Below are 144,179 nucleotides of genomic sequence, written 5' to 3' on the forward strand. Positions count from 1 at the left end.
GGAGACCAAACAGAAACCAACTGCTCTGCACTATATTGATGAGTTTAGATTAAACATTTGGATTAGTTATTTGCATGTTTATTACAAATAGAGAGCAATAAAGAAGTGACACATTTTATGATATTGGTGTTTGTGTACACTGCACAAATCAGAACTTTGTCTTGTTTTCTAGTAAAAACATCAAAACAAGATACATTTTCTTGAGAAGTGACATTTTGTGACATATTAGGACTTGTTTTTAGAGAATAGCATTGCAACAGTTTTCTTGTAGTCGTAGTACATTGTTCTCTCTTTTACAATGTAGTAGCTTAATGGTGTGTTCATTCTTAGGGCTGGGTATTGACACAGGTTTCCCAATTCGATTCCGATTCTCAAGCTCTTGATTCAGTATCGGTTAAAATGAGTATATGTTAGTTATAAAGTCCCTTTTGCACATAAAAAAGGGAAAAACTAATAAAAAAAACGAATTCTATTTTCATTTCACATTTGAGCTTTTTACAAATGAACAAATCAATGTATTTTATCAATAAATATTATATTGCATATATTATATTTAGGAACATTTTTATTGCTTAATTGCATAATTTGCACTATTTACAGGTATTTATATTGACTTGTCGAACATGTGCTAAGGAAACCCGACGTTTCTGTAAACAGCGTCTTAAAGTAGTGCATGTCAACCAGAGAGTCTTGAATGGCTTGATCTCATCTATGCTATGTCTGATGATTTTGATCAACAACTGACTGTAAAGAACAAAAAAGGGTATTAAAAGAGACTTTTTCATTGGCAGTTTGGTTGTGTGGATCTCATCTTTGGGGACACATTACACAGACAATCTTTTACTCTCAACTCGCAATGAAAGGATCTCACTGCTGAATACTTCACCACTATACTACACAATCACTGGTGAGTGAAATTTGACATTTACCAGCCAGATGACAAATAGGCTTCTGTATATACATTTTTTGTCACATTGTGTGAAATTTGGTCACAAACGCGTGTGATTTCCTCTCATTGAAGTGGAGGGTTGCACACAGAGAACAAGATTGATCTTGAGATTTAAGAATCGATATCGAGATCGTTCAAATGAAGATCGTGATGCATCTGGAAATCGATATGTTTACCCGCTCCTATTCATTCTCATAATTTTAATCTTACAATCAAATTCTCATTATTTGGACATTACTTAAAGATTACTTTAAAAATGCTTGCTCCCTGGGGCCTTAATTCATACTTTGATTTTCAGAATTACTAAAACTATATAGGAAGTGATGCATAAGCAGGGGGTGCTCACAGAATGTTTGTTTAATCTCTTTAAACAATCACACATTTTAAAATTATTGTGCTTTATTGTATCTTAAAGATTCCAAAATGCCCACAAATAAAAAGATTTCTCAATTCAATTAAACAGGAAAAAAACTAATTTGATTACTGTAAACATTCATGTATTATTAATCAAAAATGTTTTATAATTTGTATGTAAAATGATTGGAAAATAACACTTTTTTTAATACTTTACAGAACAACAACAAAAAGAGTGAAAGAAAAAAATTATAGGCAGTATAATGCCAAACCATTGGCTTAGATTATATTTGAGGTTGATCTATATGGTGAATCCATCAGCTGAAATTGCACGTCAATTGCACATATTAATTTAGTCTAAGACAAGTAAAAGCACCACCATGAAATACATGTTGGTAGATATGTGTTTGGACTTTGATCAACAATCTTAATTAATTGTCCTCATCTCTACCTGACGAACAAACCTCATTCCTTAAATATAATGACTTTAGCACTTGAAAAAACTGATGGTGTTTGTTTCCACTTCAAAACTAGAGGCAAATGAAGTGCAATATTTCAATTCAGAAGTTACTGTGCAGGACAAGTCATCTCATGAATTGATCAAAGGCCCAGAGTCTACATATGTGGCAAGAGTTTAAATTAACTATTGCCAAAAAAGAGATGTCACAAAATGTAATGTCAAGGCACTTCCCCACGTGAGGATCTTGTCTTTGAGCGACATGAAAGTCAGGCAGCAAAGTAATTCACAGAACTAAAAATACAGAAGAACTTGGCAGCTCCACTTCGCTAATTTACACAGTTTTACTTGACTTGGCTACTTTGGTGTCATCTACTTATGAGGGTCCTGTCAATAAAGCCTGTACTTTTCCATTCAGATCTATATATACTGTAGAAATGGGAGATGTTTAAATCGTAAATACATTTGATACTGTAGTAAAAATACTGCATGCTAAATCTGTTATATTCCTCTCAAAGTCATTAGAGGTAATTCGTGAAAATATTACTACCTCAACATACTGTACACAAAAGAGATTAGACTTTCTGTCTTTATATTATCTTTGGGATGAGGAATAGGCATGTCCAACCATCGCTTAGCTGCTCATTCTGTGTGCAGCATAGGAATAATTTAATGCTATGATACAGAATAATAATAATAATACAAAAACACTTATTGATGGAGGATATTTCTTTAAATTCTTAATATTTTCTTGTGGAATACAAAAGCAAGGGAAACTAATTTCACTATGCCTTTTGAGATACGTTATCTGATATTAAAAGCTGGTTTCATTTCCATTTTCATCCATTTAAATTTGGTGACAAAATCATCCATTGTGACATTACTTTTTTATGCATTTTGTCTTTAAGTTTTGTCCTTTGTTATTTTAATATTTTTCCCCTACTTCAGTCTCTGCCTTTAATACTGACGTCAAAGTGCAATGGCAGATAATTGTAATCTTTCCATTGGAGATGCCAAGTCATTATAACTGGGAGTATACTGAATAATAATACTGAATAATAATACTGTGTACCACAGAGGGTCCCCTGGGTACAACTGAATTCTTGCCTTGATTTGAGCTTTGATTCTCATATGCACTATTCAGAAATGGGCAATACTGGTTACCCATAATTCCCTTTTCTTTTAACATTGTAACACAAGAAAATGGTTGAAGAAATGTAATACAAATTCATAAATATATCACTGTATATACTGTATATAGCCCACAATTGGTATCACATCTTCATTCAAACATAAATAAAAAAACAAATTGTTAGAAACAATAAAAACTTCAACACAAATAAAATATATTATTTTCTTAAAAACCTCAAAATGCACTGATAATCCTTTGGAGCATCTTGCTATGCTGATCTGTAGCAGTACTTGTGTTGTGGAGCCCTCAGGAGATTTGAGACTTTTTTTTTTTAATCCAGTGACGTGGAGACCTGAGTGTTTTTTTGTCAGGTACAGATCCCTATAGCAGTAAAATCCCTGGGAGGACCTATTCTTAGGTCCTTTTAAACATACACAAGGAAAGGTAAAATAAAAGATAGGGAGGGGAAATTCAACCAGGATCACAAAGATCTAAGATTCCACCGACTGCTCGGAGACTGTCTTAAGCAGGGTTTTGTAGACCTGGGAGTTCATGAATCGTGGATATGAGTCTCTTTGCATTAGCGTGTATATCTGGAGCTGGGCGTCATCAAATGTGTGGGATGTTGGCTCTAGCATGTTCCTGTTTATAACCTCCCGAACTCTGGAGTCAAGGCTCACCTGAGAAAAGCACAAAAAAACTATATTTGGCATGCCACTTTTAAAATGAAAAGATACTTGAGGAACCTTTTGGGTTTTCTTAGATTTCACACTGGTCGAACCTTCTGGAGCAGGGGTTTTCAAACTGGAGTACGGGGACCCCCAGAAGGCCCCAAGGGGGTGCAAAAAGTAAAAAGGTTAACATTTGGCATTATTACTTTTTCAATATACTTTCTAATGATTGTACGAAAATTATGAGGTTAAAGGTATAGTTCACCAAAAATTTTAATTCTCTCATCAATTACTCTCATACCATCCCAATGTGCATGATTTTCTTTCTTCTGCAGAAAAAAAGCAAAGATTTTAGAAGAATATTTCAGCTCTGTAGGTCCATACAATTCAAGTGAATGGTTACCAGAATTTTGAAGCTCCAAAAATCACATAAATGCACTATAAAAGTAATCCATATGACTCCAGTGGTTTAATATATGTCTGAAACGATGCAATAACTTTGGGTAAGAAACAGAATTCTTTTTCAATCCTTTTTTTACTATAAATCTCCACTTTTACTTTAATATATAGTAAAAAATATTGATCTGTTTCTCACCCACACCTATCAAATCGCTTCTGAAGACATGGATTTAACCACTGGAGTCATACGGATTACTTTTATAGAGCCTTTATGTGATTTTTGGAGCTTCAAATGTCTGGTAACCATTCACTTGAATTGTATGGACCTATTCTTCTTGACACCATCACCTTTAACTTGCTCACTGAGTTTGTAAATAAATATTCTCTGTAAAGCTGCTTTGGAACAATATGCATTGTGTACTGCACCATGCAGATACATTTGAATTGAAAATGTTTCTCTTCAGGTTTATTTACCAAATATTATTATATTTTTATTGTGTAGTAAAAAGATACACTGTAAACTTAATAAAGAGTAACTTTTTTCAAGATAATATTTATTCATTTATTTTGTCTTCAGTGCAATAATGACAAACAACATGCAAACAATGTTGTCTTTATAATATTTCACTTACACTTTTTTCACACAGTATAAAGGTGACTTTATTCATTCAAATATGTAAATTAGCTGGGGGTCCCTCGCAAGGGGATCATCATATTTAGGGATCATTGGCATCTAAAATTTTGAAAACCCATGTTCTGGAGAAACTCTAGGGTACACGTTTAAGGGTGACTCAGGTATCCTAATTTGTACTAAAGGAACTACAATATGTGTTTTATGTGCCATAAGTGTATTTCCTTTATAATGGGGTTACTGAGAATGGGTTTAGAAACAGTTGACAGTCTTTTTAGTTCTTGCAGGATCTTATGGGTTCCATTAGGCTACTTCCACACAAACACATTTTGATTTTGCTACATTCATGCCTCTCATTCACATTGAAACATTCCTCCTCTGAAAATGGAGACTTAAAGTGCTGCATCATACAAAAAATGATGATGTGGAAATAGAAAACAACATTTTCAACCAAAAATCTTTGTGTGAATGTGGCCTCAGAGAACTCCCCTTTTTAAGAGGGTTCCTAGAGGTTCTCCAGGGTGCTGCCAGTGTGGCAATCTGAGGAACTTCAAGTGGAATCTCAAGTTTCTTTTCATTTTTACACTACGATTATAAAGGAAATATTTACTTTATTGCTCCCACTGACCTCTTTGGGAGAGAGAATAGAGATGTAGTCTTCATATATAACCCGCGCCTTCTCCTCAATGATGCTCTTATTGGTTTCCTTAGCAAATTCATCACAAGCCAACCAAAAGAGCATGTTTTCCTCACTGAACTCAGTGCGAAGAAACTGCCGGAAGGCACTTCTTCCAACAGGGCAGAGCATTAGCTTGTCGAAGGATTCCCCCCATGCACACACCTCATCCGCAGTGGGTTTTGGACTGTCAAGAATTACAAAGGTCTTGTTCAATTTACCCAACAAACACCACAGTGACACCTCTTATTACCAAATACTCACAAAGTAGGATAATTTCAGGAGTAACAGGAGATTGTTTGGCGCAAATATGCACCATGCAGAACTGCCCCTTGACAGTAAATATTTTCTAAAAATATACACATTCACATCACATGCAGGGTGGTCCTGGGCTCTGGAGCTTATCGTTTCGCTCATCTCATGCTCATCCATCTAATGGTTATATGCAAGTCTCTTGAAGAAAATGGCACTGTATTGTGTCCTGTGTGCATTGTTCTAAACATCATAAATTGTAAGATAAGATGAGAATGAAAGAAAGTTTCGAAGCTAGTTCTGAATGTTCTACACACCAAACAAAATCCAAGCCAATTTTGACTAAATGACAAAACATCTTGAGGAACAAGAACACTGATTTTTAGCCATTTAAGTTACTTACAATTAAGGGTTTGTTTTACAACACTTCACTTTCGGAGTATATTTTTGTGAACCAATAATTCTTATATGAAAGTCTTTTTGGTTTCACGTTTTAATATTTTATAGATAAACCCCCATTTAACAGCTGTGTAGCTGTTTTACTTTTTTATGAAGCTTTGTGGGCTTTTAAGTAGTTTTAGAACACCTCTTCCTATAAAAAGTTGGAACGACTGACCTCTCCTCAAAGTCTGCATTCCCCTCTGCTTTAAAATCATATGAGGCTCTTCGGTTCCTCTCATCTCTGTCTTCATTCCTAACAGTGAGACTGCAGGGTAGTAAACGCATCATGATTCCAAGACACCTAGAGTAACAGTAGGCATTAGGAAGCCTCTGAGTTCCTTCTCTCTTAGAGCTATTTAAAGAAATATTCTGGGTTCAATACAAGTTAAGCTCAATATATAGCATTAGTGGCATGATGTTTATTACCACAAAAAATAATTCTGACTTGCCCCTCCTTTTTTTTTTTTAAATAAAAAATAAAATCTGTGTTACAGTGAGGCACTTAAAATGGAAGTGAATGGGACAATCCATAAACATTAAAATACTCACTATTTCAAAAGTAAAGACACAAGACATAAACAATATATGTGTTAATATGACTTTAGTGTGATTAAATCTCTTACTACCCTTTTCGATTTTACAACTTCATTTCCATGATGATGCAATGTCAACAAAACCTAAAATTACTGTAAAAATTATGATTTAAACAACTTTACAGCTCAAATTATACACTAGTTTTAACAGAAGGATTAATGTAAGTGCTTTTGTAAAATTATAAGCTTCGCATTTCTGCCTTTAAACCCTCCAAAAATTGGCCCCATTCACTTCCATTGTAAGCACCTCACTGTAACTTTTTTACAGAAAAGGAGGGATGAGTCAAACTTATTTATTTTTGGCAATCAACATTATGCTATAATTTGAGCTGTTGATTGAGCTTAACTTATTGAACCCGTAATATTCCTTTAAGTCTTCCCAATGTTCAATTTAGCTCTGTAACAGGTGCTCATAATGAGCTCACAAACAGGAATCCGTGAGCTCAGGTGATCAGAGCACATTGTCCAATGTGCTTGACTACCTGATCTCAAGAGGAATTTTCAAAGATGTCTTGGGATCCCTGACACCTCAGTAAAAATTGCTTTTTTTTCTGCAAACACGGAAAATGAATTAAAAACAGTAGAGTGTACAATATTTCATAGAATTAAAGCATTTCTTGTCAATATTCCAGGCATATTTATCAAGCAATGATGCTTAAAGCTGAAGTGTGTATTTCCTGTTCCGCTAGTGCCACATAATGGAACTACAAAAATAAACATTGTTTTCAAACAGCCTTCCGAATACTCCCCTTTTCTTATAACAAACAAACTGATAGTCCCGCCCCCAAATCACATCATTGGTTGAGTCAGTGTTGTTGTGTCGGGCTGGACGGGTCACTCAAAACAAGCAGAGGAATATTTATAGCCCACAAAGACAGTGTTCCTATTTTTCGAGAAAATTAACCAACAAATGGCATACTTACAGTTGTCTTTGCATTTCAGGCTGGGACAGGAGAAAATATGTTAACACCGAAAAAGTTACACACTTCAGCTTTAATGGGATGACTCACCCAAAAAATTTAATTATGTCATTTGCTCACTCTCACATTGCTCCAAACCAATTTGACTTTACTCTCTTCCGTAGAACGCAAAAGGAGAAGACTGTTTGGCAAACAGGTGCAATCATTGTGAATCGTGACTGAAGGTAACATTCTGCCTAACATCTCATTTTGTGCTCCATAGATGATAGAAACTAATATGGATTTGGAACAACATGATGACAATATTTTCATTTTCAAACCACAAAGTAATATTTACGTCTTGTCCCATGCAATAATTTCCTTAAAATATGGTGGTTTCTTGGTCATCAATTGGGCCTAAAGCTAAACATGTTAGATAATATCCCACATTACCAGTGTAGCAAATGAAAATACTCCTACCAAGAGCAGCTACAGCAACAGCACCAACAGAAGCAGCAGGCATTGGAGCCACGGTTCCCCTGGCTGGGTTGCTCGTTCTGTGTCGGTGCTGTAGTCCCCGCCACCAACTCCTGCTGCACCGACATCTGTCTCTTTCGCATCTCCATCCGCTCTGATCCCATGGGCTGCAGAAAACAGGATGCAACTGAGTCTGAGCCAATACAAATGCAGCCACAGAGATCAACGGCTAATATCAATGGCTCAATAAGAAATTGTGAGGGTGAACATATCGGAGGAAATAATTTTTCTCAAATCTGCTTAAACATTTTGTGGTTTACAATGGAGAAAAGAATGCTAAAAAGAAACATCAAGCACAGAAGTAAAATGGAGGCTGGTCAAACCAATATGATTGGAAGTGGTTTCCATTATCTGATCATGCTGGAAAATGAAAGGATAAAACCCCAATCCCAAAGTGATGGTAAATGTGCATATAGATTGACTGAATGTGGGCATGTTTTAACTTGACCAAATAAACCAACATGGCACAAAGACTAACATGACCTAACATGTTAGCACATACTTGAGCAATTACCTCTCTTCCGGTGATTTTGAAAACATGCATACTACCAAAAGGAATATTCTGGGTTTAATACAAGTTAATCAACAGCATTTGTGACATAATGTTGATAACCACAGAATGTATTTAGACTTTCCCCTCTTTTTCTTAAAAAAAACAAAAAACTCTGGGTTACAGTGAGGCACTTACAATGGATGTGAATGGGAGCCAAACCATAAACATTAAAATGCTCACTGTTTCAAAAGTATAGACACATGACATAAACAATATGTGTTAACATGATTTTAGTGTGATAAACTTGTTTACTCACCTTTTCTGTGTAAAGTTATAGCCAATTTTACAACTTTGTTGCCATGAAGACGTAACGCTGTAAACCCTAAAACGACCATAAAAATGACAATTTAAACAACTTTACAGTTTAAATAATTTTAAGTTTTAACAGTAGAGTTAATGTTAAAGTTTTTTAAAGAAATTATAGGCATCACATTATTGCCTTTAAATCCTCCAACAATTTGAGGAAAAGTGCCTCAATGTTACCTACATTTTTACTGTTTTTTAAGAAAAGGAGGGATGAGTCAAATAATGTTTTTGTGGTAATCAACATTATGACACAAATGCTGTCCTTTAAATATTCAATCTAATTGCCATAAGTTAGACTTCAGTCCCACTAGATTTCTGGATTTTTTTGTAAAAAAGTAGTTAGAATTCTTAAAATTCAACGTATTTATCAAGTTCCTAAACAATAAATAATAACTGATAGATTCAAACTGAATTCATAATTACAACTTCTTCAATATCTGTTGATGAAATAAATTATTTTCATAACATAATTATCACAATAGGCCTCCAGCACAATGCATTTAGACTTGTTGCCATGTGGGTTGGCTTTCTATACAGTATTTCCACAAACTTTTGGTGTGTGTACTGATTCAACCAACATGGCTTTGGAGCTCAAACAAACCATGACATGGATATACAATTGAAGGCTATATGAAGCAAATCAAACTGAAATTTTCTTCTTGTAAATTAATACATATGAGAATTTTGAATTCAAAGAGAGATACTGTATAATAATTAAGTGACTTAGGATCAATGGGTCTGATCATACTAAATTTTGCTGTGTAAAAAGGAATCATGGCAAATTCCTCGCTTGAGGGACGATGCTTGGCAAAGCTGTTTGAATATTTGGTGAAGGTAGGAGGAGGCGCAGCACGCGTCTAGCTGCAGTAGGATCCCTTCATTAGTGACCATAAGCCACGGTGCATAAGAAATACTCAATCCGCGATTGATCATAATAATAATCACTATATAGAAAACAATATTCGGCAATTTACGACTGAAAATTTAGTGCCCTTGATTTCACGCGCCATAAGGCTGGCATACGTTGGTAGCTACGGACAGAAAAAGACCGATACAGTCTGCTTGATTTTAAACGAAGCATATCATACGAAAAATGAATGTTATAGCTTTTATTGTCGATCACATTCGTAACGAAAATAAAGACACAATCTTTCAATTCAGAGCCTATTCTTTTTTAAATAAAAACGTAATGGACGAATCGTATTTCCATCGCGTATTCTCTCATTTCAAAGTGCCACCATGAAGCACAGCTACAATATCTCTTTATCGCCAAGGACAACCATCGAAAAGATATTTCTGTCAAACATGACATGCCACCTTCAACAATCAAACTCAACGGTCGTTTTCTCCACTGATAACTCGTTTATTTAAAATAAGCTTAAGATCCCCATACTTACAATTTCACCATGTATGCCCAGAGATAAGAGATATTCTTTGCCTTGATTACATCCGTTGGCATAAGAATTTTTTAAGGACCGGCTATTTTTTGTCAATGCGCATGCGTCTCGCTCAAGAGCTGTAGTGGTGGTGGTGGTGGAAGCGTAAATCCTGGATGTCACTGGTAAGCACTTAAATCAATGGCCGCAACATTAACAGTAAAACAGGAACACTAAACGTGATTCTAAATTTTACCCACACAACGTGACGCATTCAAATGCGTTTTATCACGAAAAGGGACAACGAGATGCCATGTCGTACAGTATGTAAGCGGAACAATAAATGCATAGACTCAGAGAATGTTTAATAACATTCTAAAGTTGACAATTGGATTTACAATGGTGAGAAGCAACGCACATTATTAAACCAGCCTAACAAATGCCAAAAGTGTGAACTGGCCTTAACGTGGGAGGATGGGTAGGTTTAACGTATCTGTACGCCTCAAATGAGGTGGCAGTAAAGTGTCATGGAATGTGACAGTGCAGGAGCTCCGCGTTCTAAGGACTTTCAAAAACGCGTCCGGAGACACCTGCGCTCAGCTGTATCGTTTGGCTGCAGGTACGGGTTCAGAACGGCCCTTTATAGTAGACCATGGGGTTGAAAATGTGAGGAAGACCCCCTATCTGTCCCTTAGAGACATACAGAACACAAACATTTTTCAATGGTGTGGTTACAAGATCTCAACCAAGTTTTTCGACAAGTAATTATATAAATTCGAACCGTGTTTTAGCGCAAATGCAGTCATTTTTCAGTTCAGTGCACAAATTGTGACGCTAGCCAAATCTCATAAAGAACGTTCACAGCACAACTGACTCTGTCCATGGTCCTGAATTTGCCATCAAATTGGATAGTGCGTCAGTGAGTATACTCGGAATTCGAAACCTAAAGGGTTCAAATACCACTAGTTTACTCATTGTGCAATATTATAGGACGTGTGATGGCAGTTAATTAGTTGGTGCGTATGTGGACCGTTCACGGTCGATATTGTGGATGTGAATACGTTAGGCTTATTGTTTGTTTTGTTGTGACATATTGCATGTTCACAAAAGTTCAGAAACAAATCAGTATAGAAATTACAAAATTACAATCTTCTTCAAGTTCAACAGAGCGCAAAAAAGGATATAAATAAAAGAATACTAAACATATAAGTAATATATATATATATATATATATATATATATATATATATATATATATATATATATATATATATATATATACTCTAGTCTACAAAATTACAATCTTCAAATTAAACAAAGGATAAAAAAGGATACAAATAAAATAATAATAATTATAAATATAAAAATAACTAATATATATAAATATAAGATGCAGTAAGGTAAAAGGTGAGGGGCTTTACAGTGCAAAGAAGTTCTCAGTAAAATTTAGTAGTGTCATTCTTCTTATTGACAATACATTTTAAAGATTTATTTTTCAAAAGCTCAATTTCTAACAAATATAAATGAAAATTTGGTTGGCAATTTGCTCATTTTTGTTTAAGGATGTAATATTTTCAATGCAGAATGTAAAAGTTCACCTACTCCACAATCGTGTTCTTGTTTGTATAAGTAGGCCTACATATGACATCTTTCAGTGATAAACTGTAGACAATTTTTCGTTGGTCAAATATCAAATCAAAAGTTTGCGGATACATCACAGTTATAAAATAAATGGACTAAGACGTCCTCATTATGTGAAGACGTTAATAACTTGAACCCAACCAACCACATGACGTTTTCCATTGCTGACAGTCTATGCTACTCTAGTCTACTACGGCATTTCGCATGGTTTTCAAAAGGCATTACTGACATCTGCTGGAGATGTACGTGACAATCCAAATTTGAGTGAAACATCAAAGACAGGCCTGGTATGCATATTGGAAATGTGGAATATAAAGCAGATAAAGCGTTATTATTATAATTATTAAAACCATATAATTGTATAATTGTGAAACCATAGATCTAGAAACAGTGGTATAAATAGATATAGTGTCTTGACATTCGGTCATGTGGAAAAGAGAGTGAGAGAGACCCAGCTCACTGTAAACGCTAGGTGGTACTGTTTGCCAGCTTGTATAAATCTATACCTTTACCAATTCTATTGATGTGAAAAGATTTCAAATAATATTTAAAGAGTATTGCATTAGCTATGTCTGAATATGTTAACATCAGAGATGTTTCTAGTGTAAACCATTAAAACATTTTAAGTTAGTCTTTACCTAATTTTTGTTGTTGTTTTTGTTTTTGTTTAATTGGAGAACATTCAATGGTATCCCAAGGCAAATTGTACTGTACAAGGCAGCAGTTTTGGATTAAATGAAAACACTAACTGTCTAACCTTCTAGATACATGAGAATGGCAGCCTCAATAGGCATCAAGAACATAACTGTGTATCCCAGCACCACAAAAATGCAAACGCTGTGCATTGGGTCAGGGTGCTGTATCAATGATTGTTAAATTTACTTTAACAAACATTAGATAATCTGCATTAAATTGGAGATTAAACAGTGAGTTAATTTGTTTTTCTTTAAACACAAACAATAGCATGATAAAACATCACAGATATTAGCAAAAGCTTTGTAATCCTTATCCAAATGAAAATCAAAATATATAAATCAAAAGAAATATAGTCTATAATATCTCAATTTGACCACTGGTTTTCTGGATATGTATTTTTTTCCAGAGAGTCCATATCTATGTTCCATCTTTCATTCCACATTAGTTGGGCTATTCTTGATTGACAAAGGGAGGGACTTATTAAACTCCAAGTAGGATTGTCTTGGAATAAAGGTCTGTTCTGAAATAATTGATCATAAAAAACAATACCTTAATGTCAATAATGTTGTAGAACTGTTCTTCCTAACCTTTGAAGTAGAAAGGTCAGGAAAAACAGAAACAGAGAACTCTCTAGGAGAACAAAGGTTGGTTTCAAGGGTCATGCCATTTTCAAATTGATCTCCATGAAGGTCATTAAATTAACTCATATGTGAATTTAAGAGTTTAATAAAAAAAATAAACCAGATGTCCTTCCCTTTAAGCTTCATGCCCAGTCAGGTCTGTTACATCTAACTGTCTCTTATATCGTCAAACAAAAAGCTTTTTTAAATTTGACCCCTGTAAGCTCTGAAGGTGTTTTAAAGGCTTATAACTCTATAAAAACAAAAACATTGAGGGTCAGTTGTTTGGTATAATTTGAAAGAAAACTTAAAAAAATATATATGATATATATTATGATAATTTATTAGACTCTCAGCCTAAGAAACTGCTGAAAATTAATTTTAGTTTTTTTTTTTTTTTTTCTTATTTTTCTGATTTGACATTATATATCTCAGGGTGTAAATAAGGTAGCTCAGAAAAACTGTTTTTTTTTTTTGTTTTGTTTTTTTTTTTTGTTTCCTACTCCAAGTAATGGTATGCAATATTTTATGTTCTTTTTATTTTTTTGTGAAACAAAAATGCAGCTTATTAGCAAATTGAAATATACTATGAGTGAAATTTGCCTATGAGTAAAACAAATAGGATGGTTGTATTCTACTCTTTGAGAGCTTTCCAATGACATATGACACATGGCTATTTGATCAGTCTGATGTTTTTAATGATTACAATAAAATGTGCAGTGCAAAATTATTAATATTAATATAATACATTTAATACATAATATTAAAATTATTAATGAACAGAACACTTCTGATTTGTCTGCCAATTTCAAAGCACTTGTTCAGTTTTGGTCATAATGCCTACATCATCATTGTTAAAGAGCTTCTAAGCTTTAAAACGATACCTATTTTGTGTTGGTCAAGACTGTAGTTATTCATATTTTGATTATTATTTTTGTCTTGGTGGACCTGGGCCAATCCGAGCTGAAAGGATTAAAGGTGTTCCATTCAATGAATGTGCTAATACTGTCCAAAAATTGAGGCAAGAACAAGACAGCAAATCTAAATAATTTCAAGACATTTTTCTCGGAATTCATTAAATAACTAAAAGACACTCTCCAATTTCCATCTAACATGCTGAGGACGTCAGAGGCCAACTATGCAGGTCTCATTGCAGAAAATCCTGTCACGTTTACTCCGATATTTCAAAATGATGAGTGCAATAGGTGATGACATCAGATCAGCCGATTCAGAAAAAAAGCATTTTCTGATCTTTCTTTTTATTAGATATTCTGTCGTCTACCACCAAAATCTTAAATACAATAGGCTACATATTTTTATAAAACAAATAGATTTGAACATATCTGTGGTTCACCTGTTTATTGTGGCTGAATGTATTTAAAAAAAAGACATGCATGATGTAAATAATAGATGCAGTTAGATTGCAGACCCAAGGGCCGGATTCACAAAAATGGTCTAAAGAAAAAAATTAAGAAATTTCTTAGGATAAATTATAAGAATTTCTTAAGAATGTTCCCAGGAGCGGATCTAGAAAAGTATATACCATTATATGGGACATTCGGTTAGAGTTGAGACAATCAGGTTCCATTCGTAAACATTAATTAGTGCATTAGGTATCATGAACAAACAATGAACAATATATTTTTCAGCCTTTATTAATCTTTGTAAATGATAGTTAATGAAAATACAATTGTTTATGGTTAGTTCATGCTAGTTCATAGTGCATTAACTAATGTTACAACTTTTGATTTTAAAAATGTATTACTATATTGTAAATTTAACATTAACTAAGATTGTTAAATGCTGTAAAAGTATTGTTCATTTTTAGTTCATGTTAACAAATGCTGTTAACTGATGTTAACAAATGGAACTTTGTTGTAAAGTGTTACTGAATTTTCTTCTATCATTTTGTGAATCCAGCCCCGGTTCCTATGTATACAAACAAGTTACGGATACAAGCAAGTTCTCAGAAGTCTCAGGTTTTTTCCAAGTAACATGGATAATTACTCCTTTAATTCTGAAGTTACAACTAACAAAAGTCTGATGTTTTCCATAAAGTTTTAACATCAATGGCCAAATTTGTTCCAGATTCTATACACCTGTCAACATATATGATATGATCATGTAAGTTTGAGACTATTCTTGTCAAACATATATCATACATTATGCAACCATTTCCTCAAGTACTCTTAATCCCTATTCAGACAGGAAGATGTCCAGAAATAACCTGATCACATCAAAGAGAGCTGCCTCCATGGACAATAGATAGCATCCAGGAACCGTTTTGGAAGTGTGTATAGAGGAAGCCTTTGTTTCTGTCAAAATCTATAATATCTCATATTGTCAACATAGTTGTCAGGAAAAACAAAAAGCTCTTTTGAAATGTTAATATGGCTCTCATGGTTAACTTTAAATAATCAAGCACCTCTCTAGTTTTGGCATCAGAAAGATTGGTCCATACCCTGACTTACCTGAAAGGAAATGGGATCCTTTGATCTGTCCTCTGTATTGTCATTCTCATCCTCATTTTCATAACCTCCTGTTGCGAAGTAACCCTCTTCGTGCCGACAGGCCAAGAGAAGATGCCGTAGCTGCCTCCACATCAAGTAGGGAGAAAGCCGAAAACTCTGTACCACAGAAGAGGGCCAGACCTCCCAATTTAAAACAGTCCTGTTACATGACATTCCTCATCTGAAGTCTTTCCATGCTTTCAAAGAGCAAACACATTCACAAAGATTCAAAGTCATTGCGTTTCTCATGATACAAGGCAGTTTCACATCACTGACCAGCAGGTACTTCAACAGAAGACAACAAATAAGAGCAGCACTTGGTTTAGAGGGCAGCGAAGGGATTACACATGTGCATGTCCCATCGAGTCTGATCCCCCAATGCTTTAGGGCTCTTCAAAGGCTTAGGGCAGATTAAACTCAGGATGTGTGCGCTCCTGTCTTTGTGCACAGCCATAAGTGTGCAATATTTTGTTAAAATACATGCACTAAGTTTAGATAGTCCTTGGATGTAAATGTAAGCATATGGTCAATAAGGGTTTTCTTGGCCCTGAACTTTTAAATGTGGTTGACTATATTTTAATATAGGCCTGTAAATAACTATAAATAGGTGCCCCTGCAATCAGTTTGCACTATCGAAGAAAATAGATTCATGAGCAACACTGCCCATAAGTGGATGAATCGCCTTAAATACATTTAACTATAACTATTTAACAACATCTGAAAAAGATTGCTCTTTAAAGGGTTAACTTCAACCCACGCTCACATGACAGCATCACGTGATATTGACCCCGTGACGTTTTGTTGCGATTTGCCTGCTCAGTGGCATCAGGTAAGCAAAGTCAAATGTATTTCTAATATTTCTTGTAGAAATATAGCTTATTGGCTCACAGAAAATTGTCAGATAACGGCGCTAGAATGTCTGAACTTCATATTTAACATTGACACTCGCGCTAGCTTTCTAAATAGCCATTTGCTTACATTAGCAGATGTCCAAGGGCTCTTTCCATTCAACAGTTTTGTTTGAACGATATAGTATGGACGAATGTTGTCATGTTATGTTGAAATTTCGTCTTCAGTGCACCACTAAAGTCATGAAGTTGTAGGCTAATTCGTTGTTATTTGTTACCCCTTCACTGTTATCAAGATAGTGTAGTCACTGCGATGCTAAAATAACTTGACAATAACTTGATGCTATTTTAAGTTTTTAAGGTCCTGATATAGAATAACAAAGAGGTCAAGATGGATATCCGAGGGGCCGTGGATGCTGCCGTCCCGACCAACATCATCGCAGCCAAGGCCGCAGAGGTTCGAGCAAACAAGGTCAACTGGCAGTCCTATCTCCAGTGAGTACTTCTGCTTAAACTCTTCTAGATCACAAGGAACAATCTAAATACTGATTTTTAATTCTGTTTGTTTGAGAACATAATGGTTGTCTCAAAAAACCTATTTGCATCATAGAATACTGTAACAGGATACTGACCGTTTAGAGACTTTATGATGCCCAAAAATGCTGACTATTTATGCAGCACACTAGGTTTTGAGACACTGCCAATTAAATAAGAATGAAGCAAGTTATGCATGTATGTTCAGAATTGGTGTCTCATCGCATTTTAAAACGTAAAATATGATTTGCATATTTATTTGAGTAATTCCTCTCTCAGGGTTCGTATGGGTGCTGGAAATCCTTGAAAATGCTATTTAATAAATTTTAATGTAGTGTTTTCAAGGTTTGAAAAGTGCTTGGATTTTGGATAAAGTGCTTGAAACTGCTGGAAATTGTAATTGCATTGCTTTCATAATAGTTTGCTATCTTACAGAATAATTCACTTTTTCTAAAATAAGCCTAATTGCTTTTGACCTTTGCATTAAACGAAAACAACTCCACACAAGTCTGCGCATGTGGCTGTAGTGTGATCTGCCAGTCTTTTTTGATGTGCGCCCTCTGATGGAACAGGCTTCCACCACGCTGCTTGAGCCAGAGCTAGTTACTGGAGAAATTGAACATCGATCTCAACACACTGATGATCAAACCGACAACATAAACGCACAAGCATATCTTTGCTTTTGACGAGGCTGTAGCCATTGAGAAACGAGCGAGTAAAATATCACAATATTCCAATGTTTTGAATCGCAATACACTAAATATGAAGGGATAAAAACAATTACTCATGCTGTACATCCCAGTATATCTGCATTTAAAAATATGAATAAACTCCAGAGTCATTCGAGTTGCATTTTATTCAGTTGTGATCATCTCAGCTATTCATGTGTGACATTTTTTTAACCACTCCACAGATTTAATGTTAGCAAACTATAGTTTTGGCAAGTCGTTTAGGACATCTACGTTGTGCATGACACAAGTTATTTTTCCAACAATCGTTTTCAGACAGATTGTTTCACTTTTAATTGATTATATCTATTGTTCTAGTGGGTCAGAAGTTTACATAGACTAAGTTAATTGTGCCTTTAATAAGCCTGGAAAGTTCCAGAAAATTATGCCAATCCTTTAGACAATTAGCCAGTTGGCTTCTGATACCTGTACCTGTGGATGTGTTTTAAGGCCTACCTTCAAACTCAGTGCCTCTTTGCTTGACATCGTGGGGAAATCAAAAGAAATCAGCTAAGACCTCAGAAAAAAAATTTTGGACCTTGGGAGTAATTTCGAAATTCCTGAAGGTACTGCTTTCATCTGTACAAGCAATAGTACTCAAATAATACTACACAACCATCATTCCGTTCAGGAAGGTGATGCATTCTGTTTCCTAGAGATGAACGTAGTTTGGTGCAAAAAGTGCAAATCAATCTCTGAACAACAGTAAAGGACCTTGTGAAAATGCTGGAGGAAACAGGTAGACAAGTATCTATATCCACAGTAAAACAAGTCCTATATCCCCATAAACTGAAATGCTGCTCAGCAATGAAAAAGCCACTGCTCCAAAACCACCATAAAAAAGCCAGACTGAAGTTTGCAAGTGCCCATGGGGACGAAGATCTTACTTTTTAGAAAAATATCCACTGGTCTGTTGAAACAAAAATCAAACTCTGGTAGGGATGCACCGATACAACTTTTTCTCTTCCGATTCCTATATCAGAAATCTCAGTATCAGCTGATATCGATCTCAAGTCGATATCAGTATTGTTTTTTTCAGAATCAGTTTAGAATGTCTTTACATTATTGTGTGGAATTTATTGGGAATACACTTTAATATTTAAAGAAACACAAACCTCTAACTACACATTATTTAAATATAAATGTATAGCTTATTAAGAAACACTTTATTATTAACTAGTATACTGGATAACGTAGCAGCAAAATTAACAGTAATTCCAGTCTTCACATTCAACTTAAATATTGTTATAAATTGTAAACAAAAACAAATTATGACAATAATAATAATAATAAATTGTTATTAATATTATTATTATTATTGACTTGTACTTTTAAATACAAAAGTAATATATTTAAATCGTGCGCTTTTTAAACTCTCACGCTTTTATTTTGACATTCTCAACTCTCCAGGAAGTCCTGTATTTGTCTGTTTGTAGGCAAGTTCACATTAGTTTAATTAGCTTCTTATTCAAATTCCTGTAAAATGCACCTCAGGTGCTGTTCTAAATTCATATTATAAGTTAACTGAACTATTGAGCTTCTACATCTGAGTTTTTGAGCCGTGAATGCTAAAAATAGCCGCGAGTGTATCACCAGCCTGTGCTTGAGTTTGTGCCAACAGAGCAGCACCATTCACTAATGCGCTGGCGCTGCACATACTATATATTTACTTATTAAACGCAGCCTTTTGTGATTCACCGAGCTATCGCACATCTTCAGATGGCTTTGAATAAAATGCACGAGTCATATGAACTACTTTAATGGTGTTTTTATGGTTCTTTATGTCATTTTTTAAGCTTGACAGTAACGAAAATGACTAACACACAGAATTGGATTTGGATCGGACTCATCTGACCGATACCTGATCCATCTAAAAGCTTCAGTATCGGAGCTGATACCGATCCAGGTATAGGATCGGTGCATCCCTACTTTTTGGTCATAATGATCATTAAGTTTGGAGGAAAAAGGCGAAGAACTCCATCCCAACCGTGAAGCATGGGGGTGGCAGCATCATATTATGAGCTTTTCTGCAGGAGGGACTGGTGCACTTCACAAAATCGATGGCATCATGTGGAAGGAATATTATGTGGCTATATTGAAGAAACATCTCAAGACATCAGCCAGGAAGTTAAAGCTTGGTCACAAATGGGTCTTCCAAATGGACCGTGACCCCAAGCATACCTCCAAAGTTGTAAGTTGGCAAAATGGCTTTAGGACAACAAAGTCATGGTATTGAAGTGATCTTCACAAGACCATAGAAAATTTGAGGGCAGAACTGAAAAAGCATGTTCAAGCAAGGAGGCCTACAAACTTCATTAAGTTACACCAGTTCAGTCTGGTGGAATGGGGAAAATTCCAGCAACTTTTTGGAGAAGCTTGTGGAAGGCTACCCAAAATGTTTTGGCCCAAGTACAAACAATTTAAAGGCAATACTACCACATACTAATTGTATGTAAACTTGATGAAAGAAATAAAAGCAGAAACAGATAATTATCTCTACTATTATTCTGACATTTTACATTCTTAAAATAGTGATCCTAACTGACCTAAGACAGGGAATGTTTTCTAGCATTAAATGTCAGGAATTGTAAAAAACTGAGTTAAATATATTTGGCTATGGTGTATTTACATTTCTGACTTCATCTGTATATGTACATTAGCTGATTTTACTCCAGGTTTGTTTACATGACTCTTGAAGGGGCGGGTTAAAACTGACAAACCCCAACACTGATTCAAGTTAAAATTCTGTAAAATAGCAAATATGCATGAATGAGTTGCTCATAATAAGACCAGTAACATGCATTAATAAAATTATTTTGATTTTATGCCGACTTTAATGTTTTACAGCATGTCATTTCTCATTTATATGGTTCTCAATAAATATCCGTGACCAGCTTAATCAGTCAGTATTTTTTTATAGCCATAAAGAAATGTATTGCATTAGTAGTAATTCAGGTGTGAGCAAAATCTGATCATAGTTTAAACTTTTACCCCAGACTATTGGATGCTGTGGACTCGAGGAATGCAAGGGAGAATTCTTGAGTTCAATCTTAAAAGAAGGGAAACATTTGGTTACATTTTATTTAGTGAGTTCACAAAATGCAGAATGGTCCATGGATGAATAATAGAGAACTGGTGTGTAAGATGCAGTTTTTGTGTCATCTTTGCAGTGTAAAGCATACAATGCTAAGTTTATAATGATATTAATTTATAAGAATTTATGTGCAGTCCAAATGGAACCATTCCGGTCCAGATCTAGACCGCAGCTTTGTTAATTGATGACCTCAGCCTTACGTGGTAGTATAGTGTAAGAAATAAATATAATTAAATTTTTCTCCTAATTATTTTTGCTTGTCAAATGGATTTGCCACATCTTTATTATTATAAGATTTATTCTATTGTTGTTAAGTTAGGGTTGATGCATAGTCAGCTGGTCATTATTGCAATTTAAACCCCCGATGAGGTTATCAGGACCTCAGCACAAAGCGCAAAAGTGTCATCCTGCTTATAACGTGGCTATTTTCCAAATAAACAAATTACATATTGATTTGAGTTTAAATTATTTCATTATGTGAGAAAAAGGAAACCTGTGGAGTGATGCAAGAGACAATTATGCAAGTTTAATGGTCATTATACAAAAATATTGGATTGTAGAATGCCACGATTGACCAATCAAAATTAAGTAGTCCAACAATCTGTGTAATAATGTATTTATTACAGTTGTTCTTATTCTTTTATTTTGTCATTTTATTGGTTCTGCTCTAAACAATATAATTTAATATGGCATAGAAATTATTTTCAGAACACGACAGTACTGTGTGATAGCATGTCCACATTGCAAAAAAGACAATTGTGTAATTTATCTGTGTTGTTAGACCATTTGTTTCCTCCAAAAAAATTTAAAAGTATGATTTTTTTATGTAAAAGTGCAAGAAAGAAATCAAAACCACTGAGAGCTTCATCATTTTCTCAAAACATTGTAACACAAGATTGAAGGAAGAAACCGTTCTAAGATGAGAAACAAATACTTTTGTCTTGAGTTGCAAAGCATATTTTAATTTTATGATAAAAATCAATAAAAACAGAATTTTAGAGCCAATATGTTTAATAATGTGCCTAAATGGTTGATGCATGTTTTGGCCTTTCATTGCCTTTGCCTGTCTCCTATTAGTCATTAGGGAACTAATCCTAAAACTTGTTTCCTGTGTTTTTCAGGGGTCAAATGATTTCAGTTGAGGACTGTGATTTCATTAAGAAGTTTGAAGTTGCCAACTCTGAGGATAAGCAAACAATTCTGACCAAAGAAGGAAATCAGGTTGACACTATTCTTTTCCCTTCGCACCCAGTTTAATCTTAGGATAGTGGAAATTTACTACATTCATTAATAGAATTGATCAAAGTTTTTATTATGTTTGGTAAGTACGTTTTAGTCTTTGTGAATACGACTGAATGCATAGACTTACATTGTATGTGGTTGCATTGCTTTAAAAGATTTACAGTATATACATTCATCTAATTCTTCTATAATGTTTGATTGTAGTGTGCAAAGACCTTCCTCAACCTGATGGCTCATATTTCCAAGGAGCAAACAGTTCAGTACATCTTGACCCTGATTGATGACACGCTGCAGGTAAAAACACACACTCGTGCACAATTTCAAATATGTAACAAGTACAACTATAATGTCAATTTCCTCATAGCCTGTCAGACTGAAATGCTTCAGAGTATAAATGCATAACAATAACTTGACTATGTGAAGAATTTCAGTTGTGTATTAAAAAAGAAAAATTCGGACAGTTATGTGAATATTTCTATGGCATTTGCTTTTTTCTTTCACATATACACAGTCACAGTCACAGTCTTGGTCTGCAAATATTCAAAAAGGAGAAATGGCAGGTCCTCGAGCTGACTCTGTTGGTGCACAGATAAATAGTGTATCATTGCCCAGACACAGATTGATGCTCTAGTATATCATTTTCCTCTGTATATTGCATCAATATTATCTGTCAAGGCTGTTCAGATAGATGACCTTAACTTTCAGTTGCTGTTATGGAGCCTGCAGTGTCTATACTGAGCATTGTGCAGAAGTGATAATGATTTTAAAACCAAAAAAAAAAACAGGCTAATTTTTCCATTTTAGAATTATTTTTATTTTACCCATCTGTCTCTTGGGAAATGGAGGGTCTGTTTTGATTTGCGTTTGCTGAATTATTCAAGTATGTTGTACATGTAGGGTATATAAAGCGTTTTTTAACGATCCAGCAGTGTTACCAATTATAGCACATTAAGTGAATTGGAGGCACTTCATTACAAACGTTGTATTGTAGCTGTTGTTTGCATCATTGACTTCCAAATGAGAAATCTGTTTCTTACATTGCTGGTTAACCTCCATCAGACACTCAACAGAATAGTAATAATTATAAACACAATTCTTTTTTGTGAAGTTTTTTCTACATATTTAATGTACATGTATATAATGGTATGTCTTCAGTATGTAGACTTTTTTATAATGTGAAAAGTTTTTGGCAGAGCATCGTCTTACTGAAACAAAGCAGGTGCTCTTTGGATGGGTTTCTTTTGAACATTACTTGGAAAAATTATCCAAGAAACATCTTCTAAATAAAAGTTTAAAATCTTCAGAAGAAATGTTCAGCTGTTGAAATAGATCAGTGTGCAGTGACTAGTTTTTAATAGTCACTTGTAAGATATTACTAGTTAAAATAAATGTCCTGTGGAAAGCTTAAACAAAATTAAACCTTTAACATTTTTATCAGAAGGTGTGCCTTGGACCATCATTTTTCTATAATCACCTTTTCTTATTAATTTGTTTTATGGTAACCATAATGGGTCTTTTGCTCCACCATGCAGGAAAATCATCAGAGAGTGAATATATTCTTTGATTATGCCAAGAAGACTAAGAACACAGCCTGGTCTTATTTCCTCCCAATGCTGAACCGTCAAGATCTCTTTACTGTTCACATGGTAAGTTGCTATAGACTTTATTCATAGTAGTGCCTTCTTTGATTCTTAATAGGAATCACAACAAGGCTGTGAGGGATAGACGGACAGTCTCTTCAATGGGTTTTACAGATGTTTAAAGTGTTTTTGGATCGTTCAGCTGACAAAACAATGAAAAAATAGTTGCGACCAGTTGACAAAAAAAAAACTCAACAACATTAGTTAGATTATTAGTTAGCTTTAAACTGCGTATGCCATTTGAAGAGACTAAGTATATTCCTCCACAGAGTCCACCTAGTTTAAATATCTTTAGTAGAATATTGTTTACTTATATGTCCTCTTAACAGAGATAAGTATTTGTCATAGATGTGAATTGCTCCCAATTAATTTAACACATTTTAATTAGCTAATTTGACCTGCTTTAGCCTCCTACTTTCTACTGTAAAAGAACCAGCTACCGGCACGAGAACTTATATATAAAAAAAAAAAAAAATTAATTTCAGGACTGTGCAGGTGGTGGTTGTTCTGTCACAGACAAAATTCAACATGGAATATGAAACAATATCACACAGTCAGTTGCCCCTTTCACACATACAGCTTTTAACAGAAAATGTACTGACATTTTCAGGTTAGAGTTCATGTGTAAACACGGCCCTTTTGAAAATACTGGTAAATTTTGCTTTGGCAATGTCCATTAATGAGAAGTTGTATCATTAGTACCTGTAAATGTCCTTTTGATGGTATATGTGAACAGCACATGTGGAACATTTACCAGTAAAGGCAACCCAATGATTTTCCTGTAATTTAACTGGTTGCACGCGTGAAAGGGGTTAATGAGACAATGAGGGGTACAATGTACACACTGTACATTTTCTCTTGAAGGTAATACTGCTAAATAAGTTTGGAACAAAGTTAGTTTATACTCCCATCTTGGTATAAATACTCTGTTACGACATCACAGCAGTTACAGGTATTGTCCAACAGCTGCCAGACTGTAACTTGCTTAGTGCCGTATAGTCTTTTGTTCTTAAAAGCAAATGTGTAGTTCTTTTTAATTTTAACAATAAACTCTATATGCTTTATTATTGTGCAGAAGATTGGGCTATTATTCAGGGCCATTACCTTAAACATGTTTGAGAGCCCTAATTGATGTTAAGTTCATCAATAATTAATCAAAAGTATTTCTATGCATAGTTTCAAACAGTCACTCAAAAGCTAAACGATTTCCCTGGATACTTTCATTCTAAGGACGCTTAGTTTTTTTTTTTTTTTTTTTTTACTTCACACACAGAGCACCATGGAGTCAGTCGTCACACTTTAATTACCCTTCATGTAGACGGTGGTCACAGGGCGATGAACTGCGTGAGAATGTATTGATTCCCCGTGCCATTAGGGCTGGGACGGTTACCGCAATACCGCGGTCACGTGACTCCAACCGCGGGTCTGAGCTTGTCACCGTCGTCACCGCAAAAAAAACAAAAACCAAAAAAACATTGGCCTGCACATGTGTGCACGTTGTGTCTAATGACATGGATTCGTTGTGTCTAATGACATGGATTCGTTGTGTCTAATGACATGGATTCATTGATTCTAATGATATGGATTATGTCTAATGATATTAGCCTACATGGATTCAAGGTTTTCTAAACAAAACTTATCCTAACTTACCTATCAAAATATGGAGCAAATCCGACCTTTCGCGAGTTGGGGAGCGCAATGTTCCATGACACATAATAACATTCCATTTGTATTAGAGATGCGCGGATGGGCTATTATTATTTAATCCGCAACCGCATCACAAAACTCATCTGTCCGCACCAACGTTTTTTGATAAATTTTCAAAACCGCATCCGCGGCGCTGACTGTTTTAAGGTCTGAGCGATACAAGGCGCTGCTGCCGCGAGGCTAGAAAGCTCTTGGCTGTTCTAGAAAGGAGACTGATCCAATGCAGCAAAGATATGTTAAAGGCTAAAGTCACTAGTAGGCTATAGCCTATTGGCTATGTTGTATCCCCAGAATATCAGCAGTGAAGTCCGTTTCCGATTGGCGCACAGGGATAAAAATAAATAAATAAATAGTAACGCACATCGGCAAACCTGACTACTAGGCTACTGTAGCCTAAAATTTTATCATTTTGTTTTGAATTTTGTTTAAAATGCATTTTAAGATTTCTATTTATTTCTCATGTCTGTGAGGCAGTAGGCCTAGCCGCCGAGTTTCGATTCATTTATGAGAGAGCTCACGCGCAAGAGATCGCATCGGCGCTTCCACGTCCTGCTGCTGATTATATGTCTGCTATATTTGCTTCTTATTTATTAATTCCAGGCAATTAGTTAATGAAACAGTGATTAAAATTAAGATACAATTTATACAAAACGAAATTTTAAGTTAAAGAAAGGCTTTCTACAAAACAAAACTTAATAAAGTGGTCAAAATCATGTCTGACCCATCTTCAATGCGAATGTATCTGAGAATAATCTTAAATAAGGACATCTATACAGTGATTAGTTCATGCCAAATTACTGCTTGATTAAAATTTGACTATTTAAAATTGTGCTCGTTTTTTTTGTTCGGATGTAGGTGACAATATTTAAAGTCTGTCTATCAAAAGCGACTTCTGATGTGTGCGCCAAAGTCTGTCGGAGGACTTCTCTGATCCAATGTAATGTATTTAATGCGGTTTACCGCTATACCGCGGGAATATCTTGCTTTTCAACCGCGGTTAGAAAAAATCCATACCGCCCCAGCCCTACGTGCCATGCTTACCTCCGCTCTTAATGAAACTGTTTAAAGTTCTCCCTTTGCATTGTGAGCAAAGTAAATGTCATGTCATGTGGAAACATCAGAATGGCTCTGAATGCATTCATTATCATATCACACACAGAGCTGTAGTGAGGAAAGAGCCCTCAGTGAATTGCTTCATCTTGACAATAATTTGAGCATATTCTTTACCATTTGCACATTATTATGGCTAATGTACTCATTTAAAATTCGTAATTTCCGGTGGAATGTTTCTGTCTAAAGCAAAGTCACCTCCATTTATCACAATTAAGGCACATAATTGGCCTTATTTGACATTTGGCATTTTGCCACTTATAATTAGAGGGGAATATAGAGATAGGACAGGAAATAATTGGGAACTGGGTCAGGAAATGTTGTTAGTGGGATTCAAACTCACTTTACCCACATGAGCATGTCAGCTCTGTGTTATAACTTGGGCTAACTGCTAGACTATACACAGCTTCCACAAATCATCATCTTTATTTAAAAGAATTCTCTACTTTCTACTGTTTACTGTTATTGTGTTGTTAACACTGACTTAGCGACCAGAAGTCATTTTCAATGAGAGCTGTCAATTTTCCGACCATTAGTAATGCAAAATCACAAAGACACTGGAACACACATGATCCATTTTTTGTGAGATACTGTAGTCAAGTGTTGGCAAGGTAAAGTTAAAGAGCCCATATTATGCTAATATACAGGTTCATGATTTCATTTTGGGGGTCTACTTGGAAAGGTTTACATGCTTTAATGTTCAAAAAACACGTAATTTTTCTCATAATGTATATTTCTGTTAAATCTATTTTCATTTTTTGCTTGACAGGATTTAGGTCATGCCTCTTTAAAGCCCCCCTTTCTGAAAAGTCCTGGGATAGGGGCCATTACAGCTTCTAATTATATAATTATATAAGACTCTTTAGATCAACCATTTTGTTACACAGTTTTGGGTAAAAGCCGGCCCACAGCTAAATAGTAAACCCTTACCAAAACTATAACATTTCATAGCAAGTTAGCCGAGCACTGCCGTGGATTGCAGATGTAAAATTACCATTTGTAAAAAATAAATCCATCTCTAAACTTCATCACTATTCATGATAGTAAGAACGACAAACAATTTGCATAATTCTACACAGTTGTAGGTAAAGGTGGGCCCGCAGTTGATTAGCAAAACTATTTCAACACATAACATTAGCTAGCAGGTTAGCAGAGGCCTAGAGAGGTGCACTGTGTGTACACCCTAGCTACAACACAAAACTCTGCATTTGAATTCTCGGTAGCAGATAAATCCACAAATAATCAAGCATACTTACATACGTAATTCTTAAGTGCCAGACTGTCCCAATAAAGTGGGAACTGCATCATCTTTCAGGAGTAACTGTCTTGAAAATCCGGCATCTGTTGTGGTTGTACTGCTAAGGAATAGTGGTAAAAATTAATTTTAACCACTGATTCTTCAATTTGTCTGCCTTTGGAAGTCCAAACAAAGAGGTTTTGCTTTCGCAGTGAAGAAAACAGTGTCTCCTCGACATAGCAGCAACACTAACCCAACCCAACCCATCCTGGCCTCTGCTATAACGAAATTTGTTTGAGGGCAGGCCAAAGATACTTTACAGAAGAAATGGCTGGACTACAATCCAGCCGTTTCTTGTCGTGCTTGAGCAGTGTTGTCTGTGGGAGAGAATAACTCCCTTTTGCGTGGACTTTGTGCTTTGCAGAAACAGCTATATTACACACTAAAGGAAAGGTAAAATCCCAAAAAGCATATTAGGGCCTCTTTAATAGTAGCTGTAAGCAATTTTCCCGTTCCATATTATTTTTTTCTTTCCACAAACAGGGATAGAATTTAAACGTTTCAAAAATTGCCATTCTAAAGTAGTTTCATTCATGTATATATAATTGTTCATGTTGTTCATAAGATGCATTATGTTTTGCTGCAATTTATACCCTCACTGAGCACTTCAGTAGGAACACTATGGTCCTAATAATGTGCCCAATGTTGTCTTTTGCGGTTGTAAACCATCCACCTCAAGGTTTGACGTGTTGTGCATTCTGAGATGCTATTCTGCTCACTACAATTGTACAGAGTGGTTATCTGTGTTACCGTAGCCTTTCTGTCAGCTTGAACCAGTCTGATCATTGTCCGTTTACCTCCCTCATCAACAAGGTGTTTCCTTCCACAGAATTGCCACTCACTGGACGTTTTTTGGCACCATTCTGTGTAAACTCTAGAGACTGCTGTGCATAAAAAATCCCAGGAGATCAGAAGTTACAGAAATACTCAAACCAGCCTGACTGGCTCCAACAATCATGACAGTCGAAATTAATGAGATCAAATGTTTGTTTTTTTGGGACAAGAATACTGGTTTGTTATCAAAATAAAATGCCAGTTGTACAGCCCAACAATAACGTTAGGGCAACCAGAAATTGGAATGCCTAATATATGACCAACAATACAGTATTTAATCTCCAGTAATACGTTCACTGTCAGTGTGAACAGCCTTTTCATCTCATTGTATTTTTCTGGCCGAATTGTTAACTTTGCAGAACTTCTAATATTACCATCTCCTTAGGTTGAATTTCTTCTGTTGTAGTATTTCTCATCATTTTACAATAAAAGGAAAGTAAGGACTGTTGTCAGTCCTTATGAATTGCAGGAAGGAGCTGTATGTAAGCCACGGATAACAGAAATACCTGTTTACAGGCAATTGACCCAACATGTCTGTTTTCCCCTTCAGGCTGCGAGGATCATAGCCAAGCTGGCTGCCTGGGGTCGTGACCTAATGGAGGGCAGTGACCGGAACTACTACTTCAACTGGATTAAGACCCAGCTCAGCTCTCAGGTAGAAAACACAATGAGATTCCATTATATATACATCAGAGCTTCATATAATAATTTTTTTTTAAATCCGATTTAAAATTGTTGGTCACTTTGTTTTACAATGTTGAAGTTACTGCGTATTTACATATATTTTATTTTGTAGAGATGTACTGGTTTATTGTTAATAATATGATAAATAATAATAATAAGAGTAAATATGTTTAATATGGCATTGTAAAATAAATTGATAGCACCTGGTTTTAAATTAAGTTTTTAAAGCATGTTCTTGTATGCATAAAATAGCTCTGCCTATTTCTCAGTAGGCTATTATTTGATAGATTGATCCAAAAAAATGGTGTCATCCTCCTTTCTTTCACCTTATCCAAAACATCTACTTCCACTCTCACTCACAAAATGTACTGTATCTTGCTCTTTGTGCATTACAATGTTGTGTTTGTGCCTTTTTATGTAAATTTGTTTCACAAAAAGAAACTTCAAAAGAAGCCATCGCTTTCTTCTTGTTTTCATTCCTCGTGCATCCACTGGAGTGTGAAAGGCAAGAAAGGACATAAAAGAATATGTGATGTGTCAAAAAACTGACCACATGCTATGTTTCTTTTCAAAATCTCTCTAGCTCTGGAGGCAGTTTTTAAACCAAAGCCCTTTTTTAGTAAAAGCAAGATGCAAAATTAACTTTTTACCATTATTTGCCAATGATGATTAAAATGAGTCAAAAGACATGCAGGCTAGGTTAATTGGTGTCTCCAAAAAAAAAAATTGCCCTAGGTGTGGATGTGGATGTGGAGGTGAGTGTGAGTGTATGTCTGTCTATTTGTGGCCCTGCGATGGACTGGCAACCTGTCCAGGGTGTCCCCCGCCTTTCGCCCAATGTTAGCTGGGATAGGCTCCAGCCCCCTGCGACCCTGTACACAGGATAAGCGGTTGACGATGGATGGATGGATGGATGGATGGATGGATTAAAATGAGTGTCCTCACTGGCCACAAGTATTAAGTGCCATAGAATTATATTTAGCTTTATTGCTATCAAACATACAGTACTGTTCAAAAGTCTTTTCAGATGTTTCACAAAAACATTTGTATTAAGAACATTTTGTAAATAGAATAGAATAGAAGAACAGGGAGCCCTTCAACAGAGGGCATGGCCCCCACTCCAAGAAACTTGGAACATCCTATTTGCCAACAACAAAGAGAAACTGTGTCAAAGTGTACCTTGGAGAAATGGTGCTGTTTTTAATGCAAATGTAGTCACGCCAAATAATGATTTAGCTTTTTTTTTATGTTTTCTGAACTTTGTATGATGTTAACTGATAATTGAAAACTATTTATGACATAATGACATTTGTGACATATTTTTGAAATTTTTAAATTCTAACTATGCAATTTTTTTTACAAGTGCCTACAACTTTTGCAGAGTACTGCATATGTTGTATTTCGGCAATGTAAACATTTAGTTGTTTTTTCCTTGCATATTTGTGGCAAACTATTTTATCACTTAAAGTATGTTATACGAGATAGGCCCATCTCCGTTTCTCTGTTAAATGGCACTTTTCCACTGTCAGCCCAGTGCGAGCCAGTGCTATCAACTGGCCAGCTGGGGCCAGTAGCCTCAGACCACAAGCCACAAGACCAAAATCGATCTGCGTTCCCACCATTGGGCCAATAGCTCTGCAGCATTACCCAAAAACCGAGAAGGGTATAGCTGCAGGCATAGCTCCAAAAAGGTGTGCAATCCCCTTATGGGGTAACCCTGCCCTGTTTTGGAGTAACTCCAACCTCTTTTGGAGATCCCTCCTCCATTTGGAGATCTCCAGCTTGCAGCTATACCTACTTGCAAAATCCCGCCCTTAATATGCCGCTGCGGTGCCATTGTACCACACCACGCCCAGTTAACAAACAAGAGTGAAGCTCAAGCTGAGGTATCATGTTATACTGTTATCTAAAATATCGAGTTTATATTGAAAGTAAACTGCAAAATAAGTTGGCATTGACAATTCACCCACTTTATCTGCCATAGTGTCCTGAGTGGTGTCTCCAATAACAGTGGGACAATGTCCCAGCACACCATCTGTGAAAGATCAGCGAACCATGAAAATATTTTCTTTGGACACCGCTTTATTCCATTGGGCATTTTAACAGATTTGTACTGTGCCCGCATTTCTTTTTTCAACTCCACCTTTGACATTGAACCTGCCGTAATCCCCGGTTGGCCTTGTTTGGCCCAAGGATATTCGGCAGGCAGGCCAAAGGCCATTGGCTGTTGGCCCCAGGAAAGCCCAGAGGAGGCATGATGAAGCTTAGGATGTGACAGTGGGAAAGCGAATTAGCTTCTGATAGGAGGTGACTGAATTGGAGGTGTACCTGTGGATGTATTGTAAGGAATAGCTTCAAACTCTTTGTGCCTCTTTGCTTGACATCATGGGAAAATCAAAATAAATCTGCCACATTTTCTTTTTTGGACCTCCACAAGTCTGGTCATCTTTGGGACCAATTTCCAAATGCCTGAAGGTACCACGTTCATCTGTATAAACAATAGTATGCAATTATAAACACCATGGACCACACAGCCATCATTCCGCTCAGGAAGGAGATGCATTCTGTATCCTAGAGATGAAAGTAATTTGGTGAGAAAAGTGCAAATCATTCCCAGAACAACAGCAAAGGACCTTATGAAGATGCTGGAGGAAACGTGTAGACAAGATCTACATCTTCAGTAAAAAGAGTCCTATATCGACATAACCTGAAAGGCTCCACAACAGTAGAGTGCTTTAGCTAAAGCGCACAACAACAGGAATGAGTGGAGAAGTGCCCAGAGCACGATTGTACCTGGACCCTCTTGATCAGTGAAAGAGGTTTTTGCCTCACTGCCCAGGTAGCTCTGCTACAGCAGCCGGGCCACAGATTCAGATTAAAGGATTTGCTAAAGGGCACAGTGGTGATAAGTGAAGTTGCTTGAATCATTTACCACCAGCACAGGGGAGCCAGGAGTTGACCTTCCTTGTGATGAAACCAACCAAAGACTCTGATGCACCACTTCAACACAGTTTGCTATAAAGTAGGTGTTGTTATTTTCTTGAGAAAATTTGTGAAACATCTTGCATTGTGGTTTTGAGTTATAATATTTTTCTCTTTTTCTCACTGAAAGGCTTTATCCTTTCAGTGTTGATATGCATTGTATATCAGTGCAAAAGCTAAGCCTGTGGATGTAAACATTTCCAGGAACAAGTATGTGATCCCTTGGATTAAACAAATAACACACAAACAATGATACACTGTATTGTCTTTATTTTTCAGTGTTTTTATTGAACACATGCTGAAAACAGTGCACTTTTGAATTTGGATAAAACAGTTTTATCTAACTTTCAAACATGTCCTGGTTGAAAACTATAATTTCAAAGATTCCACATTTAAGATTAATGAAACTAAATTTTCATGCAGTAGCAATAACAGGACAAATGTTTTGATTATATAGAAGATTTGATGTTTGTGTCAATAATTCTAAAATATTTCTTTCATTTGGTGTAAGATGCCAGCAGGAGAGAAGCTGAGAGAGCACTGCATCGGTTGGCTTGACTTGATGCCAAAGTGAAAGATGAGATTGAACAAAGCTGGATAATTTCTGGCTGTGTGGCAGAAAATATATTTGTTATAACTAACAATGACTTATAAAGCATTTATAAATGATCCATTTACCATTAATTTAATGATAGATAAAATGATTTAGGCCACATATACACTACATTTTCACTTGAAAATACATTAATTACGCTATGTTTGCGCCTCTCAACCATACTAGAATGCCATTCTTCTCCACCTAAAACGAGAATTTCTAAAATACTCTCCGTAACCGCATACTTTGGAAAACTATGACATTAAGAAACTGAATATAGAGGTTTCATACTTAAACACATTAGTGTTGACGTGACTTTAGATTCACTTTAGATAAGATGATGAAATAGCATCTTAAAAGTGAAGTTTAAATTGCAAAAATAATGCCAGTTTTCATGAACTATTGTCATTAGTCTGACAAGAAGGTAGTCTCACTACAAACTCATGCAATTGGTTAAGCCAGTGTTGGTGAACAGGCTGCTCAAACAAAAGTGTTTATTTTTAATGTTCCACATGAATTTCTGGGTGCGTGGGTGTAAGAAATCAAGGACATTTTTGTGTAATAGAACAAGGTTTTGATAGCACCAAAGAGCCAGAGTCACAGTGTTTACACTTTTTGGGAAATCAACACTTACTTTTATTTTTTTACTATTAGCCAAGTATTTTTTCATAATTAAAACAATTCTTAACTCACCTTTTAATATCTACATTTCAAAACTGAGTTTTGAAAATTCTCAGTACACTATGTTAGTGTGGAATAGCAAATAAAGGAGGCTGCTTCTTAGTGATAAATATTGATGAAGTGTTTTCAATGGGGTTTTTTATTCATACAGTGGACTCTGGCTTGCAGTGGATGTATCTGTTTATAGATCATGTGACAAAAATTGTCTTGGTTCATTATTAGTTCTCCTACAAATCATGTAGGATGTTTCCTTATTCATGCAGTATCATATTTTAGCCTGAGGGCTCTCTGCAAAAATTAATGTTTTGAAAATGGATGACCACTCTCAGATCGTTTCATGTTTATTAAGCCATTCATAGTGCACTCCAAAAATTTGTTTCATTATGTCTAATCAGAGGTGGCTATGAATAAACATTTGAATGATCCCATGAAATCAAAGTTTGAGTTTTGTGGCTTTTAGTCCATGTTTATTAGCTTGGAGGCCATCTGTATGCTAGTGGTCTCCTAAATTAACTGTATATCTGCTAAATTGACTTTTAAAATGTATAGTCTTTCTGGAACACAGACTAAAAATAATGATGACTCTTGTAGAGATAGACAGATATATTGGTTTTACCGATTAATCGGTGTCAATAGTTGCTTTTTGGAACTATTGACAAAAAGTTGTGCCGACAGTTGCAGATAGTTTTTCACATTTTGGTTATTTCAAAATACGTGTCCCTGGTGTGTTTTGGGCTTGTTTCTACTTAAAAGTTTCACGTTATACATCAAATCTTAATTTTTCTGGTTATTATTAGGATTTTGGTTACAAAAAACTGCATCTGGGATTTTAGTCAGTTTAAACTCATCTTTGCCTGCCATAGTAAAGAATTATATGAATTTATTTTTATGTTGTATAAATCGATAAAAAAAATAAAATGGGAAATATGTTAACACAAGAAAGAAAACTGCTCATCAAGTGATTTCATTGGGTCTTAAAATGAATTAGAAAAGTTGTCCACACAAGCCAAATTGCTATAGACCGTCATTTAATTATGTTTCAGCTTTGTTTTAAGATGCCGCCAATTGTTTACGTTTAAGTCACATTTCAAGCATTTGATTTTGCTGTGCAGCTGTGACCAAAATGAATTCAGGGCTACGCTCCCACAAAACTCGAGACGATTGAATGTCATGAACAAGCTGTCTCACTGACTCCACTTGTACGGAGTCATTTATATTCCTGCCATCATTGTCCATTGACCGCTCAAGTCTGCTCCAACAAGAGTCACAGATTTTTTTTCTTTCTATCTTTTTTTTGTTATCGTTAGAAACTACATGGTACAGGTGCAGAACCCAGAACAGGCACCATCTCTCCCAGTGAAGTGAGTATATCACAAAGGAGGCGGATGTGCAGCTCTGTAAATGAGCCTCCTTTTAAGAGCCTCCTCTTTTTAAGATTTTTCCGCTGCTTTTTTCCATTCATATCCACTGTAAATCTTTTCACTTGCACTTCTGCACTTGTCTAATACCTTATTTCTCTTGGCCCATCTAGATGCATTTTTATTAAGATTTCTTTCTTTTTTGAAGACACGCCACTTGACTAGATCGATTTAAAAGACCAGTAGAAGTCCTTTGTTTTGCTATGTAGCAATCTTCCTCTTTCATGAATCTATATTTCTTTCATCTCCGTTGTGTCCCCAAGTCAAAATCTGCTGGTGCAATGCAAGCGGCCCACAAATTTTAATTAAATTCTCACATGGCTCTTAAGAAGTCTCCACTTTGCTATTTCTCATGACCTGTCTCTGTGTCTCTTCTGTTATCTTGACCACTCTGCTTTTATGCAAATAATACACAGTATCATCTCCCTCAGTAAAGGAGCAAGTCTGCCCTCTCCTCTCAGCCACCTCTTTTCTAATATCTCTCTGGTTCACTCACCCTGTCCAGGTTTCAAGGCTTCTGCTTTCACTCTGCTGCATTGTGGGATTGTCTCTTTGATCCAGCATGTTACCCAAAGGCGTTCTCAAAGTCAGAATCGGACTGCACGTGCATTAGTGAATGCAGAATTAATGAGAGTGTACATGCTGCTTAAGCAGCCCAGTTTCATCCTGTTCCTTTGCTACTTACCGAAAAGGACAGGCTTGTTGTTTCATCCATCCATTTCCTTGCTTCTCTGATCTGTTCTGTTCATTGTGTTCTGATTGTGTCGTCCTCTATGTTTGTGTGCATGCTAATTTTGTGTGATTGTGTGTGTCATGTATGTGTATTTTTTTTCCCCGGACCCGCACAGAGCTCCCAGTACGTTCAGTGTGTTGCCGGTTGCCTGCAGCTAATGCTTAGAGTGAATGAATACAGATTCGCATGGGTGGAAGCCGACGGAGTGAACTGGTAATATTCAGTTTCTGTCACATTTTCACACTATCCCACTAATGAATATTGTAGGTTTCGGAAACTGTAGTTTGCCAAGCTGCAAGCTATTCATTATTTAGGGTAGTTAAACTACAGTCAAAACAAGCTGCAGTCAAAAACAATAAGGGTTTGTGAATGAACAATCGCTCAGAGAGTGACAGCATTACATTTGAACAGATACATTTACACTGATTAGCTTCCATCTAAAAAAAATAATTTTGAAATATAGAAGCTAATTTATATAACAAAAACAGTAAAGAACAGCAGCATTGAACAAATTATTTTGGTATTAAAATATATTTGAAAACGGATAGTTTTTTGAATCTGTTAATTTACTGTACTGTGCAAAAGTCTTGGGCACATAAGATGTTTCATAAAAAACTTTTGCCTTAAGATGCTTATATATATCTTGAAAATATAAATGTTATGCTCCTGAACATTCCTTTTGTAAATAGAATAGAATAGAAGAACAGGGAGCTCTACAACAGATGGCATGGTCCCCACGGTGCCCCCCACTGAACATAGAGTCAGTATTGGATTACATGAAGAGACAGAAGCAATTGAGACAGCCTAAATAGATAGAAGAACTGATTCGAATTCTCCAAGAAGCTTTGAACATCCTATCTTCCAACAACCAAGAAAAACTGTCACCAAATATTGATGTAGCTTTTTTATGTTTACTGGACTTTGTAGGATGATACTAGATAAAAAAAACTTGAAGACATCCTCACTAAGCAATACTTGTCACAAGTGCCTAAAACATTTGCACAGTACTGTACTTGAACCATCCGTACAAACTGATTTACTAGATGCTACATATGAGTGAAAGGACTGATTTGGTACAAACCATTTACTTGAATGAATCATACTTTCTAAAGCTACAAGAGAAAGGGCTGTTTAGAATTAACCGATTCACTAGAATGCTTCAGACATTCCCACATTAAATATTAGGACATTTTAGGTAAGTGCATTTGATTATTTCTGGCAGTAAAGTTGTATATGCAAAATTTGGAATGCCCAGTTCCCACTACTTAGTAGGTCCTCGTGGTGCAACGTTTACTCACCTCAATGCAGGTGGTGGTGGACAAATCTCAGTTGCCTCCACTTCTGAGACAGTCAATCTCTGCATCTTATCATGTGACTCATTGTGCATGACACCGCAGAGACTCCCAGCATGTGGAGGTTTATGCTACACTCCGTGATCCATGCACAACTTATCACATGCCCCATTGAGAGCGAGAACCACGTAATCACGACCACGAGGAGGTTACCCCATGTGACTCTATCCTCCCTAGTAACCAGGCCAATTTGGTTGCTTAGGAGACATGGCTGTAGTCACTCCGCACACCCTGGATTCGAACTCGCGACTCCAGGGGTGGTAGTCAGCATCAATACTTGCTGAGCTACCCAGGCCCCCTAAAAATTTGACATTCAAAAACAGAGATGTAGCGCTTGGTGGAACAACATGAAAAACTAGGTTGTTACTTGAAAAGCTACACTATTTTGATTACTGAAAAATTTAGTTATGTTAGTAAATTAGCATCACTACTTTTAGTTACTTACTCACCAAAACTCAATATTACACATGATATACAATATCTGTTGATTGTTTTTTTATTTCTTTTAGATAAACTGTATGGCCAAAAGTATGTGGACACCCAAATGAGGATGCCTATATGTGCATAATTTAAAACCAATGACATTAAAGTTCACCCAAAAAATAATTATTTCATTATTTGTTCACCATCATGCCATCTGAGATGAGTATGACTTTCTTTCTCCTGCTGAACAATGATTTTTTGAAGAATATCTCAGATCCAAAAAGGACATAAAAGTAACATAAAATTTATTAAATATAACTAAATTATTTATCTGTTTCTCACCATATCGCTTCTGAAGAGATGGATTTAACCACTGGCTTCTTATGAACTAATTTTCTGGTCACCATTTCTTGTATTGTGAGGACCAGCAGAGCTGAGATATTTATTCTAAAAATCGTTGTTTTTGTTTAGCAGAATAAAGAAAGTTATACACATCTGGGATGGCATGTGGGTGAGGAAATAATGAGAGAATTTTATAGATAGAACAATGCCTTTTAATAGATAGTTGGTAGTTAGTCCACCCAAACAGCCTTTTCACTGTAAGGCTTTTCAATGGAATATGTTGCGGTTTTGCTCCTGTTCAGACACTGGTGTTTGGCGATGAGGTCCAGCTTGCAGTCTGCATTTCAGTTCATCCCAAAGGTGTTCAATGTGGTTCAGGTCTGGGCCGGTAAAGTTCTTCCACACCATACTCCAGTAAATCATTTATTTATGGAACTTGTTTTGGGCACAGGGGCAAAAAGGCCTCTGCCCAAACAAAGTTGGAAGCACACAATTCTCAAAAACATCATTGTATATCGAAGCAATAGCAAAATTAGTTTTCACTTGAATTAAGGGGCCTAAGGGACCCATTGATTAAAAGGTGTTGTACACATTCTTTTGGCCATATTGTGTATTTACAGTATTACACTGTAGACTATGTACTTTGCTAAAGCCCCTTTTATGTCCCCTCCCCCCAGTCCCTAGTAGTATTGAAGGATAAATCTTGGAGAACCTGTATCTCTCATTGTCCTAGCATGTTTTTAGTCCTTTAATCACAATGTTTCTTTTGTTTGGTAATGTACAGACAGTGTAAAAAAGACAATGAGGCTTCTCAAAAGACATTTTTCTTGAGAGGCATGAAAAAGAAAATTATCTTTAATGTAATGGTCTCATAATACATCACAAAAATTTGGGCTCTCATTTTTATCCCCCGTCTCACCCATCAAACCATCACGAATAACTTAGCGAAGAGCATCCTCTTAGCAGAACATTAGGTCCTACTGTTTGGTAACACTGACTTTGTTTTTTTCCAATACAAATTTCAGCATCACGGCAGTGCTGAGCAATAAGTGTGGCTTCCAGCTGCAGTACCAGATGATCTTCTGCGTGTGGCTTCTGGCCTTCAGCCCTCAACTCTGCGAACAGCTGCGGCGCTACAACGTGGTACCTGCGCTCTCTGACATCTTCCAAGAGTCTGTCAAAGAGAAGGTCACTCGCATAATCCTGGCTGCATTCAGGGTATGTGTCATGAAACATGGCTGCTTCAAACCCAGCTCATTAGTGGTATATTTTGACATCCTGACTTAGGGTTCCCATGCTCATGGAAAACCTGGAAATGTCAGGGAATTTTAAAACTGGGATTTCCAGGCCTTTAAAAGTCATGAAAATCTTAAAAAGTCATGAAAATATTTTTGCTGTAGTTATGCTGGAAAAATAATTATTGGGCAGAAATTGCTCTTTGTAAGTGCATCTCTGTAATTCAATTCAATGGGCTTTATTGGCATGAAAGTTTCAAAAACAATGTTGCCAAAGCATCAGATAGAATAAATAAAATAGAATAAAAGCAAAATACATTTTGTCCAATAACTTGGACAGTATATAATTATTAGTAATATATAAATAACAGCAATATATAAATTATTATTAGTATTTATTTGACCACATCACATTGTGTGTGTTTGTCTAGATCTTTCACTGTCCCTCAGGTTGTGGCATGCTGATACATATTGGGCAGCAAGATGTGGCCTGTCTCCTTCTCCTAGGAGTATTTTTAATTTTGAGAGGTCATTTAGGTCTTTAAATTCTGAAGTTTCAGAGTTAAACTTGTTTAGGTAAACATTCCTTATTTCTCTGAATGTTTCACATTTTAGGAGGAAGTGCATTTCTGTCTCGACCTCACCTGTCCAACAGTGACCACATATTGTTTTCTTTTGGTTGCCAAGATTTTTTGTGTCTTCCTGTTTCAATTGCCAATGTGTGGTCACTGAGCCTGTACTTGGTTAGGGTCTGTCTCTGTTTTCTATCTCTGACAGTAAAGAGATATTTTGCCAACTCATACTCTCTGTTTAGGATATAATCTATAATCTTTATTCCATAATTACGGAGGGGGAGAGAGAGCACAAAATTGAATGCTTCTTTCTCCATGGCAAATTCACACAATTACACTCCCCTCACCGCTTCCACTCTCCACTACTCACACAATCTAGATGGTAGATTTGGTAGATTCATATTCTTTTTAAATTTATTTAACAAGAACTGTGCTCATTAATCAACAGAAAAATGGCTGTAAATGAGCCAGAATTGCCGTATAGGCTAATTTTCATCTGTTGTTCTTGGCCAGTTCTTAAAAAGGCAACCTAAAATTAAAATAAAATAACTCATCAAAAATATTACATACAGATAATACATACTAACTAATACCTAATCCGGTACAATGCACACCCACCAAACAAACAATGCAGCACAGCCATAAAAAACAACAACAACAAAAAATGACAAAGATTAATGACGAGCAGATAGAACAAACAGAAAGGTAGCAGAAAAGGTCAGTAGGCAGCTAGCATTCTGATGTTCACATATTTGATTGTTAACAAGCCACAGCTTCAGCTGTTCAGTGAAAGAGTGGTAAGTATTGTTTTTAAATTCCATTCTTTAGATGCTGTTAAAGAGAATGCTGACTGACTGAAAGTACTCCTTCGAATAGGAAGGATGCAGTCTCCTCTTGTGGTATCTCTAGTAAACTGAGTGCTTGATCTTTGCAAGATAAATGTCTAAAAAACAAGAAAAAGGTTTGCATATTTTACTACATTTTCTCAGCTCAGAAATGTATGTTTATTTTAAATTTGATAGCTGTGAAAGCTGTTAGGTTTCTGATCCAGAACATTGAGGGTACCTTTATATAAAATTTCAAGTGGCTTCATTGTCGATTTGTTGGCCTGTGCACAGCTTATCAGGCAATATGTGGAATGATCATGGTGTTCATATATATCATAGCGGATTCATAGCTCAGTGATTTTCTGATAAAAATCTGATACTTACATTTAATTTAACTTGTTGGCATATTGTTTTACATGAAAGATTTGTCCAGACACCCAGATACTTAAACTCAGTCACAACTTGCAACTTTTGCTCAGATATCATTATATCTGGCTCTGGAGTAGTGCATAAGACATGATCGATTTAGCTATGTTGTAACATGGCTCATTTCACTAATAAGTTTAGAAGCAACTTGCTCCTTTGTGCAACCGTGTGCATAAATTACTGTATCATCTGCATCTAACTGGATCTCTACATCAGGACAAACAGAAGGCAGATCATTAATATAAAAACGAAATAAAAATGGTTCGAGAATAGATCCTTTAGAACAGTGGCTTTATGACTATGAACCTTCACATATTGTGTTCTTACATTTAAATATGATTCTATTTAAGTGAATCGGCTGAAAATTAAAGGAAGATAATTAAAGATTTATTAATTAGTATTCTATGGTTTACCACATCAAATGCCTTTCTGAGGTCAAGAAAAACAGCCTCTACAGTACCACCCATATCATAATTGATATAATCTTTTCCACACAAAAATCGTGTAGCAGTGGTGTGGAGTGGTGAGCTCTAAATCCAAATGAATTTGGATGCAAAGTAAAAGAACTGTTATTTAAAAAAGAAACTATCCGCTCTGATACCAACTTCTCCACCACCTTGTATACAACAGGCAGAATGCTAATAGGCCGATAGTTACTGATAAACTGGGGTTCTCTTACGAGAGGTTCTCTCGTATTGCGTAAGCTAGCTTACGCTACGGGAAAGATTCATCTTTTCTGAGATATTGAAGCCAAAAAATTATTCTTAATTTTGTATCATTTGTCAACGCAGTGCAGCAACTGCAGACCTTCAGCGGGCTAGCTAGCGAGCTCATTGGTTGCTCTGCGGCAACTGCTGCAGCCTATAGACGAACTTGCGTGAACTCGCGCCCAATGAGAGCGCCAGCGCTCACTGTCCCAAAGCCCGCCAGAATGGGCGTGGCTAGGGTGCATATAAGCGCAGTTCGTAGGTTGAACCCTGATTTTCATCTCTTCAGCGAAGCTCTTCGCATCTCTGAAACTGCAAGAAGCCGCGTCGCCGTTCGAGGGGCATCAAGCAAGCTTGGACAGCGCTCGAAGAAGCCGGCGCCGCCACCTTCAGCCATCCTGCGAGCTACGCCATCCGGCGACGTATCCTTTTAAAGCAAACTAGTTCCTCAGTGAACTTCACAAAAGAGCACGAGCGTCTTTTTAAAGCTGCCTCGCACCTGCGGTTCATGCCGCACCCCTCTCAGCGCCGGAGACCGCCACATCATCTGCGCTCTCTGCCTGGGACTGGGGCATGCAGAGCTCGCCTTCGCTGACGGCGGATGCGACCTCTGCGAGGAGCTTCCGATGTCGACCCTGCGGGCTCGACTCGAAGCGCTCAGGACCGAAGCCGCCGCGACGCCTTCTGTTTCGCCGCGCCAGAAGAAGCGCCGCTCCCAAAGGCTGCCGGAACCGGGTTTAGAAGCGACTGCTCCCTTCCTGCCGGAACTCCACGCCGAGCTCGAGTGTTAGAGTCAATAAACGCGCCCACGAGCCCGTGCGCGCGTCCCCTCTCTGCCCGCTCTGTCACACGGCCAGCAAACACCTCTATGTGTAAGTCCCGTGCCTGTGACTATGCTCGCGCATCACTTAACAGATGTGACTCTTTCCCCATTCATCTCAATCGGGAAGTCACTCACAGAACAGCATGTCCCTGCTGTCTGCGAGCAGTCATGCATAAGCACAATAAGCGCGCTCACACATTCTGTTCAGCCCGCTGTGTACGGCAATCAGGGCTGACTCGGCCATTCACCCTCTAGCGTTACGCTTCAAAGCGTGGGAAGCTATCCCAGGGATATGCAAATGGGTGTTAAGCACAATAAAACAGGGCTATTTGCTACAGTTCGATCGCCGCCCTCCCTCTTCAGGGCGGCTCGAAACTACTGTGAACACGGAAGCAGCCTGCATGCTTCGTTCAGAAATAGCAAACCTTCTGTGCAAAAGGGCCATAGAGAGAGTGCCGCCTTCACTGAGCTGAGTCTGTGTTTTACAGCCGTTATTTTCTTGTCCCCAAGAAAGACGGCGGCCTCAGACCAATATTAGATCTCAGGGTTTTGAACAAGGTGCTTGCAAAAGACCGTTCAAAATGCTTACAATCAGGAAACTCCTCGCGCATGTGCGCCAGGGGACTGGTTTATTTCTCTCGATCTGAAAGATGCCTATTTTCAGATTCAGATAAATCCCGTCACAGGCCATTCTTGAGATTCGCCGACGGTCAGGTTTATCAATACACCGTCCTTCCGTTCGGCCTGTCCTTAGCACCCCGTACTTTCACGAAGTGCATGGATGCGGCGCTCGCACCACTGCGGAGTCAGGGCTTGCGAATTCTGAACTATTTGGACGACTGGCTGATTTTGGCACAGTCACATACGGAGCTTCTGTCTCACAGGACAGTTCTCCTCAGTCATCTGAACAGTCTGGATCTTGCAGTCAATTGGACCAAGAGCTCACTACAGCCCAGTCAGGCAATTTCCTTCCTTGGAATAGAACTAGACTCTGTGGCAATGACGGCTCGCTTATCTACACGGTGCGCGCTAGCGCACTTTTCAGCGACTAGCCGCGTCTTTTCAGATGAACAGCCTCACGCCTCTGAAAAAATTTCAGAGTGTTAGGTTACATGGCCTCAGCCGCAGCAGTACTTCAGCTGGGTTTACTGTGCATGCGCCCGCTTCAGCATTGGCTAAACACCCGCACGTCTCGCTGAGCGTGGGCCACAGGCCGCCAGCCGATCAGAGTGACTCATACCTGTATATCAGCTCTGCAGCCTTGGACGGTGGCCGAATGGTATCAGCGGGGAGTGACGATGGGAGCTGTATCTCGCCGAAAAGTCATCTCAACAGACGCGTCCAACACGGGTTGGGGCACAGTCTGCGAGGGCTCGCCGGTTTTCGGCCTATGGTCAGTTCAGGAAAAGCTCCTTCACATAAATTGTCTGGAAATGATAGCGGTCGAGTACACGCTTGTGCGCTTCCTCCTGGTCATTCAGGGTCACCATGTCCTGGTCCGTTCGGACAACAGATCTGTGGTATCCTATCTAAACCGTCAGGGCGGTGTCAGATCCAGGAACCTCTTCCATCTGACAAAACGCATACTAAGTTGGTCACAGGGCCACCTGCGCTCGCTGAGGGCGACGCACGTGCCAGGCCACCTGAACGACGGCCCAGACAGACTGTCCAGAGACAATTTTCCCCCAGGGGAATGGTCCCTGCACGCTCAAACAGTCCAGAAATTATGGCAAATATTCGGCAGAGCAGAGATGGACCTCTTCGGCCAGAAGAGAACTCTCACTGCCCAGTATTTTTCTCGAAAAGCGAGGACGCGCTGGCCCAGGACTGGCCCAACCGCCCGCTTTATGCCTTCCCTCCCGTCTCGCTATTGCCACAGGTAATGCAGAGGATCAGGGAAACGCGTCACTCGGTGCTCCTCATAGCCCCGTGCTGGGAGAATCAGACATGGTTCCCGGAGCTTACGCAGCTGTCACTGACAGCCCCGTGGCCCATCCCAGTGAGAGCAGATCTCCTCTCTCAAGCTCGCGGCACGATCTGGAATCCCCACCCAGAGCGCTGGGCGCTGCACGCGTGGGTGATCAACGACTACCCGTCGCTTTGCCAGAAGGAGTAATGAACACTATCATACACGCTAGAGCCCCTTCCACGAGAAGACTCTATGCGTCCAAATGGTCTGTGTTTTCAAAATGGTGCACCGACAGAGACCTGGACCCACAGACATGTGGGGTGTCGTCACTGCTCGTGTTTTTACAAGAGCTGTTGGATAAGGGCAGATCCCCATCCACGCTCAAAGTGTACGTGGCGGCCGTCGCGGCGTTCGCCGAACCCCTGCACGGCCAGTCACGGGAAAAACGAGCTGGTCATCCGGCTTCCTCAGGGGAGCTTGAAGGATGAACCCCCGCGCCCCCATCGGTTCCTATCTGGGATCTTTCTGTAGTTCTCGAAGCTATGAAAGCCCCCTTTCGAACCGCTTGAATCCGTGGATTTGAAATACCTTTCACTCAAAACCGTTTTCTGACTGCCCTGTCATCAGTTAAACGTGTGGGAGACCTTCACGCGCTGTCTGTCAGCGCTGCGTGTATGGAGTTTGGACCAAGTGACTCCAAGGTCATTTTAAAGCCTAGACACGGCTATGTCCCCAAGGTGATCGGTACTCCTTTCAGAGCACAGATTATTTCCCTATCGGCTCTGCCAGCATCCGATAGGGAACGCGACAAATCTCCTTTGCCCAGTCAGAGCACTGAGATTGTATACTGCGCGCTCCGCCTCTTTCAGACGCGCTGAGCAGCTTTTTGTTTCGTTCGGAGGGCGCACCAAGGGTCTCGCCACCTCGAAACAGACACTGTCTAGATGGATAGTGGACGCTATTGCTGCCGCGTACGTGTCGAAAGACCTGCCATGCCCGTTAGGCATTAGGGCTCACTCCACCAGAGGCATGGCCTCCTCGTGGGCATGGTCCAGCGGGATTTCCATTCAGGACGTATGTGTGGCAGCGGGCTGGGCTTCCCCCTCCACATTTGTCAGATTTTACAATCTGGAAGTGCCCGCTCTGCAGGCAAAACTACTAGCGGTTTAATACGCTACAGCTCCCCTGGTGAGCTGCACTAATGGGACACATTCCACACAGACTGGCACCGCCGCTCTGTTTTTCCCTTCCCACTATGTGCTTATGTATCACACACACACTGACCCGCACTCTTGCCGGCCAAATATTATTTCCCCACTCACAAGGGCTCCCCCGGGTCCCCCCACCCCCCTGGGGCTCATGCAGTGGATGCTTGGCACGCACGGCGTTGACAATGGGTTCCCGTAGCGTAAGCTAGCTTACGCAATCCGAGAGAACCTCTCGTAAGAGAACGTCTCGGTTACCTAAGTAACCTCGGTTCTCTCTAGATGAGGGAACGAGTATTGCGTAGCTGGCCGTGCTCGCGCCACGAGCGATTTTCGCTTCATTCAATGAAAACCAGGGTTCCAGCCTGCGAACTGCGCTTATATGCACCCTAGCCACACCCATTCTGGCGGGCTTTTGGGACAGTGAGCGTGCGGGCGCCTCTCATTGGGCGCGAGTTCACGCAAGTTCGTCTATAGGCTGCAGCATTTGCCGCAGAGCAACCAATGAGCTCGCTAGCTAGCCCGCTCAAGGTCTGCAGTTGCTGCACTGCGTTGACAAATGATACAAAATTAAGGATAATTTTTTGGCTTCAATATCTCAGAAAAGATGAATCTTTCCCGTAGCGTAAGCTAGCTTACGCAATAGTCGTTCCCTCATCTAGAGAGAACCGAGGTTACGTAGGTAACCGAGACGATCCCCATCCTTATAGATTGGTGATGCAATAGCAGTTTTCCATGTATGTGGAAAAAAAAACCTTGAGAGATTGAGAGGTTAATGATATTTGTGAGTGGTGTAGCCAAGGATTCTTTCAAAGACTTAAGCATCATAGAGTCCATACCATAGAAATGTATGGCTTTGGAGGTATCAAGTCAGTTTTTTATCCTTATTACATCATGCTCAGAGATGTTACTTTGACTGAACAGGGGTTTGGAGGCATCTGCTAGTGCTTTGTAATTTATAGCCATAAAAATAAAGTATCTGTTAAAAGCTTCAGCAATTTCTACTGGATCTTGCAATGTGCTAACATTCAGTTTTATCTGTAACTGTTTTGATGATCCATTATAATTGACACACATTCGCTTCTTAATATGCTCCCAAATTTGTTTAGTTAACTCTAGCCTCACAAATAATACTAATAAAATGTTTTGCTTAGGCCTTTCTCAATTCTTTAGTAACCTTATTGTGTAGCATTATAAATTCTGATGTGCAATTTAGATTTTAGATTTTTTTTTAGCACATGATCCCTCCCCCCCTTCATCAGTTTCAGTAAATATGTGTTCAACCAGGGTAGAGAGTTCCTTTGACATTTATTTCCTGGGAACCTCTTTATAAAAAATTGGGCTATACTCTGAATTTTGTCTTCCTCTACATCCATCGCAAATATTAATTCATTCCAATTTGTTTGGTTTATTCCTGTTTGAAAATTCCCAAGTTTACTTTTAGGAATATTAAAGAACTCCGAGTGTTTATTAATTATCTTAAATCTTTATTTGAGAGCTTTCTGGTTAATATGATCAAATTATGTCAGATAATCCAATGATAAGGTTGTATGTTTTCTCTACTCTTTCTGGCATATTGCTAAAAATGTTTTAAAATCAATCTGTGTTTTAATCAATCATCAATCTGTGAATAAAAATGCTTTTATTCTTGTAGGTCCTTTAATTAGTTGTGTTAGATCGACATTATCTGTAATTTTTCAAAGAGTTCCTATTTGTCATCTTCCAAATCTATGTTGAGGTCACCCAAAAGTATCATTTCTTTTGTAAAATCCCATTTATGTAGCTTTTAAATTAATCATAAAAGCTATTGTTATAAAAAAGCAGGCAATATAGCACAACAAGAACAAGTGGCATTTGAGATGAGAGTGTTATGCGTAGTCCAAAACACTTCAAGTCAACAGTAGACAATTTAATCTGGCTGCATTGAATATTATATTTTATATAGACCATTACTCCACCACCTCTTCCCTCAGATCTATCACATCTAAATAAGTTATATCCAGGTACATCTAATGCTGCAGTTGGTGAGTTTTTATGTAACCATGATTTTGAAAAAATACAAAAAATCTAAATTGGAGTCACATAAGAGATGCTGAAATTATACTTCAAATATTCAAATGTCCCCATAAGAATCCCATGGGTTATGCTTGGGGATCCCAAATAACTCTAGAATGATTTACAGTTTTAAAAAACTTCAGTCTGCAATGTTTTTTGAAGACCGGGTTTATGGGTACAACCACATAGTCAGGAGTGTCTCCACTGTCCCTTGGTATGTTTGCTGAATAGATTTTTTGATTACAGGTGTGAGCTCAGTGTTCTAGTTGTGATCAACAGTTAATAGTTTCATGGTCTGTGTTTATTATAGAGTATTCACTCTTCTCTGGGTTTAACACAGTTGATGGTAGAGATTTACTTAGCCAGGGCAAAGCTGTAGGCATGAAAATCCTCTGTGCACCTGGTGTCATAGTTAAAACAGCACTTCCAGGGCAGATATCCAAATCCTCAGGCACCGGCATGCACACTTGAGTTCCACAGTAGACATCCATGGCCCTTCCAGTTCACTGTAGCTGCCAACCTCCATTGTCCTCCCTTGTCCACAGCAGCAGTCGCCATCCACTCCCGGCTCTCCCTCTCCGCCACAGCCGCCATCCGTTCTCTGATCTCGCTCCCCTTCACGACCACCAGCCGCTCCGACACCCCCTGCCTCCCGCAACCTGCTCCAGAGGGCCTGAAACATCCACTTGGCAGGGTATCGATAGAACATTTGATTATTTCTCCTCAGCGTTCGGACAGCAGATTTAGGCAGGGATGTGGTTTATCCGATCCATACTAGTGATGTCTCAAAACTCTACTAAGCCTACCTGTTGAACTTGACTAGTGAATGCCATTGTCTGCCCATGCTGACTTGCGTTAGTCCGCATTACTCTGTCCATGATGTTTGAGTTTGGATTGAGACACTGATGGACATCTCCAGAGAGGAGCAAACACAGTGTAATGATGAAATAGCGGCTTCTTTGATATTTAGCTTGGTAAGATTTTTTTGTTTGGTATCAGCATGGGTAGATGAATGTATTAATCAGGGCATTTTTTCCATAATGGTTAATGCCCTGATTGTAATGTAAGGTTGTAAATGCAGGTAGCTTGTCATAGAAATATAAGTTACTTTGAAAAGACGGACCTGTGTAAGAAGGTTAAAATAAAACTGCAGGTTAAAAGTGCAGCAAGCACACCTGATGAGCCTGACCTGCCAGCCGCTATCATGAATAGGCTTAAGGATCTTTGCTGCTGACAAAATGATTGTGGGTAACCATAGTCAAATTTATCCCCCCCCCTCCTCGTCTTTCATCTCAGTCCCTCTGCAAATCTGTCAACAAAATCACTTAACCAAATATGCCACGATTACTGATATATTACATCTACTGACACAGAGATGCTATTTTTAATTTCCAGTCTACCAAGATTTTAACCTGTCACACTAAAAGCAAGAAATATTCCTCCCTAAGGCTGAAATCCCAGCATTGTCTCTGTTGACATAGCCAGTGAGATTGAAAGAGTTACTGTCATAACAACCCTGCACTGTTAACATTGAGTCTTTTTGTTAGACACTTAACCCCAGTCATTTCCAGAGAGTCTGTTGCTGCAATTAGAGTACTTTTAGTATGTTGTCTGAAAAGCATCTGCTAAATGAAAATACTAAAGGTGACATATAAACATCTACTGAAATATAGTTAATGAGATATCAAGTCTGATGCCAGGCTATTCAATTCATTTTTTTTAGATGGATAAAAAGTGCATTTTCCCAATCCTTTTCATATTCATGGGTGTGGTCTATTTTCTCACTTATTTCAGATGAGGGCATCTCTCCTTGGAAAATGTGTCCTCTTCAAAGTCCATTAGCGGATCACTTGTACTTATCCTTTCTTTCTGAAAGGTTTTAATTTTCCCAGAGCTTTCATGATGAATGCACCAAGAGCCCCATTATTACCTTATTAAGCTCGAAGACTGACAAAAGCGCTCATTTAAATCTTTTCCACACTCCGTTGCGTCATCACCCTTTCAGTGCTTTGCCGTTTCAGACTAGAAACGAAAAAAACTCCATATTGTCCTACTTGCACATGATGATCATTTGAATTGGGATATAGTGCAAGACTAAATGTAGTCCTAAGGCATTTTATCTTTCGTTGGGCTTATTACTTTAACAGTGCAGGCACATTTTTGTTTAATACATGTCAGAGGCACAGAAAACATGCTCCTTGTTATTCTCATTCTGTATTTCATTTTCCTGCTCATGGTGGTCTGGGTGAAGGCTGTATTTAATGTTCAAATTAGCCCTGAAAGCTGGGCTCTGTTGTTGGCATTAGAGTTAGGTAATACATTCATTGTCCACGTCCCTGACAGTATTGAATTAAAGTGCAGCGCTTCATTCATCTCACCTGCTGTAGAGCTTATTAAGTTGTCCTGACCAGGTATTCTCTCTCTGTTCCTGTTACATGGCTTCCATTTTGCAGCTATCAATAGATCAGCCTCTGCACATTTGCCATTATTTATGTTCCACAATTGTGCATTCTTCACCGTAGTTATACATGGAGGCCCAGAGCAATGCTTAAAACACTGAAGATTAAGGATATTATCCAGGAATTAGGATACTGGTTTGTAGTCTAGTCTAGTTTCGAACCGCTATGGATGTTGATCAACTGATTTTTGAACCTGATTATGGGCCTTTTACATTATAACTTTTGTTTTAAGTAAACAAGATGTCTTTATAAAGACATCTTTTTTTTACTGATGTTATGTAGTCAACTGCATAGCTCTGTTCTAATCATAGGAGATGCCATTATGTATATATAATGATTTGGTACATCATTTGGTCTGAGTCAGTTCTATTAGGGAACAGATTCAATTAAATTAAATGACTGTTTAAGACCACAAACTGAAGGGAAAATATATATATATATATATATAGTCATTCCCAAAACCTATAGCTACAGTATTTTCCTTGACTTTATTTCAATCAATCGGTCAATTTATCGATCTAACTGTCTATCTATCATTCGATCATTATATTGTTCTATCCATCCATCAAAACTCCCACCATCCATCCAGCGTAGTGGATTATCTAGTTATTCTCCAGTTGAATGTCTCTTTTTAGGAAACTTTTAGGAAAGCAAGCAACACTGATTAGTCATCCATCAGTGCCTTATTTCCACTGAATGAGAAGGCAGTGTTTTAGTATGCATAGATGTACAATGTCACAGAGGAAGGTGTAGGGCAGCACTGTGCCAACAATCCATCATCATATTATCAGTCGCTGTACATTGGGCTGGTCAGATTTCTGACCTGTTCACAGTGAGAATGATTTATTAAGTATGCTGCAACACCAGCATAATGTCCAGAAATGTTCTTTGTACAAATGTATGGAGATTTCCTCTCAACATTTGAAATGGCATGTTAGATGAGAAGTAAAACATGCTGTGCATCTGGAATAGGGTTTGATAAAAGAGACGACTCTTTGTAATGCATATTACATACAGTACATCAGCATTTTTTGTTGTTCTTGTTAATGTTTGACTTTTCCAATCTCAAAATGATTATAGGCATAAAACCTTTGTCTTAGATAAATATTTCCAGACTGCATAGAATTTGTTTACAGGAAGCCTGCCAATATCCTGTCAAATTGCCTTACAGCAGTCTGCATTGAACAGGCTGCAAATTAAAATGCCAGCGCTGTTCATCGCCTCTTTAAAATGCATTACTCATGTAATTCAAAGCTGCAGCACTCGCCCTATTAGGAGTCTGCCACTGTTGCTTGATATGAACTCTTCCTTTGTACACTACAACCCCCACCACCATCACCCCCTCTGTTAAAAATCTGTGCTGCCCTTCATACATACAACAGCATGACATCCTGACATAATACAGGACGGCAGAGCTTTCAGTGACTCTAATTGTTCAATTTTGTCAGGGGCTTTACAGTATTATAATATCATTGTTCCTCTGATTTAAAGCTGCTGAGAAGCAATGAGATGTCTAATAATTACTTAGTTTCTTCTCTGCAAGCTGCAAATTGAAGCATTTTAGAAACCGTAATTTAGGACCATCGAAATGAGATCCGGTTCCGTTTCATCAGAGTAATCAATGCTTAACTTGTTTTAGAGTCTTCTGAGGTGCTTGAAAAGAAAGGAATTTGTATGCTACCTCGAGTCTATCATAAAACTTGCAGCCAAACTCTGAGGCTCTATCAACCCAGCAGAAATGGGAAAGAAATTTGATTCACTTATCAATTTCCTGTCCGTTTTTTTTTTTTTTTTCAAGCCCGAAGGGACAAAACCAATGCCAAAAGATTCTATGGAGTATAAATATCAATAGTTATCAAAAAAGTTTTAACTTTCAATTCACTGTAGCTATGGCACTCCAAAATAAAAGAAGTGGGCGTTGCCACCTTTACACAAATGGCTATAACTCTTGAACAAATTGAGATATTTTCACCAAACTTGCCATACTTGTGTATGGGCTCAATCTGAGGATGCATAAAAAAATCTGTGCGGTTTTGCCACTTGGTGGCGTTATAACAGGAAAAACAGGAAATTGGCTATAACTATGGAATCGTTGGTCCGATTGACTTCAAACTGTGCATGCAGTGTGTGTGTCTTAGCTGTCGTCATTGTTTTTGAGGATATTTGCGCATGTTGAGAAACATGGCTGCTATCGGCCATTCAGATTTGAGTAGCTATTAGACAAGGTTAACGAAGGTCAATCGGAATGAAACTCTGTGGACCAATTTTACTCTTGGCCTAAGAGGTGTGTGCAAAGTTTTTAAAAAATTAGCCACTGGGAGGCACTATAATGATTTTTTTTTTTTAATGACTTTTTTTTTTTACGTAACGGTTTTATATAATGCAGTGTTTTTAAAAAACACAAGTAATTGATGTCACATGATAGATCTTCTCTTTCTGAAAAACTTTGCCTCAAGAACCATTGGTGTCTGTCAAACCATTCGTTAAATAAACAATAGTTTAGCGCTCCAGGATTGGACTTCAGTTTACAGAGAACCAAATGTGGACAGTGCTTATTGTAATTTTTTAGATATTTTTACTTCCCTGCATAATAAACATTGCCCTGTGAAAGAATATTTTATAAAGGATAAACATAAAAAAAGCCCATGGATTACGAAAGGAATAATTAATGCCTGTAAAAAGAAAAACAATCTCTATAAATTGTTTATTAAAGTAAAAACAAACGAAGTGGAACAAAGATATAAGAAGTATAAAAATAAATTAACTGATATTATAAGAACAAGCAAATGGTTATACTATCAAAAAAACTATATGAATATAAAAATAACATAAAAGGAACTTGGGATGTTTTGAATAGCCTAATCAAACAAGAATCCTCAAAGTTGATATATCCTGATTACTTTATTGATGAGAATGGTGAAGATTATAATATGAGTAATGTAGTAAATAAGTTCAACAATTTTTTTGTAAATGTTGGTCCTACATTGGCTGCTGATATTCCAGAAAATGGAGCTGCAAAATCAACTATTGAGCGGAATTCTTAGTCATTCTTCCTCTCAGCTACAAATGAGCAGGAAGTAACAAACATTGTGTGGGAATGTAAAAATAAGTTCTCCACTGACTGTCATGATATCAGCATGATATTGATTAAAAAGTTATATTGAATATTGTAAAACCTTTAACTTATATTTGTAACTTGTCATTTCAGACTGGCTGCTTTCAAGTAAAATGAAAATCGCTAAAGTAATTCCACTCTTCAAAAGGATAATAAATACGCTTTTACTAATTACAGACCAATCTCTCTTTTGCCTCAATTTTCAAAAATATTAGAGAAACTCTTCAATTCTCGACTTGAAAAGTTTCTCGAGAAACATCATGTAATTAATGATGGTCAGTATGGTTTTAGGTCTAAAAGAACTACCTCAATGGCAATAATTGAAGCTATTGAAGAAGTTACTAATGCACTGGAGCAAAAAAAGTATGCAGTTGGTATCTTTATTGATCTAAAAAAGCCTTCGATACTATTAATCACTCAATCCTATTAAATAAGATGGAAAGATATGGAGTTAGGGGCTGGCTGGAGATTGGTTAAAAAGTTATTTAACAGGGAGGTTACAGTTTGTAAAAATTGGTCAGTATTTATCAGATACTCTTGGCATTGTTTGTGGTGTCCCCAGGGGTCAGTATTAGGGCCAAAACTGTTTAATGTGTATATAAATGATATTTTTAATATATCCAAAATACTGAAACTTATACTATTTGCAGATGACACGAATATATTCTACAGTAGTGCTGATTATAATGAGCTTGTAAATATGGTAAACAGGGAACTAAATATAATAAAAAAGTGGATGGATACAAATAAATTATCCTTGAATATAAATAAAACTAAGATAATGATGTTCGGTAATCGCAACAAAATGTCTAAACAGAGAATAAGTATTGATGGTACCCAAATTGAAATTGTGAGTGAGAATACATTTTTGGGAGTAAAAATTGACAGTAAATTGTCATGGAAACCCCATGTCAGACACATAAAATCAAAAATCTCCAAAAGCCTCTCAATTATAAACAAAGCAAAACTATACCTTGATGAGAATGCACTCCGTACTTTATACTGCACCCTGGTACTACCATACCTTATGTTTTGTGTTGAAGTGTGGGGAAATAATTACCGGAACACAATAAATCCTCTGATCATATTACAGAAAAGAGCTGTGAGGATCATTCATAAGGTTGGTTTTCTAGAGCATACTCATAATCTATTTACACAGTCAAAGTTGTTAAAATTTGATGATCTTGTAAAATACAATATATCAATGATCCTATATAAAGCATTTAACAACTTATTACCGCCTAACTTACAATGTTTTTTTCAAATTCCAGTGCGAGCTCATAACTTGAGAGGTTTTGGATATTTTTCATTACAAAGAGCCCAAACCACTCGTAAACATTATTGTGTGTCTGTATGCGGAGTGAAACTCTGGAACAAACTGGACTTGCAACAAAAGCAATGTAAAACTATTCATCAATTTAAACTGATATATAAACATCGGGTCTGGTTAAGATACAGAGATGAGGATCTTTAATTTACATTGCTGTTGTACTCTGTCTTATAGTGTTAACATGTGCTCAATATTTCCTAACCATCGTTGGTATATTGTCCATTAATATCGTCGGTATATTGTCCATTACCATTGTTGGTATTGTTTCTTCTTCTTAATTGTTGGTACGGTTGTTATAATAAATACTTGTTACTTGTGGTAACGCCACCATGATACAACATTTGTAAACGATACGTGAGCAAAGTAAAATGAAGCTCAATGTATTAATTATTAAATGCATGGGGAACTGGGGTGGGATTAAATAAGTTGTCTTCTTCCCACTCCCTTTCAGGCAGATTTCGATCGTCATAGTTTAATACTGCATGTTTGTTTTATCCTGTATGACTTAACAATATTTGTTGCCTTGTACTTCTGTGCCATTGCCTGAAATAAATGAAATGAAATGAAAAAAATGAAAAATATTTGAGATTACATTAAAAACATACTTTTGTGAACAAGTCCTTGTTTTTTTTCGCTCAATTCGTACGAACCCAGTGCCATAATATTCTTTGGAGTCTATTTATCAATAATTATCATAAAAATATTGAACTTTTGATTTTATGTGTCGATGGCATGCAAAATACAAGTAGTAGTAGATTGGGCCATTTTAGCCTGTCAGTGCTCAGACCATACGCCGCACACTGCATCAAATTGGTCTGCATGGCTGTCGTCCCAGAAGGAAGCCTCTTCTAAAGATGATGCACAAGAAAGCCCACAAACAGTTTGCTGAAGACAAGCAGACTAAGGACATGGATTACTGGAACCATGTCCTGTGGTCTGATGAGACAAAGATAAACTTATTTGGTTAAGATTGTGTCAAGCGTCTGTGGTGGAAACCAGGTGAGGAGTACAAAGACAAGTGTGTCTTGCCTACAGTCAAGCATGGTGGTGGGAGTGTCATGGTCTGGGGCTGCATGAGTGCTGCCGGCACTGGGGAGCTACAGTTCTTTGAGGGAACCATGAATGCCAACATGTACTGTGACATACTGAAGCAGAGCATGATCCCCTCCCTTCGGAGACTGGGCCGCAGGGCAGTATTCCAGCATGATAACAACCCCAAACACACCTCCAAGATGACCACTGCCTTGCTAAAGAAGCTGAGGGTGAAGGTGATGGACTGGCCAAGCACGTCTCCAGACCTAAACCCCTAAAGCATCTGTGGGGCATCCTCAAATGGAAGGTGGAGGAGCACAAGGTCTCTAACATCCACCAGCTCCATGATGTCGTCATGGAGGAGTGGAAGAGGACTCCAGTGTCAACCTGTGAAGCTCTGGTGAACTCCATGCCCAAGAGGGTTAAAGCAGTGCTGGAAAATAATGGTGGCCACACAAACTATTTACACTTTGGGCCCAATTTGGACATTTTCACTTAGGGGTGTATTCGTTTTTGGAGGTTTAGACATTAATGGCTGTGTGTTGAGTTATTTTGAGGGGACAGCAAATTTACACTGTTATACGAGATGTACACTCACTACTTTACATTGCAGAAAAGTGTCATTTCTTCAGTGTTGTCACATGAAAAGATATAATCAAATATTTACAAAAATGTGAGGGGTGTACTCACTTTTGTGAGATACTGTATAACTCTTAAATGGAATGAGATATTGTCACAAAATTTGACACTTATGTAAGGGCTCATTATGAGGACAAACATACAAAGAAATGGGTCTTGGCCACTTGGTGGCACTATAAAAATAACAAAATGTAAAATGACTTTAACTACGGGACCTCTATTCCCATTGAGTTGGCATTTCGTAGTCAATTTGTGCATTGTCTTTGTTGCATATTGTTTAAGAAATGCTTAATATAATGCAGAATATGGGCTTAAATGCCCTACGGTGCCTTAACCCCAATAATTGCTGCTTGCAGCTATATTTATTATTATTATTATGATTATTCTGCCTTGATCTTGCAGACCAAACTGTAAGGCCTAGAGACTTTAAACTTTCAGGGATGGTACTAGTCTGGCTGGCTCAATATGCACATTGAATAGGCCCAATCGGCCCATAGGTGGCACTATTTTATTTATTTTTTATGTTTATTTGTCCTTTATTTAACCAGAAAATAAAACTCCCTGAGATTAAGAATCTATTTTACATTTACAGAAGTGTCCTGGCCAAGACAGGCAGCCGCAGATGTTTACAGTCTTAAATAACATATAACGAGACAAATCCAAATAAAAAATACATTCTCAAAGAAGTTAAAAGAGAAAGAAATATTTAAAAACATTTGTCTTTCTCAAATTCTCAAAAAGATATTTAAAGGTACACATTGACACCAGCCATTTTATCTTTAAATTATTTTGTAGAGTGTTCCAATTACAGGGGGCAGCATACCGAAAATTTTGTTTCCCTAATTCTGTTTGAACAAATGGAACCAAAAGGGTATAGAAATTCTGAGAATGTAAGGAATAATTCACAGCAATTTTCTGTTGGGTAAGAGAACAGAGATATGATGGCAATAAGCCACATTTATTTATAAATGAACAGATACCAATACTATAGTCCAGTGTTTCCCAACTACTGTGCCTTGAAGATTGTCAAATTCCACAAAATATATCAATGCATGAACAAAAAATTATTTCAGGGATCCAAACTCTTCACCTTTTGGAGAAATGTAATGTCTTTGAGAGTACTAAGCAACAACAAATATTTAAAAACTGTCCAAATTTGTGAAGAGACATTGAATGTTACCTTATCGTTTATGAATATCAGAGAACCCAGTTATTGAACTCATTTAAATTCACCAAGAAAACTCACCTAAACATAAAGTCCTTTTATTACTTTCTGCTATCAAAGAAACTGCAAGCTTTTTTCTCTCTTCCAAATACATGTTTTCAATGTTTATTGTGCACACCTCCCGCATTTTTTCCGTGGCAAACTTGTAAAATTGCCCCTCTGTGATGCTTTCTGCAACTCTTGTCATGTGGAGGGTAATGTGACGCTTGACGCTGGGTTCAGCCTCCAGAAAGTTACAATTTGTTATATCTAATTGCACCATGATAAAGTTGCTATAGTGAACAAAACAAAAAAATCTAATTTTGGGCCATAACTTTTGAAACATTAAGGTTAGAAACAAAATTATTTTAAGATCTGGACATTTTTACCTCAGCCCCTTCGTTTTCCTGCTGTTTTTTTATTTATTTATTTTTAAATCTAAAGAAACCCATCTTAGGCCATTCACCCGATCGGAACCAAACCAGTGCAGAAATGTATCACTAAAAGTTACGTAGTGACAGTGGCCACTTTACAGAAATTGTTATTAATTTTGAACGGATTGAGATATTACCGTATTTGGAAGATTTGAAAGAGTCATACTGAAAACACACAAAAAAGTTGCATGCCACTGCCTCTTGGTGGCACTATAATAATTTAAAAACTAAAAATTGCTCTAACTATCCAACCGTTGGTGGTTTTTGTGTTTTTGTCCAAGGTGCCATCAACAGAGGATATTTGCATATCTTTAAATGACCACTATCAACCAATCAGATTTCATCAGCTTTTATATAGGCAGATCAGAACAAAAACTTGTAGGCCTATTTGTTTCTTGGCCTGAAAGGTCTGTGCAAAATTGGCAACTGGGAGGTTCTATCACGTTTTACATGCATGCATAGGCGGAAATCGCGGGGGGGGTCAGGACCCCCCCTGTCTGAGTGTTGTCCCCCCATAAAATATCATAAAAATATGTGTATTGTAAATAATATAATGATATATTCTTAAAATAATTGTTTAAGAAATAAAATAATACAAATGCAAACGGGGCAACAACAAAAAAACCCTTGGTGTCCCCTTCAAAAATTGCTCTTGAGAACTGTTATGTTTATTGTCCCCCCCAACATTTTGATGAAATTTTCGCCCCTGCATGCATGTAATGTAATCATATATACTGCTATGTTTCACAAAGACACACATTATTCATACCATATTGTATATTTCCTCTTTCTAAACAACTTTGCATCAAGTATCATTGGTCTGAAACAAAACATTCAATAAATACTTCAGATGATTTGAAAAAACTACTTTTTCAAACTAGTCCTTGGCTGTTCTCCCGATCAGAACCAAACAAGTGCAGAAAGATCTCTGGAGCCCAAAAAGAAAAGTTATGAAATGATTTTGGAAATTTTTATTCAACATCAAACGGTATGCCAAAATGCACATAATGGGGGTGGCCACTTTTACTAAAATGGTTAACTCCTGAACAATATAGATATTCTCAACAAATTTGGAACAAATATGTATAGGGTTATTCTAAGGACAATAAAATATTTTTGGGTCTTTACATCTTGATGGCACTATAATAGTAAAACTATTTCAAAAAGGTTCTAACAATGGAACCACTGGACCGATCAACTTTAAATTATGCTTGCAGTGCCTGTGTCCAAGGTGGCATCAAGGTCTTTGAGAACAGTTGAATTCCTTGAAAAACATAGCCATCAACAAAATAACTTTTAGCAGTTATTTGAACTAGTCCTAAGCCGTTCACCTGATTGAAACCAAACCAGTGCAGAACGATTCTCTGGAATCCAATTTATAATAATGAACAAAAATAGTTCTAGATTCATCGTCGCAAAACTACACCAAAACATATGCATTGGGCATGGCCACTTTTACTTAAACAGTTATAAATCTTTATATTTTCATAAAATTTGAGACACTTATGTATGCCGTCATTCTGAGGACACATGAAAATAATTGCATACCTATGCTCCTTAGTGGTGCAAAATGAAGGCACTTTAACATTGTTTTAGTTGCTAAGAGGCTGTCTAATTAATACTTAATATCTGTTGCATATGTAGTTAAAGGATCTTAAAGGCTTGAACTCCGTTAATTGCTGCTTGCAGTTATATATTTTTTTACATCTGAGCATAATAATTTCCATTAACTGATATTAAATTAGATCCGTGGCATGAGCTAATTTGATATTTTATTCATTGCTATCTAAGCTATTTAAGTTGATGACTGAATTATGGTAGCATCTAGAAGAATTGAATATTTCAATGATGTCAAATGAAGGCATGTCTCTAAATGAGCTTTCAATGAGCAACACTTACTTCTGCTGAGAGCAGGGTTTGAAAAGAAAGCCAATTCCTGTTAGCATTTCCAAATGAACCCATTTTTTTACCTCTGAGACAAAACAACACTTATTTTAATATGGCATAATTTCCTGATCAGGTCACATTGCTTTGCACATTGCTGAGATTCACTATTGGTTCTCCATTGAACTCCAAAGGGTCCATGTCAAACAGGTGTCTGCAAAACACTACTGTATATACACTATGTGGTTGCAAAAATATTTCTGACCTCAAGAAGAGGGAAAAAGTTCAGCAAATTCACATTTAAAGTCTGTACATCCTGACATTTTCCTTACAACACGCATCTCAATAATTCATATTGTAGGTCTTATGTCTTTAATACTAAATAGAGCCTGACCGATATGGGATTTTTTTTTTGGACTGATACTGATTTTAGAAGGGGAAAATTCGCAGATTACCGATTTGGTGGCCGATATAGTTAATTTTTGAGATGGCACGTAAGCAGACTTTTTCTATGTGTATTGTACACTGATTTTGCAATAATATGGCTATGCAAAGGTGCTTAGAAAGCTGCTTTCTTAAACAAATATTTTATCAAAGAATATTTGACATTATTATTATTATTATTATTATTATTATTATACATTGTCAGCAAATTCTAGAAATGAACACTGAGAAAATAAAGAATAAATAAAAATACAATAAATAGCTAAATAAAAATCTGTACTGTATGTTCATTATCAGTCAGTTGCTTACCATTTAAACATTTAAAAGTACTGGAGTGGTGGTGGCGTAGTGGCTAATGCACAGGGTTGTTAAACAGAAGGTCATTGGTTCTAACCCCACAGCCACCAACATTGTGTCCTTGAGCAAGGCACTTAACTCCAGGTTGTTCCGGGGGGATTGTCCCTGTAATAATTGCACTGTAAGTCGCTTTGGATAAAAGAGTCTGCCAAATGCATAAATGTAAATGTAAATGTTTAGTATCAGTCAAATGCTGACTATGTTAATACTGCCAGTCAATTAGGGGCAGGTTGTAAAATAAGCATTTACACCTGCCGAGTCAAGAGATTCTGCTATACAAGTTCAGGGGAAACTTTCAACGGTGGAAAACCAGACTTATAAACATTACATTTTGTAAATGCAATGACTGGAATTTTTCCGTTGAAGTGGGTACCAAACTGCCAATCCTGAACAAAACAGTTTGGTGAATGTATGTGTACACATTATCTTCCACTCAGCTGAAAAGCAATGAAAATAGCTACATGGTTAGCTAGTTATAAGTTCATCATGGAGAGCAAAAGATGAACTTTATTTACTTTCCAGCATTGTGTCTCACCAACTAGGTAACAACATAGCATGAAATCAACACTCAATAGACACAATCCACCACTGCACCGTTGTCTGCTGAGCTTCAAAAAGATGCTCTGACAAACTATAGCTGGATAACATAGCAAACAGGTGTGATAAACCTGAGTGACATGGTTGTCAGGGACAGGGTTAATGTTATATTAGTTGTATTGAAAAGGGAAAATGATAAATCATTGTTTATAAACTTTCCAGTATGTATTTCACAAAATAGTTAGCAATTTACCGTGAATACACCGCTTAACTCCACACTGCTTAACTCCGCACTGTCTGCAGAACCACTGTCAGCCCAGCTCTGTAAACAGTGGAGTCGTAGCATGCTCTGCTGGACAAACTACATTATGACACTATTCTCATGCATTGTTTTCTGCATTATATGTTCAAAAAAAAGTTTTTATATCTGCGCACATCGGTGAACATATATGCCAATACCTATATATCTGTAGTGCCCGATAAATTGGTCAGGCACTAATACTAAACACCATGGGAACATGTTATCCCCTTTGAATACCTTTTGGAAATACTTACCTTAATTGAGAAGTTAATTTAAATATCTGTTTGTGCAAATCACCATACCACCATATTTGTTGTAGAAATCCTAATTTGTGGTACTGCCGAACATTATCCTGAGTATATGCTACAGTTTATGATGTTCATAAGTTTGGTGGGGTTGTTGTTGTAGAACCTGCTGGAGAAGTCTGCTGAAAGAGAGACCCGTCAAGAATACGCTCTTGCCATGATCCAGTGCAAAGTGCTTAAACAGCTGGAGAACCTGGACCAGCAGAAATACGATGATGAAGACATTACAGATGACATCAAGTTTCTGCTTGAGAAACTGGGAGAGAGCGTTCAGGATCTCAGGTAAATGCCATTTTTATATATATATATATATATATATATATATATATATAGATATATATATATATATATATATATATATATCCTCCTGAGACCTGAGTGTTACTGCTGTGTGCATTTTCCATTTCCCTTTTTGATTTGAAAATAGTAGCACCTAATAAACATGCCAAAAAATAAATAAATTAAATAATTCAAGAACAAATAGTTTTACAAATTTATGGCATCACATGTGTGCAGTGGGACTACGTTCTGATTTTTTATTAATACCAGGCTATAGAAAGTAAAATTGTTATTATGTTTCCAGGAGTGTTGGTTATTCATGCTTTTGAGACACATTACACCAGAAATTAACATACTTATTTCTGATTCAAGGCATCCAATCACTGCCAACCAGGTTAAAATAAAATTATACAATCTAAGTGCTGATTATACATTGTCCCATGTCTGCCAAACATGTTGAGTGGTGCAAACATTATCTGCAGCTTTAACTGAACTTTTGATAAGATGTTTGTATTGAATGCACTTAGCTGCATATAGGATGATCCCTTGGTCCCTATTTAGTGAATGACATAACCTCCAGTGTGTTGTCTGTCTGCACTGGTCTCAGAACAGTTCAAAATGTACCTTATTTTCATTCTAACTCTATATTAAGCCTCTGAAAGCAAAATGTTTTGGCTTTTGAATGCACCCATTGTTCCTCTATGTCAGGGGTTCTCAACCTTTTGCAAGCTGGGTTCGCAACATTTTTCCGCCCAGCCCCATGCTTTATTGTTGTTATTATTATTATTATTATTATTATTATTGGCAGTAGCACCAGACTTCTAATGTGAGCTTGCAGGCATTATTATTATTATTATGAGTAGTAGTAGGCCTATCATCATTACTAGGCTATTGCTATATAATCATATGAGGTTACATGCTTTATTGTTGTTATTATTATTATTATTAGGGCCCAAGCCTTGAAAAGGCAAGGCCCTATTGTTTTCGTTAGAATATAATTTTTTTTCGAATATTCGGGCAATTTTGGGGCTCTTAACGTGCTCTAAAACTCTTGAAACTTTGCACAAGGGTCAGAACCCCGGCCATTAGGGCGGGCTGAAGCTAGTACCGAGCGTGGCAGGGGGCTCGACGGCCCCCTGGAGCGAGGTCGAAAACTTGGTCCATAAATCAAACATGCTTGCATGTAATAATACTGAAACTTGGTACACATATAGATCTCATCGTTTCATATATCCTTCATACTTTTACTTTGTACCCCAGCCCAACAGGAAATCGTCTATTTAGGGTTGTTTGGAAACGCATGCAATGGAATTTGAAATACTCCTAGAGAATTCCACCAATCGCCACGAAACTCAGTCAGCATGAATTAAAGACATTGAGGATGAAAAATTGCGGCGGATTTTTGATATCTCGAACGGTTTGGCCGTGGCGAGGAAGCGAAATGATGGCGCAAAAGAGAAACAGGAAGTGTGTTATAACTTCTGCATACATTAATTGATCTCGATGAAACTTCAGCAGTGTGTTAGCTGTAACAGGCCGATCGCATGGATGTGACTATTGTGAGTCAAAGTTATAAGCGCCACCAACTGGCAGAAGGAAGTGTGTCACTTTCAAAATGCTTTGAAATCACCCTCTTATTTTTACCCGATTTACTTAAAACTTTTGGTGTGTAATGTAAACACACGGCAGATGTAGACATGTGAAAGGATTATTGATATCTTGGATACTGTTGCGCGACAATGCTTCAAACTCGAATATTCTTTTTTGATGCTTTTGAGACTCTTAGCATTCTTGAAATTGCATGAAACTCGACAGACACATCACATTTATTAGCCAGTAGACATGTGCAAAGTTTCAGAAACGGGAGTGGTGCAGGGGCTCAGTAGCGCCACCTTTTGACAAAAGTGAGGGGGTTGGTTTTACACTTTGACCCACAGTCACAAAACTCAGTAATTATATTGTTCTCATCGAGCCGGACAACTTTCTAATTTGCAGTCATTAGCTCAGACCAACAGAAAGTCAGATATTTTGGTTTGAATGTGGATGTTTTGGAGCATTTTCTCTGCCTCTCCCACTGACCCTACGTCTCTCTGTGTCTGGGGGGAGGGGGATGATTTGGCTGTTGAGTGAGAATGCTTTTATTTTTGTTTTTCAAGGTTTTGGGGCCTTTAGCGTGCTCGAAAACTCTTGAAACTTTGCACACGAACCCGTGGCCATCAGGGCGGGCGAAGATGGTACCGAGCGTGGCAGGGGGCTCGACAGCGCCCCTGGAATGGGATTCGAACACTTGTCCATATATCAAACATGCTTGCATGTAATAATATGAAACTTCGGTACACTTGTAGATCTCATCGGGCCGAACAACTTTAGTGCTCTAAGTTTTACGCCAGCCCTACAGGAAGTCTGCTATTATGGGTTGTTTGGAAACACATGCTCTGGAATTATATATATTCCTCCTAGAGAATGAATCCAATACGCCACCAAACTCGGTCAGCATGAAGTCAAGACATTGAGGATGCTACATTCGGACGGATTATTGATATCTCAAGCGGTTTGGCCGTGGCGAGAAATTGATTTAGGACTAAAAAGGACACATAAAGTGTGTTATAACTTAGTTAGTTCTATCTACAGTTACAAAACTCGGCGTGTATATTGTTCTCGTCAAGCCGAACAACTTTCTAATTTACAGTCATTAGCTCCGACCAACAGAAAGTCAGATATTGTGGTTTGAATGTGGATTTCTTGGAATTTTTCTCTCTCTGACAGACAGAGTGCCCCCTCCCGTTCTGTGTTTTTTCTCTCTGTCTCTCTCTGACAGACATAGTGGCCCTGCCATTCTGTCTGTGTGTGTGTGTGTGTGTGTGTTTGTGTGTGTGGAGGGGAGGGGAGGGGGAGGGAATTTCTCTGTTGGAACTTTGAAGCTCCAAATCGCCCTGAACATAGACATCCCAAGTCATTGAAAAGAACAAATGGTATTATTGAAAGTTTTTTTTATTTCTCTCTTACGTTGTAAAATGCCACGTTTTTGAATGGCATGTAAAATGTAAAAATAATCACTCAGTCTCCATTTTTTTCTCTGATCTGTTGCTATTTTAATGATTTAAAAATCAAAGCACTGACCATTTAAAGTGTGAGCTTGTACATTTTGAAATAGTTATAAACAGTCACAGCAATGCAGTGTTATTATGTGCCTAGATAGTCTTTCAAATAAAATGAGTTTACCCCAAAAATATATTTCTCTCATCATTTACTCACCCTCAGGCACGTGCACACATAGACATCAAAGGGGCTTGAGCACCTGCCCTTTTTCTTCCTCGAGAGAAAGTGCCCTTTTTTCTGGGGTGTTTTTTTATTTATTTTTTATAAATAAATTAATATATATTTTCCTGTTTGCTACAGCTTCCTGTCAAACAAATATATTTATTAAATCAAAAATCAAAACATCAGGTCGGTAGATGAGATTTTGTCGATGCCCGCCCTCCCTCAGCGTCGTGTACAGTGCCTCGACTATACAGCTAATTAGCCAAAAGCAAATATAGTTAACTTGTGTCTTGCTAACATTCATGACTCATGAGCTACTAGCTAATGTAATAGGTTAGCTAAAGTCTAGCTAAGGCAATATATCATGGCCATACAGGCCAATATAGACTGTACTTATTGGAGACATTACAGGTGAATACAGTGTACTTAACATAATGATAAATAATCTTAAGATATTATATCAGTATGCTATGTATTGTGAATACACCCATGTTAAACATAAAAATGTACTTCCATTGCATATCATAGGAACACATAAGAGTACATTATAATTACATTGATAAACCTGTACAAAGACCTCCAGATAAATACAGGCCTTCTGGATTAACATGTTTAAGTGCTGCAAAAGATATTGACCTATGACATCAAAAATTATTCTACATTTGAATTACCTCATAGATGTGACTATTGTGGTTCACGGTCATAGGTCCTGTCCCAAATGGCACACTTCATATGAATTTTCAGTCTTGTGTACTTATTTCGTGTGTCCATTAACTCCATGAGACCGTAGGCTGTCTCATTTTTCATTTGAGGTATCAGAAATGTGCTTGCGCATACTTTGTGGTCGATATGTGCCCTCGATGCACACTTTTGCAGAGCCCACACTGATGCGAGCTCTACAGCACACGTCTTCTCGACGGTCAAAGCGAGGTTACGTTATTGCCCATCGTGCACAGCGACCCTAAAGGCATGGGGGTGGCGGTGCCACCAGCGACCCTAAAGGCACGGGGGTGGCGGTGCCACCGGCTTGGGCCCGCCATCGCTGCTTGCAGCTATATTTATTATTATCATCATCATCAGTAGGCCTATTATCATTACTAGGCTATTGCTATAATTGGGAATTGGCACCAGACCTCTGATATTAATTTATGCTTTATTATTGTTATTATTACTAGGCCTAATAGTAGGCATCATCTGCATTTTTTACAGAAGCTTGCTGGTAGGTGATGTTAATGTGAGACCTGAGCCTGCTTTGCCTTGCAAAGATCCTCAATTCTTGGCTCAATATTTGATAAACATAGCCTCAAATCATCCTCGATTTGTGCACGATTGCGGTATTTCGTTTTGAGTGCAGTCATTTTTGAGAATCCTTCCTCACACAAATATGTCGACGCGAAAGGAAGGAGAATCTTCAAGGCGACGTCACAGAGTTCAGGGTATTCCTGCATCAATGCTGCCCAGAATGATGTATATACAAAACTATAACTTTTTATGACAGTAGTTTAGTGATAAAAAAAAAAAATTCCAGTTTTTTTTCCCTTCCATCGTAGCCTACTCGAGTCAGTTTAAATTAATTTAAATTATGCATGACATATTGCTTATATATATATATATATATGTGTATGTCGCTCTCATTGGAACTTTACTGCAAAATGACACACCAAAGCAAAAACCTTTGATGATTTGAAGATTAACTGTTGATGTATTCTTGATTCTTAAACCTATGGGACAAGTTTTCAAAATGTTCTCTTTCATTAATTTATAGTTTTCCCCTGTTCTTCATGCAGCTCTTTCGATGAGTACAGCTCTGAGCTGAAGTCTGGCCGTCTGGAGTGGAGTCCAGTGCACAAATCCGAGAAGTTCTGGAGGGAAAATGCTGTTCGCCTAAATGAAAAGAACTATGAGCTGCTGAAGTAAGTTAAAAATAAAAAACCTGGTCTTTCATTATTAAAACTCTGAAATTGTCTGAGATATGTCCTTGTGGGTTAGTGCATGTGCTCTGACACATTAGGCTGTGGTGCTCATGCAAACAACTCTAGTTTGAATCCAGCTTGTGACATTTCCCAATCATGTTCCCTCTCTCTCTTTCTCTCTCTCTCTCTCCCTCTCTCTCTCTCTCTCTCTCTCTCTCTCTCTCTCTCTCTCTCTCTCTCTCCATCATTTTATTATTTCAATTTAATAGCTCCTTTTATTCCTTTTGTGTGCATTTTATGAATGTTTAAAGCAACTATCCCTTTAAGAATATTAACATGTGAATGTGGTTGCTTTAAAACATGCATACTGTGTGCAGTGAACGGTGTGAATTGTGGTAATGAGTGTTTTTAGTTCTCTCTTCTTTTACACTAAAACATGTTAGCAGAGGTCAAGTGATTGGAGATGGATTGGAATGATTTTTATAGTATTGGGGGATGGTTACATTACTGTTTTTGAAAAACAATGTACTCTTTTGAACAAGCTGTTCTTTCTGAATTAGCCGTGTGTGTGTGTGTGTGTGTGTGTGTGTGTGTGTGTGTGTGTGTGAGCGTGTATTTATCACTTTGTGGGGACCAAATATCCCCATAAGGATAGTAAAACCCGAAATTTTTGACCTTGTGGGGACATTTTGTCAGTCCCCATGAGGAAAACAGCTTATAAATCATACTAAATTATGTTTTTTGAAAATCTAAAAATGCAGAAAGTTTTCTGTGATGGTTAGGGTTAGGGTCATGGAATAGAATATATAGTTTGTACAGTATAAAAACCATTATGTCTATAGAAAGTCCCCATAAAACATGGAAACACAACGTGTGTTTGTGTGTGTGTGTTTTCTCGTACTCCCCTCCTCCCTCTCATGTGAAGGTCACACATGTTGAAGCCAGAGCCGAGTTGCCGCTGTTCAAATGCACATTTTCATCATTGTCTCTCAGTAGTTTAATCATGTGTCTGCTTGACCCTTTTGACAGCTCTGTTTAAATCCTAATCTACTCATCTCAGCACAAAGGCTCAACTTTAGCATTTAACAATTTGTATTTTACTTCTGTTCATCTCTCCTTTTCATCTCTATCTCTTGCTCTCAGTGTATTCTGCATGGCTGTTATAATGTAATGCTTTTATACGGTGCAGACTTTTCTGATACTTGAGCTATTGTATGTGGGCAGAAATAAATAATCCAAAGACTTTGGCAAAACTTCTGAAATCATATTCCTCAGAACAACAAGCCTCTTGCTATGTGTTTCACCATATTTGTTTCTTATTGAGCTAATAGAACCTTTCACTGACAGTAGGAAACAGCACATCTCCAGCTGTACAGTAGCCTGAGATATATTTGCTCAGTGTGGGCTTAGTATTGCCCTAGAGGTGTTTATGATTGCTTTTGGGGGACCTGAAATGATTGTCTGTTTGTGCTTCCTGCCAGGATACTGACCAGATTGTTGGAAGTGTCGGATGACCCTCAGGTTATTGCTGTTGCAGCTCACGATGTGGGAGAATACGTGAGACATTACCCTCGGGGCAAGAGGTGAGACAGCATCCTTCATCCTTTAGCTGTAAACGCCCATTTCTCTAGCTCAAGTTTCTACGGCTGTGCAATTTTATGATAGTTTTTTAAAACTCAAATATCCTGTAGCTCTGTATGATTATAGGGCACCCAGGTTAGAGTTATTACCATCTGTGGTGTCTTCTTGCTAACTATGTTATCAGTGTCCATTTCCATTACTTCAAAGAGTGCAGAAAACCAATTCATCCAGGCTGACGTATTGCAAGATACTGCCAAAGCTTTGCAATAAAATGTTTTGGCATGTAACATTCATGATCAGCTAATGAATTTTAGATACATGCAAGAATACACGTCTTGCCTCTCTGTCTGGATATACAGTGGCCTCCAAAAGAGGGTTATGGTCTCTTTTGGACAGTGAAGTCACACTTAAAAATGTCTGAATGTCTGCATTAGATACAAAATATAAAAACAAGTGTCATCTGCAAACTGCAAATGATGATAGAGCTTTTCTCAGAGCTAACTATACTTTTCTTAGCCATTTTTTAAATTAACAACTGGTGTCAAGGTGATTTTCAGTGGATGGATAAAGTCACTTCCACTTGAGTTCACATGTGTGTCCTAGCAGAGTAACCACAGGTGTAGTTCATTTAATTATCTATGGAGATGTTTTACTAAATTTGACAAGCAAAAAAAGTCTACTGATACTGTGTGTGTCTATAATAATTGTAACAATTATTTCATGATTTGAAATAAATTAAACATCTTTTTGTGAAATGTTTTGCTTGAAGAATGTGCTTGTTGAATTCTTTAAAATAACTATCACTTCGTTTGATATTTTGTTATGAAATGCAAAGACAGACGTAAATTTTTAAACTGGGGCTTAAGTGTCCAAACAATTTTGGGGCCACTGAATATAGGTTCCCTCAGTAAGAGTGTGTCAAAGTAGAGTGATCCCTCACTCCTTTCGAACTTCACTACAAGTGGCTTATACCTTCTCTAATCCAGACTCTTGTCTTCCTGAGGGTCTCCACTTAGAACGCACTCTCTCACTTTTCTCTTCAGAACGCCCCCATCCCTAGAAGACACCAAACGGCATCTACAAGAACTCGTTCGACTCAGTCACCCTGGGTACAAACCCTATAATTAGACCACTCCAAAAACAAATTAGCTTCTGCAGCTCTCCACTTGCAGATGAGCATTTGTCCAAAAAATAAATTACACCCATTTGCGATAAGTGCCGAGATGTTACCCTTCTCTCTTTTGTTTCGAAGCAGTGATTTTTTTTATTAACCGCAACTTATGTTTAAAATAAAAAATGCTTAAAATATCACTGAATATTGTGATATTCAGTGAATTTTATCTATCCATGTAGAATTATGTCTCAAAGCTTTATATATTTTGATACATAATTTAAAAATAACCATGGCCAACAACATTTATAGCACAGAACTCAAAAAATTCACAGAATGCATCACTAAAGTGGGAGACTAATGATACTGTCAATAATATTTTACTCTATTGTAAAATAAGGTACAATGTTTTACCATGAACATTTCAGGTCAGTTCAAAATTACTTTAAATGGAAAATTGCATGTCTCATTTAGCAGTTCTCCGCAAAAGTGTGTGCTCTTTAGAATCACTCACAAAGCATCTTACAAGATTAGGATTATGAAACCTGAGGAAAATGCATCTCTGTGTACTTTTTGGATACTTTTTCAACAGAACTTTCAAGAGATCATATACATTTTTTATTCATATTTTTCCCCTCGAGGTCCACTTATTGCTGCTGTGCCTTTATCCTCTTCAACTTTTGGCTGCCGCCTGCAATTTTTCACACTCAAATTTAAAAGCTCACCATTAACTACTGTGCACTAATTACCATAAAAAGTTTTTTTTTTTTGTGGTCCTAACTTTGTAAGCATGCAATTCTAGTTCTGTTCACTCCAACTCCCTCCAAAAAGTATTATTTTATTCCACTAGATGGCAGAAAGTACTAGAAAAAATTATGTTTCATCCATCACCCTCCGTCACAAAATGCCAATCTTAAATGTAGGTGGCACTCTAACTGATTTTTAGCTCTCCCAGATATGCTCGTCCATAGACATTCAGTCTAGTTTTCAGTTTATGCACCACCCCCAGTATTTCATCAAATATCTCAGCCTCTGAGTGGATTAGAAGCTCAGACTATGTGTCATTAGAAAGCTTAGATACTCCTCATGTCCTATGATGTATATCATTTTATCATCAATAGTCGATAACAAAAAAAATTCTGATTATTTGTTTATCATTCTTTTCCTGCTGGACTGCATATTTTGTTCTGGATATCGACTCGGTTACTAACGTAACCTCGGTTCCCTGAGAGGAGGGAACGAGTATTGCGTAAGTAGCTTACGCTATGGGAAAACTCCGTTTCTCGAGAAATATTGAAGTCTTTATGTAAAACGCATTGCAGCTGCACAGCAGACAGCAATGAGCCGAGGCAGCTTCGGTCATTGGCTGTGCTGCGGCAACTTGCTCGAACCAATGACGGGCGACTCTGAACGCGCAACCAATGAGCGCCGGCTCAGCGCTCAGAGCCCGCCAAGATGGGCGTGGCTAAGGCTATATATTAGGAGCCCCGTCATGAGAGTTCTTTAGGTTCAATCGACTGAAGCGACTGACCAAGCACAAGCACGGCAGCTTACGCAATACTCGTTCCCTCCTCTCAGGGAACCGAGGTTACGTTAGTAACCGTGTCGTTCCTCTCGAGAGGTCTCTCCTATTAGCGTAAGTAGCTTACGCTATGGGAACACCATGCAAAACGCTAGTGCGTGCTGACTTCAGCTCCATAAAGCCAGAGGCAGATGCCTGAGCCTTAAAGCAAAGTGATTATTCAACGAGCCGACCAATGGCAAGCTATATAATGGGATAATACAGAGCCTTTGCCCCAAGGTGGCCCATGGTGGGCGCTCATTGTAAAAACACAAGCACATATCTTATGTACTGATTTTTCTATTTACTGATATGCATAAAAAACCCTCTAAGTCAGTCAGAGACGGACCTTATAAGGGAGGAGATAATGCTCAGCATATACGTACTCCAGTCCATACTACAGTCAAGCTGATAGAATGTTGGAATGCAATGAGGGGACCTGTAGGTTATAAAACCTGATAAATGTCAGGCGAGGCCCAGCCTGCTGCCGCACAAATATCCTCAATGGGTATCCCACTCGACCACGCCCACGAGGAGGCCATGCTCCTCGTAGAGTGAGCTCTGACGCCTAAGGGGCATTGAAGGCCCTTGGCTTCATAAGCCAGCTTATAGCATCTACTATCCAGCCGATATTCTTTGCTTTGAAACTGCGAGACCTTTAGTGCGGCCGCCAAAGCATCACGAAGAATTGTTCCGTCTGTCTGAACGAGGCAGAACGCTCCAAGTATACTCTGAGTGCCCTGACCGGGCAGAGTAAATTAGCGTCGCTTTAGCCTGCTGGAGACGATAGCGCTGCCAGAGATATCACCTGTACTCTGAAGGGTGTGGAGAGCACTTTAGGAATATACCCGTGCTTTGGCTTAAGGACAACTCTGCAGTCGTTAGGTCCAAATTCCATGCAAGCAGCGTTGATGACAGCGCTGCAGGTCGCCCACTCTCTTGACTGAGGCGAGTGCCAGCAAGAGCGCAGTTTTGAGCGAGAGCTGTTTAAGGTGCACGGTTCGGAGAGGTTCGAACGGGGCACTCTTGAGTGCGTCCAGGACCGTGGCCAGGTCCCAGATCGGTACCGAGGGGGGGCGAGGAGGGTTCATCCTCCTAGCGCCTCTTAGGAAACGAATGATTAGGTCGTTTTTCCCTAATGAGCATTCTTTATCAGGATTGTGTGACGCTGCTATGACAGCCACATAGACTTTGAGCGTGGAGGGTGTGCGGCCCGCCTCCAGCAGCTCTTGCAAAAAGGCGAGTACACTTGGTATCTCGCACGATTTGGGGTTCAAGCTCTTGGTATCACACCAGTCACTGAACACTTTCCACTTTTGGGCATATAAGTGCCTCGTAGAGGGCGCCAGCCTCAGTGATGGTTCTCAACACTCCGCTGGGGAGGTTCTCTGGAACCCGTTGAGGGGCCATGCATGAAGGGCCCACAGATCGGGGCGGGGATGAAGAATCATCCCGTTGGCCTGCCTGAGGAGGTCCAGCCTCAACGGAATCGGCCATAGGCAGATTGCATCATCTGCATTAGTTCTGGAAACCACATCTGGTTCTTCCAGAGTGGGGCTACCAGGAGCACTGAACACTTCACCTCCCTGATCCTACTGATGACCTGAGGTAGCATCGCGATCGGGGGAAAAGCATACAAGGGGCGGCTCGGCCAGACTTAGGCGAGCGCATCCGTGCTCTTTGAGAAGAAAAGAGGGCAGTGCGCATTTTCCCTGGAGGCGAAGAGGTTGACCTCTGCCTCGCCAAAGGTTTGCCATAACCACTGAACCGTCAGGGGGTGGAGAGACCATTCTCCTGGGAGAACTTTGTCTCTGGACAGCATGTCCGCTCCTGGTTCAGGACGCCTGGCACATGCGCTGCTCTCAGCGAGCGCAGGTTGTGCTGTGACCATAAGATGAGCTCCCTGGCCATAGAGTGCAGGGAGCTTGACCTGAGTCCACCCTGGCGATTTATATATGATACTACCGTCATGTTGTCCGCTCGGACCAGGACGTGTTCGCTTTTCAGGTACGGAAGCAGGGCTCTGAGAGCCAAGGCGACCGCTTTCATTTCCAGACAGTTTATATGTAGGCGCTTTTCGGGTTTGACCAAAAACCGGAGACAGGCCTGCCCTCGTAAAGGGCCCCCATCCTATTTTGGAGGCATCTGTCGTGATCATTTTTCTCCGTGTGTTCACACCCAGACTCACGCCGGTTTGATACCAGTCGACGGCCTTCCAGGGCGCCAGGGCTTTTATACAGCCGTGATTCGGCTCTGATTAAAAAGTGGCCCAAGCGCCACGCCGTGAGTGGGGACACAGCTCTTGAGCCAGCGTTGGAGAGGACGCATGTGCAACAATCCTAGCTGGAGTACAGCTGATGCCGAGGCCATGAGACTGAGCATCCTTTGAAATCGTTTGACGGCAGCTACCGCTTCTGAATGATGTTGCAAGGCGCCGAATAGCGAGTGCGCAGCTCTGATGAGAGGCGCGCCGTCATCTGCACTGAGTCTAGCACTATTCCCAGAAAAGAGATATTCTGGCTGGGGGTTAGCACGCTCTTTGCAAAATTGATTCTCAGACCCAGGCATTCTAGATGGCTGATAATCCAAGATCTGTGCGTCGTTAACTGACTCTCTGATTGTGCTAGGATTAGCCAATCGTCGAGGTAATTCAGTATTCGCACTCCCTTTAATGGCTCTCTTTGAGTGCCGAGTGCAGGGGTGCGTGTGAGATTACAGGCACGCGCGCTATCTCCGTAATGCTCGCAGCATGAGCTGGAGAAATGTTTGAAACTGTATAGACAGTGTTTACGGGTGGGGGTGCATACATTGTAATAGGCACGCGCGGCACTTTCGTAAAGCTTCCCGTTCTTATTTGGGAGTTTCTTGGGTCGCGCGTCGCCTCTGTGATGCTCGCGGCATGAGCCAGAGAACAGTTTGAAACTGTATGGGCAGCGCTTATGTGTGGGGGTGCATATACCGTAGTAGGCATGCGCGCCATTTTCATAAAGCCTTCAGCCATGGCGGGGGTTTTGGGCATGCATACAGTGTTTGTGTGTAGGGGTGCATGCATGACAGCAGGCACGCGCGCTACCTTTATAGTATTTCCCGCTTTTACTGGGGAAGTGTTTATAACTGTGGGAACAGTGCTTGTGTGTAGTGGTGCATACATGACAATAGGCACACATTTATGGGGCGTCCAACTTGAGCTGGGGAAGTATTCAGCACTGTTTGGACAGTATTGATATGTGGGAATGCGCACTTTAGTGTGGACACGTGACCCCTTAGTAACACAGGCAGAAAATGACTCTTTTTGTGATTTCTGTGTGTTGCCGTTAAAACGGCGTTTGATTGCAGGTGAGCGAGTTCTGTGACTGGCCCATTGACTGCTTTACAGACATTTCCAGCCGCCTGTAAAGGGACTGGGTAATGTTTTACACGTTTTGGAGAGAGTGGTCCGGCTTTTGCGAGACACGCACTCTTTCTTTTTCTTCCTATGGCTAGGAAGACTTACGAGGCTCCGGGTTCAGCACGATCTTGGGCCGAGGTCCCCGTCGTTCAGGCGGCTGCTTTCGGTTAGCAGAACGCGAGCTGCGTCAAGCGTCCGTTTCAGGTCTGGGCTGGGAGACGGGAGGCGCCGCCCTGGCTCACTGCTGCAGCTGAGGCGGTCTCTGGCGGCTCTGTGACGAGCTGAAGCGCTTGGGCAGGAAGTGACGCATAGCCTGCGAATTCTTCTGGGCTTCAGTGAAGCGTTCAGCGAACTCTCTTACCGCCTGTCTGAACAGGCCACTTGGAGCGATAGGCGCGTCGAGGAATGGCGCCTTATCCGCGTCCTTCATTTCTGTTAGCGTCAGCCACAGATGGCGCTCAAGGACAGTCAGGTTAGCCATGGCCCGGCCGATGGATTGGGCGGTGGCCTGACGTCACTGAAGTCCGCGTGCTCTGGCGGCCTCCGTGAGCGCCGCTTTTTCTTGCGCAGCTCGAACAGAGGGGATGGCAGCACGGTGGTAGCAGGCTCGTTCACGGTGAAGGCGGCAAAGCGAGCGCACAGTACGGTGAGGCACAGGGAGTCACATTCGGGGCATCCGCCTCGAATGAGAGCAGCTTCTGCGTGGTCAGGTCCCAGGCAGCGAGCGCAGAAAATGTGACGGTCCCCGTCAGGAAGAGGGCCTCTGCACGAGGCGCAGGTCGAAGGCATTTGAAACAACGCCTCGAATTTGCTCTTTTACTAAATGACAAAAAAGCGTCACAGAGGCGAACACTTGCAAAGTAGCTTAGTAAAAGGATATCAAGGTGATGCGCGCCGGATGGCGTAGCAGAAGGCTTTGAAGGCGGCTGAAGGCGCCGGCGCCCTCGTGAGCAGTCCTGCTGTAGGCTTGTCGACGGCGGGCTAAAAGACTCCAATAATCCGGAGGATCCAGCTAAGAGAAGGTCTTTGCTGAAGGAGATTAAATCTAAAGAACTCTCATGACGGGGCGCCTAATATATAGCCTTAGCCACGCCCATCTTGGCGGTAAAAGCTGATATAAAGTTTTTAGCTATGTGGGGCTTTTAGCAGCAGTGACCATATCTCATTTCAATTTGTAATTCTTTTAAAAATATTTCAAACTGTGGTATTAGGGCAATAAAATAAACAGTATAGACGTATTCCTGAGAATTAGTTTTTATATATAATCTGATATTTGATTTGTCTATTTAAGTGCAATTTGAAAGACTTTTATATTCATATTAATATTTCTACCATTTGACCTCCAGGTGGCGCTAATTTGCGATGCGAATGATTTCAGGCCTTATTTTGTTATTTTATGCAGATTAAATGCAGAAGGGATAGTTATCAATGAAAAGTTCAGATTCTAAGCTTAATCTTTTTGTCACACCATAGTGCCCCCTTTTGGACCCGTTGACGTGTCCGCAGAAGAGGTTAGACCACTGTGTAAATACCCTTTGCTTTAAACAGTGCTTTGCTGTGTTTGCTTCACTGCCAGTTTGCTTCAATAACAGCCTTTGGAAGGTCTAAATTAAATTGTTTTGTGACAGGTTCACAAAACAATCCATGCTGAAATGTCCCACACAAACTGTTAAAATTACAATGAAATGATAAGGGACCTTGATAAAAAATAAACTTCACCTAATGTTGGGATCATTCAGAAGGATGTGCAGAGTGCAGGTGCTACACACCTGTTTGACAGACTTTACCACATTTTACTCTAATTAGTTTTTCTGGTGTTGAGGAATAATAGTATCTATCCAACTTAAAATAAAAACAATAATGAGCACAAAAATAGATAAAAGGCTCAGATAAATAAATAACAAGCATTAATCAAAAATATATGAACACATTTCAAATAAGCTGCAAAAAAACGTACAAAAAAAACTGAAAAATGAAAGCAAAGTCATTAATTTTCAGAAAATCAGAATTGCAAACGATGTTTTTTGGGCTCTCTGACAATTTTGCTCATATTTAAAAAAGTAATTGTAGGCTTACGCTGTGTTTTTCTTTGCTTTTGCTTCCAAGTCCTGCACTTGGTTTTCCAAAACAAGGAAGTCATAAATAATGACTCAACTAAAACTCTGCTAACTAAATTTAGCTGACGTGATACATGTGTTAACGGACTATGATAATGGCCTACTCAGACAACACATTGTTTCCTGTGGCAGAAAATACTCAAAACAGACACAAGCAGCATATCTATCAACCACAAATAATATAATATTGAGCAGGAGCCGTCAGAGTTGCATTGGAGTGATATCACCTCCCCTCTTCGAATGATTGGCTATAGGAGGAGCTGTCGATCAAGAACTAGTGGACCAATAGGGATGCGATTTACATGAAACTCTACTCACAAGTTTTGGAAAACCAAGCGCAGAACTTGGAAACCAAAAAATTTAAATATGAGAAAATTGTCATACAGCACAAAAAAAAACAGTAATATAACCAAGGAAAACATGATTTTGTTTGCATTTCTGATGACGTTGCGTTAATTTTTCAGTTTCTTTTTTTTGCAACATTTAATATTGTGTTTATATATTTTTGATTCATGCCTGTTATTTTTTTATCTGCGCTAATTATTTTGATCTGCCCTTTTTATCTATTTTTGCGCGTATAATTTTTTATTCACGCCTATTATTTTGAAAGACCTTTATTATTTTTGGATCTGTGACCGCTAAACTTTTGATGGGATTTTGATCCCATACTGGACGGCCAAGTTTTGAATAGCAAATAGGTTTTGTTGACATGCAAATGTGGGCGGTCGGTTATGTTTTCAAATGTCTCGTTTTTTTTTAACCTTAGTTTCAATAAATGGTTAGTAGAGGAAGTTTTAGGTACAATAAATGTTTTCTCAAAAGATCAAGGAAAATGTGATTTATCATGGTATTACCCCATCAAATGTACTTATTTATTTTGTTAAAAAAAATGTGTTCACTTTCGCTCAATGTATTCCAGTTGCAACAGCAAATCAGAATTGTAATGTTGTGCTGATTAACATTTGAATCCCATTTTTTAAGATGAAAACTGCAATAATAGAGTAAATCTTGTCAGTTCTTTGGTCTTTTATTGAAAGGCATTTGTATTTTACTGATTAGCATTGCTAGAAAAATTCAGCTGTTGTTCTCTGTTTTTCCCTTAGCTAAATTGAAGACAAAGAGATCCAGACCACTGTGTCACTACCCATCTTGCTGAACATCATAATCTGGAACTAAATCTCTCCATCTCCCTGTCTTTCAGGGTGATCGAGCAGCTGGGTGGTAAACAGCTGGTGATGAACCACATGCATCATGAAGATCAGCTTGTCCGGTATAATGCCCTGCTGGCTGTCCAGAAGCTCATGGTTCATAACTGGTATGTTCACCTACATAAACATGAGTGTATGAATGCAAATTTTATCTCCTACACTTGCAGCTATTTTTAAGCTTGGACAATTTTCTTAATAAACTTCCATTTTGGTGTTAGGATACTTATCTCGAAAAATAAAAAGAAAAAACATCTTAAAGTAATAGTTCTCCCAATAATGAAAAATCTTGTTTTTAATAATTTACTGTTGTTCAAAATCTTTATGAAATACTTTCATCCAATCAAATGATCATAAGAAGTTGATTCTCTTCTGTCTTTACCTAATGTCCCCAAAACATTTTGTATGGTTTTTCTATTCACAGTGATTCTGGTTGCTTATTTATTCCAAAAGCAAAATAGCCCTATTGTTTGTGCCTGAAGCAACATTACCTCAAATATAAATCTGGAATAGAGATTTTTCTAATCTCCCTTTGCTGTGCAATACAATTTTCTCACCTCAGTACTACATATTATAATGAATTATTCAGTGGCTTGTTGTTGGCTTTTCGATGTTAGTTGATCTTTTATTAAAACACAGGGCACAAAATAACAAAACAAAACATAATACATTTATGCCTGCATGTTCAATGTGTTTGTCAAACTTTATACGGATGAGAGCAGCAAACTGTTGAATCAAGGCTGCCAAGACACCAGCTCATGTTCAGGTAGAATTGAATATGACAGAACACAAGTAACTCATAAATGTGCCTGCATGCATCTTTAAGCTTCATGTTATATATTCAGATAAACCTCAATGACCCCAGAACATAGCAAGTGTGTTTAAAATGCAGTCGGCAGGTACTTACACTCGTGTGGCGGGTTTATGAAAATTATCCACTGGTGTTATAAAGATAAATTGTTTGCTGTCATTACAAAGGCTTTAAATCTACCTTCTTCAAATTTAAAGTTTAGTGTTCAATTGGGTAGAATACAAGTCCTTTTAAATTCTGCCTGAGTGCTATAGATTATTCCTGCATAGAGAGCATGCAGTAATAAAAAGTACATGCTCAATAAAGTATAACTCAATAATCAGGCTCACTGGAGCAAATATATATATATATATATAGAAGGCAGATGCTCATGGAACAATGAAGACGAAAGTATTTATACTGTTAACCCAGACTGAGCAATGTACATATAACAATCTCAAAAGCTGTGAGGATCAGACGTGTGAATGGCGAGCTCTGAGCACTTTGCTAGTTTAACCAATTTTAGTTTATATAAACCGGTGAGATTCGATACACTATGTTCCATAACTATTCTAGGAGAAAAGTCCCTTCTGCAAACTCTGACTTGGAGTATATGGTGGCAATTATTAGCCATTAGCTAAATGGCCCATGTGTAATTTTCAGGTTTAATTGTGCATCATTTTTTAGTGGGTTGTGACGCAAAGCCTAACATGTTAAAACCAAAAGGAAGAAGATAAAAGAAAGGGTTCTATAAGCTTTGATTTCTCGGGAATAATTTAATAGATTTATTTCGCTCAAGTCTCCCAAATATGAGCTCAGAGTTTAAAAGGGAACTATTACGAAGATGCATCTAGACTTCAGAGGTAGATATTGCTTGTATTATTTGATGATCTGAGCTTTAAAGAGAGGTGAAGGCCAACTCTTAACTCTTTTCTTAATTGGAGGCACTTCAGAGGAAATTACAGGGCATGTAATAGTAAGATGATTGAGTTGAGATTCAGTGAATGTGGTTTCCAGGGTACTCGGGGTGTAGGGTGACCAACAAGAATGGCCATTCACTGGACGCCATCTTTGCAATCCAGTTGCATCCTCAAATGCCATTTCCTTTGGCTTTACTTTGCTCAAGAGCTTTTATTCTTTTTTCTTTTTTACCTGTGAGGTAATTCTTCTGTCGTGTTTTTCAGATGCTGTATGTCCTCACAGGAGATACATTTATGTAATGATGTCATTTATTGCTGTGCATCACACATACTGTTTTTTGGTATAAAATAACTAAAAGCTTTGTTGTTTTCATCCTTTTGTTTAATCCCAGTTAGAAACAGAAACTTGTTTGTAGAGTTTATTTCCCCTCATGAGAGGTGGTGCTGTCACCACACTATTGCTGTCATTTTTATTTATTTATTTTTCATTCTCACTCCATTGAGGCTGTTTGGTTTCATAGCAACAGCAGGAGAAGATGTTTGAGTTGGCACATTTCTATATGGCCGACATTACACACTGATAGCTTATTGTTTCGGTACCATCTGGGTGAACCCCTGGAGGTGGACGCTGTGTGCTTGTTGAAACTTAAGACTGCCTTGCCAGTCTTGAGATGTTGGATCTTTTTTTTTTTTTTTTTAATTCTTAATGCACTTAGGATTTCACTCATATGTTGTTAGATGCAGCTTAGCGTGACATCTCTTAGGTGCGCTTTGCTGTTATGAATGCTAATTTGATGGGAAATGCTGTCTTGATCTGAATAACAGAGGAATTATTAAGCAGACAGTCCATTGCAAAAGAAGACCAAAGGTGATTACTGTTTTGCTGCACATTGCGTCATATCATTTAGACATGATTAATACATTTGGAAAAATTGAAAGGGAAAAAGTAATCAAAATTGAATCATGAAATCTTTTGCTTCAAGAATTGTGAGACACATACAGTAGATATTTCAAGCTGCAAACTTAAGAGCACTTGTAGGACTGAATAGAGATTTTTCTTGTCATCTAAAGACTTAATCTCTTATTTTGGGCAGTAACTTTAAAAGTAGGACAGTAAGCCAAGCATTGCATTGATTTTACCTGTGGTTTATTGCTTTTGTAATATGGCGACAAGTACACTATAATAAAAGACATTAAAGTTAAATTTAGAGTTAAATTTATTATTGATAATTATTGGAACAAATGATAACTTAGGATTTCATTATCCTAACGGTAGGCTGTAGAAAGGTGGGTGGAGTCAGAGCATTTAAAACTCTATGACCATGCAGTAGCCTGATGGTTTTTGCTGTTACGCACCGTCTCTGTGTTTACATCATGTATGATAAACAGACTTTATCACATTTTGGTTCATAAATTCTTTAAAAATAAACATGATATAGAAAAAGGCATATAACAACTTACTGCAGTTGATCCTGAATCAAACAAGCCCACACTCAACGTAATACGATGTGTAAATCCTAAAATACTACTTTCATTATGACAGCTAAGGTGGCTATTGCTAATGATATCTCTATAGCGACGGTTTCTCTGGGATGGATTCACTGAAACATGATTTTGCATAGATGTGTTAGATTGTGGTCATTGGCTGTCTAGTCTGTTAGAATCCATATTTGGAAACAGGCAAGTGTCCCACGGGTGAGCTGAGCCAAAGCGCATATACACAGACTGCATACAAGAGGGCACTCAACATAGCTTTTTTTGGAGTAATGGAGTATGAGGCCGATGAGAGTTGAATCTTATTGTTAGGCACTTAGTTGATATAAGTTTAAGTATTATTTGTTTTTATTTTCTTAGATTTTTGCATTCATTGTTTTCAGTTATTCTGTTTTAATGTTCAATAAAACACCTGAATAATTGTTTGCGTGTGTGCGTTTTCAGGAGTGTTGTAGCAAGAGATTCTCTAAGCTTGATACTAATATATTTTCCTAATATTTTGAAAGCTTTTCTATAAATTGTTACGATGCAATTGAGCCTTTTTGCTATTTATTTTTTATAAGCTCTTAATTTCAGGCGAGGCCGGGTGTAGGCATGTGTAGGGGCCAAACGTGGGTCTTGCCCACCCAATCAAACATTTGGGAAACCTTTTTAAATAAAAATGCATCATTAATTTGTGCATTGGTTAAAAAGTAATATGGGGGCGGGCTATGTGTGTTGCAAACATTGAGGGTGGGCTAGAGACTGCCCAACCAATCACAAAACAGCACCAAAAATTTGAAGTGTTTTCTATATTTATCATTGGCCATAAGCAACGACACTCAAGAAGTGGCTGCTGCAATCTAGACAGTCCGAAACGTTACACGAGCGAGAACGGTAATAAGATATATTTTTGTGCAATGTATAGGTTTTTAATGCCCATATAGAAGCCTGGTTCTGTCTCAGTGTGCAGTGACCATGTGGCTGCTGTTAATGTATCACAGGCTTCATTGCCAACTATCTGATTGGCCTTTGGTTGCTTTCAAAGTTTTGTTTGTACCTTTCTTTAATAAAGCGTTAACATCGATAGCACTAAGGGACTTTCTACTACAAGGAAGAATTTGAATGAATCAACCCTGCTCCTGTAAATCGAATTATAAAATGTTTTGTTCTTGCACAATAGATGGAAACCACGAACAACACTCTGTACCTTAAATACATGAAATAAATCTATTTTATTTTTTTAAATAGATTTATATTTTGCGGGAGACAGGCGGGTAATTTCTTTCACCAATTTCCGCGCACAAATAATCCCGCCCGCACCTGCATTCAGCAATCAAAACTTGTCCTGCACCGCACTGTTATGGGATGCATGCCTTACATCTCTTATACATCGTTTTACAGAGCTGTGATCGTGTTTTTCTTTTTTTTTTGTCATTGCTTTTTGAACAATTTCTATTTTTGCCATGAAAATAACCTTAAATGGCATTACTTTCCATCCATCCAAATTCCTGTGTTCGCTAAATTACTTTACACATATAGTTTTACTGGTAAAAATATCAATACCCTTTGCTACCCTATAAAGGCCATACTCATTCATTAACACTGAAACTGAGAAAATAGCTCAGTTTTTTGGCTTGAATTATTTTGATGTGGTTTTGGTGTTACTGCATTTTCTCACAATGTTTTCTCTGAATTTCAGAATATGAGACAAACTCATCTTTCACCGGACAAATCATAAGGCCTGTTTCAGTCAGAACACAGTTTAGCATTTTGCTTTTGTAGGGTAGTATATTTGCTTATTACATTTCTGTCAAACAGAAAGAATTGTCATAATTTAATATTATATAATTACTTCTTTAAGTAGTTCCCATCTGTGTCAAATTTTAGGGTCTTAAACTTATATGTTTCTGATCTCTCCATCTAATATATTTCCTTTCACTCCATCCTTATTTTCCTCCTTTATATTATTTCTCTCCACTCCATCCTTGCATTCGTGGGGACTCTAATTTGTCTTTGTCATTTGCTTTAAGGCTGTAATACTAATTTATCTAAAAGTGTATTGCATTATTTTGTTTCTTAATAATGGAGGTAGTATACTAAATATAGATATATTGGGTCTTATGATCTTGAAAATTGCTCAATGTTATAACAATTAAGCAAAAGCTGTCAGACGCCGGGCCTGATTTCAGGTATGCCATTTTAAGCATGAAATCCTTAAGAATGAATTCAGGGTGTAAGGGATTAATGATATCCATGTAACTTACCTTGTAACTTACCTTGTTAATCAGCTATTCATTTTTCCACTTATGAAAATTCAAGTTGTTGGTGATACCTGCCAATAAGATGACTGTTTTTGCTGGCAGTATTTCAGCAGTAGGGGATGAACAAGGATCAAGGAAGAGGAAGATTTGATAGCTTTTCTTACTGTAACTTATAATACCTTGACATTGAAAAACAAAATAATTGGTTGGAGGTGCCAGTGAAAAGAACATCAAGAGCCTCTTAAAGTCAGCAGAACATTCAGACTGTGCCCCTTCACATACATCTTTGTCTGATTTGGGTTGATTTCAAGTTGGCTGGAAAGGAGTACAAAGTGCAGCCTACTAGAGACTTAAGCCCAAAACATAGTCTACGCATGTGTGTGAACGCAGACGCTTTTAGCAACGCAAGCTCTGTGTTGTGCATTATTGCGTTCTGAAATGTGTCAGACAATGCAAGTACACTTTGCATTAATGTCGCTACAAGGCAGGGGCAAATCTAGACATTATTTCATGGGGTGGCAAGGGCGTGGCATGCAGACTATATGGGGTGGCAACACCAAAGCAAGCATCAATGTGTAGTTCTTATGGATCAAGGTACAAAGCTTCATTGCAGCACGAACTAGTTCATTAATTGGAGTCACTATCAAGTTATAAATGTTCATGAATTTGCTTTAAAACTGCATTTCCACAGGAACCACACATAGTAACCATTTTGCTACTGATTTGCCAACATTAAATATCCAAAGTACCAAGACTTTGTCTATTAAACACATCAACAAATAACTCATGGATGGAGAGTGCATGCATTCCCAATGTTATTTTGCTAATAAAATCCTGTTGGCCTATCAACTTTGTAACAAATTTAATAAGACATTGGAAAGGGAACATTAACACAAAGTTAGTTCTAAATAAAATAAACTCTATGAAAACTATACTTTGGGTGGCAGTGTTGCGAAACTCATGAATATTTATTATTTTATGCACAATAAAATATTATTTTAAATCACCTATTTTGATAAACAGTCTTTCTTAATGACCGATTCAATCACTCAAATATATTTCACGTAATATGGTAATTGAATCTCTACATCTGCCAATATTAGCCTTTTGTAAGTCAGTAGATGAACACATAGATCAACAATTTAATCAAGAACATGACTGGTTACTTTTTCCATCTAGTTTTTAGAGGTCTGGTTTCACCCAAATATAATTTTTTATTTTAATAAACCAAGATTGCATCTGTATGTCAGTGGATGGGTGTTACACTTTAAAAATAAAATGCAATAAAAGATGCAGGGAGACAAGAGTAGTGGAAACACAAACACATTTATTAACCATTCTGTATTTGAAAAAACAGCAAAAAAAAAGTTCAGACAGCGACAACCACAAACTCGTCTCCAGCAGCGGGAATCTGCATAAGAGCTTCATCGGTGACCAAGATGGCACAGCTCAAAAATATATAGGAATATATTTATATAGGAAGGAATCACACTGCGTGCTGGTGCTCCCCATTAACAATCAGCTCACCCCCCACACCTGAGAGTGATTAAGAGAGAGAGATAAAGACAAAACACACACTCTACAAACACACAAACAATACGGCCGAGAAGGCCATCCCAATGAGGGACATTTTTATCTTTTCTATTTCCCGGAAAAGCGCGTGAGCTGCAGAAAAAACTGCTGGCACTAAATTACACTGATAACAGCCACAACGAACATTTATCATAAAATTCAAAATAACACATTCCAGTGCCGGATTGCCAATCAAAACATACATAAATCAGATGAAATAGAAAGCCCTACTCAAGAACTGGAGATGTTTCATCTGGATTATACACATACCTAACGAAAGTGATTTCAGACAGTGCTGAGGAAATATCTGATGGCAATATATTGAATAATCATTCAGTTAAGACTTGTTCTCCATGTATTTGTCCATATTGTTGTTGTGGTTGAGGAAGTAAGCTCAAACATAGGGCTGAGAATCGATTACAAAAAGAGTCATCTGAGCCATTGGGAATCGATTCCGAAGATGGAATCGGTTTCGCTCAGGAAATGGACTGATATGTTCATTTTCCAGAAGCCTTAACAGCACTAATTCAATTCACAAAAGGATTATAAAATTACTTCAGCTAATATTATATTAAATAAACCAGTACAAAAACCTTGATTTTTAAAGAAATCTAAAGTGTTTGTTTGGAAATTTTTATTTAGTGTACAAAAGGTAGTGGACAACTGCATAGTAATATAAACCTCATTATAACAAGATCAACTGATGGGTGGTTTCAGGCAATTTCAGTGTAGATTAAAGTTCCCTCAAATGTATCCCAATTGAAGCATTGCACTTTGGGATGCACATCTAGGACCAAATTTATAATAGAATAGACCTATAAATAGTAAATGCCATTCATTATATCACAAATTGTGCAAATAATGCTTTAAAATTAGCTGTATATTGAGATTTAACTTTACCTCCCTTTTTTAATGGAATTGAAAAAGAATGGATAAAATGAGTTCGGAATCGACTCTTGGAATCAATTCCATCAATTCCAAAAACCAGGAATTGGAATTGACTTTAATAAATTTTGGAATCGAAAAGCCCTATTTAAAATCCTAAGCCCGCAAGTACCCAAAAACTGCCCATGTGCTGCAGCAGCAAGTACACGAGTGACTGCTGCTGTAACCCATCACACCATTGGCCGCTTCTTTAACCTATCACGCAATTGGCCACTGATATACTTTCACATGATTGACTGCCGCTGTAATCAATCACACGATAAGTCTGTGTAGTCATTTGTGTCTCCGTTGAGAGTTGAGGCTGTTTGACACCCCTACACAATGTCAACGTCTTACAAAATTTTACTTAAGATTTTTTTTTTGTGTGTGTTTAAACAGAGACCATATGATGATGTATGGTTTATGACAAAATAACACCAATGAGGAGACCGGTGATAAAATTAAATGCACTCACATTCTCACTTTTCACACAACAGACTGCCACATTGTTTGGTCTCCTATGTGTGCAAACACACAAACAATCATACTAGCTCATTCTTGTTCACAACCATTCATCAACATTCAACTAAAAGACAAACAAACACAATATTTTATACATTTGAATACTCATAATGGGGTGGCAATGCTTTTTCTTAGGGTGGCGTTTGCCACCCGCAGTAGATCTGCCCCTGCTACAAGGGTTGCTATAGCGAACATTAGTGTGAAATGTCCACTTCTACAGTGAATTTTATCTTTGAAGTCTACTACTGTCATGGCGGAGCAAGAACATCAATATATTTACAGCTACTTACCTGGAATTTTAACACATTCATTTTTATGGCACAAACTTTTTATGGTATCTCTATCGCCTTCTTGAATACTGAGGTGTTTTTATCACCACAGTAATGCCAGCAATGTACAACCGGACCACTCGCATCTGCGTAGCATAATTGCATTAAGTATGTTTCTACCCTTAGCCTCTTTTATGTTGTGTGATAATTTGGTGCATTTGTTTTTTATTTTTTGGCTACATTTGAATTTATACTGTTCAATTCAAAAGAGTTGCTGTATATTAGGGATGGTTATTCATCAATTATTTGGTATTCGAATATTTAAGCTCATAAAAAAAACGAATATTCGAATATTCTATTATTTAAATGAAGGTAATTAATGAGAAAGATTTATAAGTTCATAAAGGTTTCAGTCATTAAAAACATAACAAGCTTCTAATTATATCCAAAAAAAAGCTTATTTTATGTCCTGTGTTTTTTGTTTTTTTATTTGAACAAGCAATGCGTGAAAACAAAAAGGTATAGAATGAAAGCATTTAAACTCACACAATGCGAAGAAAAAGAAACTGCTAATTAAGTAGACTGGCGCAGTTAACGTACAGGATGAATATGAACACTTGACATAAAAGTTATGTTTATATTGTATCATGTTTTTGTTGAGAAAAACAAGCTTGTCCAGATGCTCAGTGTACTATACTAATTTATACACACCAGGTTAAATGATGGAATGTCCCTTACCTCAGCTAGCCAAGTCTTTCTTGGATGCCATGTTTGTTGTTTAAAGAAGAGTTGCGGGGATTAGGTTGGTACGGGGATGCTGCTTTCTGACAAGCTGCACATATACAGGAATAAAGCGTACACCACTTATCCAGTACATTTAAACAGGAACCCAGATTTCTCGCAGTAAGCCACATTCTCACAATAACCCGTTTTTTTGGTGTCCATCTAAACTTGCTGACAGAACGGTTTGCTCATCAAATGTGATCAACTTGTGTCCACACTCAACAATGCCACCCAGTGCATTCTGTTATAACTGGCGGTTTTAGTTTGTGTGTTCAGGATTTAACATGCATCTCACTGTATATATGGCCAGCAAAGCAAAACATTGCGAAATTCTAATAATTATTGCAGAACGAATACTCGAGTATTCGACTACTCATGCACATCCCTACTGTATATATTTTAGTAAAAGCAAAAATGTAAATGATACCTTAAAGAAATGCTTTTATAAGCAGAAATGAAAATTTATTTCAGTATAATGAAAATCCTTTATCAGATATATTTGGGAGATTGGTTAATGTGCTTTTCTGCATATTGATTTTAGACTGCCATCTGCAAGCTTTTAAATTATAATTTGTTTTACATTCATCGTTAAGATGATGGTCCATTTTGGCTTAAAGTATGGCCTTTCTGCAAGATTACTTTTCCCATAGGCCTTTTAGTAATATTTCTGAACTTTCAGGCTCAGATAATCACACTAATATTTCTGTTTGTTGAGGCTTTACTGAAATTAGCACACAGCAGTGCAATTAATCTCAATTAACCATGCTTCACAGATAAGGTCCTGTGGCTGGCAATGATATTATGTGTGTGTATATATATAGTTGAAGTTAGAAGTTTACTTGCACATAGGTATAAGTCATCTAAACTCATTTTTAAGCTCTCCGCAGATTTGATATTAGCAAACTATAGTTTTGGCATGTCGTTTAGGACATATACTTTGTACATGACACAAGTAATTTTTCCAACAATTGTTTACAGACAGACTGTTTCACTTTTAATTGACTAAATCACAATTCAAGTGGGTCAGAAGTTTACATACACTAAGTTAACTGTGCCTTTAAGCAGCTTGGAAAATTCCAGAAAATTATGTCAAGCCTTTAGGCAATTAGCAAATTAGGTTCTGATAGGAGGTGTACTGATTTTGAGGTGTACCTGTGGATGTATTTTATGGCCTTCCTTCAAACTCTGTGCCTCTTTGCTTGACATCATGGGAAAATCAAAAGAAATCAGCCAAGACCTCAGAAAAATAATTGTGGACCTCCACAAGTCTGGTTAATCTTTGGAACCAATTTCCAAATGCCCGAAGGTATCATGTTCATCTGTACAAACAACAGTACGCAAGTATAAATGCCATGGGACCACGCAGCCATCATATCGCTCAGTAAAAGTGAAAAGTGCTAATCAATCCCAGAACAACAGCAAAGGACCTTATGAAGATGCTGGAGGAAACATGTAGACAAGTATCTATATCCACAGTAAAACGAGTCCTATATCGACATAACCTGAAAGGCTGCCTACAAACCTGACACCAGTTCTGTCTGGAGGAATGGGCCAAAATTCCAGAAATTTATTGTGAGAAGCTTGTGGAAGGCTGCTCAAAACATTTGACACAAGTTAAATAATTTAAAGCAATGCTACCAAATACTAAGAAAGCGTATGTAAACTTCTGACCCACTGGGAATGTGATGAAAGAAATACAAGCTGAAATAATAAATTTTCTCTACTATTATCCTGACATTTCACATTCTTAAAGTAAAGTAGTGATCCTAACTGATCTAAGACAGGCAGAGTTGTCTACGATTTAATGCCAGGAACTGTGAAAAACTGAGTTTAAATGCATTTGGCTAAGGTGTATGTAAACTTCCGACTTCAACTGTAAGCTGTTTGCAGGTATATTGAATCCATCGCGTCACCACGCATCATGTTGAAAGATGAAGTCTTTATACAATGAGTTTATGGTGCATAAACTGAGGACCGAATTATCATTGGGGAAATTACATTTTGGGCACTTGACTCTACAATATCTTAGTACTCTATCTACATAGAAAACACTAAATGGCATGCATATCCTTTTTTGTTCAGGCTAGTTGTAAACATATTAGCTCATCTAATTCACAAAGTTGAAGTCAAACTGTTACTGATCCTTATATTTTATGATGTTATTTCTCTTTTTCCTGCAGCCATTTTGATGCAGTATCTGGGTGATTCTCTGTCTCCCTTTCTCTCAATGTGCTATTTATCTGCTTTGTTTCCATGTAAATGTCAGTTAATATACTGAAGCCTGGAGATTCTAGCCCAGTTGTTATTTGATGAGCCATTTTATCTCCCAAATATGACAATTAATGAGTGGCAGGTGTGTGCTAATTCAGTAATTTGGCAGTAAGAGGAAGATATGATCCATTGTGTGTCCTCTCTAAATTGTTCACTCATTCAAAAGCTGTGAAATCTTAGTCTAAAGCTGCCAAAGCTGCAAGTAAAGCACACCACTTATTAAAAAAAAAGGTCACAGTTAAGAAGAAACTGTTAATAAGGTTTGACACAAAGACAGGAAACACTATCTGCTTTGGCTCTGCTTCAAGATGATGGGCACTTACTCTTTGGAAAGGATTTCTGTGACCGCAATAACATCTGCTGACAGTTGAGAAGTTGTAGATGTCAGATTTAACTTCTCTGTGAAATGTCTTTTTCAGTATTCAAAGAGGATGGAATCGAACCTTGCGAAGATTACTCAGGATGTCAACTTGAATTTAATATAGTTAATGAATCTTAGCTGAAAAAGGCTCAGATGGAGGTGTGGGAAAATGGATAAACAGGCATAATCGTTCTTGTGTGTGTGTGTGTGTGTGTGTGTGTGTGTTTTTTTAGGGAGTACCTGGGGAAGCAGTTGCAGTCCACTGAACAGTCGACTCCTGCTGTTGCTGCCCGAAGCTGAACTGCTCCTTTGCTTAAGTGTGATTGAGTCTTTGTGTTTGATCCAGTGTCTTTTGTGTGATTGTAAATTTGTGCTATATAATGAATATGTCAAACAAAGAACATTGAGAGAGTTGATGTATTGTACCGTGACATTATAATTGATCTATTTTTGTTGTTCTTTTTCTCATTGTGTAAAGTTGTGTGTTGATGTAACAAAATCACATTAAGTAATCTAAATAGTTCCCAGAGAAACAAGAAATGTTATTTATGTCTTAAGTGCAAAGCAATGAGTATGCATTCCAATAAATAGTCTGATGCAAGAAGTATATCTCTTGCTTTAATTCAAATTTTAATAGATTTTTTTTTTCTTGAGTTATAAGGCTGCATTTTCTATTACATTGTTTTACTGCAAAAGAAACCACTACAACATAATGTTAATAAATGTTCTTTTAAAAGCTTTAATATGTGAATCCCCATTCACAACCTATGTTAATTTTGTAATGTAACGTATTTCTGAGTGACAGGATATTCATTGAGGGAAAAAATGTGTGGTAAATGGTAGACATTCCATTCCAGAATGAAGCGAGACCTGAATACAATTTTGCTAAAACAAAGGTATTACATATGGATTAAAGATAACAACAACACTTTTAAATAAATTGTGTGCACTGAAGAGAAAATAAATAGTGTTCAATTTTGTTTCCATGTTAACATTCAAATATGCAAATATATAAAAATTTAGAATGATAAAAATTGCAGATGTTACACGGCTACAAAAATGTGCTTATATAATTTTCAGTTTGCTTTCAAATTCTTGTTTTTAGAATAGAGGGAAACATTTTTTGAATTTATTTGCACTTCATCCCAGGAGTTTATAGAAATGGATTGATTCTCTGTGATGTTGAAGTCTCACTCAAATATCAGATTTGTATAGTAATCCTTCAATGTCTGAAGTCTCTGAATCACATTATTACTCTTAGTGTAATACGCAATGAAACCACCTACAGGTCATTATTTCATTTCTGTGTTTCGCTATGTTTTGCTTGTGAAAGGACCGAATAATTTTAAGATTGCCACATACCACTGGTTTCAAACGTATAAGTAATTTTTCAACTGTTGCTCTAAGGGATAACTTTTGTTAACCTTTATAACAACTTTGTTCTCTTGAAATGACTTATCTGCCCTCATACACTGAAACTAAAGGAAAGTCTCTTGTAATGTAATGACACTGAACCTCAGGTCTTGAAGTCTGCTTTGATACTTGAAGACCTCCAAACTGAATGTAGATAGTGGGTCATACTGTGGAACTAACCAGGTCAGAAATAAACAACAAAAATGCCCCTGAAATTCAAAATTTAATGGCAAGAAATGCATCCCTGAGTTTAGGCCTATCTATACACATTATTGTACATACTATACAGTATTGGTTGATGTTGATTGAATGTGATGGGTAAGAGGTAATAAATTCTCAATCTTTTTATTTATATGTGTGTTAATTCATGATTACATTTAAGTATTTGAAATAAAAGTATAATGCCTTACATTTTTTAGTTGGTTAGGAAAAAATGGCCCTGAAAATCAAATCCAAGGGGAAAATATTGCCCCTTAATTGAAAGGTTAATTTCCTACTCTGGGACTAACACTACTTACACTACTTTTGGGTGTTATGCAATCACAAACAAATTAGTTTGTCTATTGTATTCTAATATTAAAAAAGAATTTGACTAAAAAAGTAATGGATTTGCTTAAATTGATCCTGTATAACTGAAATAAATATAAAGAGAAGATCGTTACAAGCCGTTCACACATGGGCAAAAAAAAAGGCTAATATTACATGAAAATTGTTACATACTGCACCTTTAACTTTGTGACATAATATTGACATATTAATGTTGATATTAACAACTAAAACTAACATTTTAGTAAGTCAGTTATCTTTCCTTGCAAATACGATATGTATTTTGCTTGAATCAACTCAGTAGAACATTTCAGATTTACCTTACAAACATAATCATGAAACACATGACATATGGAAGCCTCCCACAGGTAAACTAAATGCTTGCTATGTAGTGTCTGAAGCAACACCACCCTGCTACTGGCAATAGAAACAATATATAAAGCTGTGGATGCAGACCTCAACACTAGATGCACAAAACATGATGATGGGAACAATCAACAGATTCTTTTTTATCATTTTGTGTAGAAAACTTAAGACTGCACAAAACAAGAAGTTATCAAATGTAACAATAATTTTAACAATTAAAACTATGTAAATAAATGTGAAAAACATGCATGCTCATTGACCCTATAAAGCTGTTTTTATCAAATATGATACACAACATTTGACGGTTCCTGTTTCACTCTCTGTTCAAGCTGAGGGGCCAAATAACCTACTGGTATGTGAGATTCACATGTTTATGGCACCACCTAGTGGTTACTTTCACTATTCATTTCGATCTATTATAAATGGCGGCATATTTACGTGAAGAGTGAGTCTTGTGTTGTAATAAATGACAGCTTATTTTAATTATGTAAATGTACAGAAATGATTATATTGTTACTGATATTTGTTGAATATAAGTAACTTGTGTTTGGTTACAATTTTGAATATTATTTTATTGAAAACCCGCTTATCCATGTGTCAAATAAGATACAACAGGGTTTTGAGGCATATCTCTCAATCACCATTATATTACAATCATGTCAACAAAAAAAGAGCTTTGAAAATTTGGACATATATATTTTATAAGATATATTTAAAGTGTGAACTAATATTTCTGTGTATTTTTATATATGCAGCCTGCTCTGTCATTATAAAGATCTCATAATGACCTTGACCTTAATGACCTTAAAAGCCCAATGATTCAAATACATGCATGATGCATAAAAACAAAAAAATATGCAAAACTCTTTTTATAGTTTTGTCTAATGGAACTAAAAACAATTTAATGCCAGAAAATTTGAATTGTCTGATAATTATTTCATATGTCAGGCTTTACAGGGTTAATTATTCAAGCCCAGTGCATGCTGGGAACAACAGCTTCAAACAGTTAAGTAAAATGTACTTATTTTATTTATTGTGAAATTTACTCAAATTAGCAAATAAATATGAAACTGTTTTCTATTTTAGGATTAATAAATGATGATAGTGTAAATATAACTAACAATTATAAGTAATATTTACTTAAGCTAGAGTATTCATTTTTACATGTTTGAATGTAGAATGTTCTTAATATTTTCAAGTTCATGCTTTAACTTATTTGATGTAGAAAGTGCTTAATCTTTTCTGCTATATTTACCTTAGCACAAAATATTTATATATACATATAATGCACCCCTGATCAAAATCTCTGTTGCTGTGAATAGCTAATCGAATAGCAAAAGGTGGCCTGATTTCCAAAAGGCATAAAGTTAAAGATGACACATTTCTTTAATATTTTTTAGCAATTTTACTTCTTTATTTCCATCTTTTGCAGTTTAAAAAAAAAAACGAAAAGGTAAAAGGGGCCGAAGCAAAAGTTTAGGCACCCTGCAAGGACAGTATTTATTAACACCCCCTTTGGCAAGTATCACAGCTTGTAAATGCTTTTTGTGGCCAGACCTTGTTTGGGGGATTTTCGCCCATTCTTCCTTGCAAAAGTCTTCTTGGGCCGTCTTGCATACACTGCTCTTCTGAGGTCTATCCACAGATTTTCGATGTTTAGGTCGGGGGACTGTGAGGGTCATGGCAAAACCTTCAGCTTGCGCCTCTTGAGGCCGTCCATTGTGGATTTTGAGGTGTGTTTTGGATCATTATCCTGTTGTAGAAGCCATCCTCTTTTCATCTTCAGCTTTTTTACAGATGGTGTGATGTTTGCTTCAAGAATTTGCTGGCATTTATTTTAATTAATTCTTTCCTCTACCAGAGAAATGTTCCTCTGTGCCACTGGCATCAACACAAGCCCAAAGTATGATCGATCCTCACCTTAACATTTGGAGAGGTGTTCTTTTCATGAAATTCTGCACCCTTTTTTCTCCAAAAATACCTTTGCTCATTGTGGCCAAAAAGTTATATTTTAAATTCATCAGTCCACAGGACTTGTTTCCGAAATGCATCAGGCTTATTTAGATGTTCATTTGCAAACTTGTGATGCTGAATTTTGTGGTGAGGATGCAGGAAAGTTTTTCTTCTCATGCCTCTTCCATGAATGTCATATTTGTGCAGGTGTCACTGCACAGTAGAACAGTGCACCACTACTCCAGAGTCTGCTAAATCTTCCTTAAGGTCTTTTGCAGTCAAACAGGGGTTTTGATTTGCCTTTCTAGCAATCCTATGAGCAGTTGTCTCTGAAAATGTTCTTGGTCTTCCAGACCTCAACTCAATCTCCAACATTCCTGTTAACTGACATTTCTTAACTACATTACGAACTGAGGAAACAATTATCTGAAATTGCTTTGCTATCTTTTTATAGCCTTCTGCTTTGTGGGCATCAATTATTTAAATTTTCAGTGTGCTAGGCAGCTGCTTAGAGGAGCCCATGGCTGCTAATTTTGGGACAGGGTTTGAGGAGTTCAGAGTATGTATAAAGCTTTGAAATTTGCATCGCCTGGCCTTTCCAAACGATGATTGTGAACAAGCCATAGCCTTTTGGAGTTCAATTAATCTTCTACTCACTTAATTATTCACAGCAACAGAAATTTTGGCCAGGGGTGCCCAAACTTTTGTATGCCACTGTATATATATATATGTATATATATATAAATGTAACACTGTATATATATATATATATATATATATATATATATATATATATATATATATACAGTGTTACATTTAATATTACATAATTGTTATTATTAGTATTATTGCTACGTTTTGAATATATATTTTTATAAAGAAGATATATTTTTCTCTCTTCAATTTCACGCATCCATTTCAATCGAGCTTTCATTTTAACGAGACTTTTATTTTGACAGAGTTTTGAGTTCTTCCTGTTTTTAGGGGTTAGTCTTATCAGCTTCCCATTATTGCTGGGATACTTCTGTCACAACTCTTGAGCTGAAAATCTCCGAGCTGCACCAGAGAAGTTAATTTAAGTGTTAAAAGCCACACTGCATGAAAATTACACAACAAATTGTGTTGAGTTTGTGTGCGTGCGTGCGAGTGTGTGTGAAGCAGATGATGAGCAGAGCAGCACCTCTTGTTCCTGTATAATATTTTATTAAATTACAACCTTTTGTTGTTTAAAGATCGCATGACATATTTTATTTTCAAATGGTCTCAAATTTGTCACATCTCATATAATTTTACTAAATACAGCATTCTTTAATATGGTACCAAAATTAGCAACAAGATGATATTGTAGGCTACCTTTAAATTTTTTTGGTATCACAGAACTTCATTAGTAACGGTAAACTGTGCAACCCTGTGTTCTACTAGGTCAAGAATTTCAGATAAGTGTGCGAATGAGAAATGATGAGAAATTACAATTTATGACAAAAAACCCAGTATGTGTGAAAATATGTTTGTGAATAATTATAGTTATTCATTATATGCGTATTAAGTTATCAGTAAAGTAATCTGATTAAAATTTTTGAGAAGTAAATAGTAAAGGAGTAATAGTGGATTACTTGTGATGTGTAAACATAAACCCATTTGGCAATTGCAGCATACCGGGTCGCATCCCATTTTTAATAACCTCCAAAACCTTTTTCAATGGATGACAGCAGAGCATCAGTGGAGAGCAGATGCAGCCACTGAGTAATTTGTATGAGTCGCCCTGTCTTATTTCTCTCTCTCTCTCTAAATGGGAAACAAGCTGTAACTGTGGCACTATCAGTTAGCAAATAGGTAGGTACTCTTGTGAGCTTTGGATGTCCAGATAGAGATAACCTTCAAAGCCTATTACCACTACCTGACAGATACAGCCTAGATGTTATCAACATTTGTGTGATGTTGTTGTAGTTGTAATCTGGATGCCAAAGGCCTCATAGAACAAGGTTGTTAGTTGCATTATCTGATGTCTCATTCAACCTTGTCATTCAGCCTTTTCCTTTTAGGTTGTGGATGAATTGACTGATGTCTATGGTCCTATATTTCAGCTAAACTGGAATGAAGATGTATGGCGTGCCAGCACTTGTATGACAATTGCCACTGTGAGTGGCTGCTTAAACTGAGTGCAACTCAGACATCCTTTTGCCAAAATCATTGATGAATTTGTATAAGGGCTCTTAAAGGAATGTTGCCTTTGTGAACTGTTCATAAAAGGTTTTAAGTCTTTCCTGGAGTCACATTGAACTGTGTGTCTTTGCTAGACATGGCTACGTGTGCAGTTTTCAAGGGCTTGTTTCCTTTGACTGTTTTCCCCATCATTCATATAGAAAATAGAGATATTTGTGCAAAACTGTCTAGCAAGGATAAAACTAAACGTATAATTGACAGCAACTGTATAAAATAATTTCAGCTTGTGTCGATGATCATCTGGAGTGCTCTGTTTCTAATCTGTGTAGAGGCAACAGTGCAAGCAAGCCATTTTCTGATGCTGTCAGTCGGAGACATAGCTTTGTAATACTAGTGGAATATTATCGAATAGCCATATTGACCGAACCCCACCACTCCTGTTGACATAGGTCACAGATTGGCTGTTCCTATGGTTACAATTAAAACAGGAGCACCTCAGACAGAATTTAAGGGTGAGTTCCCCTGTCACATTCTAACAGAAGACGGCCACTGACTGAAGACACTGCAGCTCTCAACAAGATTGTTCCACAAGTTGCTATTGTCTTTTTCCAGACGAATGATTTTAAGTGTGATCACAAGAGCTTTCTCGAAAATGTAGCACTGAAGAACCCATAGGTAAGATTGTTTCTCCTAGACATCAGTAAGATAAAATGGATATATTTGCTTAAGTTTCCAGTAGGGATGTTCCAATACCATTTTGTTTTTGAGAATGAGAATGAGTATGAGTAGCGAGACTTTTTAAATACAGACTAAAAAGTGAATAAGTGCTCTGCCTGCTGTCATTTGCTACAAACAGAGCATACAGTGCTCATAATAGTGTTTTCCGTGTATGAGTCAAGGATCTCTTGCAGTTTGTGTCTCTATGTCAGCATAACACCGGCTCCACATATTCATAAGCACTCACATACACATGCAAACTATCAATGCAAGGAAACGGGTGCCAAAATGTTTAAGCTCCAAAAATCACATAAGTCAGCATAAAAGTAGCCTAATCCACGTGACTCCAGTGGTTAAATCCATGTGTTCAGAAGAGATGTGATAGGTTGCAGTAGCAGTTGTAGCTTGTCTGGTGGGGGGGTTGTGATGCCGCCATTTGCCGTCCCCTCCGCAAAATGACTATATCCGACACTGATAGGTTGGGTGTGAAACGGATCAATATTTAAGTACATTTATACTATATTATCTCCTCCCTGCTCAGTCAGTCTCCACTTTAACTTTCTTCTTCTTTTGTTTTTGGTGATTCACATTCTTCATGCATATCGCCATATACTGGGCATGGAGGAGAATTTCTAGCAAAAATGTACTTAAATATTGATCTTTTTCTCACCCACACCTATCATATCACTTCTGAAGAGATGGATTTAACCACTGGGGTCACATGGATTACTTTTATGCTGCATTTATGTGCTTTTTTGAGCATCAACATTTTGGCATCCATTCAGTCGTATTGTATGGGCCTACAAAGCTGAAATATTCTTCTTCAAAAATCTGTTTAATTTGTGTTCTGCTGAAGAAAGAAAGTCATACACATCTGGGATGGCATGAGTGTGAGTAAATGATGAGAGTAATTTCATTTTTTTGTGAATTATTTCTTTAAGTAGCACATGGGGGGGGCACTTTGTACTCTTTTTGAGGTACAATGTTCCACATTAATTTAGTTCTTGTATCTTTTAAGCCCAGAAATAGTTTTGTTCTCATTCTAATGCATGATGCACAATTTTCTGAAACATTGTTCTACAAGGTTGATACTTTTCTATCAGGCATTATAAAAAACTTGATAAAGGCAAAGCATATTTATAAAACATTTTATCATCTTTACTATCCTGGTCATTTATTATACAAATTAACACACTCTCTACATCAGGGGTCTGTATTATTAAAAAACTAACAATGTTATAAAAAAAAAAAAAATCACTGTTTTATTAGATTACATTAATACTTTCAAGGCTACTTAAGTTATTCAGCCAAAAATAGTGCGTGGTTTCCTCGTTTCCTTGTTATTGTTGTTTGATTAATAGCCTTTATATGACATAGCCTTCTAGACCGTGCTCAGTTTGGTTACTAGTCTAACTTTTTGATACAAATACGCTTTTTGTCCCACTGTATATACTCACTTTAGACCAAACCATCTGCGTTTACATGAATGCCTCTTCAAGACGGGCATTGGCGGAATTATAAAGTGTATTTGATAATTTAGATGCGAACCCGCGATAGAGCTCAAACATTAGCCACCTGTCAATCAAACAGTGTGCAGCTAAAGATATCAGGAAATAAAAAGTCAATGTTTTATATTTTATCAAGATCAACCAACCAGTGGTTGTCTTGCTATCATGATCAAGCAATCGATGTAATGAAACTCTCATCATTCTACATCATTTTATTTCCCAGCCCTATTGATAACATTGCCTTAATCTCTCACATCAAACCCACTAATTTCAGTGATAGACAGTTAAATTACAGGCTACATTATAGACACAGAGTGAGCAGAAATATGAAATTTACCTAGATATGTTTCTTCAAATTAGAGGCTGGATCAGTGCTGATATCTGGCTTGAGCAAGTTAAACTCACATGACACAATCATGCAATTGACCATTTTCACTACGAAAATCCCTTTCGGGTGTATAACTGTGCTTGAGGCATCCTCCACAGTTGGCGCCAGATCTACAGCTGCCGTTCAAATGTGTGATTTGACAGTTACGAGACTCTCTCTAGGTAATGATGGGGAAGTAGCGAACACAGACGGTGGGAAAATAGAGTAGTAAAAGTACAGTTACAGTACTTAAAATGAACTCAAGTAAAAGTATAAAATGTTTAATTCCTGAGAAACACTACTTAATTACAGTAATGTGAGTATTTGTAATTCGATCTCAAACAGTGTCTCAGACAGTTCTCAGATTTGCCAAGGTTTCAAAATCTTCAGCTGAATGTCAGATATTTTAGTATGAAAGCATTCTAGCATTTCTCATATAATTCTTCCAAAAATCAAGGTATTCTAGATTAACAACACTAAGCAAGAGCACAATACAGTAAATATGAGTAGAGCTAACAAGCCCTGATCTTTTCAGATATCTGTAATGCCATTATCTCTATACAGTAAATGCAACCATTCAGATTAATAAAATAATATCATAAATGTAACAAAGGACTTTATGTGAATAATGTCTAGATGATCCAAATTTACGCAATCAGTTAGACCGCACTGTCTCTGAATATTGGATCACATTTGTACTGCTTTGTTACAATCAGTCTGTGATTGAATCCATTTGACATTATCCAACCTCTCCTTCTCCAGTGAACCTTTCACTAACAACAGGAGTTCCTATTCAGCTCTTGATTGCTGAGATCAGGGTCATTTCATGGCATCCAGGTACTGAAACTACATCTAACTCTGAAGCATCAGTCAATAACTTATAACTTAATTTATTGCATCACAGCGTTATGGACATAAGACTTACATGACCAATTTCTCTAGTTTTCTTTATTAAATGTAGACATTAGGGAATTAATAAGCCTTGATTATCTTAGAAACATCCAAATTCAGGATAATCATAGGCTTTGCAAAAGAGCCAAAAGACTAAGACTGATTTCCATGTCACAAATCACAGAGCCAAAAGGCACTCAACTTCTTTGGTCGACCATGGCGAGACCTGTTCTGAGTGGAACCTGTCCTGTTAAACCGCTGCATGGTCTTGGCCACCATGCTGCAGCTCAGTGTCAGGGTCTTGGGAATCTTCTTATAGCCCAGGCCATCTTTATGTAGAGCAACAATTCTTTTTTTCAGATCCTCAGAGAGTTCTTTGCCATGAGGTGCCATGTTGAACTTCCAGCGACCAGTATAAGGGAGTGTGAGAGTGATGACACCAAATTTAACACACCTGCTTCCCATTCACACCTGAGACCTTGTAACACTAATGAGTCACATGAAACCGGGGATGGAAAATGGGTAATTGGACCCAATTTGGACATTTTCACTTAGGGGTGTACTCACTTTTGTTGCCAGAGGTTTAGGCTGTGTGTTGAGCTATTTTGAGGGGACAGAAAATGTACACTGTTTTACAAGCTGTACACTCACTACTTTACATTGTAGCAAAGTGTCATTTCTTCAGTATTGTCACATGAAAAGATATAATCAAATATTTACAAAAATGTGAGGGTGAGTGCACTTTTGTTAGATACTGTATATATTAGGGCTATCAAACGATTAAAATATTGAATCGTGATAAATCGCAATATCTTTATAAACATGGACCAAATATGTTTCATCCAGATGTATTTTTCAGTCATCCACACAAAAACTACCCCACCAACGGAGTTGAAAAACAGAAAATGAACACCGCAAATATCTAATTATGTACAAAATATGGTAGTTGTAACTGTATTATGACAGGATTTATTTGCTTCTTTTTATGGAGTTTTGACCGACATGCAAAAAAGTGTGCATTGTCATTTACAATTTACAAATGTGTAAAATACATGAAAAATCTCCTTTTAGTCCCCGGTCACTATTGTAACCGGTAGGATTAAAGGGGTAGATTATCTACAGGGTTTCAGCATTGTCTCCAACTTCTGCATTGGCTAGTGCACTATCAAACAGAGACGCTGTGACAGAACCTTGGAGACAGAAGCAGGGATTCCGCAGAGCCATATAGAGAGAGAGTTGCGACAACGGAAGTTCTAAATGCTTGATCGTCATTTGATTCACGTAGACTTCAGATAGTTCCAGGAAGTGCTTTGGCGGGCATTTCAAACTGTTAGAGTAGAGTGACAGAACTGCGATTTCTGGTAATTAGTAGTCAATAAATGCATTTATTTTATATATTTATGTAACACACCGACATATGTATGTAGCATGAGTATGTTGTTACAGCGATGTTTTTTTTTAAAGATCAAATCAGCTAATATTTGAGGATTAGTGTTCAGCTACCGTTATTTGCCTCAACTTATTTCAGGCTAGGGTTTCTGTTGCCTTTTTATGTTACCTCATGTTCATTGTTTTCACTAATCTCATGGTAACTAATGTCATATTTATGACTTTTCAGATAGTACAGAGACAGGCTGGTGACAGGTGATTTCCAGCTCGCACCGCACAATAGGTCAATGAACTATTAACTATTAGCAGCAGTTACGTAAATGTAAAATTTAGTGAAATGAAGCTTATTGTTTACAATTCTTACAATTTTATATATAGTAATATAATTACTTATGTATTATAAATATTATATATCTAATGTATAATTCTTACAATACTTATTCATATACACAATATATTCTGCTTTAAAACAACTTAAGCATACTCGTATATAAACTGCCGTTCAAAAGTAATGAGGCTGAAAATTCAGCTTGGCATCACAGGAGTAAATTACATTTTAAAATACATTAAAATAGAAAACAGTTATTTTAAATTGTAATAATATATTACAATATTACTTTTTTTTTAAAACGATGGATGAAACTGAATCAAGAGAACAGATTTTACAATTAATAGGGTGTTCGTTACTAACTTTATCCAGCTCCAATCCTTGCCTAATCTGTTATCCGATAACATCCCTTATCTCCTAATTTAATGAGTAATACTCAACTATAAGGTTTTAATTTACAAGTTATTTTTATTTAGATGTACTGATAATATACAGAATAAGATAATATTATTCTTTAAACGTCTCACATTTTAAAAGTGCGTCGCAAACGGTTTGTTCTGCTGCATCTCTACGGCGCAGCATGTGTTTGCTGCTACTTCTGGGAACTATTGTGAGGCTCCACGAGCTGCCATTGCTGTAAAAAAAACGTTCCATTGGAGTCAATGGAGTTGTCGCAACTCTCTCTCTATATGGCTCTGGGATTCCGTTAGCCGCTAATCAGTACCGCCGCTCCCTATAAGCATATTATGCAGACTGCGTAGCACCAACTCCATAGGGGGTCAACAGGACTCCACCAGGTGCCCTTACTCGTTCCTTGTTATTCAAGGACCCGGTAGCAGTCGCGGAATGCAGACGATCGACTCGCACTTTCACTTCGCGTTCGTACCGCGTCTCGCAACTTTAGCCTCGCGCTCGCACCGCACCTCGCAGTGCAAGGCTGATGTGCTGGGCATGCTCCACTGCTAAATCGAAAAATTGCTTGGCGCAGGACTCAGTATGTCTCCCACCATCTGTTTTCCCGACGGCAATACATGTGAAATTAGCGACGTTTTCGCGAATTGACTCGCATCTCATGAACTATGGTTTATTCAAAGGGACATATTACGCGTTAACGGTGTTAAAAGATTAATTATACGTATATATATATATATATATATATATATATATATATATATATATATATATATATATATATATATATATATAGATCAGCCACAACATTAAAACCACCTGCCTAATATTGTGTAGGTCCCCCTCATGCCGCCAAAACAGCAAGAAATCGCATCCCAGAATAGCATTCTGAGATGCTATTCTTCTTACCACATTTGTACAAAGTGGTTATCTGAGTTACCATAAACTTTGTCAGTTCTAACCAGTCTGGCCATTCTCCGTTGACCTCTCTCATCAACAAGACATTTCTGTCCACAGAACTGCCGCTCACTGGATATTTTTTGTTTTTGGCACCATTCGGAGTAAACTTTGAGTGAATTCGGAGATTGTTATGTGTGAAAATCCCAGGAAATCAGCAATTACAGAAATACTCACACCGGCCTATCTGGCACCAACAATCATGCCACGGTCCAAATCACTGAGATCAAATTTATTCCCCATTCTGATGGTTCATGTGAACATTAACTGAAGCTCCTGACCCGTATCTGCATGATTTTATGCACTGCTGCCACACAATTAGCTGATTAGATATACAGACATCCCACCTCTCCCGGAATTTCCTGGAGTCTTCCGCATATTGATGCCTGCAATTTATATAGAATATCCCGGAAATCGATTTTTTGAGAGAGAGAGGGAGAGAGAGAGAGAGAGACCAGAGATGTGTTTTGTAGAGACCAAGAGAGCAAGTGACAAAGAGAGTATCCTGATTGGTCGCTCTTCCTGCTAACTAGACCTATCAGTTTTCTCTCTGGGCAGACTTTCAGGGAGGTAGCTTTTACTCTTTATAGGAGTTTCTAAAATCAAAAAAGGTGCACTCAGGATTTTTGTTTATGTTGTTCTGGTCATTATGTCAGGTGTGCTGGACTGACACTGACATCTAGGGGCATATATGCAGCATTGTGCCATCGTAGACATTCACAGTCAGCCATGATTACTTTAACGGAGTGACTATTTGCACCCAGGTGTAAATAACACCTGCCACACATTGTGGCTATTTGCATCCCAATAATCAATTTGACCATAGAAATGTACGACAAACTGCACTATGAGCATCGGATCAGAAGCGTGGGATGTAACGTCGGTGAGGCTGTGGCTTTTTCGACCCGGGTTTTATTCCACGTTTTTGACGCACTCTTTTTCCCATTCTGTTTTCTGTCTCCTCTCTTAATATTTTCTTAAATAAAATGTATAATAATACATACAAATGAATATAAAGGTAGTTTAACTGTAGTAATATTGTAGTAACCATTTATTTTATTTTTTGGCAGAAACCGTAGATTTGATGCAATTAACCATAGTGTTACTACAGTAATATTGTGTTGTTTATATAATAATCAGGTTTAATTTTGTGGTTATGCTGATTTTACTACAAAATACCGTGTTAATACTATGGTTACTGTATTAAAACCATGATTAATTTGTGTAAGATAAGGTATGGGTTAGATTTACAGGTAAGGGTTGGTGAAGTGTGACTTAGGGACTCTTTGGGACTTTGCACTATGTGTAAATAGCATTTACAACAACTTTATTTATTTATTTGCCCCAGGTTATTTGCACTTTTTTAATGAGGAAAGAAATATTGAGTGTACCTTTAAAATGATCATCGTGTTTTTTATTATGTGGTTAATTGATAATTCATGAATAAAGCCAGCAATCTTTTTAAACTTATTTTTACTTTCCCAGGCATGTAGCCATTTATTACTGGGGATATCGTAAAAATGCAGAGCCACCGAGAATATAGCTCAACTCTAGGACCATAAATTTGTCCTCCAATATTGCACCATCAGCACTAATGGCTGTTTAAGAGTGCTCAATCTTCTGACTTGTGCCAGAACATGTCAAGGGGGACTTTGATCAAGCTTAGCCGCCATGAGCTGAGACATCTGTAGCTACCCATCATTTAGAGAGGCTCTTTGCTGTGTACAGGTGGGCATGAATAGAAAGTTTGAAGTTTGTGTTCCTTTTTAGCCTTGTGCACATGACAAATGTGTGCCCATATTAGCAAAGAGTGGTGTTCTCTGCATTTGTGAGTAACAACAATAATTCAGAAGGAGGACATACTGTAAGTAAGAGAGCAAATAAGGTGAAAATAATTCCAGAGGTGTTTTCATCCCTAGTGTTCAGTCAAAATGTAGAAATGCATTATTTAGGTGTTAATGTCAACAAATATAGAATGAGTGTATACTGTGTGCTAACAATTCATCTTCCCCTGAAGAGATACAGAAAGGAAAAATAGTATTTAGCACAGATATCTTACATGTTTGGCATTCTTATCTTATGATATTAACTTATTAGCATCTGGTAAAGGACAGATATAACATTTTAATAGTGATAGTTCACCCCAAAATGAAAATCATCTCATAATTTACACATCCTCATACCAGATGAGTATGACTTACTTTCTTCTGCTGAACACAAAAGAAGATTTTTAGAAAAATATTTCAGCTCTGTTGGTCCATACAATTCAAGTGAATGATACCAATATGTTAAAGCACCAAAAACACAAAAAGGCAGCATAAAAGTAATCCATAAGACTCCAGTGGTAAGGTTTGATTTTCAAAAGCAATATGATAGATGTGGGTGAGAAACAGATCAATATTTAAGTCCTTTTTTACTATCAATCTCCACTTTCACATTCTTTTTCTTTTGTTTTTGGTAATTCACATATTTTTTTTACATATTGCCACCTACTGGGTAAAGAGGAGTATTTATAGCAAAATGGACTTAAATATTGATCTGTTTCTTCACCCACATCTATCATATTGCTTTTGAAAATCAAACCTTACCACTGGAGTCATATGGATTACCTTTCTGCTGCCTTAATGTGCTTTGTGGTGCTTCAAAAATGTTGGTACCATTCACTTGCATTATGAGGATCTACAGAGCTGAGATATAATTCTTAGTTTGTTTCATACATGAGGGTTAAGAAAATTATGAGCGAATTTTAATTTTTGTGTGAACTATCCTTTAATTCTTCGATTGAAAACAAAATGAGATTTAAGGCAGAAAGACATTGCATCTTGTTTCCATTATAAAGAAAATGAACGGTGACTGAGGCTGTTTTTTGGCTAGCATTTTGTGTTTCACAGGAGAAAGTCTCATGGGTTTGGAAACAACATTAGGTCAAATGCATGATGACAGAATTTTCATTTTTGGGAAAACTATCCCTTTAAATTTGTTATACTCCAGCCAATTGTGTTTTTAAACCTCTTGAATGGACACTGCCCTACAAAGGTAAAATACTGTAACTACATATTTGATCAAAATTGAGTTTTGTGAGAGATGAGGTTGGCTCAAATATGTTCAAATGGATGTTGACATTTTTATATTTCAGATTTGGATGGACAATCAAAAGCTTTGAAGATGTTTTTCTGTTGCAATGTTGACATAGTTACTGTGTTTTGACTTTGTAGTGCAGTACAGGCTGCATGTCTGGTAATTATTTTTCTCACATTTTTTAACCTGTCATTTGGTTTATGGTTACCTGACAGATGCAGCCCTCAATGTGTCAGAGAAAGTGCCGATAACCTCATCTTTATTCTCAGTAGCTTTCTATAATACAGCTATTGTAATCCTCAATGTTAGGTTTTGTTGCTTAATATTTTACTCCGTTATATGACAGTATGGAGAATGGGCTAGTATTGTGACCCTGATTCCTTTACAGGCAACATTCCTAAGCTGTCATTACAACATTTAATTTGCAACAAATAATGTATTTCATGGATCAGAGGTCTGAAGGTTGGCATGAAATCATATATACCCTGAACTGAAGCAGCTTTGTGATTGCATATAAAAAAGAAGCTTGGTTGCCATGGAAACTGTTTCTAAACAAACTGATGCCTTTGCACAGTACACTCCTTTCATTCTTCAAGGTCACTGTGAAATGCCAAGAACAATTCCACCATCGCTCTCTCTCTCTCTTTCTCTCTCTCTCTTTTACAAATGCAAACACATGCATAAAGCCAAGTGCCCTCTGCATGATTTTTCTTTAAGTTAAGCTTTACAATTGACTAATAATAATTAATAAGAGCAATCCGCACCACATTTGTAATCATATTGTTTACAACAAATGTAAATGTTTTATTAGACAACTGCTGAACATAGAGCATGAGTTTGAAAGACTATATCAGAAAAGTGACTCATATGATGGAGGTTTTGTCAGTTCCTTGACATCTAGTTAGACTTTACCTTTTATCTCTCCCTGCCTAATTCCGTACTAGCTGTCTCTTTATTACCACTGAATTCATCAGTTTGCAACTATTTGACAAGATGTACTCATTTAGAATTAATTTAGTGACACTATGTTTTTAATTAGATAAATCACAAATTTAAATAGACATTCATATCAAAGGAACTTGGTATGTTTATAAATCCCTATCTTTTTAAATTCTGTTCAAAATCGTGTTTCTTTATTGTTCGAAATGTGTATAAATGGAACTTCTGTTGCTATTAAGTGATTATTTGAAGTTATGGGAGCACTGCAACAGATGGCATGGACCTCACAGAGCCCAACACTGAACATCGGGTCAGTCTGGGATTACAAGAAGAGTAATTGAGAAATTGAGACTTCAAACTGTGATGAATTCTCCAAGAATCTGCCAAAAACCAAGAAAAACTGTGTCCAGGTGTAAATAGGAGAATTGGTGCTGTTTTGAAAGCACAAGTGTTGATTTAGCTCTTTTTCTATTTATTGGACTTTGCATGACGTTAATTGATTACTGAAAACTATTTATGTCAATACTTTTTAAGAAATCCTCACTTTGAAAGTTTTTCACATGTGCCTAAAACTTTTGCACAGTACTTTATGTCTCCTAGCAACATGCGAAGTAGTCCTACCTCTGCCAATGTAGAGAGATAAATAATATCTGAGTTTGTAGAATAGCATGCTGATGAACTAGATGTTTATTGCCTCTTAATTTATTACCATTAGTGTGACGGGATTATGTTTAGATTGTGAAAAATCAATACTGAATAGTAAACAGAAACATTAATGGGCCCATTAGAGATCTTGGTCTGGTCGACCCTCATGGTCATGTACTTTGTGTCAGGATCCTGTCATCTTTGTATCTGGTTTGTTGTAGTTTTAGCAGGATTCTGACAGTCACCTTTGATTATTTTGTTTCTGTACTTTGTTTTTAAGTTCATGACCATGTGCATTGTCATGTTATTTCTTGTGATTGCTTTGTTTTCATAGCACAGAATCAGCTTTGCTGAAAGTATTTAATGATTTACTATCTACGGCTGACTCTGGGAAAAGTGCTGTATTAATTCTGTTAGACCTTACTGCTGCTTTTGATACGGTGGTTCATAGTATTCTCCTTGCGAGGTTGGAACATTGGGTTGGTATAAAGAGCACAGCAGAATCTATAATGTGGTTTAAATCTTATCTTACATATAGGGTTTTTTCTGTTACTATGGATACGTTTTCTTCATCTGTAGCTCCTGTTCTCTGTGGGGTTTCACAGGGATCCATTCTGGGGCCAATTCTTTTAATTTGTATATGCTCCCTCTTGGAAATATTATTAGGTAACATAATATTTTGTTTCATTTTTACGCTGATGATACACAACTTTATCTGCCATTGAAATGAGGTGATTCTGTTCAACCTCTATTGAAGACATAAAAAAGTGGTTATTGAATAACTTTCTCCAGCTAAACAATGATAAGACTGAAATTATTATTTTTGGTTCTGCTGAATCTAGAAGCACTCTTGCTAACAAGTTTGGCCAACACTTCCACCATGTTAACTCGGATGTGAGGAATCTTGGTGTCATTATAGATTCTGACTTGGGCTTAGTCAACCAGATAAATTCAGTAGTGAAAAATAGTTTCTATCAGTTACGAATGATTTCTAAATTTAAATCAGCTTTATCTTTTCAAGACTTGGAGACTGTTATTCATGCTTTTATCACCTCTCAATTGGATTATTGTAATTCTCTCTATTTTGGTCTTTTTTTTTTTTTGACGTTTTGTTTTAATGTATTGTAGATTAATCTTTACAACACTTCGGTCAGCTTTGCTGTGTTTGAGTGTGCTTTAGAAATACATTTTACTTACTTACTTTTACTTTAGACACATGGCCTTGTGTGTATTATCCCCTGGCACTGCCAGCATTCAGGGCCTTGGAGGCCGTTCCCCTGCCCCTGTCAGTGTTTATGGCCACAGAGACTGTTCCCTCACCGCTATTAGCGTCCACGGCCACAGAGGCCGTTACCATACTGCTGCCACTATTCACAGCCATGGAGGCCTTTCCTCAGTTAATGCCAGCGCTCCCGACCATGGCGATCTTTGACGAGCCTGTCCAGTCCCTAGCGGCCGTCAACCAGCCCTTTGCTCTGTCTATGGCCAACATCTGTCAGACACCAGCCAACAGTCTGTTGCTCAGCCCAGTAACCAGCACTCATCAGACACTAGTTACCAATCTGTTGCCCAGTCTGTCCAGTTCCCCGTGGTCGCTGTCCAGTCCCAAGCGGCTGCCGCCCTGCCTGATCTCCTACTGTTCCCAGCATCTGACACAAAGTCTGCACGCCTCTGACTCTCAGTCTACTCAGTCAGCCGTGGATTCCCACCAGTCTGCCAAGCCTGCCGCTGTGGCCGCCCTCCATTCTGTCCAGCCAGCTGCAGCAGCCACAATCCATTTTTCCCAGCTTCCTGTGGATGCCAAGACCAGCTTCTTCTGCCCCCTGTGGAAGACACTGACCTCATCCCCGCCCTCAGGCTGTCTGAACTCTGTCCTCCGCCCTAGCAGCTAGACCCTGTCCCATTCCTGAGGCCTGGCCGTCTGAACCTGTCTCCTTCCTCAGACCTTCTCCCTGGCCTCCAGACCCCAGTCCCTAACTTGGTCCTCCTTCCAGGCCACTAGATGCCACCCCCTACCCGTACCCTCCTCCCTGGCCGCCGGACTCCGGTCCTCTCATGGATTCTCCTTCCTGGCCACCGGACATGGCTCCTTCCCTGGAGCCAATTCCCTAGTCTGTCCCACCCGCTCCACCTTGAACTGTTCTGCTGATCTCGACTTGGTTCTGGTTTGCTTGTTTTAGTTCATGGCCATGTGCATTGTTATGTCTTGTGATTGTTTTATGACATTTTCTGTACATGGCCTTGTGTATGTTATCCATGTTCATTCTTTCTCCGCCTCCTTGTTCCCTTGCCCCTCATAGTCCTTTTGTTAGGTTAATTGGTCTCACCTATTCCTCATGTGGTTGTTCCCTTTTTTATTGTGCTTCCTTCCCCTCCATGTGGGTGTCAGTTCATTGTTGTACGTGGTTCTAGGTAGTTGGTTTATACTAGTCTGTTGCCCTGTTTAGTCAAGTCTGTTTGTTTGTCAGTTATCTCCCTCGTGAGTATTTTCAGTTCTCATTCAAAGTTGGTCATGTTCTTCTATATCTGTATTTTTTTTTTTCTCTCGAGTGTTATGTTTGCAGGGGGGTTTCCATTAAAGCTCATTAAATTGCCTTCCTGTGTCTGGGTCCTCTGATGTAATCCTGACAACTTTGTTCTGAAAATTCTTTGGAAGGGGTGGAAAAAAGGACACCATTTGGGTTTTTGCTGAGCCATTTTTTTCATTCCATTTTTCTCTAAAAAGAGAGCTTGCTAGCAACAGAATAATACAATTTTATTACTTTATAAGCTTACATTGTCCCTTCTTGTCAACCTTAATTCAAAAGCACTTTTAGAGTAGTTCATAATGTGAGCTATTATAGCTAAATATAAAACTCATATAGACCTCCATATTGCATACACATATAGCCTATGATTATAGAATTGTGTGTCGCACCCACACAATTATGCACATCCCTCTTTGACTAAACTTATCTGGATTTTCCCATCTTATAGTTTACATTTAAGAAAGCAAATCTGCACACACCTATGGAATGATATTCCGGACATTATTCAAAAGGAATTGCAAATTGTATTTGCAATTGCGTTTTCAATTTGTGGACGCATAAAATGTGACATAATCCAAACGCAATTGCAAATCGCGCATTACGGTTTGCATTTTCGTTTAAGCGAACGCACAGTGACTGCCAGATTTCAAATGGAAAAGCAAAGTCCGTTTGCAACTGTGTTTCCCATATCTTACCAGTTTTGGCCCTGTCATATTTAAATAGCAATTTCAATTACCACATCTGCTTTTTCACTTTCTCAGCGTCGCGTATGTAGCCAGCCAAAACTCAAATGGAATACTATTTTTTTTTTTTATTGCAATATTAACAAACAGAACAAGACGATACATACAAGAAATATAAACAATCTTTCAAAACAAAAGAGAAATTATGGTTCAGAATACATTAAGAGAGGAAATGTGAAAGAAATTTAAATATATTCAACAATAGTCTAAAAAGAAAAGAGAGTAAGAGAAGAAAGAAAAAAAAAAGAAGAGGGCACAAAAGAAAAAAACATTAAGAGAGAATATTAAACATGGCACTAATTCTGGACGTTTTCATTGCTTTCTTGTTAACAGAAGTTAAAATTGTATTTAAATACATCTTCAATTCTTCTTTGAAAAAGCTAAAGTGGGGTTTACTTTTTATATATTTACATTTATGGATATGAAACTTTCCAATATATAAAAGAAGGTTTATACAAAAACATGCATTAATTAGATTCTTGTCTTTAACATAAAATCCAAAAAGAATGTGTCTATATGATAAAGGACAATCAGAGCATCAATATTGTTCCAGAAAGACAGAGTAAAAAGACATTCCCAAAACAAATGATCAACAGTTTCAGAGGAGGCTTCACAAAAAGAGCAGGAAGTATCAATATCATTTCTAAATTTCTTTAAAAAAGTATTTAACTGGATAAAATCTATGAATAATTTTATAGGATATTTCTTTAACTTTATTAGTTAGAAAGAATTTCTGAGGAAGTGACCAAACGTATGACCATTTAATATCATCAAAAAGGTTATTCCAATAAGAAATGGAGGAAGGAATTGAAGTAACAGGGTCCAAAAATAATGACCTAATTTTATAATTGGATTTATGTATTGAAAAACAAATAGAACCAACCACAGTAGATTCATGGCTAGGGGGAGAAACAGAAGTCACTCTAGCACTATTATTGTTTCTAAACAGCATACAGATTTCCAAAGAGATGGCCTTGAAAACTATATTAAATTCTTTACTAGATACTGGGAATTGGTATCCTGAAACAAAATCAGAATAATTAAATAAATTACCTTCACTATCAAATAGCTGGTTTACTAATATCACCCCATTATTGAACCAGTTTTCAAGAAATAAAGATTTCCTCTTATGAAGAATATTACAGTTGTTCCAAATTAAAAAATTGTGTGGCGAGAAATTATGCTTGTAAATAAGTTTCCAAGCCATAAGCATCTGCTGATGATAATTGGAAAGTTTGACAGGAAGTTTACTAGTTGAATAATTGCACATTAAAAGAAAATGTATACCTCCTAATTGAGAAAAAATATATCTTGGGATTATACTCCAAATAGAAGATTGATTGTGAAGGAAACGTTTAAGCCAATTAATTTTTAAGGTTGTTAAGAGAATCAAAATCAATTAAATTTAAGCCACCTTTATTATAAGAATTCAAAATAACTGATTTTCTAATACTCAAATGGAATACTAATTCCCTTAGTATTTCCATTTCCGATGCCTTACACAGAAACCTGTCAATCAGGGTCAAGGGTGGGATTATGCTATGGGGCGTGTTTGTCTTGGGAAGTGACATCACTCACAGTCGACGGTCAAGAGGTGATGCCCTGAACAGACGCCGGTTTATCAAATCAAATCACTTTATTGTCACACTACCATGTACACAAGTGCAACAGTAGGTGAAATTCTTGTGTGCAGTTCCGAGCAACATAGCAGTCATGACAGTGACGAGACATAGGTCTATACCAATTACAGTAAACAACATACTTACACAACACAATTTACAAATCAAATGTAGGCCTACACATACTTACACAACACAATAATTCTATACAATGTACAGTAAACAATACACACAATATACAATACAATAAGTAGGAGATATATATAGATAATATATATATATATATATATATATATATATATATATATATATATATATATATGAAGTAGTATATTGAGGAGAATATGTTGACAGTCCAGTGTGAGATTATAGATGAATAAAGTGCAGCGCTAATTATTGATCCTGATAGACTGTGAGTGATGTCACTTCCCAAGACAAACACGCCCCATAGCATAATCCCACCCTTGACCCTGATTGACAGGTTTCTGTGTAAGGCATCGGAAATGGAAATACTAAGGAATTAGTATTCCATTTGAATTTTGGCTGGCTACATACGTGACGCTGAGAAAGTGAAAAAGCAGATATGGTAATTGAAATTGCTATTTAAATATGACAGGGCCAAAACTGGTAAGATATGGGAAACACAGTTGCAAACGGACTTTGCTTTTCCATTTGAAATCTGGCAGTCACTGTGCATTCGCTTAAACGAAAATGCAAACCGTAATGCGCGATTTGCAATTGCCTTTGGATTATGTCACATTTTATGCGTCCACAAAGTGAAAACGCAATTGCAAATACAATTTGCAATTCCTTTTGAATAATGTCCGGAATATCATTCCATACACACCTTTGAGAACTTCAATGCTTTTGCTTTGTTCTCTGCATTGAAAATGCACTTTAGTGCCGTTGAGTTTTCATGCAACTGTGAAGCATGTGTGGGCTACAGTGAGAGTCTCTCCATATGAAGTTAAATTGCCATCTCATGAAACACTTTAAAAGGTTTTTTAAAAGATTCCAGGTTCAATACAAGTTAAGCTCAATCAACAGCATTTGTTACATAATTTTGATTACCACAAAAATAATTTCAACTCTTCACTCCTTTTCTACCACAAAGATATTTAGAAAAATATTTCAGCTCTGTTAGTCCTCACAATGCAAGTGGATGGGTACCAAAATGCTCCAAAAAGCACATCAAAGCAGTATAAAAGTAATCCATATGTCTCCAGTGCTTAAATCATATCTTCAACGATAGGTGTGGGTGAGAAAAGGATCAATATTTAAGTACCTTTTAAGTTCTTCTCCCTGCCCAATAGTGGAGATATGCAAGAAGAAAGCAAATGGACAAAAACAAAAGAAGAAGAATGTGAAAGTGGAGATTTATAGTTTATAAGGGGGGGGGGGTAATATTGATATTTTTTCACACACACCTATCATATCACTTTTGAAGATATGGATTTAACCACTGGATACATATGGATACATTTTATGCTGATTTATATGCTTTTTGGGCTTTTCAAGGTCTGGTCACCTTTCACTTGAGGACCAATAGAGCTGCGATATTTTCTAAAAAAAACTTTGTGTTCAGCAGAACAAAGAAAGTCATGCACATCTGGGATGAGATTGAGTAAATGAGGGAATTTTCATTTTTGGGTGAACTGTTGAATTCCTTTAACTTGAATTGAACATGGAACATTGCTTTTTGCATCCACCACGCTATTTTAATTGTTTTCCTTGGAAAACATGCGCTAGATGTTCTTTAATTCTCAAAGTTTCACCTTTTTAGACGCCTTGTAAACGCCATGTAAGGTTAAAAAAAACTTCAACGGCCCCATAGGTTTTCAGAATATGACATTTATCACTTCTGAGAAGAATGTTGGAGACAAATTTGCGCAGAGTTTATGTTAAAATTATAGGCAAATAAAATAAATAAAACGCATTAGCGGACTGCTCCGTAGGTTTCAGATGGGTATTGTCACATGAAGTCTGATGTCATACGGGACGAGCGCGCGGCAGAGGCAGCTGCTTTCATAAGGTGGCAGTCATCAATTGATCAGGAACGGGTCAGAGAAATCAACGCATTGCGCACAGACATCATTTGTTGCTGTTTTTAAACATCTGAATTTTCATCATAAATTGTCAGCTTGCAACATGGTAAGCCTCTTATTTGCCTAAATGTGCTGCTTTGGCAACTGTGATAATCTATTGGGTACATACAATCCGTTTTATCAGCATATTTCTTATAACTTGATTCTAAATCATTAGATTGTAAAAAGCTGTCATTTATTAAAGTCTGTATTTATTTGTTTCAAATAACCGATTTTTACTAACCGAGGCAATTTGATTTAATGTTTTTTTCGGAGTCAACTTGTCTAGTGATATTTGCTTTTATTTTACAATTGAATAGTCAATGGACAGCAACGTGGTGCAAATTTTCAAGGAGGACAAATGCCCCGCTGCTCACCCCGAAAAGTGTTTACCCAACTTCACATGGCAGTCTGCTGCTTCAGACGTATACAACTATTCGCTGAATGAAAGCTGGACGAATGAGCAGGAAACTATGTCTCCTATCATTCCGATCATCACTGCTGTGTACTCTGTGGTGTTTGTTGTTGGATTAGTGGGGAACTGCCTTGTAATGTATGTCATAATCAGGTAAGAAACGTCAATGTTCCAGGGTGCATTTACCCATTAATAACAGTAATGGTGTGTTAAAGTTATGATTATGAATAATATTTGACTAACTTTGTAGTAACATATGATGGATTATTACTTATGGACAATTTGCAAGACTTAAAGTTCGATGGTTTGTTTGAAATGTGTTTTTATGGAAATCATATGGTGAGGTTTCCGAGCGCTAATCAGCAAGCACTTTGGCGCCCTCCGGTGGACTGAAATATGAAAGCATATTGCAGTCATAATTATAATATTGAGGCTCAAAACTGCAGAACCGTTCAGGCTCATTGAATAATATATATTTTTGGTATATATTGTCAAAATAAAATTGTGTTTTTGACTGTTAGGTCATGGCTTAAGCTCACACCTCAAATGTGATCATAAAAATTGATGGGTTTAACCTTGAATTACATGTATTAGCTTTTTTTTACAACCGTCAAAAAACTTGGAATTTTTGAATTATTGAAGGGAAAAGATTCAATAACGTTTGACAATCCACAGTCAGTTTGTTTAGTATTCTGTTCATACTGGGGATGTGCGAGACTAGTCGACTAAACGGTTCTGATTCTGCTAGTTGACACTGGAATTACTAGTTGGTTAATTTTCCCCCATTAAACTGATCATCATTTTTCACATTTACTTATGGCTTTATATTTTTACAGAGGCTGTGCTTAAATTAATGTAATATTAAGGTTACATATTTTGAATAGAATTAATAATACAAAAATTATTTAAAAAAAGAGGATATCTGGACCAGATACAAAGTTCATGAACATGTCTTCTCGCTAGCCAAGCAAACACAGCAAAGTAGTAATGAAATCACTTCAGTGGTGGTGCGAGAATCAGATTTCCAAACGTTTGAAAGTCTATGGATGTTTTCACATTTAAGTCTTCTTTACATCTGTGCATGCTTGTACATTATTTTTCCATTGTGAAGGCTTTTTCAAGCACAGGATAGCAGCCTCACGCGAGTCAAGTCCCATTTTTCACCTGGCCTAAAGTCGTAGGAAATTCAAACGAGTGCAGTCGCACGATAGCATATGAATTAGGCAAATTTAGAAAAGTCGTACGAATCCTGACGAGTTTGCCGTGAGAGTGTCTTGCGTTAAACTATATTTTATTCTGTGTTAAGTATCTTTATATGGTGAATTCCATTTAGAACAGGCTATTAGGATTGCTCTATTGGTCCTGCACTATTCATTCAATTGTTTTCAATAAATATTCGCTAACTTTGATTCGGTGAATGCGTGTCATGTTCTAAACTCAGCCAAAAAAAGAAACTTAGCTTTTTTAGGACATTGCATTTTAAATATATTTTATAAAAATACAAATAACTTAACAGATCTTTATTGTAAAGTGTTTAAACAATGTTTTTCATGCTTGTTCAATGAACCAAAAACAATTCATGAACATGCACCTGTGGAACAGTCATTAAGACACTAACAGCTTACAGAGGATAGGCAATTAAGTTCACAGTTATAAAAACTTAGGAAACTAAAGAGACCTTTCTACTGACTCTGAAAAACTCCAAAAGAAAGATGCCCATGGTCTCTGATCATCTGCGTGAACTGGCCTTCGGCATGCTGCATGGAGGCATGAGGACTGCAGATGCAATGTCCGTCTGTGAGATGCCTTAGACAGTGCTACAGGGAGACAGGAAGGACAGCGGATCCTCCTTGCAGTGGCAGACCACGTGTAACAACACCTGCACAGGATCATTACATCCAAATATCACACCTGTGGGACAGGTACAGGATGGCAACAACAACAGCCTGAGTTACACCAGGAACACACGATCCCTCCATCAGTGCTCAGACTGTCCGCAATAGACTGAGAGAGGCTGGACTGAGGGCTTGTATTCCTGTTGTAAGACAGGTCCCTACCAGAATTCACTGGCAACAACATCATCTATGGGCACAAACCCACCTACATTGTAAGTGCTCTTCATGCACGAGTTGCGATTTTGTCTCACTAGGGGTGATGGCGCATGATCAGTTTGCAGGTGGAGGGTCCGTAATGGTCTGGGGCGGTGTGCCACAGCATCATCGGACTGAGCTTGTTGTCACTGCAGGCAATCTCAATGCTGTGCGTTATAGGGAAGACATCCTCCTCCCTCATGTGGTACCCTTAGCCTTCCTGCAGGCTCATCCTGACATGACCTTTCAGCATGAAAATCCCACCAGCCTTACTGTTCGTTCTGTGTGTGATTTCCTACAAGACAGGAATGTCAGTGTTCTGCCATGGCCAGCGAAGAGCCCGGATCTCAATCCCATTGAGCACGTCTGGGACCTGTTGGATCAGAGGGTGAGGGCTAGAGCCATTCCCCCAGAAATGTTCAGGAACTTGCAAGTGCCTTGGTGGAAGAGTGGGGTAACATCTTACAGCAAGAACTGGCAAATCTGGCACAGTCCATGAGGAGATGCACTGCAGTACTTAATGCAGATGGTGGTCACAGCAGATACTGACTGTTACTTTTGATTTTGACTTCCCCTTTGTTCAGGGACACATTATTCAATTTCTGATTGTCACATGTCTGTGGAACTTGTTCAGTTTATGTCTTAGTTGTTGAATATGTTTATGCTCATACAAATATTTACACATGTTAAATTTTCTGAAAATAAAAGCAATTGAAATTGAGACAACGTTTCTTTTTTAAAATTTTATGTATAATGATCATAATGCAAGTCAAGCACATTGCAGGTAAATGCCCCTTTTCAGTGGAATTGAGCTTCAGATTTATAATAGATTAAGTATTTTAAATGGGTCCCATAAACAAAGTTTTTTAACTGTTTTCTAAAGGTTGGTTTCTTTTTAAACTAGTCGACTTAAAATTTTCTGTTTAAATGTCAGTGAAATTATTCATTCAGCACATCATACAGATTGACTAAAAGAAAATGAATGTACAAAAATGTATCATATTGATGTGTTATGTTTAAAGGGATAGTACATCCAAAAAAATATTCTGTCATTATTTAATCACCCTTATGTTTTTACAAAACCTGTTGGACTTTCTTTTTTTCTGTGTAACAAAAAATGTTAGCCTCAGATGCCATTCACTTTCATTGCATATTATTTTCCATGAAATGAAAGTGAATGCTGACTAGGGATGCTAGAGTGTGGGTTATTGAGAAAGTTAATGCAGTTAACCAGTTTTATGGTTATTTCAAAATCTTCTTATCATGCAAAAGCACTTAGGCAAAAAAGTAATATCATATCACAATTAAACAATTTAGAGGACGTGTTTCTTAGGGGATATTTAGATGCTAAGCATAGCCCTACAATAGGAGAACTGATAGGATGTATATAATAAGGTATGCTCCAATATAGAGCATATCACCGCTTATGTGCATCCCAGGGACAAAATGATGTGCTTCAGAGTAGGGCTGGGTATATTACTACAGATTTCCCGATTCAATTTGATTCTGGTTCACAAGTTCTCAATTTGATTCCAATTTCGATTCGATATCGAGTCTATACACAGGGTATACACAGGCAGCCAAAAGTTTGGAATAATGTACAGATTTTGCTGTTTTGGAAGGAAATTGGTTCTTTAATTCACCAAAGTGGCATTCAACTGATCACAAAGTATAGGCAGGACATTACTGGTGTAAAAAACTGCACCATCACTATTTGAAAAAAGTAGTTTTTGATCAAATCTAGACAGTCCCCATTTCCAGCAGCCATCACTCCAACACCTTACCCTTGAGTAATCATGCTAAATTGCTAATTTGGCACTAGAAAAGACACAGTTGAAAGCTATTAGGTTTGTTAAATGAAGCTTAACGTTGTCTGTGTGTTTGTTTTTGAGTTGCCACAGTATGCAATAGACTGGCATGTATTAAGGTCAATATTAGGTAAAAAATGGCAAAAAAGAAACAGCTGTCTCTACAAATCAATCATTGTTTTGAGGAATGAAGGCTATACAATGCTTGAAATTGCCAAAAAACTGAAGATTTCATACGGTGAACACTACAGTCTTCAAAGACAAAAGACAACTGGCTATAATAAGGACAGAAAGAGATATGGAATGCCAGATGTACAACTAAACAAGAGGATAAGTATATCAGAGATTTATTGAATTCTACCCGCTCAACACCAGTTTCATGTACAACAGTAAAGAGAAGACTCATGGGGAGCAGGCCTTATGGGAAGAATTGCAAAAAAAGCCACTTTTGCAACAGAAAAACAAAAATTAAAAGGTTAGATTGTGCAAAGAAGCACAGACATTGGACAACAGATAATTGGAAAAGAGTGTATGGATCATAACCCCATTGGGATTTGTGGGATTTGTGGGATCAGCTAGACTGTAAGGTGTGTGAGAAGTGCCCAACAAGACAGCCACACTTATGGCAAGTGCTACAGGAAGTGTGGGGTGAAATGTCACAAACTGACAGCTAGAATGACAAGGATCTGCAAATCTGTCATTTCTGTACATTGAGGATTTTTTGATGAGAACTCTTTGATGTAGTTTAAGAAGTTATGAACATTTAAAAAAAAAATCTTTTTATTGTAATAGTAATTTTTCACATTATCAATGTCCTGACTTCATTGTGATCAATTGAAGGCCACTTTGGTGAATAAAAGTACCCATTTCTTTCCATAAGAGCAAAATATGTACATTATTCCAAACATTTGGCCTCCAGTGTGTATATTTCAGTTATAATGTCCCTTTTGCTTACATATGAAAGAAATTCTCTCCCAGCTAATGCTGTTAATTATACAGGGAACCTTCTAAAATTAACAAATTAATGTATTCTATCAATTTGTATTTTTTTATTTATTTATATTGATTTGTTGAACATGTTCATAAACTGGTACTGTCTCTTTAACAAAACCGGAATTTCTGTAAAAGATTGTCTTGCATGTTAACGAAACAGGGCTTGAATGGCTTTATCTTATCTGTGCCATACATGATTAGAATTAAATGTTTGTTTTTTGTTGTTTTTGATCAACAACTGACTGTATAGAACAGAAAGGGTATTAAAAGACACATTATTCAATGACAAATGGGTTGCGTGCATCTCGTCTTTGGACGCACGTTACATGGAACTTTTACTCTCAACATGCAGTGAAAGGATCTCGCTGCTGTATACTTCAGCACTATACTACACAATCACCGGTGAGTGAAATCTAAAAATATAATTGCCAGATGCCAAATACATACATTTTAGTTGCATAGCGTGAAATTTGGTTGCAAATGCGACCAAATGCGATTCCCTCTCATTGTAGTGGAGGGTTGCATGTGTAGTAAAAGATCAGTCTTGGTATTTAAGAATCGATATTGAGATAGTTCAAAGAAAGATCATGATGCATTGTAAAATCAATATTTTTGCCCAGCCTTAATTAAATGTACATGGAGTGTTTTGAGTTGCTTTTAAAGTGCAAAGCTGTAAGATTATTTTGGGTGCTCAACATTTAGTACACGACAATGTCTGTCAGACACCCCACCATAAAGAATCGGCAACAGACTCCATAAAAATAATGTTCTTAATCTGTCCACAACACCTCACTATGCATAATAAAGGGAACATTGCAGGCGATTTAAAGTTAAATTGAAATTTATTGTTGAATGCTGTGAATTTGTACACAAGCAATGTTTAAATGATGAGGATGACTTCTCAAAGTTTACCACACTGATAGTAACTTCACGAAAACGCACAAAGCGAATTTAAACATTCTAAGAAGTTGCACCCCACATTTAAAAATATGCAACTTACTAGTTTGTTGTTGGACGAATAGTGGAACATCCTGTCCCATTTGTAGGATGTTCACCTTTTATATGATAACTGTCTGCATGTTTAACATCCCTTGTTCCTTGTCGTGTTCAAGTTTGTGTGTAGCCCCAGTTTCACATGGAATGAAAGTTCACGTTCAGTCTGCGATACCTGGCCAGAAACTCTTTTATATTATATATTATAATATTTTTGCCACGTTTAAATAAATAAAAACATCACGGTTTTTAACCGTAGATTCTAAATTTTACATTTTTAATCATGGTTAATAGTAAAACCATATAATAATGACATCCCTAATGGTGACTGAGATTGCCATTCTGCCTAACATCTACTTTGGCGTTCCACAGAAAAAAATGAAGCCATACAGGTTTGGAACAACATAAGGGTGAATAAATGATGACAGAATTTTCCTTTTTGGTTGAACTATACCTTTAAATAAATTTATTTGAACAAATGCTGACTCAGTCCACTTTTCTTTAGATACACTAAAATGAAAACTGCCACCAACATCTATATCTTCAACTTGGCTGTTGCCGATGCCTTGGTAACCACCACCATGCCCTTTCAGAGCACAGATTACCTACTCAACTCGTGGCCATTTGGAGAGGTGGTTTGCAAGGTTTTCATCTCCATTGACTATTATAATATGTTCATTAGTATCTTTACCCTAACCATGATGAGTGTGGACCGCTATGTGGCGGTCTGTCACCCTGTGAAGGCCCTGGACTTCCGCACACCAGTGAAAGCCAAGATCATCAACATCCTCATCTGGGTGCTGTCTTCAGCTGCTGGGATCCCTGCAATGGTGCTTGGGAGCACTCAGACAAACAATGGTAATATAAATGTTTATGGACATCAAGTATATACTGTATTATTTGTTGATGTGGTACCTGATAGTTTAAGAATGGGATGGACAGTTCTTTGCTACATTGTAATGTATTTGTTTTTCCTACCCACAGTGGCTTCATTACAGTACACATGATTAGCATGTCCTCACTTCTGCTTAATAATTAACTGGTGGTTATGGCTAGTTGACTCATAATATGTCCACTGACCTTTACATTTTAGGTTGAATTTTATATTATTGTATAAGGGAAAGTGTATAAGTGACCTGCTCATTTTGAGTAACTTTGACCCAGAAACACATTGTGAATTTTAAGCACTGAAGCAAAAAGTAAAGTCTCAGCATTCTAATGATATATATGTTTCTACTCCAGACCGTCGTTTGTTTGGAGTAGAAACAAATGTCAAGTCCTGTAACTGGGCACAGGGTGTTTCACCTTTTTGCCTTCAGTACTTCATTTTAAATGGCTCTACAGTGTGACAAATAAATTTTTAAAAGTACAATAATACCATTCTGTCCCTCAATTAATATGAGGTCATTAAAGCGATATCACTTTATCATTTTTGCCAGCCACATGTAAGCATATTCCATTTGAAATTTTAAGCAATTTACTTTAAAAAAAAAACTTAGTTGACAATGACCGAGTGTCTCTGCAAATGTTTTCACTGCAAAAATGGCACCACACCAACAAATAAATGAGAATGTTTTTTAACCTAAGAGTTTAGGTTTTCCCCACCATGCATTATAAGTGTCACGTTTATGTGAATGCAACTTTGTTAGATAGTTCATGTCAAGTCAAGTTCATGTTTATGTTTTATTCATGTTTGTAGTTAGGGTTTTTAGATATCACGCTTGTTAATAAAATTGCACTTGGGTTCTTCTCGTCATCGTCTCTTCGTTTAACTCATCGCTCAGCATCGTTACAGAGCACCTGACCTAACCATGAACCCAGCAATCTGAATCCTGTGCCTACGTCAAGGGAATCGATTCCTGGAGGAATATGTGGGGTACTTCTGCACTCTGGCCAGCGAGGTTGACTTTAATGAGATTGCCCTCAAGGACTGTTTCCATTTTGGATTGAGTGAGCCAATCTCTTCTTTGATGCCTGGCGTTCGCAGTCCCCTCAATCTGTTTCTGTATATCAACCTTGCTCTGCAGATTACTGGTTCTACGTTCACTGTGGGGGAGGCTGATGCCGAGCCGGTGTCCCATGTCATGGTTGACGAGCCAGCATCCCACGTTAAGGTCGACAAGCCAGCGTCCCACGTCATGGTCGACGAGCCATTGTCCCATGTCATGTTTGACAAGTCAACGTCCCACGTCATGGTTAATGAGCCAACACCCATACCTGCCATGGTTAACTATCCAGTGCCCATGCCTGCCACGGTTAACAAGCCAGCGCCAATGCCTCTAGCCTCGACCATCCCAGAGCCTGCGTTGACAACTTCGGCCTCCTGGAGGAGGAGAAAGGCTTCCGTTTCCAAGTCTCTGCCCATGTTCACGACCACAGATGTTGTCTCCGAGTCTCTGCCCATGTACACGACCACAGAGGTCGTTTCCAAGTCTCTGCCCATATATAGGACCACAGAGGTCGTCTCTGAGTCTCTGCCCTTGTACACGACCACGGAGGTCGTTTTCAAGTCTCTGCTCATGTGCACGACCACAGAGGTCGTTTCCAAGTCTCTGCCCATGTATAGGACCACAGAGGTCATCTCCGATTCTCTGCCCTTGTACATGACCACAGAGGTCATTTTTAAAGTCTCTGTCCATATTCACGACCACAGAGGTCATTCCCGAGTCTCCGTTTACGCCCACGACCACAGAGATTGTTCCCGAGTCTCAGTCCATACCCATGACCACAGAGGTAATTCCCGAGACTCTGCTCATGTTCAAGACCACTGAGGTCTTTTCTCAGTCAACCATGACCCTTAGTCTCAAGCCTACCATGGCTCCGCCTGCCACATTCCGTTCCTTGAGCCTCTTACAGCTTTGCCTTCCACGGCTCCGCCTGTCATGGCTTCGCCCCTTGAGCCTCCCATAGCTCCTCCATCCATAGCTTCGCCCCTCGAGCCTCCCATGGCTTTGCCTTTCACGACTTTGTTCCACGACATGGCCGCCAAGCTCGAGTTCCACGTCATGGCCGCCAAGCCAGAGTTCCACGTCATGGTCGCTATGGTTGCACCACCTTCTGCCCCGGATCCTCAGTGTGCTCCATGCCATGTCATGGCCACACTAGAGTCAGCTCCAGGCCATGTTACAACCATGCCAGAGTCAGCTCCAAGCCATGTCACAGCCACGCCTCAGCTTGCTCATGCCATGTTACAAGCAAGCTCCACGACCTCCGCTCTATGAGCCAGCGGTCACGCCTGCCACAGCCAACGAGTCATCATTCATGCCTTCCATAGCCAAGTCAGGATACCATGTCATGCCATGTAATTTTCACGTCATTGTCATCGTCTCTTTGTTTACCTCATCGCTCAGCATCGTTACAATAAGATCATTCTGATAAGTTATTTTATAGACTCTTTTATATATTTTTTTCATGTTGACCCAACACAAATGGATAAAGTAAACTTATATTTTACAAATTTAAGTGGACTTCACTCGATGCTTTAAATTTTGATGTAGTAAATTGAAAAAGGTATATTTATTTTATATTATTTTTGGGAAAAAAAAGAAAAACGTGGTTTCCCATGGAATCATAAAAAATTGTTGGGTTTACTAAACTGCATACTACTTATCAACTTCACTCATAAATATTTGTTATGGTTCTTCGTTATTTTGAGAACAGCACAAACTCCAAATTTTGTGACGCAAATATGACATCACATTAGGTAAAGTTCAAAACACAACTTTTTTCCCCCTAGAGTATAATTAGAAAATAATTAGAAAAATACTGTTTAAAATAGTTTTAGATGGAGTACAGTATACAAATTATTTCCGGTAGTCACTACAATCTAATTACTTTTTAGTAAAAAAGTAGTGTAACTAAGTATATTTTAAATTCTTCTAATCACATTACAGTTTCTTACTTTAAATTATTGTACAATATTGGGTTGCACATATTTCTAAAACAATATTATTTATGTAAAATACATTTAAAACATTAATTTTGTTTATATGTTTGTATGTTTCTGTGTTCTGTGACATCCGAAGGGTGTGCATGCATAAAAAGTAATTCTAAGGCAGAAATGTGTGGTGCTGAGTGTATAACTTGTGTGCAACAATGAACAAGGAAGACATATAGACATTATTTTGAATTTGTGAGAGGAAAGTGTTTTAGAATGTAACTTAAAAGTAAATTAATTAGTAATGTGATTACTTTTCAATGAAGAAATCAGTAAAGTCATTTGATTACAATTTAAAGAGAAGTAATTTGTAGTAAATAACTTCTTTGTGTAACTATGTCAACTTTCTGAGATTACCTCAACTAACCTTACATATTTTTTTGCAGGCACTACAGAGTGTGCTCTGCAGTTTCCAGACCCCTATATCTATTGGGATACATTGATGAAGATCTGCGTTTTTATATTTGCCTTTGTGGCTCCTCTTCTCATCATTACTGTGTGCTACACGCTGATGGTCCTGCGTCTTAAGAGCGTACGTCTGCTCTCGGGCTCGCGGGAAAAAGATCGCAACCTGAGACGTATCACTCGCCTGGTGCTGGTTGTGGTTGCTGTGTTTGTGGTCTGCTGGACACCTATACACATTTTCATCTTGGTCAAAGCTCTTGCTCCTGGAGTGCCAGAGACAACTGCAGTCATGGCTGCCTATTTCTTCTGTGTGGCACTGGGCTACACAAATAGCAGCCTCAACCCCATCCTATACGCTTTTCTTGATGAGAACTTCAAGAGGTGCTTCAGGGACTTCTGCTGCCCTGGCCAGACCACAAGGGACAGGCATGGTGTTAGCCGGGTCAGGAGCACTCTCCGAGAACACACGTGCCCAGCAGAGGGCAAAGGAGAGGGAGGCCACGGTAGACCCGTATGACTAGCCGTGGAGCTGTCCTCATTTCATGGTCTGGAGGACTCAAATGACCTGGGACTGACACAGATTACCACAGCTATCTAAGTAGGGGATACTTTAAAGTGACCATGCCCTTTAGGTCAGGAACTTATATGGTAAAAAAGGGGCTAACTTCACTATTGCTAGAGCAAAGAGGAATGCTTTGTCGGGTTTTGTACAATCTAAGCTCTAATTATGATTCATATTCAAATGATCTGATCTGATGCTTATCGTCCCATTCAAGTCTTTGTTAGTTGCTTTCTTGAATATCAAATTTTGAATGCCCCTTACAATGAAATCTCACGTTGAATGTCTCATGTCCATGCAGAGCCGTAGTTCTGCTATGGACCCTAATCTGAGTAATGTTATCAGTCCTTTGGCATATATAGTATATTACTATGAAACATTTGAATTCAAATATAAACTCAACTAGCACTTTATTAGGAACACCTGTATACCTACTTATTCATGCAATTATCTAATCAGCCAATTGTGTGGCAGCAATACAATGCATAAAATCATGCATATACAGGTCAGAAGCTTCAGTTAATGTTCACATCAACCATCAGAATGGGATTTTATTTTTTAACTCTGTGATTTTGACCATGGCACAATTGCTGGAACCAGATAGGCTGGTTTGAGTATTTATGTAACTGCTGATCTCCTGGCATTTTCACGCACAACAGTCTCTAGAATTTACTCAGAATGGTGCCACAAAAACATAAAACATCCAGTGAGCAGCAGTTCTGCGGATGGAAACACCTTTTGATGAGAGAGGTCAACGGAGAAAGGCCAGACTGATTTGAGCAGACAGAAAGTCTACAGTAACTCAGATAACCACTCTGTACAATTGTAGTGAGCAAAATAGCATCTCAGAATGCACATTGAGCCTTTAGGCAAATGGGCTTCAACAGAAGAAGACCATGGTGTTCCTAATAAATTGCTTAGTGAGTTTATGTTTAAAAAATAATGTGGCCATATTCGATATATTGAATTTAAAACTATTTACTGTCAGAAAAGTGCTTTATATTATGTGCATTGATATAAAGATATTACTGTATGTTAAACAATTTGAGTTGCCTTAGAGGGAGTTCTTAAACTGTTGGCTGAGAGAATTATGAGAGAATCATTGATGTTTATATTTTAATTTAAGTCATTACTAGTGGGGGATAATAGCAAAATACAGATTTGTGAGGTTTTTGGGGCATAGGGCTTTAAAACAACTGACTACTGAATCAACTTAGTCAGGTTGTAATACAGTGTATCATAATTTCTATGAAGATATATTCTCTAATGCATGTTTCACAATGATCTTTGAGTAGAATAAAGTCTATGTAAATACAACTTGAGATATGATTAAAAGAAAGTTCAAAGTAATTTCAGTGAGAAAATTTAATCATCAGTAACATATCTCAACTATAACGCTTCACACAGAGTATACATGTGCCAAGTGCTTAACGCGTTATTCTCGTATTAATATTATTGATGTAAAAGTTGATTTTCTATAAGCATTTTTAATGTTACCTTAAGGTGATGTCTATGGTTGTGTTTCACAAAGACATTGTATCATAAAGCATAGAAATACTGACAACATTCTGGCAAAGTTGGCTTAAAGAATCCTTCTTGTTATAGGGTGTTTTTATACCATGTAACTTACTTGTTATTGGAATATTCACTCAACCAAATATCTATTACAAAGACATCATCAGTACTCTATTGCCGTAACAGTATTAGCAATTAATTGTAAAACTCTTGTTTAAACATGTAATGCCTTTGTGCCTTTAATTTTTCATGGTTAATCAATGTACAGTAACTGGCATTATTGCAAACATTTCATATATTTGTTTATCTTCTCTGTTTTACAGTGTGATATTTAGGACAATAAAATGCAGCGTAAGATAAGATGCTTTCAGCTGCACTGTACTTTCTGTAATGTGCTTGTACTACTAGGCTATATAACAGATTTATATATATATATATATATATATATATATATATATATATATATATATATATATAAGCAAATTGGCCTCTTGACTTGTGTTATTAACATGTGCAATATTTCAAATGGCTTAGATATCAACACAAATGAGCTTTGCTATATATCAGTTGTACCATGCTTGTACAATATTACCTGTATTTGAAAATGATATTGTCAATAAATTAAGCTGTAAAAAATGTGTCATAAATTTAATAATTAATAAATGTGGGATAAATATTTGAAATTATGGATATTTAATCTATTATGAGTCAATAATGTGTCCAAAAAATCAGACAACAAAGCCAGATGAGAGAAATGTAACCATGTAACAAAGGCATTATTACCATGACAACTCATTGGGCATCTTATAGCTAAATTCAAACAACAAAATGTTAGTTAGTATAATTGGAATACCTTAAAAACATCAGAGAAGGTGTCATTATGATGGGCTTTTGAAAGCAATGAACATTACTTCTAACATAAGTTTTACATTTAGAGAACAGCTGTGATTCATAAATACAATTATTTATTTAGTTATACTTTTTAACAAAATGTCATAGAAAATATATAAAACATTCACTGTAGATATACCTTTCATACTTCATGCTAAACCTGAAATGAAATTATAGGCTTCAGAGAACAGAATCAGGTAGTTCTGTTACAGAGCTGTTGTTCTAGTACTATGTCTTATTATGTGCACATTAACAGTTTTTCCAAGACATCTCTTTCAAGCTCAGTTAAATCTAGTTCTTGATATGTCTGATGGACTGTTAGCGTTGCCATGGTAGACTTTAATGGATAAACATAGTGCTCCAAGGCCACGCTGCGTGGTTGTGAAACATCTGTTTGTCAGAACAGCATGCCTACACAATCTGCGAGGTATATTAGGTGTGATTACAAATATATTTTAAGAGTTTAGTGTGCTAATTACATTGACTTTCAGTGATGTGTTCTATCACATTTTGTATCGAAATAGAGTGTTGTTAGCATAAGTGGGTCTTCAGGTGAAATGGGCCAGTACAGGTTAGAGTGTCAAACTGTAGCTCTTTAAGATTCAGTATCCAATTACTGCAAACTATTTTAACCACAAATAGTTCTTGACACGATTAATCTTTTTCCATTGGTTTGAGTTTGTTAAACTAGGCAGGCCAAATTATTTTACAGAGGCTGGATGGGAAGAGGATAAGTGCCCTGGCATTCTAAAGTGCACCTTTAAACTTATAAGGTTTATGCAAACAACAACTGAACATCTAAATATATTATGAATTGCAACCTGGTCTCATTAGTAGAATCACATTAGTTACTCACACAATGCTTTCTTATGACATCAAATACTTTGTTTTGCAAAACAACCAAAATATTTGATGGGAAAAGACCATTTAGTTGCTGGCCCATTTTAGTAAACCCCCATCAGTTAAATTGGCCACTATGTTTCAGCAAAAATGGGCAATTTTATAAAATTATTTAGAAGATATTTTGATGGCTCCTATCGTTAAAACTGTTCAAATAATATTATAAGAATCTAAACTCAAGTTTAGGTATGTTATATTAGTATTGTATGAATGCAGTATCCATAAATGTGATCAAATGCACACAACCACCTTACCTGAACCAGACTCTCACAAGCACTAGTGCACATTTTATTACTACTTATTTCAAGTTTAAAAATACATTTATAAACAAAATTACAATTGAAAATAAATTACTATCAGCCATGCATCATTGATGTATATAAAGTCTTTACACAACAATACAGTATTTGTCTTACAAGTACACACACACACACACACACACACACACACACACACACACACACACTAGGAGCTTCACACAGAATCATAACAATAAGTTGAGTGAGTTTAGGTAAAAGCAGTTGCCTTTTAAAGTTAATGTCATATATATGGCATACAAAACAGTCACTGGGTCTGCTCCAGCATACCTAAAAACATTAATGCAGAGCTTCGTTCCCACCAGAAGCCTGCGGTCGGCTAAGGAATGTCGCCTTGTCGTACCAAAACAAAGAGGCACCAAAACACTTTCCCAGACTTTCAGTTTCATCATACCACGGTGGTGGAATGACCTTCCCAACTCAATCCGGGAAGCTAACTCACTCACTATCTTCAAGTAATGGCTAAAAACACATCTTTTCCAAAAGTACTTAACCGGTCAATAAATAAATAAATAAATAAATAAATAACAAATTATTTACATTTCTTGTTGCACTTAAATCTGTTTTGTATACTATTCTGATGACAGTGAAACTTTGCAGTATAGCACTTTTCGTACCACTGTCTCCCTAAGATGATTTGCTTATGTTTTCCTCTTTTGTAAGTCGCTTTGGATAAAAGCGTCTGCCAAATGAATAAATGTAAATGTAAATATAGTCCTAAAATCCACCTAAATCTCTCTCAACTCAACCTCCCCACTACACATATTTAACACATTTATTTGTAATGCCATAATACAATTCTTGCAAAGCAATTTTACTAATTATATATATATATATATATATATATATATATATATATATATATATATATATATATATATATATATATATATATATTTACAATTGGTAATGTGTTTTTCTCAATACTGAGTGCCCTTTTTGCAAGCATTCACACAGTTGTCTTTTGCAACATGTAGCTTGACACCAGTTAATATCTCTTCCAGAATTCACTAACATCACCAAAACACTTCATACATGTCTAAAAATCAGCATATTCTACCATAACACAGCATACATTTATAATCCAGCAAACACCATTTTTTGTGCATAACACAATGACCTTAAAAACACGAAATATGTAAAATATTATATATTATGTATTTATTTTTTGCCAAAAGCTTGGATTGTTACAAACATTTACAATCATGCACAGGATGCACTGCAGTGCAAGTTGTATGTGAACAAATGTAAGACAAATGTGATGAATCAATTAGACTTTTCAGTCTTTTCTGAATACAGTAAGTCAACAATGTCAACACACACAGAAAAAAACATACTCAATTCAAATGGGTAATACTAGTAAATGCGGTCCTCTACATTTGGCTGAAAGTTCTCATCTACATCACATCGAATGTGTTCTCTGATGATACACCTTGGGAACCTCTAACATTGGGTTTTCCTCTCAACTGTCTTACACCTCACATACACACTCCTTTCTTTTCCTTGCCCAACTAATCTGCTCTTTCAATCATGTTTGCATAAGGCAATCATTACAAAGCTGGCCACTTTTACATTATATAGTTCATCACAACGTTGATGCTGTAAAGCAAAACTGCTTAGTTGTTTTTTCGAAGTTACTATCATTATCCTGTCTAATTAAATTTATTTGACTGTTTTGAACACAAATTTAACAGTTTTGTAACAGTATGTAAAAGTGTGCAAAATTGGCTGTGGATGCACAGAGTTTTGCAAATGGTTGAATTTAAGTGAGAAAAGATTTCATGAATTTCTAAAGATGTGATCATTGAATGCAATTGAATTTTGTACCGACAAGATAATCCACAGTCGAATCCACATACACTGGTTTAGTGTTGATAACATGAAGGTATTTAGAAATTCTTTAAATGAAAAAATAATCTTAAAAGAGCACAATTCTTTGTGAACAAAGATGTAATTATTTTATAATAATTATAATTATAAAGATTTAATTTAATTATTATGGTTTTGCTATGCAGATTCACTGGCCAAGTTTAGCTAAATGCATGGCCCATTTTACATGAAAAGCTACTTTTTACATTTAAATAGCTCTTGGGCTTAAACAATTGTTTTTTTGTGCATATTTTCAACATAAAATGATAAAAGAGAACTGAATTAACAAACAAAGAGCAGCCTGAGAAATTTGCATAGAGATATGAATGCTGTTCTTGATGATTTACCAAAAAAGAGGTCCACTTTAGCTGACATCACCCTACCAATCTTCCATCTCTGATGTGAAGGGAGTTATTTTACTTGTGATAAACATGGAATTAACAGCATATTACTTTTCTCCATCCATGCAATATTTCCCCACCCATAATGGTTAACTAACAGGGTTGGGTGTAATCCAATGACAAAGTAATTACTTACTGTAATCAAATTACTTTTTAAGTTAAAAAGTAGTGTAAAGCATTACCTTTTAAATTAATGTAGTCAGAATACAGTTACTTTTAATTAATTAAACTTTTAATTACTTTTAAGTACATTATAGGTTTATGCTTATTTGTAATATATTATTTATGAAGATTACATGAATTATGGCCCCATTATGAGTCATTGTTAAGGAGAAATCTGAGGTGCTGATTGTATGACTTGTGTGTAACAATGAACGAGAAAGAAATATAGACATTATTTTGAATTTTTTGAGCGAACATTTTTTGAAAAGTAACTATGTAAAGTAATGTGATAACCAAATATTTGGTCAGAACAAGCAGGCGCCTACGCCCAACCCAGAGCCATATAGAGAGGGAGTTGCGACAACTCCATTGACTCCAATGGAACGTTTTTTTTACAGCAATGGCGGCGCACTTTTAATTGGTGAGACGTTTAAAGAATAATATTATCTTATTCTGTGCAGTAGGGATGGGCGGATCGATACTATAAGTATCGATCCTCACACAAAAATATCAAATCTAAATAATTTATTATTATTTTAACTAGGGTTATTATTATTTGGTTATCACGAACAATAATCCTAAGCTTCAAAGTTAAATAAAATTTATTAGGCTAATATATAAATACTTGTGCAGGATGGGAACCGTTTCTTCCACTCATCTTAACATTCTTAAATGCTGAAAAACACAAGCAGACAAGCGCTTGTGATGTCACAAGACTCGTTCAAACAAGAGGGATCAGCGCCTTGAAGAGCGTAATGAAAGAAAATCAGAGAAACAGCTTCGGGTGTGTAGTCTAGGGCATATATACGTCGTATGCCATCCTATCTGTTTTTGCGTATGCCCAAATGAAATAACCGATGACACGTGTGGCCGCCAGAACAACAAGCATTTGACCCGGAACTTTTTCAATCTAATAACGCGATGCTGCAGCACCGTTGGGTGAATTGTGTTTCATTATTACTATTTAAACATTTTTTTTTTACAGAGATTATTTATACGTGCACGGAGATACACTGGGGAGCACTGGCAGTTCTTGTTGATTGGCTTGAAATCGCGACACTAGCACCGCTTTGACTGCACAAAACGCTTCCTCTACTAGAGAAAGCGGCAGCCGCGCAGCGATTCCACCACTTGCCGCGTCCTGTGTAAAGCTGCTTACACACTGCCAGCGACTTTGTCGCTGCAAGTCGCCAGTGGCTGGCGGTGAAGTCGCTAGTGGGTGTTCCCACTACTGGTTGCCTAGTAACGTTTATAAATGACATTCACGGATGTCATTCCATTGCTGTTGACAGCGAATCTCATTTCTTGCCACTAAAAACAAACATTTTGGAGGGAAAAGACTAAATATAAATGGAATCAGTACATAAAATGCTTTATATCAAAGATGAATGAGAAACAAGGCGTGCTGTTTGCCATAGCAGCTGTTTATCTCCGGCGAAAAATGCAAATGCCGGTCTTTCTGGGTCCATAAAATCCCCGCGATCTCAGATACACCTTTCCACGCAGTATTTTTCTTAAAAATGTCCTTGTACGTGGGAAGAGACATATCATAGAGCACTGGGAAATTTCTAACAGCAAGAATTAGCCTTTCATCCGTCTTGATAGAGAGAGAGAGAGAGAGAGAGAGAGAGAGAGAGAGAGAGAAGGGACACGTGAGCTCTCCCGTCGTCTCTCCTATTGGCTGTCGCTTCCGTTAGTCGCTCCAAAGTTGAACTTTTCTCAACCTTGTCGCGTCGCTGGACACGCCCACATCTAGCGCCAACGGTCGCGACAGCTCGTGTCGCCGGAAGTCGCTGTGCTCGCATTGAAAATGAATGGTATTGAGTCGCTGTTGCGCGCGATGTCGCTGGCAGTGTGTACGCATCTTTCAACGGCCTTTAGTTTGTAGTGTCGACGTCATTGATTTCGCCGCGGATGGGGGGTGTTCTATTCAGATTTATCACCCCTATGCCCTGGTCCCTTCCAATACTTCATCATCCACTTTAAGAGATTTGAAATGCTTGATGTTGTGGTGCTCAAAGATATTTTTATTGGAAATTCAGTTTGAAACGATCTTCCAGACTGTCATAATTGTTCTCCCTTTGAGGTGCCCTCCGAAGGCATTATTTATGATGTTATGAACATAGGATTGGTTTTGTTTTCGAGTAGAAAAGGTGTTATTTAATTATTTACAAGCAAATATTTTTGTTAAATTTTCCAAAGAGACATTTAACATATGGCTATATATGTAAAACACAATATGCATGTTAATGGTTTTCACTGATATAAAAAGTTATCTGTACTATAAAAATATGCAACATATCTGCAGTACTTTGAGTATAGTGTCAGAAAAGCGCCATGTATGTGTAAAATGCAGCCATTTACATTTTTCAAAATATTACACTTTCATATATGTAAAACATAATTTCCCAAATCAATTCCAATGTAATTTTATATAGCCATTATGCCCAAATAAATGAACAATAATTGTAGAAATATACATGCATGGCCATATATCTGATTTCTTGATCACAAATCTGATGTAAAATATAATAGAATATGGAATATTCTCAATTGTCTTTGTTATAGAAAACATATGTATGCTTCTTGTTTGCAGAAGTCTTTCAATTAATGTTTGCAAGGGGGAAACAAAGACCAAGGTTGGAAATTACACAAATGGTTTATTACAAGTTATGCAGTCAGATGAATAGAAAATACAGGAACCAAACTGTATTTAAAAAGGAAAAAAATAACCAATCATTTTCTGAATTCAATGTTCTCAGACATCTGCTCCTGCATGGTGCATTCTGCCTTAATGTGGGTTCAGTGGATCATCATCATCAGTAGAAGCAGCATCTTCATCATCACCAGCATGACCCCCTCTTCCTCCTCAAGTTGAACACGTTTCTGTGACTACAATGTTGTGACTGGATTTTTTGAAGAGTTTCGGGGAAAGTCAGCATGGTGTTCATAAGTTGTAACAGCAAAGGTGTTACTGCTTTCACAATCTTGCTGACCTAATACTTGCTGAGCCAAAGGCCATCACCAACCACCTCCATAAAACTTCCCACAACACTAAGAACTGCACTGCTGGACTTAAGGCGTAGTTTCTTCTTGTGGCCATCTGAAGGTGTGGTTTCCTGGTCCTTGTAATCTGGAATTTTCTTATGATGTTGTCATCAGATAGAGGGTCAAGTGGGGAAACATTTGTCCTTATGTATGCATTTATAACACTACCTGACTTCTGCACTCAAGCTGTAGGATTATTTTTTTTAAAGCCACCATTGTTGAGCATTTAATACACACATGTATACTGTATTTGTTAGGAGAGTCATTAATACATCTGCTACTGATGCACCTGAGGAATGGATAGAAAAAGCTTGGTGGCCAATAATCATCTAAATTAACTAATGTGAGTGTTTCATCAATGATTTGTGACAGTAATAGGACAAAGCTTAATTTGTCTAATTATCCAATTATAGTATTCATCTGTTAATGGGTTTTTGGTTTTAAAATAGGCTGCTTTCATGCTGTTCTTTTTTTTCCTTCAGTTTTCATGCTGTGGCTTGGGGAAAATTAGAAGGCCTCTCTTTAGAATTGTCTGAGGATTTAAATAAAGGATGTGTTTTGTGTCATGTTTGGTTTGTATTATCATGGCTATTATCTTGTGTATTGAGAAAATCTTTATATAGCCAGCTTTAGTTACTTGAATGTTGTAGTGTATGTGATGGTGGGTCATCACCACTGCAAAACAATAAAGGTTTGTATTTCATTACATACATAGGAATCTTAATCACACTTACAGTATCAAATTTAATGAATAACATTATTCTAGTAGTTGATAATGAAGTAATGACATTGCATGACATGATTCACACAATAATTGTTTACATTTTAATCTTGCATTCCAATGCTACTGTGATGCACCATGTCACAAGTATCACTTATTATGTGCAAATTTCTACATGTTAAACAACTGGATGAATTCTCAGTGTATTAGAAAATAACTAGCCCAAAACAAGTTAAAAATGACTGAGTATTTTTGCTCATCAAATGGGATGTTATATTTTGTATTTAAATTCATATTGTGAAGGGTTTTAACTTCTCTGTCGCTGAAAAGCAACTTGAAAATCGTATTTTTGTTGCAATGCAATTCCACACAGCTTCACCAGAGCCCCATTTGCCAGACCAGTCTGTATCTTTCACTCCATATATATTTAATTCTATATCTTTCATTGTGTCAAGAACAAAAGTGGCATTCTTATTGGTTTTGAAAAGTGTGCATATGTGCTCAAATGCCCCAGAGGGAAACCCCACTATTGCAGCTCAATGCATGTGAGAGGTCGCAATGAAAACAAACACACCAGCAACAGAGGAAATGTTGTAGGGCTCTACATTTAGGAGCAAATTTGGTTATTAGCAATAATTAATAATTATCATAGATGATTATCAATGATTAAAATCAATAGAACAGGGATTAGAATCAATGTTAGCTTTTAATCCTTTAAATCAACAATCATCAAAGACAATTGTCAATTATCATAAACAATAGAATATAATATAAGTATTAATATCGCCGGGGCACCACCCTGGAATCAGGGACTTATAACCAGACAGTATAACAGTCTCAATATTAGATTGTTCCCTTAGGAAAATCAACATCCGGAGAATATCAATATTCAAAAGGAAACAATGAATGCTTGAATCCGAGCACTGGCATCCCCTGCCAGTACTCGGACACAGGTGTATGCAAAACAAAACAAAACACTTCTCTTTGAGTACGTCATGCAAGATTTCCGGCCAGAGAATATCGCTACGAATGTGGGCGGAGAGAAGCCGGTTAATGGCGTCTGCCCGTTTACTGAGTGTCTCCAATTGTACGATAACTTGGGGACAAAGCTGAGCTTTATCACCAAGTTATCAACTAGCCAAATGTTTGTGAAGGGTTACGTGTGTTTGCGGTTAGTACGACAGAGCGAGAGTATACAGTGGCGGTTAGAGTGTTCGTTGGAACACAGAGTAATCTCAACTTGTCCAGCGAGATAGAGATTGTATGATTCAAAACGTACGTTACTTCCTTGTGCATCGAGGCTACACCTGAGAGCAGCGATTAGCTGCGTCTATCCACGGCAAGGCAAAGTCGCTGGACGCGATGCCCAGAAGGATCTCCAAGGTATTTTTACTCCCGATGAGCGCCTCATCCAATAGGAGTTGAGAGTTCGATCCTTTGGAATTTCACACATAGGTGTAAAGTGTGCAAGGCTTCATGGGATTGTAGTCTGTTTTGTACACTCTTTGTTTGATTTTGGCACGGTCAAAATGGCAAGCTGTCCGCTATTATATCAGGAACACAAATAAAATGTCCTCAGAATTTCTGACTGAGAACAAGGAGTGCATCGCTCGTGCCTCAAGAACTCTGAGTCTTGTAGTACAGCAAGCGTTTGCAATGTCTCGTTCTGTTCATCTCGGGGAACCGAGGTTCCGTACATAAACAAGACATTCTCTTACAACTCAGTACACTTGACCTTGTGTTTATTATTTTTATTTTATTAAGCAGGTATGGGGCTTTTAGTCGGGTGCTGGCTCGAAACAGAGAGAGGGCGAATTGTTGTGCTGTACAAGAGATGTTTCTAGACAAGAGATGATCACTGTCTTGAAGGAACAAATTCTGAGGAAATCGTGTTTGTGCACCTGCATTTCTAGCAGATAGCTTAGTGTAAAAACAGACGGGGCTCAAACACTATAGCCAATATTAGAATAATGCCATTATTGTAGAGAGGTTTCAACTAAGTGTGTAAGAAGGCACTCCCATTTTCATTAATAAACGCAATGTCAAGTGTACTGAGTCATAAGGGAACAGAAAATAACAGTAGTCCTCAGATGCCATGTTTGTCATTTTCAGCAGGGAAATAACATCACCATGGAGCTGCTTACTATCCAAACCGCTTGTATTCTGTAGTAGAGTACGCCATTTACAAAGTGCATATAAACGTAAATGTCTTTTTTGTGTCTTAAGCAGTTTTTCACAATAAACGTCTTTCTGTCCATGTAAATGAGCTGTTATAATTTGATATCATTCGAACTTTGCAGAAGTTATTGCTCCACCCTGTGTAACGTCATTAATGCAGCTGTCATTAGCACAGGACAACTCAGGACACACACGTGTCCTGAGTTGCACTTTAATTACTGTCACTTTATAACTGTCTGCTACCTCAATAACTGCTATATGCATAGAACATTATCTCATAGTATGTTATGTTTACATTTTTAGAAACTGTCATCTTTTTGCACTACTGAGTACTGGTCGGCGCTGCACTGTCTATTGTCCTGTTCATTGTCAGTAATTTGTTGTACTGTCCTGTACTTTTTGCACATGTTTGCATGTGCACTTTATATAGGTATATGTAGGTTTTTTTATATAGGTATTTTATTTCGTTGTGTTGTCTCATGTGGTCCTGTGTTGGTCCTTTGTTGTTTTTATGTAGCACCATGGTCCTGGAGGAATGTTGTCTCGTTTTGCTGTGTACTGTACTAACTGTATATGGTTGAAACGACAATAAAAACCACTTGACTTGACTTGACTTGATTTGAAAGTAAAGTTTTTAAAAAAGTAAAAAAAAAACCATACTGATTGGCCCCCATTCACTTCCATTGTAAGTGCCTCACTGCAATCCAGATTTTTGCTTTTTTTTTTTTTTTAAAAGGAGGGGAAAGTCATAATAAATTTTTGTGGAAATCAATATTATGCCACAAATGCCATAGTATCATCAAGGGTGGATTAAGAACTTAGAGGCCCATGGGCCTCTTACACCATGGAGACCCCCATTATGTGTCACATGACTACGTTCACTTTTATTCACTACTGGACGCTTGCCAGATTTGGTTGGATTTTTCAAATTGATGGAAGAAAAGTTTGGAGCAATTTCTTACACTGCCAGTTATATGTAATTTTTTTAATTATGAACCACTCCAAATTCATGCTTTATTAATAGGGATGTGCATGGTATTCAAATACCAAAATCACTATTTGGTTATTCTGCACATGCTTACAGTATTCAACCTGATCTGAGTCCGACATTACCCGACATACCAACAGGTTTTAGGTCAGATTCAGGTCAGATTTTTGCTATAGGCCGAGTTAAGGGCTGTACACAAGCGCTTCGAGGCAAAGTGAACATGCACTGGACAGATTTCTTTGATCATTGTGCCACAACTCACTGTTTAAAATAACTTTATTATTTATAAATGCATCTCAAGACACCAGCATTCTGTTTCACAATTTGATGCGCTGCATCAAGCTTTTTCAGTGCTGGTGTCACAAATCAACATTCTGATGAAGTTCAGGTTGTGAAGAGGAATGTGACCGTTACAAATGATTGCAGATTGTTTTTCACCTGGCAAAGTTTCAATGCTTGATAAACAGTGAGCCACTGTTTATTTCCCCCTTTTGCTCTGGTGTGCAGACAATAATTACACAAGTTAAATGATAAATAATTTTAAATCAAAGCATCCCAAAGAGGTACATCAACCGTTGTGTTTGCTGCAGGTTCATGGAAAATTAACCTGCCCGGACAGAATTACGCATTTTCCATTGATTAAGAATAGGCCTATGCCTACTATGTTGCAGGTAGTGACAAAGATTATTTTTGTTCGACCTTAATGTGATTTCATCATTTGAAATTGTTCCATATAAAACACCTTCTAGGAGAAAAATTGTGTTTTAACAAAAGTGACCAGAACAGTAATGCTTGTTTGTGATAATTAACGAATCGGTTACCTAACGTAACCTCGGTTCTCTCTAGATGAGGGAACGAGTATTGCGTAAGCTAACTTACGCTACGGGAAAGATTAATCTTTTCTGAGATATTGAAGCCAAAAAATTATCCTTAATTATCCTATCATTTGTCAACGCAGTGCAGCAACTGCAGACCTTGAGCGGGCTCATTGGTTGCTCTGCGGCAACTGCTGCAGCCTATAGATGAACTTGGGCGAACTCGCGTCCAATGAGAGGCGTCCGCGCGCTTACTGCATCAAAGCCCGCCAAAATGGGCGTGGCTACAATGCATATAAGCATAGTTCGTAGGCTGGAACCCTGGTTTTCATTGAATGAAGCGAAAGTCGCCGTGGCGCGAAGCACGGCCGGCTACGCAATACTGCTCCTCATATAGAGAGAACCGAGGTTACGCTAGGTAACCGATTCGTTCTCTTACGAGAGAACAATTCTCTCAGATATGCGTAAGCTAGCTTACGCTACGGGAACCCATTGTCAACGCCGCGGCGCCAAGCATCCACTGCATGAGCCCCGGGGGGGGGGACCCGGGGGGAGCCCTTGTGAGTGGGGAAATAATATTTGGCCGGCAAGAGTGTGGGCCAGTGTGTGTGTAATACATAAGCACATAGTGGGAAGGGAACGACAGAGCGGCGGTGCCGGTCTGTGTGGAATGAGTCCCATCAGTGCAGCTCACCAGGGGAGCTGTAGCGTATTAAACCGCTAGTAGTTTTGCCTGCAGGGCGGGCACTTCCAGATTGTAAAATCTGACAAAGTTGGACGGGGAAGCCCAGCCCGCTGCCACACATATGTCGTGAACGGAAATCCCGCTGGACCATGCCCACGATGAGGCCATGCCTCTAGTGGAGTGAGCCCTAATGCCCAACGGGCATGGCAGGTCTTTTGACACGTATGCGGCAGCAAAAGCGTCCACTATCCATCTAGACAGTGTCTGTTTCGAGGCGGCGAGAGCTTTGGTGCGCCCTCCGAATGAAACGAAAAGCTGCTCAGAGCGTCTGAAAGAGGCGGAGCGCGCAGTATACAATCTCAGTGCTCTGACTGGGCAAAGGAGATTGGCGCCGCTTCGCTATCGGATGCTGGCAGCGCCGATAGGGAAATGACCTGTGCTCTGAAAGGAGTACCGATCACCTTGGGAACATTGCCGTGTCTAGGCTTTAAAATGACCTTGGAGTCACTTGGTCCGAACTCAAGACACGCAGCGCTGACAGACAGCGCGTGAAGGTCTCCCACACGCTTGACTGATGACAGGGCAGTCAGAAAACGGTTTTGAGTGAAAGGTATTTCAAATCCACGGATTGAAGCGGTTCGAAAGGGGGCTTTCATAGTTTCGAGAACTATAGAAAGATCCCAGATAGGAACCGATGGGGGCGCGGGGTTCATCCTTCTAGCTCCCTTTGAGGAAGCCGGATGACCAGCTCGTTTTTTCCCAGTGACTGGCCGTGCAGGGGTTCAGCGTAACGCCGCGACGGACGCCACATACACTTTGAGCGTGGATGGGGATCTGAACTTATCCAGCAGCTCTTGTAAAAACACGAAGCAGCGTACTTACACCCCACATGTCCGTGGGTCCAGGTCTCTGTCGGTGCACCATTTTGAAAACACAGACCATTTTGACGCATAGAGTCTTCTCGTGGAAGGGGCTCTAGCGTGTATGATGGTGTTTATTACCCCTTCTGGCAGAGCGACGGGTAGTTGTTGATCACCCACGCTGCAGCGCCCAGCTCTGGGTGGGGATGCCAGATCGCGTCGCGAGCTTGAGAGAGGAGATCTGCTCTCACTGGGACGGGCCACGGCGCTGTCAGTGACAGCTGCGTAAGCTCCGGAACCATGTCTGATTCTCCCAACGCGGGGCTATGAGGAGCACCGAGTGACGCTGCTTCCTGATCCTCTGCATTACCTGTGGCAATAGCGAGACGGGAGGGAAGGCGTAAAGCGGGCGGTTGGGCCAGTCCTGGGCCAGCGCGTCCTCGCTTTTCGAGAAAAATATTGGGCAGTGAAAGTTCTATTCTGATGCAAAGAGGTCTATCTCTGCTCTGCCAAATATGCGCCATAACTTCTGGACTGTTTGAGCGTGCAGGGAGCATTCCCCTGGAGGACTATTGTCTCTGGACAGTCTGTCTGGGCCGTCGGTCAGGTGGCCTGGCACGTGCGTCGCCCTCAGCGAGCGCAGGTGGCACTGGGACCAACTCAGTATGCGTTCGGCCAGATGGAAGAGGTTCCTGGATCTGACACCGCCCTGACGGTTTAGGTAGGATACCACAGATCTGTTGTCCGAACGGACCAGGACGCGGTGACCCTGAATGACCGGGAGAAAGCGCACAAGCATGTACTTGACCGCTATCATTTCCAGACAATTTATGTGAAGGAGCTTTTCCTGAACTGACCATAGGCCAAAAACCGGAGAGCCCTCGCGAGACCGCGCCTCAACCCGTGTTGGACGCTGCCTGTCGAGATGACTTTTCGGCGAGATACAGCTCCCATCATCACTCCCCGCTGATACCATTTGGCCACTGTCCAGGGCTGCAGAGCTGAAATACAGGTCTGAGTCACCTTGATCGGCTGGCGCCTGTGGCCCAAGCCCGGCGAGACGCTGGTGTTTAGCCAATGCTGAAGCGGGCGATGCGCAGTAAACCCAGCTGAAGTACTGCTGCGGCTGAGGCCATGTAACCTAGCACTCTCTGAAATTTTTTCAGAGGCGTGAGGCTGTTCATCTGAAAGGACGCGACTAGTCGCTGAACACGGCACGCGCGCTGTGTAGATAAGCGAGCCGTCATTGCCACGGAGTTTAGTTCTATTCCAAGGAAGGAAATTGCCTGACTGGGCTGTAGTGAGCTCTTGGTCCAATTGACTGCAAGACCCAAACTGTTCAGATGGCTGAGGAGAACTGTTCTGTGAGACAGCAGCTCCGTATGTGACTGTGCCATAATCAGCCAGTCGTCCAAATAGTTCAGAATTCGCAAGCCCTGACTCCGCAGGGGTGCGAAGCCCGATCCATGCACTTCGTGAAAGTACGGGTGCTAAAGACAGGCCGAACGGAAGGACGGTGTATTGATAAACCTGGCCGCCGGCGTAATCTCAAGAATGGCCTGTGACGGGATTTATCTGAATCTGAAAGTAGGCATCTTTCAGATCGAGAGAGATAAACCAGTCCCCTGGCGCCAGTATGCGCGAGGAGTTTCCTGATTGTAAGCATTTTGAACGGTCATTTTGCAAGCACCTTGTTCAAACCCTTGAGATCTAATATTGGTCTGAGGCCGCCGTCTTTCTTGGGAACAAGAAAATAACGGCTATAAAACCCCGACTTGCTCAGCTTAAGGCGGCACTTTCTATGGCCCTTTTGCACAGAAGGTTTGCTATTTCTGAACGAAGCATGCAGGCTGATTCCGTGTTCACAATAGTTTCGAGCCAGCTCTGAAGTGGGGAGGGCGGCAATCGAACTGTAGCAAATAGCCCTGTTTTATTGTGCTTAACACCCATTTGGATATCCCTGGGATAGCTTCCCACGCTTTGAAGCTGCAACGCTAGAGGGTGAATGGCCAAATCGCTCTGATTGCTGCACACAGCCGCTGAACAGAATGTGTGAGCGCGCTTACTGTGCTTATGCATGACTGCTCGCAGACAGCAGGGACAGGCTGTTCTGTAAGTGACTTCCGATTGAGGTGAATGGGGAAAGAGTCACATCTGTTAAGTGATGCGCGAGCATAGTCACGGGCACGGACTTACATACAGAGAAGTGTTTGCTGGCCGTGTGACAGAGCCGGCAGAGAATGGGCGCCGCGACGATTCGTGAGCGCGCTTATTGACTCTAACACTCGAGCTGGCTGTGTCCGCTTTATGTGAGTGGGCTCTGATTGGGACACGGAAGTGTAATGCTTGTGTGTAGAGGTGAACACTGGATTGTGGGCACATTTTCTACACATAAGGCTGGTCGTGTGACAGAGCTGCCAGAGAAGGGGCGCCACGACGGATTCGTGGGCGCGCTTATTGACTCTAACACTCGAGCGGGCTGTGTCCGCTTTATGTGAGTGGGCTCTGATAGGAACACGGAAGTGTAATGCTTGTGTGTAGGGGTGAACACTGGATTGTGGGCACATTTTCTACACATAAGGCATGTTTGCTTTTACAAGATTTCTTTGGGTCGCCGTGAAAACGGCCGTTTGAGTGCAGGGGGCACTATCACCGGCTTGTTGGCTGCTGAATCCACCACTG

At 37.9% G+C, this 144,179-nt stretch overlaps 3 protein-coding genes across 7 annotated transcripts; 2 read left to right on the forward strand and 1 right to left on the reverse strand.

Annotated features, from left to right (window-relative positions):
* Nucleotides 1-1,352: 1,352 nt before the first annotated feature.
* LOC127648757 (regulator of G-protein signaling 20-like) lies at nucleotides 1,353-15,961 on the reverse strand. 4 transcript variants are annotated; one of them, XM_052133509.1, is made up of 6 exons: nucleotides 15,655-15,782; nucleotides 8,801-8,866; nucleotides 7,935-8,098; nucleotides 6,138-6,263; nucleotides 5,222-5,456; nucleotides 1,353-3,572 (listed from the first exon to the last, which is right to left on the reverse strand). In XM_052133509.1, the coding sequence occupies exons 3-6, from the start codon at nucleotides 8,093-8,095 to the stop codon at nucleotides 3,384-3,386; spliced, it is 711 nt and encodes a 236-aa protein (XP_051989469.1). In that variant the 5' UTR covers nucleotides 8,096-8,098; nucleotides 8,801-8,866; nucleotides 15,655-15,782; the 3' UTR covers nucleotides 1,353-3,383. The 4 variants fall into 4 exon arrangements, with proteins under 4 accessions (XP_051989469.1, XP_051989468.1, XP_051989467.1 ...); XM_052133508.1 differs by lacking the exon at nucleotides 15,655-15,782 and adding an exon at nucleotides 10,248-10,334; XM_052133507.1 differs by lacking the exon at nucleotides 8,801-8,866 and having other exon boundaries at nucleotides 15,655-15,961.
* Nucleotides 15,962-16,468: 507 nt separating this feature from the next.
* LOC127648755 (V-type proton ATPase subunit H) lies at nucleotides 16,469-92,067 on the forward strand. 2 transcript variants are annotated; one of them, XM_052133503.1, is made up of 14 exons: nucleotides 16,469-16,522; nucleotides 16,895-17,036; nucleotides 22,019-22,118; nucleotides 22,344-22,433; nucleotides 23,672-23,785; nucleotides 29,278-29,382; nucleotides 34,977-35,030; nucleotides 35,936-36,033; nucleotides 38,963-39,155; nucleotides 61,841-62,019; nucleotides 67,065-67,190; nucleotides 68,672-68,773; nucleotides 78,150-78,263; nucleotides 90,536-92,067. In XM_052133503.1, the coding sequence occupies exons 2-14, from the start codon at nucleotides 16,933-16,935 to the stop codon at nucleotides 90,600-90,602; spliced, it is 1,446 nt and encodes a 481-aa protein (XP_051989463.1). In that variant the 5' UTR covers nucleotides 16,469-16,522; nucleotides 16,895-16,932; the 3' UTR covers nucleotides 90,603-92,067. The 2 variants fall into 2 exon arrangements, with proteins under 2 accessions (XP_051989463.1, XP_051989464.1); XM_052133504.1 differs by lacking the exon at nucleotides 34,977-35,030.
* Nucleotides 92,068-114,920: 22,853 nt separating this feature from the next.
* On the forward strand, nucleotides 114,921-126,105 carry LOC127649339 (delta-type opioid receptor-like). Its single transcript, XM_052134393.1, has 4 exons — nucleotides 114,921-115,014; nucleotides 115,268-115,515; nucleotides 121,752-122,104; nucleotides 125,570-126,105. Exons 1-4 carry the CDS (start codon nucleotides 115,012-115,014, stop codon nucleotides 126,103-126,105), a joined length of 1,140 nt encoding a protein of 379 aa, XP_051990353.1. The 5' UTR covers nucleotides 114,921-115,011.
* The last annotated feature ends 18,074 nt before the right edge of the window (nucleotides 126,106-144,179 follow it).

Source organism: Xyrauchen texanus, chromosome 9, assembly GCF_025860055.1.
Source record: "Xyrauchen texanus isolate HMW12.3.18 chromosome 9, RBS_HiC_50CHRs, whole genome shotgun sequence".
In the NCBI taxonomy this organism is placed as follows: domain Eukaryota; kingdom Metazoa; phylum Chordata; class Actinopteri; order Cypriniformes; family Catostomidae; genus Xyrauchen; species Xyrauchen texanus.

Excerpts from the sequence above, each read along its gene's own strand:
- LOC127649339 (XM_052134393.1), top strand. Across the intron at positions 115,516-121,751 it reads GTAATGTATGTCATAATCAG|ATACACTAAAATGAAAACTG; the intron begins GTAAGAAACGTC and ends ACTTTTCTTTAG. Across the intron at positions 122,105-125,569 it reads GAGCACTCAGACAAACAATG|GCACTACAGAGTGTGCTCTG; the intron begins GTAATATAAATG and ends ATTTTTTTGCAG.
- LOC127648757 (XM_052133507.1), bottom strand. The coding sequence starts at position 15,867 with ATGTCATGTAACAGGACTGTTTTAAATTGGGAGGTCTGGCCCTCTTCT. Across the intron at positions 5,457-6,137 it reads AATGCAGACTTTGAGGAGAG|TCCAAAACCCACTGCGGATG; the intron begins GTCAGTCGTTCC and ends AATTCTTGACAG. Across the intron at positions 3,573-5,221 it reads CTATTCTCTCTCCCAAAGAG|GTGAGCCTTGACTCCAGAGT; the intron begins GTCAGTGGGAGC and ends TGCTTTTCTCAG.
- LOC127648755 (XM_052133503.1), top strand. The coding sequence starts at position 16,933 with ATGGATATCCGAGGGGCCGTGGATGCTGCCGTCCCGACCAACATCATC. Across the intron at positions 22,434-23,671 it reads TGATTGATGACACGCTGCAG|GAAAATCATCAGAGAGTGAA; the intron begins GTAAAAACACAC and ends TCCACCATGCAG. Across the intron at positions 29,383-34,976 it reads AGACCCAGCTCAGCTCTCAG|AAACTACATGGTACAGGTGC; the intron begins GTAGAAAACACA and ends TGTTATCGTTAG.